At 44.5% G+C, this 128,152-nt stretch overlaps 1 protein-coding gene and 1 long non-coding RNA gene across 3 annotated transcripts in view; both read left to right on the plus strand.

The window, feature by feature from the left end:
• The first annotated feature begins 5,155 nt into the window (after positions 1-5,155).
• On the plus strand, positions 5,156-102,212 carry ASPG (asparaginase). Of its 2 annotated transcripts, XM_066608140.1 has the most exons (17): positions 5,156-5,473; positions 16,553-16,645; positions 20,210-20,339; positions 25,142-25,253; positions 26,881-27,006; positions 29,980-30,063; positions 39,840-39,966; positions 50,385-50,497; positions 50,629-50,814; positions 54,941-55,054; positions 69,205-69,324; positions 70,190-70,285; positions 73,853-74,016; positions 79,715-79,801; positions 94,710-94,809; positions 96,689-96,745; positions 99,477-102,212. In XM_066608140.1, exons 1-17 carry the CDS (start codon positions 5,176-5,178, stop codon positions 99,543-99,545), a joined length of 2,076 nt encoding a protein of 691 aa, XP_066464237.1. In that variant the 5' UTR covers positions 5,156-5,175; the 3' UTR covers positions 99,546-102,212. The 2 variants fall into 2 exon arrangements, with proteins under 2 accessions (XP_066464237.1, XP_066464238.1); XM_066608141.1 differs by lacking the exon at positions 16,553-16,645.
• Positions 102,213-127,381: 25,169 nt separating this feature from the next.
• Positions 127,382-128,152, plus strand: part of LOC136632882 (uncharacterized) — a 4,201-nt gene continuing 3,430 nt past the window's right edge. The window contains exon 1 of the long non-coding RNA XR_010793198.1: positions 127,382-127,418. This is a non-coding gene — a long non-coding RNA (uncharacterized lncRNA). The remainder of the gene's footprint in view (positions 127,419-128,152) is intronic.

Raw genomic sequence — 128,152 nt, forward strand, 5'->3', positions numbered from 1 at the left:
GCTGATGCTGGTGCCTGCTGGTAATGGTGCTGGTGCTTGTCGTTATTTAAACTGGCTGCTGCACAGGCCCTCCCCTCACTTATCTGGCAGAATGATGCTGGTCACGGTGGATGCTGCTGGTTGCTGGTGCCTGAGATGCCTTCCCCTGCGCACTCCGCTGTTAGAAGGTCTGCCAGCCAGAAGTGAGGTCAGCGGCCTAACCGGAAGTCCCGGCACTACTAGACGCTCTGTGCCAGAGGTCTGTGGTTTTGGCCTACAGACCTTGGACGCAAAGTGTCTACCCACCGCAATGTTTTATCCACTGCTACTACACCTGGCCGTGTAGGAGCCGAGGATGAAATATCCCGATCCTCCGCATGCGGCCACATACTCCTCTGTATGCGGCCGCGTGTCAGCGAACATGGCAACGCGTGTCATAGGTTCGCCATCACGGAACTAGGGGATGGAAATAGGCTGAACTAGATGGACATAGTCTTCATTCAGCCTAGCATACTATGTTATCTCATGGGAGCAGTTCATCCACTTTAAAAAAAAAAAAAAAAAAGAACCACACATAGAAGGAAACCAATGTAGCTCGACAAGACTGTAAGGGGGGCAATAAATGAAAAAAAAAAAAAAGCGTTTAAACTACCAAAAGGAGAAGGTAGTGAAGAAGCGCTAAAATTATACAGGAAAAACAAAAATATGTAAAGAAAAGATTAAAATAGCTAAGGAGGAGGCAGAAAGACTGATTGTCAAAGAGAGCAAAAACAACCCTAAACTACTTTTCAACTAACAGCAAACTGATTTGCACTGAGAGCATTGGCCCTTTAACACATAATGCAGGAGAAATCCTAGAAGAAGTTGGTGTGGGGGAGGCAAATCTATTAAATGGTTTCTTTTCAAGTGTATTCACAAACGAAAAGGAAATGTCACACGAGATGCAGAGGAATAAAACGAACTCCCGCTACATATTGCATATCTAACATAGGAGGGAGTGCAGAGCCGGTTACAGAGGATTAAAATCGATCAATCGCCAGGTCCAGATGGAATATACCCAAGGGTTCTAAGGGAGCTAAGTGAAGTGATAGCTAGACCATTATTTCTTATATTTATGGACACGATTAAGACCGGGGTTGTACCACTGGTTGGCGCATTGCGAACGTGGTTCCAATTTACAAAATGGGTCTAAAAGAGAGCCTGGTAACTACAGGCCAGTAAGTCTCACTTCAATAACTGGCAAAATATTTGAGGGGTGTCTGAGAGATGCCATCCTAGAATATTTCAAGGAGAACAACGGAATAACTCCTCACCAGCATAGATTCATGAAGGGCCAATCATGTCAGGCCAATTTGGTCAGTTTCTACGATGAAGTAAGTTCTAGGCTGGACCTGGGAGAGTCTATTGACCTTGTATATCTGGACTTCTCTAAAGCATTTGACACCATGCCACATAATAGGCTGATATATAAAATAAGGCAGCTTAGATTGGGTGAAAACGTGTGTATTTGGGTAAAGAATTGGCTCAGAGATAGAAAGCAGAGGGTGGTAATAAATGGTTCTTACTCAGATTGGGCCACTGTTGCTAGTGGGGTGCCACAGGGCTCAGTATTAGGCCCCATTCTGTTCAATATATTTATCAATGACCTGATAGAGGGGCTGCACAGTAAAATATCAATATTTACAGATGACATAAAATTATACAATATAATCAATGCAACAGAGGACAAGGTACGGCTACAAACTGACCTGGATAAGCTGGGGGCTTGGGCAGAAAAATGGCAAATGAAGTTCAATGTTGATAAATGTAAGGTTATGCACATGGGCAGGAGAAACGGATGTCACTAAATGGGGTACTGCTAGGGAAAGGTGATATGGGAAAAGACCTGGGGGTACTAGTGGATTGTAGATTTAACTGGAGCAACCAATGCCAGTCAGCTGCTGCAAAAGCTAATAAACTCTTGGGGTGCATTAAAAGAGGTATAGAGGCGAAGGATGAGAACATTATCCTTCCATTATATAAGGCACTTGTCAGGCCTCACATGGAATACTGCGTACAGTTCTGGACACCGGTGCTCAGGAAAGATGTTGCAAGGCTTGAGGGGGTTGAAAGAAGGGCAACTAAATTAATAAACGGAATGGGAGGACTGGAATACCCAGAGAGGCTATCAAAGTTAGGATTATTTACTCTAGAAAAAAAGACGGCTAAGGGTGATCAAATAACTATATATAAATACATGAGGGGACAATACAAGGATCTCTCCCATGATCTGTTTATACCCAGGACTGAGAAGGTAACAAGAGGGCATCTGCTATGTCTAGAAGAAAGCAGGTTTCATCACCAACACAGAAGGGGGTTCTTCACTGTAAGAGCAGTGAGACTGTGGAACTCTCTGCCTGAGGACGTGGTGATGGCAGAATCCATTAAAGGGTTTTTAGAGGGAACTAGATGTCTTTCTTGAGCAGAAGGATATTACAGGATATAGACATTAGGTGACCAGCAGGGTTGTTGTTTCGGGTCTTACATTCAGGTAAGAAATATCAAAGGTTGATCCAGGGATTATTCTGATTGCCATTATGGAGTCGGGAAGAAATTTTCCCCCAAATGGGCTAAATGGCTTCTGTCTAGAGATGAGCAAGCACGCTGGGATAATGCAGTTACTCGAGCGAGCATCGCTCTTCTCGAGTAACTGCATTCTCGTCCGAGCAGGCGAGTGGGAGCGGAGGGGAGCGTGAAAGAGATCTCTCTCCACCCCCACAACCCCCCCGCTTACCCCTGCCGCCCCCTTGAGCCTACTCGGACGAGGATGCAGTTACTCGAGAAGAGCGATGCTCGCTCAAGTAACTGCATTATCCAAGTGTGCTCACTCATCTCTACTTCTGTCCCTTGGGGGTTTTGCCTTCCTCTGGATAAACTAGACGGTTGAAACAGGCTGAACCAGAGGGATATTGTCTTCATTCAGCCTAGAATACTATGTTACTATGGTGGGCAGAATACCTAAAAAAAAGTAGGAAGAAAATTGCAGAGGACCTGTTAAAAGTGTGCACATTGGCCCTTTACGTAAAGGGGCAGGAGTGCAGGTACCCTACAGGCACCCTGCCAGTGGTGGAGCAGTCACGCTGTGCTAGATGACAATGGCTGAAGGAAGGTAAGCCAGGGCAGCGGCGGTGCACCATGACCAACCCGGTACTGGTGCAATATGTTCCCACCAGAACTATGGGTGGAGACATAGGTTGGCTAGGGTTAGTGACAGGTTACGCCTCCAGATCTGGATTGCCTGCTGCCGGTGCTGGACTACTCCCCGCGCACACTATGACACAAACGGGCTATGGGTGTTCTTGCTCCCCATAGAGAGCACAGTGCACATGTCAGGTACCGGCCCTCCTCTACTGTCAGTGTCTCGGCAGCAGTACCGTCCTCCCCTGTCATTGTCTCGGCAGCAGCTCCATGCTCCTGCACACAGCAGCAGGGAGCCCAGTGATAACAGTGACAGCGGGGCCAGTGCCGCCTGCTGCTGTTGCGGCGGGTGAACATTGATGGTGAGCGAGGGGTTTGCCACTGGTGCCATGGACCATGAGAGGGGTTGGTGGCAGCAGCGCCAGTGGTGGATGGGAGTGGAGTCCAGCGAGGAGAGTGACAGCAGGGCTGCCTGCTGCGGGGTTGAGGAAGGAAGGTCCCAGCCAATCTACAGCTATGCCCATCACCTAGGCGTATCCTCTAACTCAGTCTGGCCAACCCATGTCTCCACCCATACATCTGCTGGAGACATATTGTACCAGTAACGACCAGCCCTATGGTTGACGTCAGCCATGGATACATTAAACTGATGCCATAAATGTGATGGGAACAGAACATAGTCCTGTGGAAACAATGCTATATTAGTTCGGCATTTAGGAGAACACTGGGATCTCTATTGTTTCAGTTGGGGTTGTAACACACATTTCCACTGATACTTTCTTTTTACATAGCTTGCTAAAACCATACGGTCCCTTTAAGACATGGCAAGCCTCCAATTTAGAAGGCTGCAGAAGTGTGTTAGGTTGGGTCTTCAGAAATCCATGAATTCTTGTGCATTGAGCATCTTGTTCTCTGCCTCTCGGGCACATTAGTTGCACCAATGCGTAAGTGCTGGTAATTATAAAATTGTTCATGCGGGAAGTAGAGAGGAATAAAAAGTGTCAGCCTTTACACAGGGTTGAGTGGAGGGGTCAGGGGGCCGCAGGCTGTCAGCTGAGGGAGCAAAGATGCACAACCGTCTGGGATGATTGTAGAGGGGATCTTAAGAAGTGTGGGGGGAATAGTTCGCTTCCGGATCAGTGATAGTTGGAGCTCCTGTCCTGCAACATTCATGCCTTGTCTGCAGGGAAGACAATGCCCAAACAATAGACAGCTCTGCAGTGCTATTGTCCACAGGGGGTGACTTATTTTGCACATCCAGAAGTTTGTTTGATTTAACCAACTTAACACCTTAAGGGGTTATATGATTACAAGAAGGCTGGGCAGGTGCTAAAGTAAAAAAAAAAAAAAACTATACTCCTCTGCCCCCTCCCATCCCCCAGCTATTACCTATACAAGTACTTAGGCCCATTACCTACTATTCAATCCTACCCCAGCAATATTACCTGGCATGCAGCCAAACCTAGATCAGTGCCCAGCAGTAGTACCAGGCATGTAGCCAACGTAGACTTGTGCCCAATAATATTACTTGGCATCCAGCCCTATCTAACTTGTCCAGCAGCATTAGCTATTCACTAAGCCATACCAATAGCCACCCTTAGGCTAATGCCCAAAAGTATTCACCTGGCCTGCAGCTACACCTAGATCAGTGCCCAGCAGTAGTACCAGGCATGTAGCCAACGTAGACTCGTGCCCAATAACATTACTTGGCATCCAGCCCTAGCTAACTTGTCCAGCAGCATTAGGTATGCACTAAGCCATACCAATAGCCACCCTTAGGCTAGTCCCCAGAAGTATTTACCTGGCCTGTAGCTACACCTAGATCAGTGAGTATTACCTGGCAAGTAGCCCAATCAAAACCTGTGCCTAGAAGTATCACTTGGCATCAGCCATATTTGGACTAGCGCCCCCTCCCTTCGGCTGTGCCCAGTCTGTGTGACCTCTTCCCCTGTCTCCTCGTCAGCCGGGGGCGGTGTGTACACACGTGGGGGGAGTGTCGTCCCTATCACTGCTGGCAGCATGGCGGAGGAGACGGACAGAGCTGGCATTACCCGCCGCAGCAGCAGCTCCTTGTCGCTGCTCTCTAAGGCGCTGTCCCATACCCACCTGGACCTGCTGGAGCAAGAAGCCCCAGCGACATCACCCATGCAGCCCCCAGCGCTGCCCCCGCGAGTAGCCGGCCCACCGAACAGCCGCAAGAGGAGGCTGTCCAAGAGCCTGTCCGGGTCCCAGGAGAGCCTGAACGGCGCCGCCAGCGAGGCCAGAGTGCTGGTCGTGAACACCGGGGGCACCATCGGCATGATGTACCAGAATGAAGGTACCCGGGCAGGAGGGGGGACGGGTGGCAAACTACAACTCCCAGCAAGCACTGCTGCTGTACGAGGAATGCTGAGAGCTGTGGTTCCCCATCGTGTAGATAGGATATACTGGAGGGAGATGATGAAAGCTTCAGTCACACTTGGTTATCATCTCCTCTGGCAGTGTGCCCAGATAGATGCCAGGATGTAACTTAGTATACTTTGGTCATGGAAATCTCTTGAAAAGTTGGGTGCCCCCTTCCCTATGGGTAGCATATTGGTCGTAAAGGACAATCCCATCCCTGTTTTTGTGGGTTGGTTGTAAATCCTGTAATGTAACGTTTACCCCAATTGTAACTGTAACGAAAATGGCTTTGAAGCCCAAAAGATAAGACCCCGTTCAGATGGGCAGATGCCCTAGAGAACGTGCGGTGGAAAAACATCCGTGGTATGTTCACACGGCGGATTCTGGCGTGGAATCTGCTTGTAAGAGCGGTTTCACACAGACGTATTTGTGCGCACAAGATGCAAAGAATAGAACCCATTGATACCAGATGTTCCTTTCCCTTTTTTTGTGTGCCCCAAAGTGCCCACAATACGTAATACGTAATGGGATGCGCAAAATTTCGGGGAAAAGAACACATCTGGACTTCATTAGGGTTAACAGCCCTTTAAACCACGGCAGGGAGGGTGTTTCATGCCCTTGAGAATGAGCCCTGCGTGCGCAAAAGAGTACAGTAAGCAGGCAAAAGCACTTAATTTACAGCACAAATGCATTGCACTTAGGTGCCCATAAATGCGCCCGTGTGAACCGTCCCAGAAATCCACAGCTATTCTGTATCAGTTTTTGCTACCGTATGGATCCGCATGTGAATTATGTCCTCTCAATGGTCAAAATCCACATGCAGAATTTCCAACACATTTGGAAAGATGTTGGAGATTCAGAGTGACAGGGATGATTCGCATGCGGATCCGGATCCATAGCAAAAGCTGCTGTGGATTTACAGGCAGACTCCGTGTGGAAAATTGGGTTTTCCCCTTAGGGTGTGTTCACACACAGTTGATTTGCTGTGCATTTTGGTGCCGATCTGCAGCAGTTTTCACCCCTTTGATTTGAGTCTAGTTGCCTCCATTGTGGATCTTAGCCAGAATGAAGAGTGGTTACAAAGAGCGTCTCGCTCTGGAGCACCCGTCCTGGGTACACAGACAAACCATTGTTCTGAATGGGCACCATCTAATACTTAAAGGAGATGTCCCGAGGCAGCAAGTGGGTCTATACACTTCTGTATGGCCATATTAATGCACTTTGTAATGTACATTGTGCATTAATTATGAGCCATACAGAAGTTATCAAAAGTTTTTTACTTACCTGCTCCGTTGCTAGCGTCCTCGTTCCCATGGAGCCGACTAATTTTTGGCCTCCGATGGCCAAATTAGCCGCGCTTGCGCAGTCCGGGTCTTCAGCAGTCTTCTATGGAGCCGCTCGTGCCAGAGAGCGGCTCCGTGTAGCTCCGCCCCGTCACGTGCCGATTCCAGCCAATCAGGAGGCTGGAATCGGCAGTGGACCGCACAGAAGAGCTGCGGTCCACGAAGGTAGAAGATCCCGGCGGCCATCTTCAGCGGTAAGTATTGAAGTCACCGGACCGCCGGGATTCAGGTAAGCGCTGTGCGGGTGGTTTTTTTAACCCCTGCATCGGGGTTGTCTCGCGCCGAACGGGGGGGGGGTTTAAAAAAAAAAAAACCCGTTTCGGCGCGGGACATCTCCTTTAAAGGGAACCTGTCACGTTCTATGAACCCCATAAACTTAAACTGTATTCCCATCTCTGCTTTTCATAGTCAAATGGGAAACCTTTGCCATGTTTACTGGCCAGAGCCTACGGAAAGAGTTAAAGGGGTTGTCTCGCGAAATCAAGTGGGGTATACACTTCTGTATGGCCATATTAAAGGGGTTGTCCCGCGGCAGCAAGTGGGTCTATACACTTCTGTATGGCCATAATAATGCACTTTGTAATGTACATTGTGCATTAATTATGAGCCATACAGAAGTTATAAAAAGTTTTATACTTACCTGCTCCGTTGCTAGCGTCCTCGTCTCCATGGTGCCGACTAATTTTCGGCCTCCGATGGCCAAATTAGCCGCGCTTGCGCAGTCCGGGTCTTCTGCGGTCTTCAATGGGGCCGCTCGTGCAGAATGCCGGCTCCGTGTAGCTCCGCCCCGTCACGTGCCGATTCCAGCCAATCAGGAGGCTGGAATCGGCAATGGACCGCACAGAAGAGCTGCGGTCCACGGAGGGAGCAGACCCCGGCGGCCATCTTCAGCAGGTGAGTATGAAGACGCCGGACCGCCGGGATTCAGGTAAGCACTCTCCGATTTGTTTTTTTAACCCCTGCATCGGGGTTGTCTCGCGCCGAACGGGGGGGGGTGTTAAAAAAACAAACAAAAACCCGTTTCGGCGCGGGACAACACCTTTAATGCACTTTGTAATATACATCGTGCATTAAATATGAGCCATACAGAAGTTATTCACTTACCTGCTCCGTTGCTAGCGTCCCCGTCGCCATGGTTCCGTCTAATTTCGGTGTCTTCTTGCTTCTTTAGACGCGCTTGCGCAGATCCGTCTTCTCCCTTCAGCTCCGCTCGGCAGCATCAGCGTTTTGGCTCCGCCCCCTTGTACGCGTCATCGCATAGCTCCGCCCCATGACGTGTGCCGGTTCCAGCCTCCTGATTGTAACTTCAGGGTCTTAGCAGACCCCTGCCCAGCTCTGCCAGTGATGACTACTGTCACTATAGGGCGATGTTTCCCCGGTTACTGGGGCTCTTATGGATGCTTAAGTTACAATATAAAATTGAAATAAGAAAAAAAATGGTCATTGTGAATGTCTCCTGGAGGTATTATATGAAATCATGGGGAACATAGATGTTAAGAAAAATGGTTACAAAAGGAAGTTAAAAAATTACCCAATAAAATACAAATACGTATATACACTCTGTCAAAAGAAATTGCGCCCCTAGAGGGAGTTGTCGTTTAGCTGCAAAACTCATCATGCAGTTACATCTCAGGCAGATATGCAAATGTTTAGAGTTGTAACATGATTAGATGAACAGTCTTGTCACCTGAGCCCCTAAAAGTGGTTCCACTCTTGGCCTATAATAGGCTCTCAGAGATTGTGTAGAGCTTGTTGATCACTAGACATGCCTTTATGAAGAGATTTCACCCAGTTTAGAGTTCGGAAGGTGGCGCATTATTGAAATGCGAGAAGCTAGATAGTCATATCGACGAATTGCCGCCACCTGGGCCCTTCTGACCAGAGTGTTATGCCGCCTGCAGACAGGCGGAAATTCCCGCGAAAATTCCGTGGGCAGGATTTCCGCCGCTGGAAGCCTGCATAGGATTGCGTTAACAAACGCAATCCTATGCAGACGGCCGCTGTTTGACGCGGCAAACAAACCGCGGCATGCGAGCCCCGCACAGAAACGTTACTCACCTGCCGCCGGCTCCCGTCTACGCATGCGGGTCCCTGCATAGGGCATGGGTCACAGGATCTGATCCGGCTGTCTGCATTCACCCTTAGTCAAGACTATACAAGTTATATATCAAAACGTCCAAAACAAAATGGGGAACCCATTTCTGTACTTTGTTTTAGCGTAAATATACTACTTTTAAAACTAGAGAACTATGAATTAAAAAAAACAAACAACTTTTTGTACACATTGCTCTTATGACAAAAAAAAAAAAACGGAAAAAATATCAGTGGAAAAGGGTATGTAAAAAAAAAAAATTCCTATATGTCATGGAAAAACGCAGCAAAAATAATTTTGGCAGCCCAAGAACAAAAAATAGGCCATTAAACTGCCACACATGTAAAATCATTAAAAATTGTCTGGTCCCCAAGAAGTAACACTAGTGGGGCCTGATGGTCACAGTCTCAACCTGTCATGGCTTCTGTTATAGATGTAATTTAGGCCACTGTGAACAGAGACTTAGGCCCCCTGTCCACGGGTGATGCGGAGTCCCACGGCAGATCTCTGCCGCGGGAGCCGCCGCCCGGGAGTAAGAGCTGGCGCCGATTCTCCGCCGGTCAGCCCTATCTGATAGATAGGCTGGCCGCGGAGAATCGGGGGAATTCGCAGCATGCTGTGAATTGCCCTCCGCGAGCAGAGAATTGCAATGATTCTCTGCTCATGGACAGGTGACGGCGCTTTCCATAGCAATGCTATGGAAAGCGTCGGCCGGCGTGATTTGCCGGTGGAATCACGCCCGTGGACAGGCACCCTTAGGCTGGGTCCACACTCAGCTAATTTCCAGCTGAAAGCCTGTCTCCAAACTCGCACCATTAAGTGGAGGGGAATTTCACAGCGGAGACTGAAAGAAACTTGACATGCTGTAGAATTGAATTCCGCAAGTCAATTTCCGCAGGTTGTGGACGAGATTTTTAAAATCTCTTCCAGTTTGCCACTACTAATAATGGAGGGTCTGCATGGAAATTCCGCAGCAGTTCCACCCCACGTGAACCCCACCATAGGACTTTAGAGGTATGCTCTTGATATGAGGCGCCAGGTGTCCTCCCCTCTGGATGTACAGCATGTACATCTCCGAATTCTATAAGTGGAATCATCTGGTTACATCCTCTCGTCCCACCGCAGTCGTGTGGGTAATGTGTCATCATCCAGTAACATTACGGATACTGGAATCTAAATTAATGTGGAGATGAGCCAAAACTGTGCGGTTAATAAGTAAAGGCTGTTATTGTAGAAGCGCCTCACTTATAATCTGCTTATCAGTTCAGCGATTAAGGTTTTGCACAATATTTGTACGGTTCCTCTACGACAACATGTTGGCGCCTCGTGATGTGTTTTTGCCGGCACAATGTTTAGTGTATTTTGGATAGAACCTCTACAAGTTCATCCACGCCGTTTAGACGTGATTGTATTTGGCTTCACCAAATATTACTAATATGGAAGGAACTTGGCATTAAGTCGTCAAAGCTTGCTTCTCGTGTATTACAATGATTGCTTGGTTGTCCGGGATGCTCACCCCGACAACCCCACATAAAGGAATGATATCCATAGCAACCAGATTGTCTCAGATGTCTTATTTCAGAGCTGGGTCAGTGCCGTGCTTGTCTGATCTCAGGTTGCATTTTTAATCAGATTTTCCAAATTTTTTTTTTTTAAATCCACTATTGGAGGACAACTACTTTTAAATATACAGTGTTTGAATCCTGAGCTTCATCATCGATCAAATGGCCAAAGAACATGTTTTTCAGGTGAATGTGATTGAGCTGCTATACCAGACCTAGCCACTATACAACGTACAGTGCTGTACCTGGCACTTCAATCAGCTTATTGGCAGGGATCCCAAGCAGTAGACCCATACCAATTAACTATTGATAATCTGTCCTGAGAATAGATCATCAATAGTTTAGTCTTAGAAAACCCCTTTAACAGCTGTTTGTGCAATTTATTTTCCAATGCATTATAATAAAAAAGTAAGAGGTTTGCCATAGACCAATGAGGTCTTGTTTCCATGGCGGAATTCTGCCACATAGTAGTCCACACTGCTTCAGCATTTTTTTTTAATACTATGCAGATATGTGCTGTAGTACTAACGTGGTTCTGAGATTGTAGCCCATGTGAACATGCCATAAGAAAATAGCCAGAATATGTCCTAATAGGGGTTGTAGTGATATTCTCTTTAAGCACTTGGTGATGGCCAATACTCCTTTTTCTGACCACACTAATGGGCTTTAAACATGCACTAACTTTTTTTTAAGTCAGTGGCTTGGGTGACTAATGACAGCCAGGCTCCTGCTGTAACCGCCACAGGAGGGGAGACTTCACATTCTGGTAGTTTGACCCCTTAGCAGATCACATGAGGAGGGGCTCTTTCTGTCACCCAACAGCATTTGGCAATGCGATCACAAGGTACCAATTGGTTCTCATGGCAGCTGGAAGCCCTACAAAGGCCTCCATGTGTACCATGTTACTCAGTCTATTACATTCTGCTTCCAGTCTAATACACTGCTGGCATAGGCTTAGTAAAATGCACTACATAAGTAATGCACTGTACTATCCTAGCAATCGAACAATTGCATCTTCAAGTGCCCTTCAGGGACTAAAGAAAAAAATGCCACAAATATAATTTAAAAAAGTAATCCTAGAATTGCTATTTTCTTTTAGTTCACCTTCAAAAAATGTAATAAAAAACTATCCAAAAGTCACGTGTACCAATAAAAATGCAACTCTTCCTGCACAAAACAAGATCTCACACAGCTCCGTTGGAAGAAAACTAAAAATGTTATGGGTCTTAGAATGGGGTGATGCGGATTCAATTGTTATTGTGGACGAGTAGTAAAAAAAATAAACCTACCGTATTTTCCTGCATACAAGACGACCCCCAACTGCCGACTTATACATCGGGAATACGCTGTAGGAAAAAAACAATACTCCCCTCCCGCGGCAATGCTGCAGGCTGTTGCTCCCTCCTCTACGCCGACAGAGCATTGCTTTCTGGATGCGGGGCTTGAATGTCCCACCTCCAGAAAGCTAATGCTCTTGATTGGCTAACTCAATGCGGCATCAGCCAATGAAAGCCGGCGCTGCGTTAACCAATCACAGCCATTCAATGATGTCAGCGTATTCCCGGCATATAAGACGACCCCCGACTTGGGAGAAGATTTTCCTGGGTTAAAAAGTCGGCTTATACGCCGGAAAATCCGGTATATAAACGAGGTCTTGCAGTAATCATGCTGATCCAGATAAGTAAGGGTCTATTTAGACGGGACGAATGTCGGGAAAACGATGCCCGACACTTGTCCCTGTGTGTCCTCGCTCCTGTGCTCTTGCACAGGAGCTAGTATCGCTGGCTCACAGCGAGGAGACTGCGGGAGATTTCTCTCCTCGCTCTCCCCCGCCCCTCTCTATTGACTTATAGACAGCATGATCACAGGAATATATATATATATATATATATATACCGCTTCCGTATATGCTTTATGCTAAAACACTGCAGCCTTTTCGGAATATATGTACTTCATATTTGGACCTGGAAGGGCGCTCCGAGCCATGGCTCTCTCCATCTGAATCTTATAGAGTGAAAGCTCTCTCCCCTTTGGTCTCTAGAGAGAGCTTTTACTCTACATCATCCTGTTGGGGAGAGGCCAGCATGCCACCACCGCATAACTCAGAGCACCATTAAAATTAACCTTCAAAGTATGTTAGTTATTTCACAATAAAACCTACACGGGCGCAGTGTGCCTACCTGTCCTGAGTTTATACTGGCTGTGGTTCGGTCAGCATGAACCTGGTGGCATGTTTCCTTTAAAGGGGTTGTCTCGCGAAAGCAAGTGGGGTTCAGCACTTCTATATGGCCATATTAATGCACTTTGTAATGTACATCGTGCATTAAATATGAGCCATACAGAAGTTATTCACTTACCTTCCCTGCGCTGGCGTCCCCGTCTCCATGGCTCCGTCTAACTTCAGAGTCTAATCGCCCGATTAGACGCGCTTGCGCAGAAGGGTCTTCTGCCTTCGGGTCTGTCCGGCAGCAGCGGCGTTCTGGCTCCGCCCCTTCTACGCTTCATCGTGTAGCTCCGCCCCGTCACGTGTGCCGATTCCAGCCTCCTGATTGGCTTCCCCTATACTAGTACATAAGGCACATTTGCCATTCAGTTGTCTGGGAAAACTGATTGACAAGTCAGTGAGAACTGTAGTGGCAGACGTAGAGTCCTCCAACTTGTAACTCAGCTTTCCCATAGACAGATAAAGCTAAGGAAAGCAGGATAATCTGTAGAGTGAAGCTGCTATTTATGTGTATACACCCTATTGTGTTTCTCTACTAGCTGCTTTAACCTTGAATTCTGCACTTATTTTTATGACCGGGTTGCATGATGTGTCATGAAGGTTACTTGCGTGTGTGCATGAGCGCGGTCACATTACAGCATAACTGTATACATTCCTGGTGTAACATGTGACCGGCAGATACTAAGTAACAGCCTGGCTGCAACACAACAGGAACAGGTTCACAGCAGCTACAAGAGGAACTGGGAGCCCAGTCTATAAGTGTTGATGACTATCCTCCTATTAGGGGGTTTGACAAGGAGAATTGATTAGGCCATTTATAATTTCCATAGGTGCCTCCCTATATGCTAAGAACTTCTATGGAATTCATGGTCAAAAACCTTTAAAAAAATAAAAATTTGTGTCATTGGACATTGAATAATTTGGGTAAGGCTGAACACATTGCAATAACAGAACTGTGTAGCCTCCTGGTAATTTATCATAAAAGCAGGTGACGTCCTCTGGAAGGAGGAGTGACTGTAGGTGGAGGCCATGCATCAATTAACCCTTTCCAATCCACTCTCTGATGTCTGAAGACTTTCTGATTGAAGGCTGTACAGCTTCGATCTCGGAAGACGTCCGGCAGGGTATTCTTACTGTATATTAGTGGCTGCTCTGCTGTCTGGGGGAGCCTCTCCAGCATGTCCCATACTGCAGTACTGGCTCTAGCCAGCAGATGGCACCATGGTATAATGGTAGAAAGAGAGAGCCCCCTAGGAAACCCTGAATCCAAAATTGGATTGCAAAGGGTTAACATGTCAAATTAGAGAAAAACTGGATTTCTCAGAAAAGCGAAAAATTAAATAGATTCTTGGCATTTGCTTTTTAACAAACCAGAATCAAATTTTGAATGTTTGCCATCTGAAGATTTATACTCTTAACCCTTTCCAATGTATTGTCTGACCTCTGAAGACATTATGATTTAAGGCTGTACAGCTCCCATGTTAGAAGATATTCGTCGGGGTTCTCTTACTGTATATTGCCAGCCTCTCTGTTGTTGGAGCCTATCCAGCATGTCACCTCATGCAGTACTGGGTTCAGCCAGCAGATAGCACCATTGTATAATGGCAGAAAAAGAGTAAGTCCCCTAGGAAAACCAGGATAAAAATTGGATTGGAAAGGGTTAATTTCAAAATTCGTAAGAACTCAAAACCTGATGGGGGCTGATCCTGTCAGTAAAGGATGACCAGTCAGTCGCCTTGGAAAATTTGTGAATAAAAATTTCAGTCAAGAATTAATTGTTGTGTTTTGGACACAACCACACGTAGGCAAATTGTTTAGCCCTGTTGTAGACAGAATTGACTGACTCTACTGCGCATGCACCAGTCTGTTGTTGCGTGGCACAAAATTTTGGCCAGCACTGTGGATGACATAGAAGAGGTCATCCCCATCACTGGAGATTGGAACGCACTGTAGGGAATAGAGGTAGTCCGGGCCTACCTTACTAGACCGGTCAGTACGGGAATTATTAAAACTCTGTTTTCTAAGGTGTGACGGCATTGGGCGCTGTGCTGAGAGAGCCTTTTCAGTGCTCTTTAATTCTTTGTTCTCTAGCTGTTGGTGATCTGCAAGGAACAAATCTAATGATCTGTTGGTCACACCAAATGTGTGTACTTGTTGCTTAGATGGTAGCTGCTATTTTACAACTTCTCAAAGTATGTGATATACTGTATAATTTCCTATGGTATTGTTATGGAATAAATATCTCATTTCTTTTATGTTCTTCCAATATACCAGCAATCTAAGGCCGGTCTCACACGAGCATAAGCTTATTTGCACTCGCATGAGTACCATGTATTCTCTGAATGAACAATGCTCTTTTTACACATGCAGCGGTGAATATTTTGCCATTTTTGCTGTTTTCAAGGCATGTGCATTTGCAAAAAAAAATAAAAATCACCTATGCTCCAAGCCATTTTAATGGCTAATTAATCTAATGACTTCAAGAGGTGTTCTTTTTTTTCCCCCCACCTTTTTAGCATTTGCGCATCCTTCATTGACTTCTATGGGGACTTTTGGTGCATAGGAAAATAGAGCATGCTGCGTTTTTTTTTCTACATAACTGAAATGCGCATGAAAGTATGCGCAAGTGAACAAACCTATTGAAATCAATAGGTTCTATTCACTGCGTATTGCGCATGCAAATACGCCTGTGTGAAGTCGGCCTAAGTAGGATATATATTTGTCAGATGGTACTTTGCTAAAAGTTTTCCCACAAAGTGTATAGGCAGATTGAGGACAGGATAGCAGATTCCCAAGGCTTGACGTTTATAGGGAATAAATGGTGCTGACTTCCAAACCGGGTATGAAGAAAAAACGCGTTATATTAGAAAACCAAAAGAGCGCACTAGTCAGAGTTAGTAAAGGAACAAATTAGTGCAAATTACTAAACTTTATTAAAAATAAAAAAATATGAAAAAACCATGACAGTGCTTCTCGGTCATCTTTCATTTTTTGCAGACATAAATAGTCCGCACGTCATTGTGTGTGAACGCTCGTGCAAACGACTTATTGCTCCATTGTGTGATTGTTTTTAATTCTTGATTTCCCCTTCTGTGATGCATTTATATTAGTGTAGGGACCCACTACAACGCAAGGAACCGTGAAGTGGTTAGTGGGCTCATGTATCTTGGCCAACATCCAACCAATGCCTTGCATTTATTATCTATCTTTCACATGCAGTGTGGCATTAAGACTCCAGGGGGAGCCCAGGGTGGCAGTACCAATGTGGTTCACTGATGGATATGCAGGGCAACCCGCCGAATTATCATGGCGTCATTAATAGGTTGCTGGTCTGCATGGTGAACTACATATATCAGAATGGTCTGGCACCCTGTATCCACTATGTGTGGGAGTATACACCAAGCATCCACCCCCCTCATTATCAGGAGGCAGTGTGAGTGGGTGTTTTATCGGTGTCCTGCACAGGTGTTATTGGCTCCTCCATTTGGTAGTCAGCTACCTGCATGGTGAGAGGAGGATGCATCTATATGCACTCCTCAGTCAGTAAGTAACGGCCATTTTCTGTGATTTGTTTTTAATTCTTGATTTCCCCTTCTGTGATGCGTGTAAAAGCAGCCATATTTAGTAAAGTGGTGTTTTTTGGATATAATGACTCGCACATATTGATGAGTGCCCCTTTTGACATTTGAACCTCTGTCCACACTGAACCTCTAGTGCTCGTGCACCCAGAGGGAGTCCAGTACTGGACGATACATGTTAGTGGATGGATGTCAGTACTTTGCTTCTTTCCTAGCTGCCTCGGATCTTGCCTCTTTTGATTGTCATCATGGACTCCACTCGAGGGTTGAAAATCTTGTTGGAAGACATCGGAAGAGCTGCGGGTATTGTGAGTAAACTGTTGCACCGATTGAATTTCCATCTGTGGTGATTTTGGTTGGAAAGCCGGTGCACAAGCTGAGCATATATTTGCAGACGGGAGCATTGACCTCACTACGGATGGAGCAATGTGAACTTGAGTTGTTGATTTATCCATGGATGGCTGTTGGCACCACTGCTAACGGGGCGTATTTTTGTGATGTGTCGATACTGAGAATTTGCTGGCTGCTCTCCTTTTTGACCTATGTTCCCTACATAGTCTTTGCCTTCTTCTTTCCCTCTTGACCTGGATCTAATTCTGGAAGAAGCATATGTTCTTCAGTAATAATAGTTATATTCTGGAGTCCGGATTATATGTATATAGACCTTAAGGGGGGCAATATCAAATTCATTAGATGGATTTTTACTAATATAGTTCAAGCAGCTGTGTTTGTAGATGGATAGATAGATATGTTGACATAAATATATATTTTTGAATTTGGGCACCCTACCTTTTTTTAATCTTATTACCAGTGGCCAAGTTATAAAATGTATTGGAATCCCACATTCCATGAAATACAGAATGATTCAAAATTCAGGGCCACCTAGAATATCTTCTGAAGGAAAAGAGGTAGGAGTAGGAAACTTTCAAGAACATTTAGATGGGAGGAGGAAATTTTTTTCGGCACTATAGTGGCTATCTTGATGGCTGCCATCTTGGATTTAGCCCAAGAAGCTTCATTGGAAAGGGGGTCTTGTGGTAAATGATTTAAGGGTATTATTTCATCAGAAATTGAGAGGTTCAGTCATTTTCAATACTTGCAACCATTTTGAAGTTATGGATAACGTCATGTTGAGTATTAATGTTACGTTGAATTATGTGGTATAGAAAACACTAATGGCATGTCTGTTTAGGTACCAGAAGATGCTGTCAACCAGACAGGACAGAACAGAGATCATCTTGTGGCCACTGCTTTCAGTCAAGAACACCCAAGAAGACAGTTTGTGCATTCACTGGCTATCTGGAAACTGATTCAGAAGTTTTTAGAGAAGCTGTTAGTGTCCAGGACAAGCTGAGAAGTGATAGTCTGAGCAGTGTTTCCAATCCCAGGTGGTGGCAGCTGTGTTAGCTGTTTTCACATGGAAGCATTGGAGCATGCTGTGAGTCAACAAACTGTTATATGTCTTGAGGATCCTTACAAGTGGCACCGATCTTAACTGCAGCTGTAAGAGAAGTTGTGTGAAGATGACCCTGATAAATGCTTAGAATTCCGTCAATGGATCTTACAAATGAGGGAACGAGATACACGATTTGCAAGTTCTGTCTTGTTTAGTGATGAGGCAAACTTTTTTGGTAATGCGGAGGTTAATGAGCAAAATCACCAATACTGAAGAGTTTCCAGAACTTCTGAATCCGTTTCCTGACAATTCATGCGCTCACTGGGTCTCTTCATAAAAGACCATTTACACACAACGATTTTCACCCAAAATTCGTTCAAACGACCGTAAATGAGCGATAATCGTTACATGTACACTCGTGCACTTTTCGTTTGATGATTTTAAGGTTAATTTAAAATCCATTGTTTAGCTACTGAGAGATAAACCAAAAACACATCTTTAAATAGAGCGCAGGCTGTTCTCTCCTAGCATGTATTTACACTTGCCATAAGGAGAACAATGGAGTCTGCCGACAGCTGTTTGCACAGCTGGACGTGTGTTTATTCGCCCACTGGGCTCTGCAAACAGCTCCTAGAAGTTTTTTTTACATGCAAATGCAGATGATAAAGTGTTAATGGCCATTAAAACTTTATGCAAATAGATCACTCAATCTTTCAGTCGTTTTAAGGCCCATTTACATGCAAAGATATTCTTTCGGTGTTCTTGATTGAAAGCCTCAGCCACATCATATGAATTTCTGTTACCGACCATCAGGATGATCTCTGTTCTAGATTAACAGCATTTGTTAGTACCTGAAAACATATGTAATTAGCAGTTTCCATACCACATAATTCAGCATAACTTTATTAATACTCAACATGACATCATTCAGGACTAAAAAATGGTTGCAGGTGTTGAAAAAAAAATTACTGCAGCCATCAATTTGTCATATAATTCTGCACTTAAATCGTGTATCCCATGACGCCCTCTCCATTGACGTTTCTTGGGCTGAATCCAAGATAGCAGACAGGCACCAGCATACTGTCAAAAAGTTTTCCCACACACAACTAAAGGTGTTTTTACACGGAACCATTATTGTTCAAATGAGACAAAATGAACAATATTTGTTCATTGTAAATGCAACCAATGATCGAATGACTAGCGATAAATTGTTCGAGTTTCGTTCATTCTATATAGGCAAAAAAAAATCTATGTTGGCTCATTTACTAACTGTTCGGTTTAAATGGCGCTCGTTCAGTCGCTCTCAATAACTTATACAGTCAATGTGAATAACTGAACGATTTCTCGTTTGAACGCGCCAAATATGTATCTGCCTGTATAGGCATGCTGCACAAGCGAACGGGTGAGCTCGTTCAAATGATAAATTGCAGGTCTAAATGGTCCTTTAGTGTTCTACAAAGTTTTTCTTACTTGTATCTCTTTTACTTCAGAAGATATTATGGGTGGCCCTGACTTTTGACTCATCCTTCATATAGATTGACTATTGATGTATAGACTACATACTGGCCAGTAGGTTATTTAGCAATATGGACACTTAATATGAATTACTGTATGAATGCACTCGAGCTATTAGAGGTAATTGTATTGTGTCTTTTGAGAGTATAAAAAAAAGATATATTTTTTAATTGTCTGATTAATTACCACTGCTTATCTGACTGGAGTGCTTGACTTAAGATCCCCACACATATGATAGAGAGTACTCAGCCGAACGCTCATTCGGCTATTTCTTCTGATCCTTCCATACACGTGTATGCACGGCTGACAGTTGTCTTTCCTAATTTGCCTTACGCGTGCGCACACAGATTGGCCCCATAAAGGTGCACCCTTGGCTTGGCCGACCGCTTTCTCCTCTATTTCCCGCATAAACATAATTGCTCGGCTCAGTTTATATCCCGAGATCAATTGAAATCCAATATATCTGCCATCAGAGGAGGGTTTGGAGGCTGCCATGCATATTGGGTGGTCAACCTGTCCCGCTGCAATCTGTGGGTTTGGCCGATCTACATCTAATGTGTATGTTTCAATACATATTGTTACTATTTTTTTTCTACAGTGAAAATGAGCTGCTCACCATAATTACTAGACAAGGGGTTATTTGAAAGAATTAGGATTTTACTTTGCTGCGTGAGGCAAGATAAGCAACTTTCACACTGCAAGTAAATTGTAAAACCGTGAAAGCTGTAGATAGCTGGCACAAAGTTCCCTATAGAGGACTGCCCATCTCCAGCCATACACTAAGATAACCTCATGTTGTGCAGAGGGTGGGGATTATACTTATACAATACACAAAGTCAGTGTAAATATATGGTACTTACTGAATTAAAGAAATTCTAAAATCTAATTAGAATTCTTGGCTTTTTCACATAAGTTAAACAAATTGCAATAATTTTGTACTTTTTTGTATTTTTTGCTTTAGTTTTGGCTCCTCAGGCAAATGCATTCGCTAAGGCACTGAAAAAGCTTCCTATCCTACACGACGAGCTGTATGCCCAGCAAACCAAGCTCTACGACTTCCTTGATTTTCCGGAAAACACTTTGGTTCTCCCGTAAGTATTGATCTATTTTAACTTTGACAATAAAGAAAAAGATCTTTGATCTTAAGGACTCCTTCACACTGGTGAGGGCGATATCGGGCGTGATTTATGGCCTGGTATCACACTTTCCACCATGTGAAAGCCCCATGGACGTGGTGCTGTTTTTATATAAAAACATCCTTGCATCACTATGGAGAATCCCTTCATGCCCACTGGCGATGAAGGGATTCCCCCACCGTGGTTGTCTCAGCCGCAGCAGATTTCTCCCATTGCTTTCAATGGGGCCGTTTGCTGTAAAACTGCATACATTGCAGCCGCCTACATGGCCGTACCCTTAGCTACTAGTGTTCATTGCCTAGAATCTGGTACCCATGTAAGATACCAAGGTAACTCACAAAGAGTTAAAGGGGTTTTCTCACTTTTCAAAATTGTTCCCAAACTCTCACATCCTTAATAAACTTTTAGATACATACCTATACCACGGCTTGGTTCTTCTTTTTCTGACCTCCAGAATTTCCTTCTCGCTTTTTGGTGCAAAGCCTGAAATTGGTGGTCCAGCAGAGCATGTCACATGACTAACCTTCTAATAAAACTGCATTACCCATGAGCTGTCTGAACTCCCATTGAATGCCCAAAACAAGTCTGCGGAAATAAATATTTTCTTACCTGCTGATGTGTTCCCAAGGTTAAAAAAGTATTTATTTTTATAGCAGCTGAAAAAATAAGCGGCATAGCAAGAAGGCAGAAGAGCCAAGTGTAGCCTGCAGCGTAGATAACCAGATAGCAGCAGGAGTTGTCAGTCTGCTCATTGATAAAGTCTGTACAGCAGCATAGAAAAACACTAGCAAGCTCCTGACCCGCATATGTGGAAGAAGCCGTTTATTGATAAGATGTGTCACAAAAGCTGGAGTTGTCACAGAAGTTACAAACAGTGAAGTATGCTGAAGACTGTACTGCACAGGCCTGCCCTCTAGTGTCCACATAGAGTAAGTGCACAGCCTCAATAGTGTGTGGGTCCTTCCACACTGAACGATAATCTGAGTTTGCTGGATCGTTCATCGATCAATTTCTGCAGGCATAAAAATCATCAAACAATGATCTGTCTGTGTAAACAAGTAGTTGTTCATCTATGAATGGGGCGGGTGGAATAGATCTATGGCGTGCTCTGCCTGTATTCGCTGTGTGATCCTCATTCCTGTGTAAGAGCACAGGAGCGATTATTGCTAGGACAACGGTCGGGTGCTGAGGGGCCCCACAGTCGTCCTGTATAAAAGGACCCTAAGTCCCTATTGCCTGGCCAGAACTCCCAGCACAAATCTGCACACCAGCATTAGAAAGTGCTGGATGTAACCATCAGCAGCTCTCTCGGTTAATATAGTAGACTTTGGGGACATATTTCTTTTGAACCATATAATTATTACAAATCGATGTATTGTTGTTTTTAAGTAGTACATGTTAAGCCCATAAGGACCACTTAAATATGTGGCATTTGTTAAATGGAGCAGGCTTGGGAGTCGAACCTGCTCAGTACCTGACGGGTGCTGCCTATTTCTGACAGCTGATGCCTGTCTGCAACTGCAGGGAATTGAGCTAGCTCTGATCACTGCAGTCAACTGTTGAGATGCAGCAGTCAAAGTGACAGGACTCCTAAGCAGCCAGCCAGAAGGGGGGCACTTTGGTGCCCTGTTGTGCACCCCTACCATGTATATTCATGAGCTGCAGACTAGCGACACTCTGGCCACTGATTGGCAGCTCTTTCCTTATGCACAGTAATAAGCAGAGAGCTGTCAATCATTGGGCGTAGCTAGCTGCAGCTCATGAATATCTAGGACTACTTTAAGTAGTCCTTTATGCATGTACTGCTGATAGTGATCAAAGGCAAGTTTCTCCAAAACTACTACATACAACAGGCATGTCACTGCTGCTCTCAGAGAGGGGTGCAAAAAGATGGTGACAGAAATGGTTTAGAAATGATCAAGCTATTGTACGTTCAGGTCCTCTGTAGGGACTAAATGAAAAAAAGCATAAGAATAGGTTGAATAATATTTTTTTTAAATATTAAAAGTCCCAAAAAAAAACTCTTCACGTTTTTCATGTAAATGATAAAAAATATTAAACATTGGTATCATTGTGTCCACATTATTAAAATAGATAATTATTTGTCCTACCCAGTGAATGCCATTTACAAAAAAAACAAAAAACATAATGCCAGGATTGCTTTTTTTTGGGCACCCGATCGAAAAAAAAAAGAATAAAAAGTGATCACAGCCACAGTGACCGAAAAATAAAAAAGTTACAGGTCTGAGAATATTGCAACACAAGGATATTTTTTTTAAGAAGTTTTTTTTCCCCCTGAAGCAATGATACATTTAAAAGACAAATCCCAAAAAACGATGTAACAAATTTTTTTTTCTATTGCATCCCTCTTAAAAATGTTTGAAATTTTCTCAATACCTTATATGGTATGTTAAATAGAACTATTAAGAATACAACTCGTCCCGCTAACACCAAGCCCTCGTATAGCCGAGTCCACAGAAAATGGAGAAAAGTTATAGCTCTTAAAAAATGGGGATAAAGGAGGGGAAAAAGAAAATTCTAATCTTTAACGGATTGAGAAAGGATCTGTATTGAGGGAATACCCCTTTAAATGGGATAATTGTGTAATATAGGGAATGATTCATGGAGATGGCAATTTTGTATTTTAGTGGGAAATGCTTTTAAATGAGTTGTCTGGTTACTGGACAACATTCCCTCTAGAGCGCCCACTGCAGTACTTGCTGCTCCTCTGTTGTCATGATCCAGTGCTGCAGCTCCACTGTGGTCCCAGTGTTTGCTGTGGCAGATGATGTCACCAGAAGTCACCTGATCACTGCAACATCACCGTTTCGAACTCCAGGATGTGAGCGCTGATGCTGGGAGAAAGGGTGGTTCCCACTGAATTGCTGCAATGGTCAGGTGACTTTTGGTGACATCTGCCACAACAAACATGGGGACCCTGGTGGGGCTACAGTGCTGGCAGAGGACTAGTGATTCCTTTTGTTATTTTAGCACAGGGGGCCCTATCGGGGGATTGTTGTCTGGAAACTGGACAACCCCTTTGCATTTTGATAAACTTTTTAGTGGAACGAAATACTTGTTAAATAAATAAAAAAGTGACGTAAATAAAGTGTGGATTTGTAGACAGTAAATTAATTTCATGCTAATGATAGATTTGGTCATTACACATGCAGTAAGATACCGTAATTGTGTTTGCATATAGAGGATCGCAGCCTTTGGTCCTCAGACTTTAGGGGCCTGTTAATGATTCAGCTGTGCCAAGCATTGCCCGACCTCTGAGGGTTATACTCGGGCCTCCCGACCTTGGAAGTGGGGGAATGTATTCAGATGTGAAGCTCAATTAATTACAGGCAAATCTTGGGGGATGAAAGTATGCGGGTTGTTCAGCTACCAATTGATGTGCTTCGTTCAGCAACGGTAATGATTCCGCTTGGAGGAAGAGCTCGTTAGCATATGCCAATTAGTGAGCTTTCTTCATTATACATTCTGTTGTCAATTGGTGAGAAGGGAGTACACACTAGTTGGTTTAAGGGTTACTCTTAGTTTCCCATAGCACAAACTTTTTGTTACTTTTTGTTCTTGCTGAATTTTGTGCCCCCCACCCCCACCCCGCCATTTGCTCTCCAGTGGATTGAGGTGCTACTGTGTTCGTAACTCAATGCTTAGGATCATTATGAAATGAGTAATTTTGGAAATACTTTGCTTTACTTAATATCTTGTAATGCTGTCTATGTATACCGGTATTTCAAAAGTAGTCTTTCCCTTTAAAGGGCTACTCTGGTGAAAACACAAAGCAGCCCCCCTGTCTGATGCTTATCAGGCACCATCTTGATGATGAGATTTCTTCCTGCTAACTTTCCTCATGCTATCCTAACACCATGCCATACCATGAGGCATCAGCACAGCATTATACGAACAGCTAGAGCCAGTACCATCTCTGCCTGCTGGGAGGAGAATGCCTTTACCTTCTTCATTCACTTAAATAAACTACAGACCATAATTCTACAGTCGGGAGGATGAGCTATGATCTCCTCTATTATAACTGCATTGCAGGATCTTCGAATCATCAGCAGTAATTGTGATAGGAATGTCTGTGTCCCTGTTTAAAGAGCTTGTGTGGTAGGGTGCATCACAGAAGAGTTTAAGGCCGCCTGCGGACGGGCGGAAATTCCGCGGCGGGATCTCCCGCGGAATTTCCGCCCTTGGAAGGTGCCATAGGATTGCGTTAGCAAACGCAATCCTATGCAGACGGCCGCGGTTTGTCCGCGCGAAATCTCGAGCGGCAAACAAACCGCAGCATGTTCTATTTCTGTGCGGGGCTCTATGAGCCCCGCACAGAAACGTCACTCACCGGCCGCCGGCTCCTCTCTGCGCATGTGTCGGCTACCCGGCAGCCGGCACATGAAAGAGCCGTAGCTGCGGGCCGCGGGCGAGTACGCGCTGCTCTCTGCAGGGGCTGGGGGCGGGTCCCGCAGCGAGAATTCTTGCAGCCGTATCCGACCCGGCCGTCTGCAGGCGGCCTTACTGACTGATGTGAAAGCACAGAAACCCAGGTAAATCTGAGCTGGGCACAATTGAAATTACATGACCAGCTAAGGAAAAGGAGTCCGGAAATATTCACATACCGGTAGTAGGAAATAAATAACCAAGATAATGCTAGCCAACTAGCCGGAGTGGCCTTTTAGGCCATTCACTTACACTGTGTGACTTGGAGTCTTGGTGATTTTTCTTCTCTTTGCTTCCTCCATATGTTATAGGCTTTCTAAGCAGAATAAGCGGATTGTGTATACTATACTGGAATATTCCCCTCTTCTCGACTCTTGCAATATGAGTACTGACGACTGGGCGAAAATCGGCATGGACATCAAGGTATGAAGCGGGGAAACCTGCAGCTGAAAATTCTCACATCTAGATGTTCTCTATTTTCCTTTAAGTCTTTACAAAAATGTGATTATCTGTGCAAGAAGGATAAAGTTACTTTTATCTGAAAGCACATGGCTAATCCTTCCAGCTGTGCAGTGTAATAGGGCCGTACTAGCCCCCCACCTCTGCTGCCATTAGTTCTAGTATTAGCTTAGCTGGGATTACAAGTGTCTGTCTCTTTAAAGCTGATTTATTTACTTTATCCTTATAAATTGGCAGAACTTGTTGCCCAGTTAACGATATAAAACTGATCGTTCTGTATCCTATTTTCTTTAAACTTTCTGTAGTGTCGTATTCACTGCTTGGGCACTAGAGGGAGCTGTGGTATCACACAGTTGTGTAGTGTCATTTCTTTATGCTTGGTGGCAGGAACCTATATCTATACCTGTATCTACTGCAGCAATACAATAAGTAGTTGTAAATCCTGATCCCTTTTATATATAAAGATGATGAAATAATGGACTATTACTCACCTTTTCTTTAATGTACGATCCGTCCCATGGATATGTCGTGATTTATTACAACCCCATCCCCCAGGTATAGGTCTGGACTGGGAATAAAGGGGTAGACTTACAATATAAAGTTAGGGTGTTTTGGTAAGAATATGCCATAACTTCATGGGCTAATTTTTTTCAACCATTGGAACCACCTCCAATCCCTACAGAGAAGAAGACAAAGTTTCCCACGTTGATATTAAGTTGTTTGCAGAAACCTGCAGTCCTATGTAAATGAATGAGGCTGTCTTGTACTATCTGGAATGAGACTTGTTAAAGAGTACTTTCTCATTTAGCGTACTTTGGTGTCAGTCAGCATCAAAATCCACAGCATGTTTTGTGCAACATATTTTATTGTGGATTTTGACGAGGATCCGCTGCAGATTTCACCCTTTCAATGGAAGGGGTGACGTCTGCTGCGGATTTGCATCCAAATCTGCACTAATGGTGCACTTTTTGGTGCAGAATTTCCGCTAGAGAAAATCTGCACTAATTCTGCTACCCTAGTAGGGGTCTGTGTGTTTTTCTACCGCTGCAGCCTATTCCCCCCTCCCCTTACGGATTTCTCAGGAGCTCCAAGTGGTTGACCCGGTCTATGGCGTTTTGGCATATCCTAGCAACGGTACCATAAACTGAAATAATCAAAACTCCCTTTTGAAGGTTGCAGAATAAAAAATACTGCAGATGATAGCAGCTGTGAACCCGACCTACAAGGTGTAATCCACTTATAAGATCCTCGAGATAAGATTTTGGCAGGACTCCCGGGAAATTGTCAATATATATATAATATGTATGGTTCTGCTATTTTTCTACCTGTACGGATGTTTCTGATTTACTGTCCTCTCACTTTGGTAGTGTCAGGAGGAACCTTAGGGGAACTTTTAATGTCAAGAACAAAGTAATTGCTGGCTATCCAAGGCTGGCACTGAAAGGCCGTGATCTGTATTGATTTTCTGATCTTTTTTCTACTTTATATGTTACAGTTTATCCTTCTAACGGGGGTCTGGGGGATTGTGGTGTTGGCCATCATTTTGTAGTAATGGGAGTCTGATTCTTCTTTTTCTTTGTGCTCCATGTAGAAAAACTACGAGCAATACGATGGTTTCGTCGTTCTTCATGGGACAGACACTATGGCTTACACGGCATCTGCCTTGTCCTTTATGTGTGAGAACCTGGGTAAAACCATTGTGCTGACTGGATCTCAGGTAAGTCGGTGCATTTTAAGACTTACCTTTGCCTCATTCTCTGTGGTAATGCACCAGTTGCGCTGGCTGCTGCCTTCGTATTGTTTGTCTATGTATTCTGTTTCCAATGGAGAGCGAATGATGATCGAGCCATTTGCTTCCAAGTGACGTCCATTTTCATGTACAGATAATCAGTATATTTTTGCGTCATAGCTTTTTCAGGTCATCCAAGGTCTGTCATGGGAGTCTGGGAATGCCTGGGGATTGTCAGTGAACGACTGAACGATCGCCTTTTACCTGCAATGATGACTTTTATGACTGCATAAAATGAACGACGAATGATAAGCAAACTACCATTCCTTGTTCAATCTTTGTCTTTGTGCTGAGTATAGATGAGCGAGTATACTCGCTAAAGGCAATTGCTCAAGCGAGCATCGCCCTTAGCGAGTACCTGCCCGCTCGAGGCAGAAGGTTCGGGTGCCGGGGGGGGGGGGGGGGGCGGTGAGTAGTGGCAGTCAGTAGGGGGGAGAGAGAGAGAGAGAGAGATCTCCCCTCCGTTCCTCCCCACTCTCCCCCGCAGCTCCCTGCCCGCTGCCGGCACCTGAAACTTCCGTCTCGAGCGGGCAGGTACTTGCTAAAGGCAATGCTCGCTCGAGCAATTGCCTTTAGCGAGTATACCCGCTCCTCTCTAGTGCTGAGCAATTATCTTTCATTGTCGCAAGACTCAACAACGTTTTGAATAATCGTTCCGGGCCTTATCGGGGTGTTTAACATTCTATTCGGCCATTACATGTGTTTCTGGTAAGCTGAGTGATGACCAGTATGACTCTTGGCGTCCTTTTGCCATTATCATTAAATTGTGTGCAAATGAACAATAATCGTTCAGTGTAAACATGGCCGACAATTAAACGATAATTCGTTTATCATTCATTTTATACTAACCTAGAAATCAGCCTTCGTTGTTTGCTAGTCTTTACATGTGAAAGGCTCATTTGTTCGCAGACCATTCCCAGTCATTTCCAGATTCCCCTGACAGACCAACGATGGACTGAATCAGCTGTGATAAAAAAAAATTTAAAGAGGCTGTCCAAATTATGTTAACTGCATCTCAGCGGGTCCCTGTAGTGTTAAATAACAAAGCAGCTGATGCTCACCGCTCCCTGCTCACCCCCGCCTGCGGCATTGGTCTCTGTTATGCTGTTTACTTCATGCAGTCAGCATGTGATGTCCTGAAAACCTGCTGCTGCAGCCAATGACAACGCTCAGTGGTTATTATTGAAGGCCGTCATTGGCTGCAGCAGCTTGTTTGGAGACGCCTCAGTCTGACTGCAGCCTGTAAACATGATATCAACAGGGGGACCCGGAGCCCTTGGCTGGATATAAGCGGTGCTTTATTTTACGCCACAGGGGGTCGGTGAGATGCCCTTTACATAATTTGTACAACCCCTTTAAACTATTATCTGCACATGTAAACGGATGACGTTTGAAAGCAAACAACTTTCATTTGAACGATTAATTGCTCTGTGTAAAAGGGCCCTTACTCAACGTCCATAATTTTAAAAGAAGGGAACATATATCCCTTCCCTTAAAGGTAGGTGTATTTAACATTTAGAATTATAGGAAAACTATGGGAGATGTAATGTCGGCCATATTGTCACCCCGTGACCTAGAAGTCAACACTGTGGATTTTTCTTTAGGGTATGTTTATACGAGCAAAATCTGTATCCGAAAATTCGGATCGTGATCCACCACCGCTAAGCCTATAATTCCTGCCACAGATTTGCATTGACATGTTAGCCACGCTCAGTGTGACTAATCCACATGTGGATAATCCAACACAAATTCTGCATCAAGATTAAACCTGTCCAAATGTTTCCTGCATTGTGAATCTGAAATCTGTGCCTTGTAAACTATGGCATGGATTTCCATTCAAATGAATGCAACATGGATTTAATGTGGAATCCGCAACAAATTCAGCAAAGTGAATGGCCTAAGTAGTGCATTGCTGCACGAAAGCATGCAGTGACCATTTACGGGTCTCAACTTTTACTTGGTTGATCTTGCTATTAAAGGGGTTGTCCCAAGGTTTTGCTGCAGTAAGGAGAACGCTCACTATTTGTGCAGTGGGCTTATTAGGGCTCAGACTGCAGTACCAACCCGAGCCACTGTGCAATGTACGGAGCTGACTGCTTCCTGCAGCAAAACTGTTACAAAAGGGACAACCACTTTAACTGTGCTTACACAAGTATGTATGATAGCTATTGGAAAAATTTTTAAAAAATCGTTGCCAAGGAAAAGTGAAGTTGCTGAGAGTAACCCAGTAGGTTTCTTCTCTCATTTTTCTCGAGGCACTTGTTATTAGTTAAGATGGATGACTTTCTAGTTTTTTCTTTACTTAACCCTTTGCAATCCAATTTTGGATTCCGGGTTTCCTAGGGGGCTTTCTCTTTCTGCCATTATACAATGGCACCATCTGCTGGCTAGATCCAGTACTGTGGTATGGGACATGCTGGAGAGGCCCCTGACAACAGAGTGGCCAGTAATCTACAGTAAGAATACCCTGCCGGACGTCTTCTGACATCGGAGCTGTACAGCCTTCAATCGAAATGTCTTTAGACGTCAGACAGTGGATTGGAAAGGGTTAAAGGGGTTGTCCAGGATTATAAAGACATGGCTACTTTCTTCCTAAAACAGCACACCTATCCAAAAGCTCTATGTGGTATCTCAGCTCAGTTCCATTCTCTTCAATAGACCTCAGCTGCAATACCAGACACAGACAGTAAATAAATGTGGCGCTGTTTCTGAAGCCACATTTTTATAATTGTGTACAACCTCGTTGTGTAAGCCTCTGCAGCCATGTTTGTGTATGACGGACAGTCTCCAAAGGGAAAGTGTATGAAAATTATGACTCAATGGGAAGCCTAAGTAACCATAATGCTTATAAAGCTGTTGCCTTGGGAAAAAGCAGAAAAATATGCTCTTTATTTCTTGCAGGTTCCTATCTATGAGATGCGGAACGATGGTCGTGATAACCTCTTGGGGGCGCTGTTGATTGCTGGCCAGTTTGTCATTCCAGAGGTCAGCTTGCTTTTGTTTTTTGACTGTTTTGAAACTATTAATACAAAGTACATCTCACAGCTCTTTCGTTCTAATAGCTTGGGTCTGGGAGTAAAACCCGGTTATAGTATTCTTTGAGTTCGTCTGTACTTGTCAGAGTAATAATACTAGTTACTGGAGAACGGCTCGGACACTGCAGGTAGCAGCGCACCATTGTCACACACTGGATGTGACCGCAATGCAGCAGCCTCAGAGGAATGCAAGAATGTCCTGGATTGGCTATACCCCCAATGGAAGCCATTGAAAATGGTCTGCTATGACAACTGCCAATGAAAATCACATGATGTCACGAAGTAGTCGCCTATCTGTAGGTTAAAATTGTGCTCAAGTTTAATGGAATTGTAAAGCTCCGAGAAAGGGTTGTAAGCACTAAAGATACATGGTAGGCCACAAAAAAGTCATCCACCTCTGACAGTTCTGGGGTGACAAGAAGAACGAGTAAGTTAATTTTTTTTTTTCCCAAGGCTTTATTGATTTTACCCACATTTTACAACAGATGCTGGAAGTATTCTTTTTACTTTTATGCACTTGTGGGCATGTTACAACATGTTGGCTGATACTGCCTGCAGCTCTTCAACGGTGATGCTGCATTTTTTTTTTAACTTTATCCAGGGGGATGTGGATTATTGGCATGCACTTTTTGCTTTAAATTTCCCCATAGATAAAAATTGCAGGTGGATGAGTCCAGGGAACGTGGTGGCCATAACTCCTTGCTCATAGTTCGTTCTTCCGTAAATGCCAGTTTTCTGGTGGTGGTGGTGTTTTGGGAGTCAGGTGGGGATTTTCAGTAGACCAGCACCTCATATTCTGTGAATTCACATGCCCATATAAATGAAATCATGCTTGCTTCGTCCATCATAAAGTACAGCAATGGGTCCCAAAGTCCTCGAGCAATCATAGTCACCAAACACGTATAGTAATTTACGTGTTTAGCTTTGTTGAGCTCTTTCAGTTCCTGCACATGTTATTCGGTACGTTCTCAGATTTAGAGATTTCCTACTAGACTGCATGCAAAAGACTAGGCTAATGACTCCCATGGCTCACAATTACCGGTGGTCCCCTAGGGATAAGGTTCTCATGCAGTATATTAGTAATTGCAGCACAGGGGCCTCTTCTGTCTGCGGCTGCCCCTGGGGATAATATTCAGATTCATTTAGTAAATTGCTGTTTGTCCTATAAAGAAGTGTGCTTTTCAAGAAGATGTTAATTTCCTAATCTGGACACTAGAGGGCAGTTTACAACTTCTGGTTGTAGTTATGCCAGTTCTCAGAAATGACTAGTCATACATATACTCTATTTCTTGTAAAGCTATTTTATTTGTGGGGCTAAGAATAAATGGATAAAACGGTTCAGCAGAATCATTTTTAGGGGATACACAACTATAGGGGGCGCTATCTTATTAACCGTTCTTTACTTCACTTAGTTATTCTATTACCGTATACCCATTTGGCAACTCTTTAAGGGCTCATGTCCACCCACGTCTGTGCAAAATGCTGCATATCACAGCCTGCGTATTTCCCCGCTTCTGAGTGCGTATGCGTTTTTTTTTTTTTGGTGTGCGAGTATGGCTGCGTATGTAACCGCGTTACTATACACACTTGAAAAAAAAAACGCAGCCTGTGAAATAAGCATATACAGTAATTTAATTCGCATTTTGTTAGGCAACAAGCGTTTCACACGCAAGGCTTACACAGTGGGTTGTGTAAGCTCTGCGTATTCACATGCTTCCATAGAGTTCAATGGGGGCTTACGTGCCTATTACGTGATAGAATAGAGCATGCAGCACTTATTTTTTTCCACGCACTTATCGATATGCAGAACAATGGAAGAATGATCGTCCATTGACTTTTATTGCCATATATCACGCACATGTAATACACGGTGAAAAAACGCCCGTGGACATTAGCCATAAGAAATTCTCTCTTTTTTTTAGGTTATTAAAGCTTAAAAAGGTTTCCTGGTGCTAAACAAGTGCATAAAGACAATGACACATTAACTATTTTAGTACTATCCTTAAGATTATCATTAGTGGAGGGAGTCTACCGCTTGGCACCCTCGCGATCACCTGATCTCAGCCCCATGCTTCCTGCAGCAGGATCAGATGTCCTAATTTAGTCTGAGCTGAAGCTTCTATATAATGTGCAGCTTCCATTGATGTCAGTGGGAGCAAAGCCTATTATATTATTAGACTTCGTCTCCAGTCAAAGCCTGAAATGTAATAGACAGCTTTGCTCCTATTGAAATCAATGGGATCTATACCTTCTACAGCATGTCCGGCTACAACCCCCAGTGCATCTGCAGTGAGTTTGGGGGATGAGAGCAGGTGATCGGGGGGGGGGGGGGGGGCTCCTATTGGCGGACCCTGCTGATCAACTACTGATGACCTGTCCTAAGGATACGTCATCAGTACTAAAAGGGGTTAGATGTTCGGAATACTACCCCTTTAAGCAAAAACACTTTTTCAATATTTTTGGGGGGTCAGAGAGCGAATAGCACGCCAGATTGCTTCGTAGGTCACATAATGCCGCCCAACCGAAGTTTTGATACTTCTACTGACGTGCCTTTTCTCTCAATGATTTTACAATCGTTCCTGACATCGCATGCAGGGAGGGTAAGGATCAGCTCACATATTCCCAGAACATGCATGTTTCACATACACAGGTTTTGCACCGCTCAGTCCATAGCTTACACTGCGCCTGCGTGACTCGGCACAAAAATCGTACAGGGGGAGGAGTACAAAAATGCACAGCGAGGTGTAGTCGATGAGCTTGGATATTGCAAAGAAGGTGTGGTGGGCTGATCTGGAGCCAGATGAGATTCAGTGGGAGATGTTGTCTCTGAAGACTGGATATTGTCGCAGGTTGGAAGTTCGGCTTGTAAATAGATGGGAGATAATCAGAAAAGTAAAAACTATAAAGCTGCTGAGGGGCTTTACTACAGTATGTGTGGTGCAGACATACCATTTTCAGCTAAAATATGTCACAAAACCCTTTAAATCGCTGTGCATGAAAAGTTCTAAAACTTTCTAACTATACTTTAAATTGCTCACCATTTCAAGATCCTAGCTTGCTGTCAGTGAATGAGAAAGCTCTTGGCAGCAAGCCTGTACTTAAAGGGGTTATGCAACTGAAATTTTTATTGTGAAAACTGGTTTCCCATGCTTGCAAATAACATACGAGCTAATGCTCATCTCGCCGGGAGAGGTGACTATTATCTTGTTTATTACTTTCAAGCATGGGGAACCTGTTGTCGTTATAAAAATGTCTGTTGGACAACCCTGTTAACTATCCTGTGCTCAGCTGAGAAGCGTATCCAGTCTTGACAATGCTCTGTGAGCTAAATGCATCAGTAGTAGCCACACAGATATCTCTAGTAGTCCTCCACTGTGCATCAGTTTGCAGTCCGAGCTGTTGAGCTCATAGAGCATTGTGTAGACAGGACTGGGTTTACAGCCTGTAGTGAAAATAAACCTCTGTGATGATTTAGTGATCCTGCACTGAGCAGGGGGTTGGACCCGATGACCCTGGAGGTTCCTTCCAACTCTACCATTCTACCTGTCTCTGATTGAACAAGTGTTTGTTTATCATTGACTGCAAACTAGCACCTTGAAAATGGCGAGGAATTGACAGGCAAAGGAGAAAATTTATCTTGTCCTTTTTTTTGTTTTATTTTTTTTTTGTTTTTGTTGTCAGTTTTGCTGTAAACTGTGTTGCTGTTTTTGTAAAAAATGTATCAAATATTCTACAATGATGAAAAATTGGTTGCATATTTAAATATGCCTAAGATGTGGAGTCCCTTTTTACCATACCTCGTTACTGGAGTGAGATTGTGACAAATTTAGCCACTTTTTAAAAAGTTGCATTTCTTAAGTTTGTCTAAAAACCTCATGCCCCTCAAACACCAAACCCGAGAAAGTGTCAGCTCTCTGTACAAAATATGCCTATTTTCCTTATAGACAGGACATCACGCAGCACTGAAGACCCGTTTCCACCAGCCAGCGGTCTTGATCACAGCTGAACAAACACCACCCCTTTTTCTCTCTACTTTGGGAAAGTGGCGTGTGATGTGTGCAACAACAAAAAGTCAGAAAACTCTTGAGCAAAACCCTACTTACACAAAAATGTCTGACTTTTTGAAGACAGGAGGTGATCATACAGCCTTTGATAAATTCCCCTAGAGTATATCAGAAAATTCTACACTTTTTCATATATAGAGTTTAAAGGGAACCTATCACCTCTAGAAGCACCATAAACCAAGTTGTGGTGCTTATAAGAGAAGTCTTGCGGAGTCCATGGGTGTCATTTTTATACTTACCGGGCTCCGCGTTCCCGTGTCTCTTCTCATTCAGTCCCATAGAGAACAGTGGAATGCGCTGATAGACAGTCCAGACTTCCAGGGGCAACCATGTGGGAATGAGGAGCCCGGTAAGTATAAAAATAACACCACTGAATTTCGCGGGACTTATCCTATAAGTACTGAGATTAGGTGACGGATTCCCTTTAAAACTCTATTTAACCCCTTAACGACGGGGCCATAGTGTTTTTACGTCCTGCAGCTGCAGGACAGGTATGGAGAGAGGTAGCGCCGCTATCTCCCTCCATACAGCGCGGGCGTCAGCTGTTTATTACAGCTGACACCCGCGGGCAATAGCCGCGATCGGCCGTTTGGCCGATCGCGGCTATTAACCCTTTAAATGCCGCTGTCAATTCTAACAGCGGCATTTAAATCCCCTGAACGGCCCCCCCGCGGCGAGATCGGGGGATCCGTGCAGGTGTCATGGCAGCCGGGGGCCTAATGAATGGCCCCAGGGCTGCCTTAGCAGACTGCCTATCAAGCCATCCACACAGGGTGGCTTGAAAGACTGCCTGTAAAAAAGCAGTATGACGTAATGCTATAGCATTACGTCATACTGCAGGAGCGATCAAAGCATCGCATGTTAAAGTCCCCCAGGGGGACTTCAGAGTAAAGTAAAAAAAAAAAATCAATAAAGTTTTTTAAATTGTAAAAAAAAAAAAAAAAGTTATAAAAGTTTAAATCACCCCCCTTTTTCCATATCTATTATTAAAAAATCTAAATCATAAAATAAAAATATGTATTTGATATCACCGCATCCGTAAAAGTCCGATCTATCAAAGTAGTGCATTATTTTTTCTGCACGCTGAACATCGTCCGAAAAAAAAAAAACGGCAGAAATGCATTTTTTTAGTTACACTGTCTCCCAGAAAAAACGCAATAAAAAGCGATCAAAAAGTCGTATGTATTCTAAATTGATACTATCGGAAACTACAGGACATCCCGCAAAAAATGAGCCCTTGCTCAACTACGTCGACGGAAAAATAAAAAAGTTATCGCGTGCACAAAATGACAGCAGAAAATAATTGAAAAAAATTTAATATCTTAAAAAAAAATACAAGTACTACAGCAAAAACAATAGTATATAAGTTTGGTATCGTAGCAATCGTACTGACCCATAGAATAAAAATATCAGGTCGTTTTTGTTGCAGTTTGTGCGTCGTAGAAACAGGACGCACCGAAAGATGGTGGAATGTCGTTTTTTTTTCCATTTCTCTCTGCTAAGAATTTAAAAAAAGTTTTTCAGTACATTATATGGTACAATAAATAGTGCCATTGAAAAATACAACTCGTCCCGCAAAAAACAAGCCCTCATACAGCGACGTCGATGGATAAATAAAGGAGCTACGATTTTTTAAAAGGGAGTAGGAAAAAACAAAAATGGAAAAAAGCAAAAAAGCCTGGTCACTAAGGGATTATGAAAACTTTCTGATATACTTTAGAATTTATCAAAGTCTGTACAGTAGCGCCTGTCGTCAAAAAGTCACGAATGACTGTGAAAGTAGGGTTTTGCTCAAAAACTTAGTTTATGGTGCTTATAGGAGGACACTGGTTCCTTTTTAAGCTTTATTTAAGTGAATGAAAAACTGTTGAAAGTGCTATATGTCACAAATCTAGGGTCTAAAGAAACCCATAAAACTATGAATTACCCTTTCCAATCCAATTCGTATTCTGGTTTTCCTAGGGTTACTCTTTTTCTGCCCTTATACAATGGCGCTATCTGCTGGCAGCAGAGAGGCTGGCAATATACAGTAAGAGAACCCCGACGGACGTTTTCCAACATCGGAGCTGTACAGCCTTAAATCATAATGTCTTCAGACGTCAGACAGTAGATTGGAAAGGGTTAAAGGGGTTGTCCGGGTTCTGAAGAATAAAGGTTCCACATCACTTACTGTTTGTTGAGATAGTACAGGAATTGGCCAATACCATTGCAGTTATGTTTTCACTACCGCTATCCCGGTTGGTATGCTCACATGCTTTGCTCTTCTTCAGTTCCTGGACTTGGATGTGACTGTAGTCTTGGTGATATGGTGCAAAACTTTAATTCCAGCACGTACCAACTCTTTCTCATCTACAAACATGCAGTTGTAGGATTCCCTGAAATGACTTTCACTCATGTATTGGAGCAACTCCGCAAGCAGAATAGCTCCAAAGACTCACTGCCCCATCCGAAAGAACCCATCTAAAATGTGGAATGAAATCTTCACGTTTAATTGTAATTCTTAGTATTTGCTGCGGTGGAGCAGATGGAATGAATGATGTCTCATGCAGATAAATGTTGCATGTACGCTGTGTTTATGTTCCCTGTTAATGTGTGTACAGTATTTAAATGGATTAAAGTCATAAGCGGCATTAAACGCTGTACACACAGATCCAAAGAAAACCCGTCCTCTGCCGCTGCGCTTCATATGTAAATGTCAACCTCGCTCCACAACACACGGCCTCTGCTAATTGCGCTCTTTGTATGCAGGCCAAGTGCTGACAAATCGTGGGGAGATCAATCTCATATTGTTATGTACAGTTTATTTTAGCATCTATTACAGAATTGTAAAAATATGGTGTATGTAAATTAGCCATGTGAGATTATTAACTATTATTAAAAATATTGCTATGCTAGAAATTGCGCTATTTGGAATTTACAGGCTAGTAGAGCTGTAAAGTAAAAAACCGAAAACCTTTAAAAGGCCGTTAATGGAAGTCTTGTCACCTAATTTTAGGGATACGAGCAGATTACACACTTAGTCCGTCGTCTAAAGTACTGCATGAGCGCTGATGTTGCCACTAAGGTCGTTGGCGTTAGTGAATGAATAGTAAATGATTTTTTTTTTGCATTTATATGGGACCGTTTTAATTCAAGTTCGTTTGAACAAATTTTGAGCGGTAATGGTCTCTTGAGAATAGCCAGTTATATGTGCGCTGTTATGATGAGTCGATAGACACTTTTATCCGTTTCCAATGTTTTACCATTCCTGAGCGATCCCTCCTTTGCTGCACTAATGTCACCACGCATGCGCATGATCGCTCAGAGCAGCATACACACAAGGACCGAAATGGGCGTGATGGGAAGGGAACGAGCCCGGACTGCGGACAGAGGTGAACCACCCATCGGACGCTCCAGAGTTAATTTGAATATGGCGTTCAACACTATCGAGGAGGGACAGCTCAGGAATGGTAACACACTGGAAACTGATAAAGGGATCTATAGATTCATTCTAACCTCTCACATGCTACTGTGTAATCTGCTCATATCACTAAAATTAGGTGACCGACTTCCTTTAATATGGCACAGGTGCTGGATTATCCAAAGTTCCGGATTATCAGATAGTTATTAATTAAAAAGTGTATAAGAATAACGTGTTTTGGGGTTGGGTAGAACCAAATGATAGGTTGCGTGTAATAAAGCAATTTACATAAATGTAGGGAAAGGGGTGCTTTATATGTACATGCACAGCCGCTGGTGACCAATGATTTAAAGGGGTTTTCCATATTGAATAGTCCCTACTTCTTAGGGGGGGGGGGGGACGACAATAAGTTAATTGCTGTTTTTTCCTGCTTGAACCCCAGGGACCAGCTGTTATCTCCATGAAACCTGGCAGAAAGTGTTCATTTCACTTGTGGTGGCAGAACATAGAAACTGAAGTATTACACAGCACTCATACAAAATCAATGCAAAATGCTGTAACTGTTCACCAATCTTGCCAAGACATGACAGTTGTGAACAGAGGAACTCCATTATTAACTCAAAATAACACAATAGGGTGTATGAAAATGGGATTTTTAAACTGGACAACCCCTTTAACCCCTTTCCACCCCAGGGTATATATGTATGTCCTGGGTGGGAAGCGGTTTATGTGCAAAGATGAATAATTACATTGTATAGATGGCATGGGCTCAGGAGCCAAGCCAGCACCATTCACATCAGGACTGAGAGGCGGCCTCCTGTTAGCCTCTTACATGCCACAATCACTGCTGGCCACGGCATGTGTAGAGTTAACAGAGGGAGGCGCTCCCTCTGTGATCCTATCAACCTTTCGCCATGAAATCAGAGGGCCAATGGGTTGTTATGGAAACTGGAGGCCTAACTGTGGCTCCGGGTCTGCCATAGCAAGTGAGATTATTAATCCATTGGGCATAGATTTACCATAGGTTACACCATAAACGTGACTACTAAAATGTCCATAGCAAGTGTTGACAAGGAGATGACATAATACACTGCAGTACAGAGGTAGTGCAGTTCATTATCTGAGCTATCAGAAAATTGCAGGTCCAAGTCCCTCTAAAGGGATATTTTTTAAAAAATGACAAAAATAATAGTAAAAAAAAAAAAAAAAAAAAGATTCACGTTAAAAAAAGGCTTTTTTTCACACCATTTTCCTTTTTTTGTTTAAAAAATAAATTAAATAAAGCAGTCCATATGTTTGGCATTGCAGCATCCAATCAATTAATACTTTTATCCTGCACGGCAAACCTTTAAAAAAAAAAACTGAGCCAAGATGCTGTTTTTTTTGTTCATTTTGCCTCTCAGAGTGCAATAAGTGATCAGTCAAGTCATACATATCCCAAAATAGCATCAATAAAAACTACATTTTGTCCTGCAAAAAACAAGTGCGCACAGAGCTCTGTCCATGGTCTTTGCATGCAGCGTTGCAAAAGAAAAAAAAATGTTACTAAGAAAAAAAAGGCAAAAAAACAGATCATTTTAGTATCCTTGTAATCGTATTAACCCACAGAAAAAGTAATTTGTCGCAAATTGAACAGCATAAAAAACTATTGATTTTTGTTTTTTCATTCTGCCCTACAAAAAAAATTTTTTTTTACATTATATGTACCCCAATGGTGCCAAAAAACTACAGCTCAACACCCAAATTAGGCCGTGTCATTAAGGGGTCAAATTGGATCTATCCCATCTGATTTGATTCCATATTTCCTTGTGAAAAGCTGTTTAAATGCTGCCTGGCCTATCGGATAATAGAATTTCTACTGTAAATATATACTGACAGTCACTTATTAGCTGCACCTGCTTAGCGAAGAGCATGGCACCAGCATATCATGGCATGGGTTCTAAAAGACACCTGAGAGGTGAAAACATATGCCACCCCAACACAATGGCATGGTTGGGGTTAATGTGGGCTATATAGTGGTTCAGACATTTGGGGACAGTCCTCTAAACGTCACTTGCTTCCATCGGACATTGCATCCCAGTCCGGTACTGTAATCTTGTGGTGTGATAATGTCAGATTGCTCTTGACATCTGTGACGTATGGGGCCTTCTGGGATATCGGTGTAGCCATGAGCTCCTCTGTAGTAATCCCACATTATAGGGCAGGTTGGTCGTGTTGAAACACTTGCTCTCCTCTAACTTGTCTCTTTGCTCGTTTTCCCAGGTGTGTCTGTATTTTCATCACAAGCTGTACAGGGGAAACCGGGTGACTAAGGTGGATGCTGGAAGTTTCAATGCGTTCTCATCTCCCAACTTGCCTCCACTTGCCAACGCTGAAGTTGATATTACAAGTAAGCTGCCCAGCCATTTAATCCCTGTAATTTCTCCCACGTGTGAGTGTCTCTGAGAGCGGAAGTGAGTGAAGTCATGAAACAGGTTGTCCAGAACAAACAAAAGTTGTATTTTTGTGTGTGATTGTTTCTACGGTAGAGCGGTTTTTCACCTTTGTCACCTCTTTTTGCACTATCCACACCAAGAATACTCCTTCATGTTCACGGAGAACCAGGATCTCAACCTAAAGCCGCTTCACACGGACATATTTGCTTGCGCAAAATTTTGCGCGCATGATATGCAAAGAATAGAACCCATTGATTTCAATGGGTTTATTTTGGCTGGCGCAGTTCAACTGCACACAAAAAGAGAGAACCTACTCAATCATTCTGCTTGTTTGCGCAGCAAAGGTCCCCGTTAAAAGTCATTGGGTGGGTGCGCAGATGCTCATGAAATACGCAAGGAGATGTGTGAAATGCTATGTAATTCTACTGTAAAAAACAGAACACATCTGGACCTCACTAGACAAATTGGCCATTTCAATCTGTGTGAGTTTGCGTCCCGTGCACAAGAAAACGCGCCCTGCGGTCAGAAAAGGTACAGTGGAATACACCGATACACGTGCAAAGTAACCTCGTTCATAGCACGAGAAAGTTGCGCTTAGGCATGCGCAATTACTCATACGTCCGTGTGAAGCCAGTGTGTTGAAAATGTAAATCAATATGGTAGTTAGCCCTGGGCTACTAGGACTCTTTGGAATCAAGGTCATGGGCAAAAAAAGGAGCAATTTACGTGAAACATGAGTGACCTGATAAAGACTAGCTGCAAGAGATGACTTGCCTGCCAATCCTATATAACACACTACCCCAGCTAGAGAGAGCCCACATTATAGCCAGAGGGCATCAGCCACAGCACTTCCAGGACGCCCCTTTAATAGGCTCCGCATGGCCACTGGGTTTGGTTTACATTGAATGGACTGTCAGTTCTTGACCGCACTTTTATTAACCCCTTAGTGATGGAGCTTTTTTGTTTTTTTTCTATTTTAGTTTTTTCCTCCCCCATTTAAAAAAAATCATAACTCCTTTATTTATCGATCTAGCTGTATGGGGGCTTGTTTTTTGTGGAATGAGTTGCATTTTTTAATGGTACTATTTAATGTACTGAAAAACTTTTAAAAAATTCTAAATTGAGAGAAATGAAAAAACGACATTTCGCCATCTTTCAGTGCGTCTTGTTCCTACGGCGCACAAACTGCAACAAAAAGGACTTGATAGCTTTATTCTAGGAGTCACTACGATACCAAACTTATATAGTTTTTTTTTTTTTAAAGATATTTAATTTTTTAAAATTATTTTCTGTTTCCATCTTCTGCGCACAATAACTTTTTTATTTTTCCATCGACATAGTTGTGTGAGGGCTCATTTTGCACGGTACGTCCTGTCGTTTACATTGATACCATTTTTGAATACATACGACTTTTTGACCAAAAAAGCACATTTCTGGCGTTTTTTTCCCCTTTCTTTCTTTTACGGACGACGTCCACCGTACGCAGTAAATAATGCATTACTTTGATAGATCAGACTTTTACAGGCGCAGCAATCCCAAATATGTATTTTTGTTTTATTTAGATTCTTTTATTGCAAATATGGCAAAAGAGTTTTTGTCTTTAACTTTTATTAATTTTTTTCCCCAAGAATTAGTAGAACTTTATTATTATTTTTTTTTCTTTTAGTCCTTCTAGGAGGCCACAACATGCGATGCTTTGATCACTCCTGCAGTATGATATGGCTATCTGACAGGCAGTCTATCAAGCCACCCCATGGGGATGGCTTGATAGGCATACTGCCAAGATAGCCCTGGGGCCTTTCAGAAGGTCCGTGGCTGCCATGACCCCCGCACGGCTCCCTGCAATCTCCTTGCAGGGGGGCCGTACGGGGGCTGGGGGATTTAGATGCTGCTGTCAAAATTGACAGCAGCATTTAAGGGGTTAACAGCCCCGATCGGCTGCACAGCTTGTCAGCCCGCGGGTGTCAGCTGTAAGAATCAGCTGACACCCGCGATGAATGGAGGGAGATGGCAGCACGATCTCCCTTCATACACGTCCTGCAGCTGGACATAAAGCAATATGGGGCCATCACTAAGGGGTTAAAAGGCCACTGCAGTGAATGTCTTGTTTAACTTATGTAACTGGCCCCCAGCATATATAGTTCAGCCACCATTATCTTGTTTAGTTATTCCTTTCTATCTGAAAATTCTTTTGAGTCCATCTTGCCAGTTGGGTCATGTGATTCCCCCAGTCCATCACACCAGCAGGGGGCAGTGTGCTGCTCTACAGCAAAGGCAGGATTGAGATGCTCACCCCTAGGTCTCCAGACATGAACACGGCTGTAGTTGCCCAGACTGAACCTGGATTTGTCCACTCCGTAGCAGTCCAGTTTATTCGTTCATGCCAGTGCATGCTCTTCAGTAATGCAGGGGTATTACCAGTGGAATGCCCATGCTGATTGGCTGGATTTTCCAGTAAAGTGCATGTACCGCGGGTCTGCACGGTCTGTGACATTGTATGTTGAGTCTGGTACCATGTTACAATGTCCCAGCAATGATCACTGTATGTTGAAGATATTGTATCCTGAGGTCACTTCAGGGATCGCTGTACCATGGTTGCCAGCTATAGACAAGAATGGCGCTGTTTCTAAAAGTGCGCAGTCCTGTTTTTCTGATATCGTGCAGCCCATTTTTAAACCAAGCTGTTTAGTCATGTAGACAGAGGTGTACTTTAGTCGTGTACTTAAGATTATCCGAGAATCCTTTACCCTCCAAATCCTGCAAATGAGATTTTCACACCTTTCTTGTTTTTGGAAATCCTCACTCCTGCATGCATCATGAATGTGAGATTCATCGTTCCACTTCTTTATTATTTAACCTAATTTTCTGTGTGTTCCTGCCTGTGTGGCCTGGGCCGAGTCGTCATTAAAAGCCACAAATCTAGTTTAGTTTCATAACTCTGAGTAGATGCGCCACTCCTTAGGGAGTTGTTATTCTAAGATATTGTTATATCTTTCAGTGCTGCTGATTTGAGACTTTCTTATTATAATATTGGCCAAGAAGGGCGTCCGTGTATGCGGGCCTGAGAAAAGTAACCAAGGCAGGACCCGATATAAAATTCTATATAGTGCCTGCTGACAAGACCACAAGGATACAGAATATATTCATTTCACAATATTTATTAGCCATCAAGGCCTTTGACGGTATTACCTGTGCTGAAGTGGAGGTACAAATGTAGGACAGTTGGGTGGTATATATGGGTGGTAATTTAGCTGTTTATAATGGGTTCCAGTGTATAGGGACAGCCGCACTATCCAGGATTCTACATGTATAAATACATTCTATCGATGTAGCAGAAAATGATGTAGCAAGTACGTCATCATTTTCGGTGACTTTTACATTGGAGTTCAAATAAACCTACTACGTTATCTGAATGCACAGTTATGCGACACAGTCGGCTCTGCACTATGACACCTGGTGAAACTTGACTTTTTTTTTCCTATTGGTTCCCATGTAGAATTGAGAAAAAAGTTTTCTTTATGAAATCGGGCATAAGGCCATCAATTAATCCAAAAGACTGCAATCTGTATACCTACCCTTCTCTATCCCGGCTCATGTTCAGCTCTGGTCCTCACAGGATGCAGCACCAGGATGGATTATGTGGCAGCGCATCCAACATCCAGAGGCTAAATATCACCCAGAGCAAAATGAGCTGGGAGTGAAATAAGTATAAGGGGAAAGAAATTTAGGCTGTTGTCTGATATTAATTGTAGAGGGTCCGGTTTGGGAGTCTACATTTAGGCTGGGTTCACATAAGTGTTTCATTTTATGCTTTTCTGTTCCTGCTTTAGTGCAGAGAAATGGGGGAAAAAACAGATCCAGTAACATCCCCTTGATTTCAAAGGAAGATATTTTGCTTTAGTTTGCTTCAGTTCCTTCAGGTTCCCATGTTTTTTGTGATGGTAAAAAGACACTTTCATTTTTATTTATTCATTTGAAAATGCAGCCAAGGAAGCTGAAGGAAAAAAAACAATAATACTCACCTAGCCGGCGCCGTCCAGGGTCCTCCTGCTGCTTTCCGGTGCTCGGGCAGGCTTCCGAGCCAATCAGAGCCAGCACTCGATGCACCAATCACATCGAATGCTGGCTCTGAACCCTCATCAGCATGGGTTCATGAGCGGTTGATCATGTTAGACCAATTTGATCAGCTTCTACGATGAAGTAAGTTCTGGGCTGGACCTGGGAGAGTCTATTGATCTCGTGTATCTGGAATTCTCTAAAGCATTGGACACCGTGCCGCATAATAGGCTAATATATAAAATGAGACAGCTCTGACTGGGCGAAAACGTGTGTATCTGGGTAAAGAACTGGCTCAGAGATAGAAAGCAGAGGTGGTAATAGATGGTTCGTACTCTGACTGGGTTACCGTTGCTAGTGGGGTGCCACAGCGCTCAGTGCTAGGCCCTTATTCTGTTCAATATATTTATAAATGACCTGATAGAGGGACTGCACAGTAAAATATCAATATTTGCAGAAGATACTAAATTATACAAGATAATTAATACAACGGAGGACAAGGTACGGCTACAAACGGACCTAGATAAGCTGGGGGCTTGGGCAGAAAAATGGCAAATGCACTTCAATATTGATAAATGTAAGGTTATGCACATGGGCAGAAGAAACGGATGTCACCAATATACACAAAATGGGGTTCTACTAGGGAAAAGTGATATGGGAAAAGACCTGGGGGTACTAGTGGATTGTAGACTAAACTGGAGTAACCAATGCCAGTCAGCTGCTGTAAAGGTAAATAAAGATTTGGGGGTTTATTAAATGAGGTATAGGGGTGAGGGACGAGAACATTATTCTTCCACTACATAGGGTACTTGTCAGGCCTCACATGGAATACTGGGTACAGTTCTGGACACCGGTGCTCAGGAAAGACATTGCAGTGCTGGAGGGGGTTCGTAGATGGGCAACTAAATTAATAAACGGAATGAGAGAACTGGAATACCCAGAGAGGCTATCAAAATTAGGATTATTTACCCTGGGAAAAAGATGGCTAAGGGGCGACCAAATCACTATGTATCCACTTACATTAGTGGACAATACAAGAATCTCTCCCATGATCTGTTTATACCCAGGACTGAGAAGGTAACAAGAGGACATCCACTAGGTCTAGAAGAAAGCAGGTTTCATCACCAACATAGAAAGGGGCTCTTTACTGTAAGAGCAGTGAGACTGTGGAACTCTCGGCCTGAGGACGTGGTGATGGCAAAATCCATAGAGGAGTTTAAGAGGGGACTAGACTAGAGATGAGCGAGCACACTCATTTAAGGTTGCTACTTGATCGAGTAGCAGTCTTATCGAGTAACACTGTACTCGCCCGAGCAGCATGCGCGCGCGCGTGGGGGGGGGGTTTGGGAGCGTGAGAGAGATCTGACCAGCGACACTGCTTACACCACAGGTCGCTGTGTGAGGGAGGTGAGGGGAGCGCTGTATCTTCTGATGTCTGCTGTGGATTTTGCAGCAGAATATTCCACTGCGTAAAATCTGCAGTATTTCTGCTACGTGTAAATCTACCCTACACCGGTTTTCCAGGAAGTCTATTGATGACCTATTGTCCATAGTTGATCGTCGGGGACCCACCATTCAGGATCCCCGGCTATAAGCAGCGGGACCAGACATAGTCATGTGGGTCTGAGGCAGAAGTGTCATGGAAGACTTCACTCCCATTGGGAGCAGAAGCCTCCTATTACACGTCTGGCTTGGACACTGGAGTCAGACAAGATATCAGAGCTGGAAGTGTAGTAGAAGCCTTCAGTTCCCATTGATTTGCCCGGAAAACCCCATTAATAAAAGAAGACAGAATAAACCCCACATCCTCTTTTATAGCTGATGCTTGATATGTTTCGGCTCTGCCTCATACGACGATAACCAGACGTCCGTCAAGTGGACTTGTTCGCTGATCAGTACGCCTGCTTTCTTATCGCTCAGCTCTTTGTGCCGTATATCCTGCATATACTTAGATGTGAAAGCAGCCTTACTTATATGTGTTGAGGGTTCTGGTTTCCTGCTCCATTCAGGAAGCAGGAAAGGGTAATCCTCAGGGCTAAACGGGTCCATCTTATGACAGACGCAAACAGCGCCAAACTGACCCTTTGACTATAATGCTGTCCGTTCGGTTTCTGCTCATCTGCTTGTCATTTTTCCGGAAGAAAAAGCTCTGCATGCAGCGCTATTTCTTCTAGTATTTTGTGCCGGATCTGCAACAGAACTTCCACATGGAGAGAAAGTAAGCCCTACCATGGTTTTGGGGATATCTCGGCGCCGAGGACACTGCAGACTGCCGCATCGCCACTGGAGGCCCCCCCCCCCCCGCCCATTTCCCGAAAATAAGGCACCGGGACACCGCGGACCCCCCCCCCCAAAAAATAAGACACTGTGCCTCTTTGGGGCAAAAATTAATATAAGATTGTGTCTTGTTTTTGCGGAAACACGGTAGGTTGTATATAATATAGCACAGCGCCACAGCTACCCTTAGGCTGATTTCACAGTCCGATATCAACTTGCCAACATAGGATTTTTCCAACGGATGCGAGGTGTTTTTACTACAAATGTCTCGCATGACTTTAAGGAAGTAGCTGTCAGCCGCGGTGGAGGATTGCGAAGTGGTTCCCATTCTTTTCAATGGGAAAATTCACATGGCATCGCACTCGCATGCACCTAGCACACTGCGCGATGCTTTGCTGGCCCCATTGAAAACCATGGGCATTACAAGGGCACGCCCAAAGATCACACTTGATGCGTTTTTTGTTTGTTTGTTTTTTTTTTAAATCCCACATCACAGTATGGGAAAGCATCACCCAAGTGTACAACTCCATTCAAAAGAACGGGGTTCATATTCGTGCGAGATTTATACATTAAACAACACACAAATCTCATGCGAGGTTTTCAGCTGTGTGAAACCTGCCTTAGCGGTTTATACTCCAATATGGTATCTTAAAAAAAAGCTGGTTCCCGTATTCACATATAATGTCCCTGTGGTTAAATACCACAGCCCATAACCCAAGTTCGAACATCAGTTTTTCGCACAAATCACAGTCCATCTCCATGACAACATTTTAACCCTCTAGGGCAGTTCCTTAAAGGGGTTGTCCCGCGAAACAAAGTTTTGGTATACACTTCTGTATGGCCATATTAATGCACTTTGTAATGTACATTGTGCATTAATTATGAGCCATACAGAAGTTATTCACTTACCTGTTCCGTTGCTAGCGTCCCCGTCTCCATGGTGCCGTCTAATTTTCAGCGTCTAATCGCCCGATTAGACGCGCTTGCGCAATCCGGTCTTCTCCGTTTTGAATGGGGCTGCTCGTGCTGGAGAGCTGCCCTCGTAGCTCCGCCCCATCACGTGTGCCGATTTCAGCCAATCAGGAGGCTGAAATCGGCAATGGACCGCACAGAAGACCTGCGGTCCACCGAGGGTGAAGATCCCGGCGGCCGTCTTCGCAAGGTAAGTAAGAAGTCACCGGAGCGCGGGGATTCGGCTAAGTACTGTGCGGTTTTTTTTTTTAAGCCCCTGCATCAAGATTCTGATTGTCAGGCACGGAATAATTAGGAAGACCATGTGCAGATTTAAAGGGGTTGTCCCGCGCCGAAACAGGTTTTTTTTTTTTCCAATAGCCCCCCCGTTCGGCGCGGGACAACCCCTTTAAATCTGCACATGGTCTTCCTAATTATTCCGTGCCTGACAATCAGAATCTCCCAGTATTTCAGATTCTGGAATGGACAGGAACTTCAACCAATCATATCTCAACTTAGGGCTCTTCTACACAGGCCGATAAATCGTTCAGTGTAATTGCCTGCCCTAACTGAACGACTAACGAGAATTTTCTGCATGCAAAAAACTGAACAACGTATTGGCCCGTATAAACAGGCAGTCGACTGCCTGCTTACTGTGAATGGATCCAATTTTGGATTCGGGGTTTCCTAAAAGGCTTTCTCTTTTTGCTGTTATACAACGGTGCCATCTGCTGGCTAAAGCCAGTGTGTGTGCGCCAGAGAGGCTCTGACAGCGGAGTGGCTAGCAATAGATGGTAAGAATACCCTGTCGGAGTATTCAATCAGAATGTAGGAAGACGTCAGACAGTGGATTGGAAAGAGTTAAATAACGTTTTTGCATTTTCATGGTTCAAAATGTGTTTATTTGTTTTGTATACATGTATATAACGCATATAACAGCAGAGGCCTACAATCCAGGCCGTCTTATAATAATGTATTGTTTTAAGATTGCAAACAATAAACTGATTAGCACTTCTTTGCGTTTAATTCTTAAACTCCATCTTCTGTCATAAACTAGCTTATGCCTTACGAACCGTTTCTAACAATCAACAAAGAATGAAATGAGAGGTGCAATGCCCCTTTAGAAGGGACTCAAGATGTAAAGGAAAGAAAGAAAAGAGTACTTAGAGTTTATAGCTAGTAGGGATTGAGTTAGGGAATGTGGAAGAATGGGGGGGGGGGGGGGGAGACCGGCCTGCCTTGTCCAGCTATGTTAGCATGGCATGATTCCGCGCGGGCGGGATTGAGCCAGTCAGCACCCAATTGGACAACTCCGCCGATTCCCGCTGTGCTGTCCACACGCTCCACACCGCCTGGTATTTGTTACGTTGCATTTTATCTCTTGCGCATAGCTCCTCCAGATAACCTATCCTATCTAGCGTTCCTAACCACATTAGTCTGGAGAGGGCCAGTGGGGTCTTCCATCTCCTTGGGATCACTTGACGTGTCACTAATATGAAAAATCTTAGCAGCGATTTTTATTTTTGGCTCTTGACAGGGACCCGGGAAACATCGACAGTAGTGCCACTTCCGGCGTCATCTGAATGGTCACCCTGCTAATCCAGGTGTACAGAGCTCCCATCTCCTGCCATAGGGGACAGATCGATGGGCACGACCACCACAGATGGATATATGTGCCTCTCTCTAATTGGCATCTCCAGCATGAATCCGAGTACTGGGGGTAGATTCTGGCAATTCTCTCTGGCGTTTTGTACAATCTAGTTAGTATCTTGTAATTCAGTTCCTGTATTCTGCTAGAGATACCTAATTTATGAGTGAGGATGAATGCCTTCCTCCAGTCCTCCTCCGATGGTGAGTGACTCAATTCCGCTGCCCATTCTCTCTAAGGCCTCATGTCCACGGGGAAAATCAGATCCGCTGCAGATTCTCCATGGAGAATCTGCAGCGGGTCCCTCCTGCCCCGCGGACATGAGCGCTGAAAATAACAATAAATAAGAATAAACTCACCTCCCATCCGCTCCGTTTCTTCTCTTCGCTGCGGCGTCATCTTCTCTGCGTCGCGGCCGGATCTTCTTTCTTCGGCTCGGCGGATGTGCAGGATGACGTCGTTGACGTGCCCCGCGCATGCGCCGGCCCGAAGCAAAATGATCCGGCCGCGACTGAGAGAAGATGGCGCCGCGGAGAAGAGAAGAACCGGAGCGTGTGAGTAAACTCTGATTTTTGTCTCCCGCGGGTCCGGACGGCTTCCATAGGCTTCAATAGAAGCCCGCGGGAGCCCCGCATGAAAATGGAGCATGTCCGGATTTTTTCATGCTCCATTTTTTTTTAAATCCCTTTTATTGACGATCCGCGGGTATTTATCTACCCGCGGGTGGTCAATGCATCCCTACGGGATGCGGATCCGCGGGCAGGAGAAGAGTTAAAATCCGCTGCGGATTTTAATTCTTATTTTGCCCGTGGACATGAGCCCTAAGGCTATCCCACTTCTCTGCGTGTCCATCCCCACCAGAAAGTGGTATAGATTGGACGTGCTTCCCTTCGTTGTTGGGTTGAGTGCGTATTGGCTTTCAAAGGGGGTAAGCTCTGCCCCTATTAGTGGAGCTCCTCCTAGCGATCTTACATAGTGGCATAACTGGAGGTATTGATACCATGCTCCGGTCGGGGTTTTTGCATTTTCAGGCATAGTAAATGACCTTTTTTTTATTCTGGCTGCTTTGCACTGAATAAGGGTCCTTCTAAACATAAAGATTTCTTGTTTGAAAGATGTTGGAGTTCGTCTACACAGGCAGATACATTGTTGACTCATTCAGACAAGAAATCGGGTCAGTCGTTCTCAGCCAATGCACACAGCGAATGTGAACGATTAGTGAACGAGCCAACGATATGCCTGCAGAAAATAAATGATCAACGAAGAGCGATTTATACTTCGATCACTAGCTATGTTTTCACTGAATGATTGTTGTTCATTTTCAGTCGTTTATAGTTCAAAAAATCATTAAATCATTCTGTTTAAAAAGCCTTTCAGCTCTTCAATACGACCATTCTTGCTTTGTTTGCATACTAAGCTGTGCCCTTCTTCATTTTCTAGTTAATTGGGAGACTGTTTGGAGAGCGAATACTACAAAGAAGTTCCACTTGCACACAGACATGAACAGAAACGTGGGTCTGCTCCGAATATTCCCAGGAATCACCGCTGCAACCGTATGTATCCTTACCTGTTGGAAAGGTGGAAGTAATTCCAGCAAAGTCTGTTCGTGATGTCACTGCTATAATTGATCACTTGGTGGTTACATGGAACACAGTGTAACATTATACTGTCCTTCTACATATAGGTAAAAGCTTTTCTTCAGCCACCCATGGAGGGCATTGTGCTCGAGACCTACGGCACTGGAAATGCCCCCGATTGCCGAATTGACTTACTGCAAGAGCTGAAGGCGGCAACAGACCGCGGCGTGGCCATCATTAACTGCACACAGTGTTTGCGGGGCTCTGTCTCTGAGTCTTATGCAACTGGCAAGGTCTGTATACATAGCAAGCTATGTTTGATTGAAATTAAGGGGAAGAATATTTAAGCAGGGGGTATTATCACTATCAAAAGGGACTGCCTATTGCTGGATATGCCATCACATTGGGATCCCGACCCCCACGGGATGACTTGTCGGACACAGGATTCCGACAGATCATCCCAGTGATGATTGTTCCTGTGCTTTTACACAGGAACAATCCTCCCACAGTGGGCCGGGGATCGTTCTAGTCCGCCTGCCTCCATACACAGTAAGCAGACAATTGTTCATGAAGGAACAACTGCCTGTTTAGACGGGCCGATCCCTTATTCAGTTTCCGACATGCAGAAACTGAATGATGAACGAGAAGCGAATGCATTCTCGTTCGTTGTTCAGTTTGGTCATACAGTCTACACTGTAGAAGTCATCAGCCCGTGTAAAAGGGCGTTTGCCTGCATGAAGAGGCAGTTCTGTTCAGGTGATTGGGGCTTTGTTGGATGGGAGCACTATGGTGGAGATAAAAAAGAAAAAAAATCTATAAAGAAACTGCAGCCTTCATTCCATGGATCGGCGGAGGGTTCGGGACCCCTCACTGATCAAGAAGAGGGGACATCTGCAATCAAGCAATCACCTCTAAGGGCGAGCACCCACTGGCGTTTGCGTTTTCCGCGGGAAAAAAACGCAGCGTTTTCGCCGCGTTTCCCGCGATTTTTTCGCGGCGTTTTCACTGCGTTTTCGCGGCTTTTCCATTAATTTCCATGGAGAAAAATAAGGACACATATGCAACTGACAGTTCCTATGTTAAAAACGCAACGCAAAAAAAACGCCAGTGGACAGGAACACATGTTATCTCTATGCCTGTGCAGGAAAAACGCAAAACGCAGGTAAAAAAACGCCAGTGGGTGCTCGCCCTAATAGTGCATAAACAGTTGGTACCCTCAGCACAAATGGGGTTTAATGTTCCCTAGCCTATAAAAGACTTGTTTTGTTTTGCCACTTAGCTCATGCGTGGGGCTGACTATGAGACAGAGGTTACCTTTACGCCTGTGGTTACAAGGTGATTTTCTATCACTGGCTTGTCTTGCCACATGCACTGCCCCTTGTGAGTCTTCTCTGCTGTTAAGCGGAATCTGTCATTAAGTTTTACTTTCCAAATCTGCGCTAATCATGCAATTAATTGAGGACACAAGGAGTCCAGCAATGTATTTCTTTTGTGTAGACTTGCCCTCATTTCCCTGTAATTAGTCTGAAATGTGCCCTTTTCAACTAATGCTGCTGCTGGCTGCAGAAATGAAGTACAAGTGACCCTGGCCAGTCCTAGTCCATCTCCAGACAGCAGTCCAGAACAGTTAGATTAAGTTTTATGTAGGTAGGTTCCCCAGATTGCGCTGTCCCTTTAATAAAGTGTAAGGGTGTAGTTGGACATGACTATTCTAAAGAGGGAATTTGCTGCGGAAGGTCCACAGAAATCCAAGTGTGATGAGCCCCAGTTTAGTGCATACAATGGGTCACACGATTTAGGGTGAATGCACACGGTGGTATTTGAATTGCGGAATCTGGATTCCGCAACTAATACCGCCCATAGCATGCTATGCAAAAGTGATTCTTCATGCACACGAGCGGAAACCAATTGTGTTTCCGCTCACGAATGAAAAATCGCAACATGCTTAATTGTTTCACGGATTCCACGCGGACGGCTTCCATTGAAGTCAATGGAAGCCATCCGATCTGTGGCCCTTCCGCAATTGACATTTTGGTAGGGTTGCAGATTCCGAGTCATCGCCTAGCAGGAGTTTAAAAAAAATAATCTGTGCTGCACATGTCCGACAGCAGACCAGCTGCTGTACAAATGAAGATTCAAGAAAGCAGGTACACGTGGAAGTTGCCACTACTGGGGCCAGATTCCGCATGTGGATTTTGACCTGCCTGTGTGCATGTGGCCTTAAGCTTTCATAAGACATCAAACCGGACCTCTAACGCTGGGCTCACATGGCCATGTGCAAATTTCTCCCACGTGGGCACATAGCAAGTGTGCAGTGGCGGGTACTTGCTGCGTGCTGCCAATCCCCATGCACTATTTTGGTGTGTATGCGCGCATAATTCATGCCAAAATAGAGCATACTGTGATTTGTTTTGCACAAGTAATACACCTGTGGAAAAAACGCTGGTGTAAGTGGGATAATGGAAATTGTCTTGGTGGCAGGTCGCCTACATAAAATTTGCATATGCGAACCCTGGCGCAATATAAACTGGCACAAGATACTTTTCTTTCTGTGTGAGAGGTTCATTACTTGAGTGTTTTGCTCCATGTTTTTAATTAGTACTTCTTTATATTACAATGAACTTGGTGGCCTGCAATGGGCGGCACTGACTTGGTAAAACACCCTTTAATTATGCTATGAGTGCGCACGATGCAGAAAGGCATTAGACAAAGCAGCTATCTGAAAACAATCACGAACTAGCGATTTTCGTGAGATGTGATTCTCTATCCCTAAAATAAGCCCGTTCACTAAAGAAATTAAAGGAATCCTTACCTAGCAGGCTCGGTCCAGGTCCTCCCGCTGCTCTCCGGAGCTTTGCCGGGTGTCCTGCAGTCCTCGTTCACCCCCAGAAGATCACTTACTGGTTGCGGGATTCAAAAATCGATGACTTTGATTTGGTTCATCCAGCGCTAATCAGCAAATTAATGCAGTGCTCGATGAACCAATTAGAGGGCTGTGATTGGTTCATCCAGTTCTACATTAATTGGTTAATTAAATTCTGCTAATCCAATCACATTGTGGAGGCGGGTTTTATGACTTGGCCAATCCCTGCCGCGGCTCAGCCAATTCATAAATCCTGCTTCCACAACGTGATTGGCTGAGCAGAGTTGGAAGAACCAATCATAGCCCTCGCATTGGTTTATCGAGAGCTGCATTGATTGGCAAAAGAGCAGTGGATAAACCAACCAGAGCAATCGCTTCCTGGAGGCGGTATTTTTGAATCCCGCAATCGGGAAGTTATCTTCTGTAGGTGAACAAAGGCTGCAAGACACCCAACGGAGCTCTGGATAGCAGCGGGAGGACCCGGACCGAGCCTCTTATCTAAGTATTCCCCCTTTTTTTTTTTTTTTCAGGGAATTCAGCTAGGCCTTATTTTAGGGGAAGGGCTTAACCTTCCCATGATAAAATTGCGCAATTTTATTGCAGGCAGAAGCGATGCATGATTTTTCACAAGAAAAGCGCATCACTGGCGCTACAAAGTCGTGGGAATACAGCTGCGATATCACCACGATTTTGTAGCGCTGATATCGCTGTCACCTGTGTGAAAGAGGCCTAAGGGTGCATTTTCAAGGGCGTAATACGGACCGCATAAACCCCACTGATTTATATTCAAACCTGCATGCTTCACGTACATTAAAAAAAAAAATTCCTATTTTGGTCCTTATTGGAGACTTTAATTCACCATTAAAGTCAATGGGGTCATGTGACTACTCAGTGAATATGCATGATACATGCATATTCACTGCATATTTATTACACATGAACGCAGAAGAAATCTATGGGCCCTGCTTTTTTTTTTTTTTTGCATGCGTGAAGAACACAGTCAATACACATGCAAAAAAAAAAAACCTGCAAGGAGGACCAAATATGCAGTATATACCTGCATTTGGTCCATGAAAAGGTAGCATATTTCACAGACCGAAACTGCATGCGTCCGTGTGAATGAGCTATAAAAGTGGCTTTACGCACAACAAACTGTCAGCTGAAAAATCGCTCAAATTGAGCGATTTTGAGCAATAGTTGTCTCGTGTAAACGCAGGACCTGACGGGGTACTGAGAAACAAGTCACTCAGTCACTAGTCGCTTGATTTGAGCTCACTGATACGAAGTGACTAGTGAACAAGTTCTCATGCATTGTAAACAGGCAGTCGTAGATCTTTGAACAACTTCCTGTTCACTGGCAATGGAGGCCGAGAGAGATCTCCAGCATGTTCTGCCTCCATTCACAGAACAACTATCGTTCCTGGTGTGACAGTACAGAATCAATAGTCATTGGGACTACTGTTGAGTAACCTTAAATCCTTACTGTTTAACCCCTTAGATGCAATGATCTATAGCGGCCGGTTTGGTTTTAACTTTAAGCTGTTTTTCCCATGCAGGCTCTTACAGTGGTAGGAGTGATTCCAGGATGTGATCTGACTCCAGAAGCTGCACTGGCAAAATTGTCCTATGTTCTAGGCAAAACTCATCTTACACTAGAGCAGAAGAAACAGGTATGTTCCACTCAAAGGATTTCCTTATTTCCACTGATACGCTATGGGGGTGACCGTATGTCAGTTTCGTTAATGGGGTGCATGCTCTGTTGGACGGGCTTTGTTTTTCACCATTTTTTTTTTTTTAAGTTTTTTTTTATTTATACTATTTCAAAATTGAAAATTGGAGAGTTAAGCGCAATACAATAACATATATCACCCTTGTAAGATACCATTATATCTGAAACAAAATAGAGCTACAAAATAGAGTACACACATGACATGTTAAAGGATAATATACATTTTCTGTAACTGAGCCTCTAAATCGTGCAAACTTGTAGGCTGGCGAAGTTGGCGTCCCAGATGGTCCTATACATGTTTTATTGGTGATAAATCTGGTGACTGGGCAGCCATGAAAGTGTGACAATGTTGTGGGGACATTCCTGTGACCCCCCCCCTTGTGTGTGAGGCTGAGCATTATCCTGCTGGAAGATGCTTCTTGGAAGCCGCCATGAGTGGACCACATGTGGCTGCAGGAAGTCCTGAACATATCGCTGAGCTGTCATTGTCCCTCCTACCACTACTAGGGGTGACCAACTGTCATATGTGATGTAATAATAATAATAATAATCTTTATTTGTATAGCGCCAACTTATTCCGCAGCGCTTGTCACCCCAGACCATCACACCAGCAGTGGGGGCAGTGTGCCACTCCATGGCAAAGGCAGGATTCAGTCACTCACCCAGAGGTCTGCAGACCCTAACACGGCCGTTGTCAGTGCCCAAACTAAACCTGGATTTATTGCTGAAGACAACCCAGTTCCATTCCACTGCAGTCAATTTTTGTTATTCACAACACCCTTGTAAATGGAGATGACGGTGGGTGTCAAAGGCAGTACATGTAATGAGCGCCATGAGACCAAATGTCCTTCAGCCAAGCTCCTGGTAAAGGTTCCGACTGACACGGACTCCTGTAATGATGGACCCACCTGTCTATGGGTGTTGGACAATGAATAGATGGAGCTGCGTGTTCTTGTTGGGCACTCAGATGGTCCTCTCTGCTGTTGTTTTTCAAGGGCGTCTTGAGTCCTCACGCATCCATGAAAGGAGTTCCAACTGCGCATGCTAGATCAGCTGTCTATTCAGTGTGACGTCACTGCAGGTGGGACAAGCATCCCTATAGTGATGAGTAAAGGGGAACACTGGACCCGCATTTTCAGGATCAGTGGGAGTTTGGGGTGAGATCCCCACTGATCAAGTTATCCTTTATCTTGTGTATACGGAATAATTCTGGTACCACCCCTTTAATAGCCTATGTGTTTTCCACCCCTTCTAGATAGAAAATTAGGGAAAAATCTCTGTAAATGAGTCATGTTCGCTATGATTCTGCGGTCCTGCTGACTTTTCTTGTATTTTCTTTTGATAACTCTTCCTTTATGTATATGTAATACACCAGAACAGAACAAGCTCATCTCAAGTAATATGCTTTACTTGAGAGGAAGAACTGCAATTCTTAACCTGTCACCTTGTAGTGCAGAACTAGTCATTGGAAAGAGAGAGTGATGATTTGAGTTCACCATTATTAATCCCTCTTGTCAATAAAGGGTTAATTCCATCTTGTCAAGTGATGTGATAGTGACAGAATATACCATCACTTTTTTGGTCTATGTTGTCCTACCTCTCGGATCTTCACAGCCTTGAAAATGAGGATGCAGAGTTGATTTAAATTTAGCTGTTTGTCCCTGTGCCGCGCTAGTGTCCCGCTCTGCAGGGAACCAAAGCATGACGCCCTGTCTGGTGACCGGTAGCATGGCTGTACAGGGAAAACTTAGGAGCAGCAGTGCTAAATTGGTACTGTGGTCCCTTCATTCTCAGATTGGACCCCTGCTAATTCTAAAATGATGACACATTGCATTGATAGGTCAACACTTTATAATGGAAATAACTAGAGATGAGCAAACGTAGTCGTTTAGGGCAATTACTTGATCGAGCATCGCCTTTTTCGAGTAACTGCCTACTCAGGCGAAAAGATTCGGTGGGCGCCGGGGGGGAGCGGGGGGGGGGGGGGGGGAGAGCTAGACTTTTATCACCTACCCACAGGATAGGTAATAAAGATCTGATTGTTGGGGGTCTCATGTCCCCCTTTCTGGCACACTGCCTCATCCGCAGTGAAGAGGAGCTAGACTAGAGTAGTGGCCAAGCATGCTCGCTGTCATCTCCAAATCTATGGGACTGTTGGAGAGAACACCCCCCATTGATCAGACTTTTATCACCGATCATGTGGATAAGTCCTAAAAGTCGATTGTTGGAATACCCCTTTTAATATGATAGAACGATGCTTTGTATAGGATTTAGTTTATACCATAGATTTCCAATAATCCAGCATCCTCAGGACCACTGTTGAGATACTGGATTATCAGAAATTTTGGATTAACCCCTTAGTGACGAAGCCTGTTTGCGCCTTAGTGACGGAGCCAAATTTTGGAAATCTGACATGCGTCGTTCAACGTGGCATAACTCCGTAAAGGCTTTACATATCCAAGTGATTCTGACATTGTTTTTTCGCCACATGTTGTACTTCATTTAGATTGTAAAAAGAGACCGATATAATTTGTGTATATTTATTAAAAGTACCAATATTGGAAACATTTTGAAAAAATTGTCATTTTTTCACATTTTCAACCGTAATATCTTAAATATGTCCAAACATACTGTACAAATTTTTGATAGGATATGTATTTCCATCTGTTTACTTTATTCTGAATGCACACTTGAAAAACTTTTGTGTTTTTTTTAACCATTTAGAGGACGTACAAATTTAACATTACTTTTCAGCATTTTGAGGAGCACTTTGTTTTCCTGCACCAAGCCAAGTTTGCAGAGGCTCATAAGTGTCAGAATAATAGATACACCTACAAATGACCCCATTTTAAAAACTACACCCCTTAGTGTATTCACTGAGGGGGGTCATGAGTATTTTGACCCCACCAGTTCTTTTCAGGAATTAGTTCAATTTAGGGGACAAAAAATAAAATTTCATATTTTTGCAAATATGTCATTTTAAAGACAGATTTTTTTCCTATAGAGCCCATGAAAATGAGGATTTACACACCAAAATGGATACCCCCATTTCTCCCATGTTCAGAAACATACCCATTGTGGCCCTAATCTTATGTCTGGATGCATAACGGGAGCCAAAATGAAAGGAGTAGTCGGTGTCTTTCAGAACATAAATTTTGCTTGAAGGCGTTTTAGGCCCCATAGCACTTTTGTAGAGCTCTTGAGTGGCCAAAACCAAAGAGAACCCCCACAAATGACCCCATTTTGAAAACTAGACCCCTTAACGAATTTATCTAGGGGTGTACTGACAATTTTGACCCCACAGTTTTTGAATGAATTCAAGCCAAGCAAAAGGAAAAAATTGTGATTTTCATTTTTTTGTCAATTCTGTCATTTTAAAAACAGCTTTTTTTGTACAGCACACGCATGAATGAAGCCTTTCATCCCAAAATGGATACCCCTGTTTCTCCCGTGTTCAGAGACATACCCATTGTGGCCCTAATCTTATGTCTGGATGCACAATGGGGCCCAAAACAAAAGGAGTAGTCGGTGGCTTTAAGAACATAGATTTTCCTTGAAGGAGTTTTAGGCCCATAGCACTTTTGTAGAGCTCTTGAGCGGCCAAAATCAAAGAGAACCCCCACAAGTGACCCCATTTTGAAAACTAGACCCCTTAATGAATTTATCTAGGGGTGTACTGCCCATTTTGAGCCCACAGTTTTTGAATGAATTGAAGCAAAGCAAAAGGAAAAAATTGTGATTTTCGTTTTTTTGGCAATTCTGTCGTTTTAAAAACTGCTTTTTTGGTACAGCACACACATGAATGAAGACTTGCACCCCAAAGTGGATACCCCTGTTTGTCCCGTGTTCAGAGACATACCCATTGTGGCCCTAATCTTTTGTCTGGATGCACAACGGGGCCCAAAATGAAAGGAGTAGTCGGTGGCTTTCAGAACAGAAATTTAGCATGAAGGTGATTTAGACCCCATTGCACACTTGTAGAGCCCTTGAGCGGCCAAAACGACAGAGAACCCCCACAAATGATCCCATTTTGAAAACTAGACCCCCTAACGAATTTATCTAGGGGTGTACTGTGTATTTTTACCCTACAATTTTTGAATAAATCTAAGCAAAGCAGTAGGAAAAAAATTACAATTTTCATTTTTTTGGCAGTTGTATCAATTTAAAAACTGTTTTTTTTTGTACAGCACACATAGGAATGAAGACTTTCACCCCAAAATGGATACCCCTGTTTGTCCCGTGTTCAGAACCATACCCCTTGTGGCCCTAATCTACTTAAAGGACGCATGGCTAGGCCTATAATGGAAGGAGCACCCGTTGGATTTTAGGGTACAACGGAATAAATTCCAGGCCCCATTGCCCACTTATAGAGTCATTGAGCGTCCAAAACTATAAAGACCCCCACAAATATCCCCATTTTAAAAACTAGACCCCTTAACGAATTCATCTAGGGGTGTACTGCGTATTTTGACCACACAGTATTTGAATAAATTTCAGCAAAGCAGAAGAAAAAAATTACAATTTTCATTTTTTTGGCAATTTTGTCAGTTTAAAAACTTTTTTTTTTGTACAGTTTACATAGGAATGAAGACGTTCACCCCAAATGGATCCCCCCGTTTGTCCCGTGTTCAAAAACATACCCATTGTGGCCCTAATCTACTTACAGGAAACATGGCAAGGCCTATAATGGAGGGAACACCAGTTGGATTGCAGGGCATAACTGAATAAATTCCAGGCCCCATTGCTCATTTGTACGGAATAAAAATTGACTCCCTAAAATCCCCCCCCCCCTCCACGCCCTTTTCGGCGTTCCCCAAATCTTAGATAAAAGTAATAATGTGAACTGTGTAGTATTTCCAAAGACGGGTAATTATGGAGGCTGGTTGGGATGGGCACATGGGGCAATAAAACCGGGTATCCCCCCTCCTCTCATGCTTTTTGGGAGTCATTTTTTGACCTTAGTGGCGGGGATGGGGTGTAAAAAGTGGCGCTCTGTGAGTCTCCGTAAGCTTGACGAGGTGCGGCGGTCTCACACAGAAGGCGCTCAACAAGCTGCTCCTGGAACTGCAGGAAGGCGAGCGTCCCCGGGGCTTCTTGTAAATTGCGTATTACAGGTAGCGGTCTGAATAACGCTGGGCTCACGCAGCCGTAGGTGGAATCCGCTTGTGGAGGCCCTCAGCGGATCCCATCTGTGAGCCCGGCTGTGACCCTGTGTACGGCCGCGTAATGTACTGCGCATAACTGCGTACTTACACGGGCGGTCATGCGCAGTACACCTTTTTTTGTTGTTGTTTGTATTTCCCGCACCGTCGCTTAGCGATGACACGGGTACCCGCAGCCCGTATACAAGGTATACGGGCGTATGGGCTGCGGGTATATCCACGACCATGGAGCACAATGGGCTCTATGTTGCAGATATCCGCGGTAAAATAGAACCTACTGCGTTCTCTTTTCTGCGAGTGGATTACGCAATTCCAACCGTTAATGTGAGCGGAATTGTGTAATCCAATGCGATTGATCTGCGTATTACCGGGGATCAGACGCATGCGGAATCCGTAATTCCTATCCGGTCATGTGAGACCGACCTAAGGTAGATCGCTACCATTTTTTCACGTGACCGGGGACCGCTCAACGAGGCCACCCGTCACTGCTCCAGGCTCTCTGTGACCGTTGGTCGCTGGGAGCAAGGAGATATTAAGTTTCCTGTGCTCCCCGACTCCTGCGCATGTGTCCGGTGTTTTGCCAGCGGTCGCATGCACAGAATCCGGGTAAGTTCACGGAAGAAGATTGCGTCAGGGTGCAAATACGGAGGCCTCCGGTAAAAAATTTTATCTCCTCTCACCGATCGCATCAGTGAGGGGAGATGAAGCTTCACCTTTTTTTAACTTTTACGTGATCGCCATTATTCTTTGGATAACGACAAACACGTGATCAGGAACCGCTCACCGCGGCCCTCCGTGAAATCTCCAGGCTCTCGGTTAAGTTTTGTAGCCAGGAGCAGGGAGATTTTAAAAAAACCACAGCTTTTGCGCATGCGCCTGCCACATAGGTACGTCATTTCATCCTCCCTCACGGATATGATCCGTGGGGGGAGATGAAACGCAAGCTTTTTTTTACTTTTTAAAACTTTTTTTTTTACTTTTTGCACTTTTTTTTTTTTACCTTTTACCCCTTTTTTATTATTTTTTTTTTACTTTTTGCACTTTTTTTTTTACTTTACATGATCACTGTCATCCATTGGATGACAGTGATCATGTCCCTGGTGACATCCCTCTGCTCTTGGCTACACATGGCAGCCAGGAGCAGAGCAATTTTGAATTTCCCGGGGCTCGAGCCCCTCTGTGCACGCGCCCGATGTCAATCAGCGGGCGCGCATGCGCAGACGGGGATTTCGGGTCCCGGGACATCGGGACATCGCAGAGGACCGGGGGTGAGTATCTTCACCTCCCCTCATGGATCCGATCCATGAGGGGAGGTGAAACTTTACTTTTGTTTTACTTTTTAAACTTTTTCGCGATCACCGCTATCGCAATGGATAGCGGTGATCGCGGGCCCGGGGACCGCTCACAGTGGTCCCCGGTAACACCTCCTGGTTCCCGGCTACCTTCAGGAGCCGGGAGCCAGGAGATTTTAAATTTGCCGGGGACACCCGGGCTTCTGCGCGTGCGCGTGACGTCATCGTCAGGCGCGCATGCGCAGAAGGCCGCCGGCGGGTCCGGGAGGACCAGATCTCCGGGGGACACCGCCGACAAGCCGTGTGAGTATTTTCAGCTGCCGTGATGGATCCGATCCATCATAGCAGCTGAATTACTACTTTTTTTCACTGTTTTATTTACTTTTTTGCGATCGGCGCTATTCATTTTATAGCGCCGATCGCAATGCCGGGGGGGACTGCCCGCATCCTGGGATGACAGCTCCATGCTGTCGGCTACCTGCGGGCACCGACAGCATGGAGCTGTCACGTCCTCAGGCCAGTGGGCATCAATCCAAAGAGGATGCATAAAACTACGTCCTCTAGGATTAAGGCCCACTTTCTGAGGACGTAGTTTCCCGATGGGGCCGTCGTTAAGGGGTTAAATCCTGTTGACCCAACGTGTCAGGATAGGTAGCAGTTCTAGAATAAATACTGGATTGCAAGAATTATCTAAACGGGCATCAAACCCTGCCTCTTGTCAGGCCATTTGTTTTTTAGCGCTGGCCTGACTGCTGTGAGTGACTACACCCCAGTTAATCAATAGTGTGTAAACATAACACAGGGCATCCATATAACAGTAAGGCCAGTATTTAATATAAATGCCAAACAAATCCGTATTGTGTATCACTCCGTCATATAATAACGCCTTAATGCCACAGGGCATAAGTGTACGTCCTGGCTGCGGGATACTTAACGCAACAGCGTGTACACTTACGTCTTGTGGATAGCGCGGGATCTCTCCTGATCTCGGGCTATCTGGCAACTGGAGCCAACTTCCCTGCAATAGCAGGGGTGCATTGGGACAGCGACCCCCGCTGTTAACGCCTTCGCTGCCGCGATCTATGTAGATAGCGGCATGTAAAGGGTTCACAGAAGGAGCACTCTCCCTCTGGAACGTCATCGGAAAAGACCGGGGAAAGACAGCCTGCAGCAGCGCCGCCGGAGGGGAGTATTCTTTTTTTTCCCCCAATATAGATTATGCAGTCAAAAATGGCACCAATAAAAACTACAGTTCGACACTCAAAAAAAAAAGCCCTTATATAGCCACGTCGGAGGAAAAATATAAGGTTTTGGCTTTTGAAAAGTGGAGATGAAAATCCCTCAAAAATTGTTGCATCCTTATGCCCAAAATAGGCCATGACCTTAAGGGGTTAAATACCAGCACAAAAGAATGGAGTAAGAACTACATACCATATATTTATTAATATACAAACACAGAATACATTGTAATCTCATATAGGAGCGACAGATTTAAAAATAATTTTAAAAAAATTTCAATCATAGGTAGGATCACAATAATCATATATATAGAGTTAGGCCCAATGCCCACGGCCGTATTTGCACTGCGAGATCCCGAGCGAGCGTTCATCTCCGCATTCCGCAGCAAATACTCCCCATAGGACATGCAAGGAAAATGCTTTCAATGCCCATGAGTGGAAATAAAACTGCGATCAACAGCCGACACATCCGCAGGCAGAGAGAGAAGACAACTGACAGGTACGCGGGGATCAATGCTGGGGCACAGGGTTTGATTCCACTGCTAGATTTCGCAGCCGGAATCCGACCTGGCCATGGGCATGAGACCTAAGTAGAAAGAAGAGCGGCTGCATGCAATATTTTTTTTTAAGAAAGTGTAAATGTACAAATGTACAAACAGCAAAAAAAGCTATAAGTCCACGGGCTTTGTGAAGTTCCGCGGCAGATCTCCGACACGGGAGCTGCCACTGAATCTCCGCAGAGAATCGGGGCAATTTGCAGCATTGCCCGCCGCGAGCAGAGAATCGCAATGATTCTCCACTCGTGGACAGGGGCCGGCGCTTTCCATAGAATACACGTCTGTGGACAGGGGGCCTAAGCATAACAACAAAGTGTAAGGCTGGGTTCACACAGGGCGGATTCCCGTTGGAAATCTCGCGGTTTGGCCGCAGCAAAAACCGGGAGAACCGCCGCGGTTTAAGCGGCCCACGCTCCCATAGAGGAGAGCGCGGCCGCGACGAAAATAAACAAAAAAAAAAAAGTAAATAGACATGCGGTTTCAGCCGGATTTACCGCAGCGGATTGGCCGTCCCGTGTGGACGAGGTTTCTGAGAAATCTCGTCCACATGGCTGGCTAATCCTGAGATTAGCGGGCGGACTTGCCGCGGCCAAGCCACGGCAAATCCGCCCTGTGTGAACCCAGCCTAAATGTATAAATCCCAGTTATTGCATCTCATCCCACCCATCCCCACTATCTTGTACCCCCAGCTTAATTTCTTGTAACTTAATGGTACAAAAATGCAAACCAGAATGGCAAGCAAAAGGAGGGAGTTTTCGTAGTAAGAAATAACCCCCATACCTGAAATGTAAATGCCCGTGACCTCAATAGAAAACCCCTTTTTTCTTTTTAATAACATTTTCTTCTTGTCTTCTTTAATAAAAGTCTATACATATTTTATTGTTTTTTTTTTCATTCCATGCAATTTTTCTTTATTAAAAAAAGCCCTGCCATGCTTCCCAGTCTTTGTTGCGATATTGTTTTTGAAATGAAATTTTATGCTTAAGGCTTGCAGAGAACATAATGTTCATAGTAAGAGTCTATGCAGAGGGATGCGAGAGGAACATGAGTTTCCCTTAAAAAGGTTGCCTATTTAATCCTATCCCTTTTTATTAGAACAGTCCCCTGACGATAAGTTAACAACAGGGTTTCCTACTGCTCGGACCCCCAGCAATCAGATAAAACAGCGTTTATACACTGAAGTGCCAAAACTCATGGGACAGGAACTAATATCATGTAGAACTTCCCCCCCCAGTTTTACTAAGTGCGGCATGGGAAGTGTCTAAAACACATAATAAATGTTGGTGCATAGACTGTTCTCTACGATTCTGCTGCATTATGCTTAGTAAATCTCATCCTTTGTGTCTGTCCGGTGGGCATAATATTGTAAATACTAGTCTTACCATTGTAGGGAGCAGTTTAACTTTTATTTATTTTTGAAGGCTCAACAGTAAGACCGTATGCACATGGCAGAGCTGGATTCCACATGTAGGAGCCCGCAACACAATCCGACCCTGACAGCAGCGGCGTCCGCGCATACCTGTATTTCCATTTTTTCATCTGTACTGCAGATGGATCTGGTGGCAGATTTTTTTCCTGCACAGTCGCTAGGCAAAGACTTGGAATCTGTGACCTGACTTCAATGGAAGCTGCCACACAGAATCCGTGCAAGAATGGAGCAAGCTGCGATTCTTTTCCTCCGCCAGCGGAAACCGCAGTTGATTTCTGCTCGTGGGCAGGAAGAATCTATTTCCCATAACATGTTCTGGACGGTATTTGCTGCAGACGCCTGCTGCAGATTCCGCAGCAAAAATCCACCCGTGTGCAGGCGGCCTTAGAACTCCCAAAAAGTTTGCACATTTTCAGGGCCATGGGTGCTCTGTTCCTGGTATTTTTGGATTCCTAGGAGTCTTCAACTGTCCGTAGAAAATGAAGAAACGTTGCGATGAGTAATCATGGTTTCTTGTGAACGCTCTATTAAATATTCATTCGACCTAAATAAAAATCGCCTTACATAAAGAAGCTATTAATATCAATCACACTTGTCCAACTAGACCAAGACATGATGATGCTGTTTTTCAAGCAAGTAGCGATTGCTCTGTTTTTTACAGCAATTACAAGGACAGGGCTATGGCTTTAGGTGTGGTGCCCAGCTTAGTAGGATACCTGGGAGACTGCGCTCTCCCCGTCAACAAACTGCCATGAGGTGACAAACACTGCTGACATAAGACAGTAGGACCTATATCTTACATTGTTAGGTTTCTACACAGAATTTACCATTTAAGAAGTTTTGGAACTTTAGTATTCTACCAACTTTACATTATTTGCAATTTCTCCATTAGGCTAGGTCTACATTGCAGACCTTGCTAGGTGTGGTAGAACTGGCAGCAATGTTTGTGTTGACTGATAATGCTGGCCCAGTGGGTAACCTATTATTTGGTACAGGGTTTAGCTGTAGGATAAAGATGCCTTTGTGCTACTTTAGCATTTTTAAAGAACACTCGTCAGCTCTTCTGTTCTAGTGACTTTTTTCATTTGCCAATGTCGCGATGTGTAGGAACATGGCCTATTAATGAGGGGAATGGAAAAGCACAGCTATTCATGCATTTACAGGTGGAATAACAGAGGGATGCTTGGAATGAATGCAGAGTTCTAAGACTAGATGCTCTGGGATTGTTATTTCATGGGAAATACAGGTATTTACTAAAAGAGCTCCATCAGGAAGGCAATTTCAGATCACTACATGCAGCTTTTCAAGGGACAGTGTCTTATACTATGGTAGGCCACAAAAATACAGTGGATATAAAAAGTCCACACACCCCTGTTAAAATGTCAGGTTTTTGTCATTGTAAAAAAAAATCTGACAAAGATGCATCATGTCAGATGTATTTCCACCGTCAGTGTGACCCGTTATCTATACAATGCCATTGAAAAACAAACTGAAATAATTTAGGATGGAAAAGTAAAAACAACAAAACTAAAATAATGTTATTGCATAAGTGTTCACACCCTCTTATATTTGGGGAGGTGGTTGTGTTCAGAATTAGCCAATCACATTTAGATTCATGATAAATAGTAGTCAGTACTCCGCTGCCATTATCTACACAGATTCGGATTGACCCCATATAAATTCAGCTCTTCTAGGAGAATTTTACTGATATTGTCTTAGTTGCATTTTTCTTTAAAAGTCGTAAAGAGCTTACAACACGTCAAAGGAATCTGATTGTTCGAAGGTATCAGTCAGGAGAAGGGGGCAAAAAACCTAAAGCATTATATATACCATGGAACACATTGAAGATGGTCATCATGAAGTGCATTAAATTTGGCACAACAGTGACATTGCCAAGAACTGGACGTCCCTCAAAATTGATGAAAAGACCAGAAGAAAATTGGTCCTGGAGGCTGCCAAGAGGCCCACAGTAACAATAAAGGAGCTGCAGGAGTTTCTGGCAAATAGGAATTAGACTGAAGTGGATGGACATACTTGTCTTTGTGGCCTTACATACTATGTTACTGTTTGAGTAGTGCATGTGACAAGCATCTCCCGTATTCTTCATATGTCTGGGCTGTGGGGGAGGGTGCTAAGACAGAAGCCTTTTCTAACAAGGAAAAACATCCACGCCCCGCTATGTTTTGCCAAAACCTACATCAAGTCTGCCAAAAGTGTGTGGGAGAATGTGTTATGGTCTGATGAGACCCGGGGGAACTTTTTGGCCATAATTCCAAAAGCCGTGTTTGATATAAACCCAACACTGCGCATCACCTGGTAAAGGCAGTGTTATGCTCTGGGCCTGTTTTTCTGCAACTGGGGAGCCTCGTGTGGCGCAGAGTGTTAAGGCAGCAGAAATGCAGTTCTGAGCTCTTGCTCACGACCTAAAAGTTGCGAGGCCTTCCATCCTTCTGAGGTCAGTAAAATGAGTACCCAGCTTGCTGGGGGTAAAAGATAACTGAGGAAGGCAGTGGCAAACTACCCCACAAAAACAGTCTGCCAAGAAAACTGTCACCCTAGGAGTCAGTCATGACTCGGTGCTTACACCAGTGGACTTTGCTTTTACCTTACTTCTGCTACTGGAACTGGGGCTTTAGTCAAGGTGGAGGGATTATAAACTGTTCCAAATATCAGTCTATTTTGGCACAAAAGCTTCAGGCCTCTGCAAAAAAAAAACTGAAGATGAAGAGGCATTTCACCTCTCGGCACGATGATCCAAAGCATACCTCCAACTGACCAAAAGAATGGCTTCGCCAGAAGGTCAACGTTTTGGAAGAGCCTAGACTTGAATCCCATTGGAGATCTGTGGGTTGACCTGATGAGGGCACTACACATGAGATGCCCTCACAATCTGACAGATTTGGAGCGCTTTTGCAAGGAAGAGTGGGCAAAGATTGCCAAGTCAAAGTTGTGCCATGCTGATGGACACCTAGCCAAAAGACTGCATGCTGTCATAAAGTTAAATGGTACATCAACAAACTATTAGTTTTAGGATGTGCATATTTATGCATCTACAATATTTATGTTTATCATCGATCCTAAAAGATTAGTTTGTTTTTCTATGGATTGTACAGAAAATCACATTGAAGGTAGAAATAAGTCTGAAATGATTAATCTTTGTTGGATTTTTTAACACAACAAGTACATGGCATTTTAACAGGGTGTGTAGACTTTTTATTATCATTGGATGTTCTGGTCAGTGCTGGTTCTTTTATGAAAATGTAAAAAAAAAATAAAAAAAATCGGATTAACCCTTTCATGACCAAGGGTTATTGATGCTGCTGTTTTACAGGTAACATTCTGCAGTCCCACAAATCTTGTTGCGATAGGGCCGTTCAGGACATTTATATGCCTCTGTCAGAATTGACAGCAGCATTTAAAGGATTAACATCTGTAATCTGAGTTCTCTCCATTCGCGGCTGCTGCGGCCAATACCCGCCATGTATAGAACAGGCTAGCTTCTCGAACCCGCTTCATGTACGGCATATACTGTGGACGTCTGTATATGATCTAACTGTATGGGAAATGTGGCGTTAAAACGTATATAGCCATATGTGTGTCGGAAGCTGCAATTGGCGTTGGACCAGGAGCCAGGTAAGGCAAGTATAAAATTCTTTATTTTGACAAGATCAAGGTAAGATGAGCAACACATTTCACTATTGCTTCACTTGGCCTGAGGAAGCTACCGGTGAAATGCGTTACCTATCTTGTCATGGTTATATTCACCTTACTTGGTTTGTAGTTGTGCAGAAAATGGAGCTCTGAAATATCTGTCTAAGTAATAAGCGCCGGCGAAGTAGAGTGGAGCCAACGTCTGCCATCCTTGCATAGTAAGACGGTGCTGTGTGAGTCAAAGCCTTTCTAGATTAACACCACTGGGTACATGGGTTCTCAGTCCCTGCCAGCTGATGGCCTAAATAAGACACAAGGAAGAGTGCTTCATGTGTAGGCTTTTCTTATTGCTATGTCAGCATAACTGCAAGGGGGACACAACCGCAGTATTAAATAGGGTAGCCAAGCAAAATGTTCCTAGAATTAGTACCAAGTTTAAGTCAAAGAAACTGCAAGGAGGTTTGACAGTACTTTAAAGGGTTCTTTCAGTCATTGGACGTTATGCTGCAGCAGTAGAATATGCCATCACATCTTCATTGTTGGGAGTCCAACCTCTAGAAACCCTGCCAATCATCTGAACAAAGGGGCCCCACCGTATATTTAAGGTTATGTTAACTGCACAGTGGGCAGATGAGAGCGCTGCTGTAAAGGAGTCGCAACACTCATTCTGAGGAGGCTTCGTCAGTTGGACCCCTGACTATCAGGAAATGATGACATATCGATCATATATCATTAATTTAACACAGATCATGTTTATTGTAGATGCTGTTTGAGAACCTCAGGGGCGAGATGACAGTCAGTGCAACAGGAGCAAAGATCTCCCTGCGAGACAGCAAGTTCATTCAAGTTGTCGCCAAGTCTGTTGGTGTGAGCTGTAAAGAGGTACGGTCTCATCAGAAATTAAAGATACATTGTTATAATTACTTGTATGTAAGTTTCCTTTCTTCAGTTTATCACTAGCCCCAGCTTGGAAGTCTTGGTCTAGACTACATGTAAGGGTACTTTTACACAGGCCAGCTATCAACCAAAAGATTCGGTCAAGCAAGCGATTTTTTTTTTTTTAAGCGATAGTTGTTCCATGTAAACACAAGACCCGACAGGGTGTTGAGCAAGAAACCACTCAGCGAATTGAAACAAAGTGATTAGTGAGCAACTTCTTGCTGAGTGTAAATAGGCAGTTGTTCATCTTTAAACAGCTGCCTGTTCACAGTGAATGGTGGTGGGTGGACAGAAGAAATCTCCGGTGCAATCCTCCATACAGTGAACGACTGTGAAAGCACAGGAGCAAGAGTCATCCCATGTAAAAGTACCCTAATTATGTGTAGAAGAGACTGAACCACTGGGGTCTGTCTGTGTTAGTCTTACTGGGCATTAGTTTACAAAACAGCATTTGAACACTCACCTCCTAGGTTTCTTTCAGCCCTTGAGAAGCTATATAGCATATTGGAAGTTTAGTTGTAGTTTCCATACAGCCAACGGTGGGAGACCATAGTTCTAGTAATGGGAGCTATGACTCAAGTATTGGAAATACTTAAGTGTTTTAAAATGGATTTTCCCATCAATTATACAATTTGTCTAATTTCACATTTAGGAAGGAGGAAATGTATGGGCCATTAGATCTTTGTTCTGACCTATAAAACAGAACAGTTACTGTATGACGACTATCATTGGGTTTTTGGTTATTTAGCTTAGATGCTTGTGTACAAGGTGGCATGGTAAGTCATTAACCATCTCTTCTGTGTTGCAGGAATTGGAGGCAGTCAGAGATGCCCTCACCCCGGCTCTGGCCTGTGCAGCTGCTAAAACTGGAGATGTTAATGCCCTGGAAGCAATAAGGGACATGGTAATAATTACTTTATATGTAGGAAGGCTTTGCTTCAAGTTCGAGCTGCTAAATTGGAAATAATATTAAATCCCTTCTGGCCGGATACCACCCTCCTGCTCCTGTGGTGCCAACGTTCTTTAGGCAGTGTCGTATGTCATGTTTAAATGCAATAGAAAGTTGAAGGGGTTATTCAGTCAGTGCATATTAGGGGGTACAGACATCATAGAGGAAGTTCCCTGCTGTATGAGCCGGAGTGGCACTAACAAGCAGTGATCTCCCATTGGCAAATTCGGGCTATCCATGTTTTAAATAGACATTCACCTAAATGACCTACAGGTAATACTACATTTACCCTGCAGCAGCCGGGGTGTCCATATTAAATTGGCCACCTGTGATTTGGGAAACTATCCAAGCAGATTTCTAGGATACATTCTGTACTGAACCATTACACACTAAATGGGAAACCACTGGGTAACACTGACATGGAAAAGCACTTGGGGATTTTAGCTAGCTGTAAACTTAACTAGAGCAACCAGTGTCAGGCAGCTCTTGCCAAGGCAAATAGGATCATGAAGGGCAACAAAAGGGGTCTAAGAGCACATGATGAGAACATTGTTCTTCTGCTTTAGAAGTCACGGTTAGACCACATATGGAATGTTGTGTAGTTTTGAGCACCGTTACTCAAGAAGGACATATCAGAGCTTGAGCGCATTCAGAGATGGGCAAAAAAAGTAAAAAGTAATAAATGTAATGGGTGGACTACAAGAACCAGAGAGGTTAAATTGGGACTGTTTATTTAAAGAAATAGAAAAGAAGACGGCTGAGGGGTGATATAATAACTATATATAAATACACATTGTCTGAACAATTAAAGCACGTAGGCGTTGTCAAAATTGGGTGAAACTTTCTTTTGGGTGAAACTTGTGATTGTAATGTTGATATGAGTAAGAGATTACGATTAGAGATGAGCGAGCACACTCGTTTAAGGCTGATGCTCCAGAGAGCATCGGTCTTTTCGAGTAACTCTCTCTCCCCCCGCTGCTCCCCACCACATGGTGCTAGGACGAGTAATAAGTTACTCGAAAAGACTGATGCTCGCTCGAGCATCAGCTCTAAACGAGCGTGCTCACGCATCTCTACTTACGATATCAGCACAAAATGTAAGTTATCACGGAAAACTGAACTTTTGAAGGGAGACTCTAGTACCCTGTTGTACTGCCTCTAGCTTGGATACAAGATGTGATACAGGCAGGCATGGAGGCTCTAATACCCTGTTGTACCACCTCTAGCTTGGATGCAAGATGTGATACGGGCGGTCATGAAGGTGCTAGGGCCCTGTTGTACCGCCTCTAGCTTGGATGTTAAACGGGAGGTCATGGAGGCTCTAGTACCCTGTTGGGCCACCTCTGGCTACGATACAAGATGTGATACAGGAGGGCATGGAGGCTCTACTACCCTGTTGGGTTGCCTGTAGATTGGATACAAGACGTGATACAGCGGGCATGGAGGTATACAGGTTCCGTATGGTATTCTGCAGAATATCTGTCCACATTTGGTGTAACTCAGCAAACTTCTAGGCTGTCAAAGCTGACATTCCGGACGGTCCCAAAAATGTTCTTTTGGCAAAAAATCCGGCGACCAGGCAGACCACAGAAGTGTGACAATGTTGTGGAGACAATCTTGTGACACTCTTGTGTGTGCGACGAGCATTATCCTGCTGGAAGATGCCTTTTGGAAGCCGCCATGAGAGGAACACATGTGGCTGCAGGATGTCCTGAACATATCGCTGAGCTGTCATTGTCCCTTGTACCGCTACTAGGGGTGACCAACTGTTGTATGCGATGGCTCCTCAGACCATCACAGCAGCAGTGGGGCAGTGTGCCACTCCAAGGCAAAGGCAGGATTGAAGTGCTCACCACTAGGTCTTTAGACACAAACACTGTTGTCAAACTAAACTTGGATTTGCTGCTGAAGGTTCCATTTTGTAGCTGTCCAGTTTTGTCGTTTATGACACAAGTGCAAACTGAGCTGACTGTGGGAGGGTGTCCAAGGCTGTACACATAACAAACTCTGTGAGACCAAATGTCCTTCAGCTAAGCTCCTGGAAATGATTCCGACAGACACAGGGGTCTGCAACGATGGCGCCAACTGTCTCTGGATGGCGGACAACGGAACAGTTGGAGCTGCTCGTGCTTGTTGGATGTTCAGACAATCTTTTTTTACTGGTGTTCTCTCAAGGGCTTCCTGAGGCCAGTTGCTTTGTTTGCGTGCCCTCACGCATCCACTGGTCCCAACACCACCTAAGAGTTTGCTTAGGATTGTCCCAGTTATGACAGTCTAGCTTCTCATTCTAATAATGCGCCCCTCTCAACTTGGCATAATCTCTTTGATTGCATCTTACAGCCGTCTGGTGTTCAACCAGCCACAACTCAAATCATTTGCATTCTAACTAATGTAACTGCATGCTGAGTTTTGCAGCAAAACGACAACTCCTTCTAGGGGCTTAAATTTTTTTTTTTTTTTTTTTTACCAAGAGTGTATATCGCAAGACAATACAGAGATCTCTCATATGATCTATTTATACCCAGGACTGTAGCAGTAACACCCTGTACATTTAGAGCAGTGTTTCCCAACTCCAGTCCTCAAGGCACCCTAACAGATAATGTCTTCAGGATTTCCTATACTAACATCTGGGGCACTGACAATAATTAGATCACCTGTGTAATAATGAGGAAATCCATAAAACATGACCTCTTGAGGTGCCTTGAGGACTGGAGTTGGGAAACATTGCTCTTGAGAAAAGAAAGTTTCTACACTGACACAGAAGGGGGTTCTTTACTGTAAGAGCAGTGAGACTATGGAACTCTCTGCCTTAGGACGTGGGGATGATTCTTTACTGTAACAGCAGTGAGACTGTGGAATCTTCTGCCTGAGGACGTGGTGATGGCAAACTCACTAAAAGAGTACAAGAGGGGCCTGGGCGCCTTTCTTGAGTGTAACGATAATGCATGTTGTAGTCCCTAATTAATTCAGAAGGTTTGTTGATCCAGGGATTATTCTGATTGGAGTCGAAAAGGATTTTTTTCCTGAAATGAGAAAAATTGGTTTCTACCTCATGGGATCTTTGCCGCCTTCTGGATCAACCTTGCAGAATGATAGGTTGGATGGACATATGTTTTGGTTTTTTTCGGACTTGCATACTATGAACTCCAATGCTGTTGGGCCTTTTCTGCTTTTACACTTCTGTATTGCTGCCTATAAACCACTGTATGCATCATTTTCTTATTGTTGTGCCATTCAAGATATGGAAACCATGGATCAATGGAGATGGGGCTTGTAAGATCTTACTGCCATAGAACTAGGATTTCCTTATAGTATTTTGCACTGATGAGGGCTAATAAGTCTGAAATAGCTGTATACAAGTTTGAAAAATGGCTTTTTACTTGGTAAGCTGTATCTGTGCTATACACAAGGGGGTCTGTATGCACAGGTGGCTACCGTGGGCATATAGGTGCAGTCTGCACATCTCCAAGCACTTTTCGAATATTCGTAACTTGTATTTAGCTCACTTTTTTTATTCTCCAGGGAGCTAACCTGAGCAGTGAAGACTACGATGGCAGGACACCATTGCATGTCGCTTCATGTGAGGGACATTACCAGGTGGTTCAGTATCTGCTCAATAATGGTGCAACAGTATATGCCAAGGATCGGTATGGGAACACGCCGTTGATGAATGCAGTAAAGTTCAGGTGATTTACATGAGAGGTCTTGTTATTTTATGCATTTCACACACGGCGAGATGATTGCCCAATCTGTAGAGAGCCCCTTTAATTACGGTATTGTCTGTACCTTCTAAAAGTAATGTCATTGTTCAGTGGTGTCCAACTCTTGCAAAGCTATAACACAGGCTGGACACCACTGACCTACAGCAGTATTTGGTTTGCTCAATATCACAAGACAAAGTAATATTGTACACCCCCCAACCACCACCACATCAAATTGGAGATGGAAAAGTGCCAAGTTGGACTGTTTGTCTGCCAAAATCCTGCCCCCTGCAGTCAGGGACAAGTGCCATCTGAGGTGAAGGGCTGGCATTGCCTTATGTGGTGAAGCCCATGATAATAACTTTACCGAGAGCAATGTGCTGGTAATGCAGTTGTTTGTATCACTGGTATTATTATTCATAGATGCAAAGTCCTTTATAATTATTCTAAAATATATTATGTGGAAAAAAGAAACCAGAATTCTGAATAAAGTATATTCTGTGAGATTGTCATGTGGGCATGTACAGACAAAAGAGGCTTGAAGGTGGGACTACTTTATTAATGTAGCTGCTGTCGACACACAGTGAAGAAACACTTGATGCAGTCTGTGGCAATCACTGGCTTTCTTACTCCATATAATTACTGCGTAGGCTCTACTTGTATGTGAGAATCTTCTCAGCAGGATCCTTCTTTTACTTCCACAGCTCAAACCATTAGTAATAGAAATTGCGTAAAGATTAGAGAGGTTGTCCCCCTTTGTACAATCTCTTTTTGTTAGTGCCCATTTACGCGGGACGAGCGATCAGGCAAACGATACCTGATGGCGCATCCCAGTGAAGCTCGCTCCCGTGCTTCGCTGGCATGGCTCAGAGTGGGGCGGCCAGGGAGCGTTCTTCCCCACCCGCCTCGATTCACTGTAAGTAGGCAGTCACTCACAACTGAACGACTGCTGTTTACACTGAACGGCTGGTCATTCAGGCTTCTGCATGCTGAAACTGAACAACTCTCGCTAAGCCGTTCATTCTCTGCATGCATTTGCACAGTTTTGAACAACTCCTAACAAGAATTGTCCCTGTAAAAGGGCGTTAAGGATCTCAGGCTAGATTTCCAAACAAATGATCAGTTAGAAAGATACCCTAAAGAGAAGCTTCTCTAAGGGTCCTTTGAGAGCGTCTCCATATGAGCCTAATTTGCTGTGTGCTGCCTGCAAAGACACTTGTGCGGCACACAGCAAATATACGATGACATTCATTCTTTGACCATTTGTTCGGGTTTAGACCGAATGATTCTTTCGCTCGTTTGAATGATAATCATTCTGTCTAAAAGCACCTTAAAGGCTCCTGCACTCGGGCGATTTCAATGGGTTCCCTCATATTGAGCATTTATGCACCTGCGTTTCCGTCAGGCGAAAAATACACACCATGCTCTATTTTCATGCACATTTGTAGACCTGAGGCTTAAGAGGAGTCTATGGGGGCGTGTAAATGCACACTCAGTCTGCACGAAATCACATGTGTAACTTTGCAATTTCGCAGTGTTTTTTCTTACACCGAGGACTAATTAGGCTACCGCGCCAGTTCAAAACCAGCGTGGGTGTCTCCTAAACTGATGTGAATGCGCCCGGCAGCACAAAAATGTACAGTAAAAGGCGTGGAAACGTGATCACGCTTCATTCAGAGCGCAATAGTGTCCTTCTCCCGCGAGCGTATCTACACATAAGCTCCTGTGCCGGAGCCCTGAATGTTCAATTTCCCTGCACCGTCACCCCCAGGGAAAACAAAGTAGTTATGAATAGGCTGTCTGTATAACACATGGAAGTGCCAGGTCCTCCAGAGTGGGTTGCATTGTCTGTAGTTGCTTCCTGCTATGGCAAATAGAGTAAGGCCCCCAATTTACTTAGAACTCCCAAATAGGGCTTTTGAAAATAGAAAAATAAATCCACCTAGTCCTGGACAACCACTTTAATGGAATATCCATGTAAATGCATATATTTAAAAAAAAATCCTATTGATGACCTGTCCAAGAGTCCCTACTGATCAGCTGATTATTGGAGCTGCTGTCAATGTGGTCAGTGCTGGGTACAGATTGTGCTGACAAAATTGCAGCAGCCTGGATTGGTACTGCAGACACAGTTCCCATTGGATTCATTGGGAGCTGCACCACAGACCGCACTGCCTACTTCCTGCGCTGTCCACAGTGACAGCGGGCATAGGAATCCGCTGATCGGTGGGGATGCCCTCTGATCATCTATAGATGACCTGTCCTGAGGATAAGTCATCATTACAAAAAATCCCGAAACAACTCCTTTAATGTGAATTGGTACCATATTCTACTTCCATTTTTGCTATGGTGGAACCTAAAACACTTTCTGGAGTGTTCCCCTACATAGACCACCTGATTCCTAGGGTCCCAGCAGCACCCTCTGATAAGCTGATTTCTAGGGGGCTTTAATTAAAAAGACGTTGTCTTAAGCATTTATGGAATTTTCTCTTATTGTGATAAACCTTTTATGAATCTGATGCTATAACCTGTTCCCACTGGCCACTGCTCTGTGTGTTCATGTTTTTCCATTAGGAGCAGGAATATTAAACTTTAATTTTCTGTGTAAGAGTTGAACTCTACTAATGTGAGAAAGTAGGCCTTTAGTGCCACACCCTGCAGCGCCTCAGGAACTTCTGGAAGAGCTGAAAGTTATCAGTACCACTCCTGTTCTGAGGCAGGCTAGCATACAACACCGTGTCATTACGTATTCCAAGATGAGATGTTAAGACAGGATCACAGCCTTAGGAGCTCCTGCATGGGCTTGTTGGTTTGGAGTTATATAATACAGGCATGGGTTGTTTCTTCTCTCAGGATTTTTTTCCCACAGAGCCCCCCAAATTCTTTAGGTGCCTGTGAACCATTGAGTGCTCCCACCTTAAAAAAATAAAATAATAATAGTACAAGTTTGGTTAAAGGTAACATGTTATTGAGCCATTTCTGCTTCTTGGACAGATGGCTGACATCTTAAGGATGTATGCACACGGGCAATTTTCCCATGTGAGTTCTCTCCGATTCAGAGATGGACAGAACAGTGGGTTCGCTCACCGGAGCGATTATTCTTTTCCTTTTTTCACTCAGACCAATAGTTCCAGTTTGAAAAATCACTGCATTGTGGTCCGAAATCTCAGACAAGAATAGTACATGTGAATGTGTTGTGTCCTGGAGCCCCCTCCATAATCACATAGTGCTGTGTGCAAAGTCTTTTCCTGCAGTATAGTATAGTGTCGTGCAAGAAAGGGTTAAAGGGGGTGTCCAGAATCTAAAATATTTTTTTTTAATTTTTTTTTTTATTTCCCAAACTGCACAACCTTTGTCCCTGGGAGTTGAGCATTGCAGTATTCACTTACATGGAACTGCAAAACTTGACATGGCCCATAGACAAGTGTGTCACCGTTTACCATTCCTGGAACGCTAAGTGCACGACAGCCCCTGCGGAAGTGGTCTTATTCTCTTACAGCAACGGGTAAAAGAACAAAAGGGCTGGATATATTTATATAGTCTTTATAAGTGGGCAAAGATTTAGAATCCCTTTAAAAGAGCTTCCTTTTCTTTCAAGTTTCATATTTTTAGGGTCTGGTCCTTCAGGAGTTGTCTTTTAAAGGTTAGCTTTGACTTAAGCTAGAAATGGAAGCGATGGTACTAATGTGGGTAGTGTGTAATCCTTTTTCTATTGTGTAGAGTTTGTGTATTGGTTGCCTGTTTTTGTGGAAGTAATTATTTTTATTAGTAAAATCTACAGCGGTTTTAATTTTTCTATGTTGATGCATTGTACGCTTATTTCCGCACACGGCCCTGGACGTAACTATGGCGGGCACACTATATATTATCCATGGAACACAGCGCAGATGCCTGTACTGCATGCAGGTGCTAAAGCAATGCAGACTGCGTACAGTTTGTAAGGATATAGTACAGATCATGCAGGTTCATCTGCAATATCTTATAAATTAAAGGGCACACCTTAATGCAAAGGGCATGTCTTGGGTGCATCTAGCATCGTAAACAATATTAAGATCCCTTTCAAGTTAGGACAAGTCATCTTAACAAATTTTTAAACCCAATTAAAAAGCTGTCCTACGCTCTGACATATCTGCTAATCCAGCATCACACTGGTACCACAGATGCAGAATTAGGGAAATATAGCTAGGGTCTACATATATACTGTACATAGGATCCTTTAGTCCATACTTGTCAGTACATTATTATTGAGGGACAGACGTGCTGGCTTTGGATTGTACTTTAACAGTAAATTATGACACAATTAAGAGCCGTATCTTCTATTAGAACAAAGCAGCTCAGCATTAATTGACTTTTAAACAAGTGTAATTGGTTCTTGACTTCATTTTACAGCACAGACCATTAAACTCGGTAAACATTGCTTGATTAGTGTTATCTGTGATAAACTAACACTCTGGATGTGGTCGTGCAAGCCAGATACTGTACATAGCTCTGTACGTAATATGTAGTATCAAGAGGTGTATGGAACGATACGGGACAAAAAAGTCAAAATAGGACTCTTGGCTTTACCCAAAGGCTCAGTTCACAGTTCTTATCCTGGGAAATCTTCAGCAAACCATCAATGCCGTCTATCAGGGAATGTCTCCCATAGGATACTGCAATAAGTATGTACCGTATATACCGGCGTATAAGACGACTTTTGAACCCCGAAAAATCTGCTCTGCAGTCGGGGGTCGTCTTATGCGCCGGTAATACAAAAAAAAAAAAGTGTAAAAAAAAAAAATCATTACTCACCTCCCCCGGCGTTCTGTCGCGCTCCGGCAGGATGTCGCTCGCTCCTCGTCCCCGGCGCAGCATTGCTTTCTGAATGCGGGGCTTGAAATCCCCGCTTCCAGAAAGCTAATACACACGCCGTCAGCCGGTACAGCTATTCAATGACAGCATTGAATGGCTGTGATTGGCTAAAACACACGTGGCTTCAGCCAATCACTCTATGTAACTGGCTGACGGCGTGTGTATTAGCTTTCTGGAGGCGGGGATTTCAAGCCCCGCATTCAGAAAGCAATGCTGCGCCGGGGACGAGGAGCGAGCGACATCCTGCCGGAGCGCGACAGAACGCCGGGGGAGGTGAGTACTGATTTTTTTTTTTCTCCACTGTAATACCGGCGTATAAGGTGAAAGTTGGGGGGTCGTCTTATACGCCCCGTCGCCTTATATGCCGGTATATACGGTAGGTTAAAAAAAAAAACACCACAATATACATTTACTTATGTCGTCTACTACAGTACTCTTTACAGCTAATCGGCATGTTCCCTTTCTTTTAAAATGTCATTTCTGCATGGACCATCTGTCTACTAGATTTGGCATTGCCCAATTGCCGACATGATGGCGAAATACAGAGTCTATACTTTAGAAGTTTATGAGGAGGAAATGAGCACAATATGTAATTTGCTTGACTATTTTATTTCAGGTGGACGACAAATTCCTCCATCAGCAAGGTCTTGTCCTAAATAAATATCTACATTTCTGCTTCAGTTGTAAATCTTATTGCTAAACACCTGAAGAATAATATTCCCTGCAGTAGAACAATGAAGCTTCTGTGTAGAAGAACCTTAGATGGCGAAGTTCATTGGTTGTGATAAGCTGCAAAATAATGGAATCTTTTTCTCCTTTTTTTTTGTTATAGACAAATTGAGGTGATCAAGCTGTTGCGTCAGACAGGCGCTCACCTGTCCTGGGAAGAGCTGGAGCACTCTGGCACTGAACTGTGCAGGTAAAAATAAGTGAACTACATTTAAAGTGTAACTAAACTTTTTCTAAATTTCTGACATGTCAGAAGTTTTGATCGTTAGGGTTCCAGGTGCTGAGACCCCCACCAACTGCTAAAACTAACTGGAAGAGGAGCACATCTACACACTGTGCCCATTTGGCGGCTTCTGCCACTGCTCACAGTGGTGTACAGACTCCATAGAAAGTCTGTAGAGTCTTAACACTGCTCACGATGACAGGTGAAGGGGCACAGCACTCCGCTAAAAAGAATAGAAAGAAGCACTTAGCTATCAGTGGGGGTCTCAGCACTCAGAACCCCAACAATCAAAACTTCTGATATATCACTGACATATTAGAAGTTTTTAAAAAGTTTAGTTACACTTTAGGCTTCCATACTATTAAGTGATGGCATATCACCAGGAGATACCAGTGCTTTTGATTCACCGCCGAATCAAACATAATTAGAGATGAGCGAACCTACTCGGCCACGCCCTTTTTTCGCCTGAGCACCGCGATTTTCGAGTACTGCCGTACTCGGGCGAAAAGATTCGGGGGGCGCCGTGGGTGAGTGGGGGGGGGGGGAGAGGGCTCCCCCCTGTTCCCCGCTGCTACCCCCCGCTCCGCTCCGCCACGCCTCCCCCCGCCCCCCAAATCTTTTCACCCGAGTACGGAAGTACTCGAAAATCACGGTGCTCGATCGAGTAATTACTCGAAACGAGTAATTACTCGAAACGAGTAGGTTCGCTCATCTCTAAACATAATGCTTTTGCATATCTTAGCGATATGTCATAGCATGCTATGGGTCCTTTTACAGTAGTCCCAACCATCAGCGCTCTTGTGATAATCACTCAGTGAATGGAGGTGGAGCGGGCCAGAGATCTCTTCTAGCCGCCCACCCCTTTCACAGTAAACTGAGAAAAGAAGCCAATACACGTTACAGGAAATGTAGTCCAGTAGTGGACATAACACTCAGCCAACTCATAAGGGGCATCATTTTATCTTGGGCAAAAAATACCCCCAAACGGGTTTATTTGGAGCAGTCTTGAGAGTACATTGATCTTAACAAGCCATGGCCCAAAATAGTTACTAAGGCCAAAATGCATCTTCTTCCATGACGGGGCCAACATCTGCCTCCCACTTAGATTTAGTGGACAAAATGAATAATTGGTGGTAAAATAAACAGAAGGTACTCACAGAAAAATGAATGAGGCCTTTTGTTTTACCTGCAGTAAATGTATTATTAAAAATTAGACTAGATCCTATAGCCACCTTAGTTGTCATGGCTTGGTTTACAAGAGTATGTTGAAGTTGGAGGTATTGATAGAATGAACTTTGGCGGCAGACCAAACTCAGTCTTTTAGTTCTTCTCTATAGCTAATAATAATAATCTCCATCTTCGTGCACTTGTATGACTCTCTGCATTCTTCAAGTTTCACACCTTCCAACTTAAAGGGGTTGTCCCGCGCCGAAACGGGTTTTTTTTTTTTTCAACCCCCCCCCCCCCCGTTCGGCGCGAGACAACCCCGATGCAGGGACGTACAGAAAGCTCACCGGAGCGCTTACCTTAATCCCCGCGCTCCGGTGACTTCTATACTTACCTGTGAAGATGGCCGCCGGGATCCTCTGCCTCCGTGGACCGCAGCTCTTCTGTGCGGTCCACTGCCGATTCCAGCCTCCTGATTGGCTGGAATCGGCACGTGACGGGGCGGAGCTACACGGAGCTACACGGAGCCCCATAGAGAACAGGAGAAGACCTGGACTGCGCAAGCGCGGCTAATTTGGCCATCGGAGGGCGAAAATTAGTTGGCACCATGGAGACGAGGACGCTAGCAACGGAGCAGGTAAGTATAAAACTTTTTATAACTTCTGTATGGCTCATAATTAATGCACAATGTATATTACAAAGTGCATTAATATGGCCATACAGAAGTGTATAGACCCACTTGCTGCCGCGGGACAACCCCTTTAATAAATTCAGGTAATTTGATATTGCGCCATAACGGGGTAAGGGATGTACAACCAAACTATTTTGCAGAAGTTCAGCTTTGTCCCAAACATGGTACATTTAGTTCCATGGATAGACCCCTAATTAAATGTACTCCAGCAGTTTGTTGAGAAAAAAGCTCCTTCCTGTAATTAATCTGATCAGCAAATGCAAATATTTACTAAAACAGATAAATCGGAGGCAATTGCTCCTTTTTATTGGTGTGACCTACCTCCCCATCAGCCCAAATATATTCCCCACGTAAAATTGTCTATTAGGTTATGCGCAAAGTGTGTAAGGAGACTAATTGCTTGGTTGCTTCATTTATCATTTAAAGCTCCTTTTAGACACAAGAGGTGCTCGATTCTTGTTTGCCCGAGCGAACAAGCCTGTGACGTCATCGCCAACTTGTATGCACTTGTGCAGCCTCTTTAGATGGCACACTTATCATTGAGAATCATGCAGTTCTCGGTCACTTCTCACGCAGCAGTTGACATTCCTATGTGAAATACTGAGCAATCAGTGTTTAAACTACACGAGCCGACCATGATTTTTATGCCAGCTGAACGACGAACTAGAACCTCTGATTGTCATTAGTCATTGGCTGGCGTTTGTTTGGACGATTTTGTAGATGCATTGGAAAAATCCTCATTCATTTCTACACTTAGTTGACCTGTTGGCCACTTTTCACAAGCCAGGTGTAATTGTAACGAATGCCCTGGACTGTCATTCTTGACAAGTGTGTCGCATTGAAGGGCTGAGGAGGATTAAGAAATCTCACAGTGCATTCTAGGTCGGGTCACTTAAGGAATTGCTAATCACAATATTCCTCTTCTCCGACCTAGTAAGGTGTTAGTTTTTCTTTCTGGGCTCTGCTGCATTCCCTGCAGTGTATGTGGGGAGAGGCTCACAAATGCCATTCCTTTACACGCTTTACCCCCGCCTTATGTTCTGCTCAGCCTGTGGAACTGGTTTACTCAGTCTGATGTCCTGGCAAGGAAAGAACGTATTCACAGAAGTGTGAGTGTGATATGTGTAGTACTTGCTCTGGCCGAGGATAGAGGCGTGCAAGTCACCTGCCCTGTTTAGGGGTTTTCTAAGATAAAATATGTTTTATATCATTTATTTTCTTTACTTGTCAATAGAATAAAGCTTGGAAACAACATTTGCAGTTCTCTAAAAGGCTGGTTTAATGGGCAGTATTGAACTGTAATTGATTGTAGTTCCATAGAATATTGTCTGTACTACCCAACGAGGCATACGTTAAACAGTAACTACAGTTTGCAAATATTTGACATATCACAGCAACTTTTAAAAAGTTTTTATTAGGGGCGGTTCTGCTGCCAAGACCCCGTAATCATGGCGCTGCAGCACTGTGCTGTTGTCACTCCCTGTTGGCTCCTCTCAGCAACTAAAGACTGATGCATAGAGGTCTACAGAAGATGTCTATAGACCGCCATGCATCAGTCTCCAGCTGCCAAGAGGAGCCAGCAACAATGACAGTCGAAGGGTGTGCTCAGGTGAGTGCTGCAATCGTTTCAGCAATCTATGGGAGCCCAGTAATCAAAACTTTTGCCATGTCAAAAGTTGCAAAAAGTACAGTTACTCTTAAACTTAGTTCATGCCAACACTGCTCAAAATGTAGGCCCTATTCACACCTGCGCCGGGAGTTCCAGAACATTTTCGTTGTTCGGCTCTGTCCTCCAAAATACCGGAATTACCGAAACATGTCAGAGCCAAAATGACTCCAATGATTAAAAAAGGGGTATGTCCAGCTACTGGCATTCCAACTAGCGTTTTACCAGGCGAAATAGGCGCAGCTGTCTCGTCTGGGGTTTTTTGCCAGATCTGCACTGGAGCCTCTGATACAGATGTGAATGGACTCTTAAAAGGTATGTGTAGTCTGAACCTGAAGTCATACTTCCTTCCATCTATCCCCTGCTTAGCTTCCCTATCATATGTATGTCAGAAAGACTTAGGAGTCTGATCCTAGAGTACTTCCCTCCATCCGACCGTATCATTTGTAGCCTTTTACCATGTAGACATACGTCTGCACAGAAGCTGTAAACACAAAACTCTAGATTTTTAAAGGGGTATTCCAGTTATGCAAAGTTGCTGTCAAATGAATTCTAATCAAATATAGGTAAAGTCTGCAATGTGGTTCTGCTTTGGATTTTGTGTCTGCAGCTCTATAAACCATCACCTTCTCCCGGATCTTCAGAAGTGTTTATTTACTGGTTGCCCCTGGATACGACCTGTAGACATCCCAGTGCTACAGGTTGGGCTCGCTCAATAAAGAAAGACCAGGGACGGCTTTTTTTCTCTTCAGCTCTTGGGACCAGATAGCTGACCAATAGCAAGACAACGCTTAGCAGGGACATGCACAGGAAAGGAAGTGCAGAGCAGAGATTTGGGGTAAATGTAGTTATAAGGCCTCCTGCACAAGGGCGACAAAGTCACATTGCTGCGATTCGCATGTATGTGAAGCCTATGCTTTCCTAGGGGTACTTCAAACATGGGATGTTTTGTTAGCATGCAACAACCCGACACATAAACCTCGCAGGTCTGGCGATATGCCCGCGACACGCGAAGGTTTGTAGGCCATGTATCCCTATTGAGCCTACTTCTCTGTTGCATTGCACGCAAACACGATTTTCATGTGGTGCAATGCAACTTTGACAGTAGGAAATCCTCCTGTTAAAGCCTAAGTCCTAACTGCAGAAAAAAACCCACATACATCACCTTAGAAGCGTTCGCCGCCGCAGCTTCTCCCCAGGTCCCGCCACTGCTTCTCTTCATCTTCTGGCCGGGGATTGAAAAATCCCCGACTCCTGGAAGCGCTGGCTGTGATTGGCCGACTCTTAGCCAATCACAGCCAATGCTTGATAAATGGCTGTGATTAGTTGTGATTGAACTATTCATCAAGCAGTGGCTGTGATTGGCTAAGAGTCAGCCAATCACAGCCAGCGCTTCTAGGAACTGGGGATTGAAAAATCCCCGGCCAGAAGATGAAGAAGAGAACTAGTGCCGGGACCTGGGGAGAAGCTGTGGCGGTGGAGAGCGCTTGTAAGGTGATATGTTTTTCTCTTTTCTTCTTCTGCAGCTACAGCTTATTTTCGGGGTAGGGCTTCTATTTCAAGCCTTCACCCCTTCCCCCCGAAAATCCTCGCATGTGATGCTACAAAATCGCGATATTGCCGTGAGAAGACGCAGCGATATCGCTGCAATTTTCTTGCAGCGATGCCATGTCATCCATGTGAAGGAGGCCTAAGCTGGATGACAGCAGGGATGTGGCGGAAAATAGAGATGTGGGGAAACATCAGAAAGAGGATGGGGTAAAAAGTATAATGGCTGCACAATTTGTACTCCTAAATCATTAGCATAAACATGGGGCAAAACACCTTTCATATCTGGAATTTTTGAAAATTTGCTCCAGAACTGGAATACCCCTTTAAATGAGACAATTTGTTTCATGTCTCATTAGATGTACAACAGTTTTTAGGACAAGAATTCCAACGTTCTCTCGAACCACTAATACAAAAGCAATTATCAGGGTAGTACGGGGCCCTTAACAATTTCAAAGGAGGAGGCGAGTGCTAAAAGATATTTATTAATTTCTGGGAACGCTGGGTGACAACCACTATAGCTCCATTACAGCTCCCACAGAGGTCTTCCTAATGTGGGAAAAGGCAGGTGTCCTGTTACTGCAGCAATGCATCTCCTCTTACCATACTGCTGTATAAAGAGGGATTTCTGTGCTTCAGAAATTTGGGTTATTGGTTGTCACCCAGCATTTCCAGAAAGGGCTGAATATCGGAGTTTTTGTCTCATGGAACACCTTCAATCACTGGAGGAACTACTCTTTACTATTGATTTCTAAAGTATAAAATACTATGTGCCGCATTAAATTACTGGCCACACAAGTATCCTTTGCTCAGGTCTCTTTCATGTCCTTGGGCGATCTCATGAAATCGATCAGATCCCTCTGCTTCCTGCTGATAAGTCGCCTTTTCAGTGACCTGCTTTAATTTCCTCCTGCTTTGTGGCAGTGATTGGCTCAATCATAAAACAACATGTTACTTATAGTTTCAGCACCTTCTCTTCTGGCAGCAGGTTTATTACTGTTTACTGGTGCGGGCTAATACACTTATAAGTTCTAAAGTGAGCTTAACCCCTTAGTGACCAAGCCTGTTTGCGCCTTAATGACCAGGCCAAATTTTGCAAATCTGACGTGTCACTTTAACATGGAAAAACACCAGAAAGGTTTTGCATATCCAAGCGATTCTGACATTGTTTTTTCGCCACATGTTGTGCTTCATTTAGGCGGAAAAAATAGACTGCTAGAAATTGTGTTTATTTATTAAAAGCGCCAAAATTAGGAAAATTTTGAAAAAATCGTCATTTTTTCACATTTCCAACTCCAATATCTTAAATATGTGCAAACATAATATAGAAATTTTTGCTAAGATTTATATTTCCACCCGTTTACTTTATTTTGGGCGCACATTGGAAAAACTTTCGTTTTTTTTTTAACCATTTAGGAGACGTACAAATTTAACATTACTTTTTAGCATTTTGAGGAACACTTTTGTTTTCCTATACCAAGCCAAGATTGGAAAGGCTCATGAGTGTCAGAATAATAGATACCCCCCCAAATGACCTCATTTTAAAAACTACACCCCTTAGTGTATTCACTGAGGGGTGTCATGAGTATTTTGACCCCACAGTTTTTTTTCAGGAATTAATTCAATTTAGAGGGGAAAAAGTAAAATTTCATATTTTTGCAAATCTGTCATTTTAAAGACATATTTTTTTCCTATAGTTTACATGAAAATCAGGATTTACACCCCAAAATGGATACCCCTGTTTCTCCCGTGTTCAGAAATATACCCATTGTGGCCCTATTGTTATATCTGAGTCCACAACGGGGCCCAAAATGAAAGGAGTAGTCAGTGTCTTTCAAAACAGAAATTTTGCTTGAACTCCTTTTAGGCCCCATAGCACACATGTAGAGTTCTTGAGCGCCCAAAACCATAGAAACCCCCCCACAAATGACCCCATTTTGAAAACTAGACCCCTTAAGGAATGTATCTAGGGGTGTACTGCATATTTTGACCCCACAGTTTTTGAATTAATTCAAACCAAGCAAAAGGAAAAAATTGTGATTTTCGTTTTTTCGGCAATTCTGTCATTTTAAAAACAGCTTTTTTTGTACAGCACACATATGAAGGAAGACTTGCACCCAAAAATGGATACCCCTGTTTGTCCCGTGTTCAGAGACATACCCATTGTGGCCCTAATCTTATGTCTGGATACACAACGGAGCCCAAAATGAAGGGAGCGACCGGTGGCTTTCGGAACACAAATTTTGCTTGAAGTCCTTTTAGGCCCCATTGCCCACTTGTAGAGTTCTTGAGCGCCCAAAACCATAGAGAACCCCACAAATGACCCCATTTTGAAAACTAGACTCCTTAACGAATTTATCTAGGGGTGTACTGCGTATTTTGACCCCACAATTTTTGAATAAATTCAAGCAAAGCAAAAGGAAAAAAATTGGATTTTTGTTTTTTTGGCAATTCTGTCATTTTAAAAACAGCTTTTTTTGTACAGCACACATATGAAGGAAGACTTAAACCCCAAAATGGATACCCCTGTTTGTGCTGTTGTCAGAAATATACCCATTGTGGCCCTAATCTTATGTCCGCATGCACAACGGGGCCCAAAATAAAAGGAGTAATCGGTGGCTTTCAGAACATAGATTTTGCTTGAAGTCCTTTTAGGCCCCATTGCCCACTTGTAGAGTTCTTGAGCGCCCAAAACCATAGAGAACCCCCACAAATGACCCCATTTTGAAAACTAGACCCCTTAACGAATTTATCTAGGGATGTACTGCATATTTTGACCCCACAGTTTTTGAATAAATTCAAGCAAAGCAAAAGGAAAAAAATAGGATTTTCATTTTTTGGGCTATTGTGTCAATTTAAAAACAGTTTTTCTTGTACAGCACACATATAAATGAAGGCTTTCACCCCAAAATGGATACCCCTGTTTGTCCCGTGTTCAGAAACATACCCATTGTGGCCCTAATAGACTTACAGGACCCATGGCTAGGCCTACAATGAAAGGAATACCCGTTGGATTTCAGGGTACCACTGAATAAATTTCAGGCCTCATTGCCCACTTATAGAGCCATTGAGCGGCCAAAACTATAAAGAACCCCCTCAAATGACCTCATTTTGAAAACTAGACCCCTTAACGAATTCATCTAGGGGTGTACTGCGTATTTTGACCCCACATTATTTGAATGAACCTAAGCAAAGCAGAAGGAAAAAGTTACGATTTTCAATTTTTTTGGCAATTTTTTCAATTTAAAAACATTTTTTTTGTACAGTGCACATAGGAATGAAGACGTTCACCCCAAAATGGATACCCCCGTTTGTCCCGAGTTCAGAAACATACCCATTGTGGCCCTAATCTACTTACAGGACGCATGGCAAGGCCTATAAAGGACAGAACACCTGTTGGATTTTAGGGCACAACTGAATAAATTCCAGGCCCCATTGCTTATTTGTACAGAATAAAGATTGACTCCCTAAAAATCCCCCCCCCCCCCCCTCCGCGCCCTTTTTGGCGTTCGCAAATCTTAGATAAAAGTAAAAATGTGAACTGTGTAGTATTTCCGAAGACAGGGGTAATTACGGAGGCTGGTTGGAATGGGCCCATGGGGCAATAAAACCGGGTATCCCCCCCCCCTCCTCTCATGCTTTTTGGGGGTATTTCGTGACCTCAGTGGTGGGTATGGGGTGTAAAAAGTGGCGTTCCGTGAGTCTCCGTAAGCTTGATGAGGTGCGGCGGTCTCACACAGAAGGCGCTCAACAAGGTGCTCCTGGAACTGCAGGAAGGCGAGCGTTCCTGGGGCTTCTTGTAAAATACGTATCACAGGTAGCTGTCTGAATAATGCCGGGCTCACGCGGGTGCAGGCGGAATCCGCTTGCGGAGGCCCACAGCGGATCCCATCTGTGAGCCCAGCTGTGACCCTGCGTACGGCTGCGTAATCTACTGCGCATAACTGCCTACTCACACAGGCGGTCATGCACAGTACACCTTTTTTTGTATTTCCCGCACCGTCGCTTAGCGATGACGGGGGTACCCGCAGCCCGTATACAACGTAGTTGCGTATGGGCTGCGGGTATATCCACGACCATGGAGCACAATGGGCTCTACGTTGCAAATATCCGCAGTAAAATAGAACCTGCTGCGTTCTCTTTTCTGCGAGTGGATTACACAATTCCGACCCGCTAATGTGAGCGGAATTGTGTAATCCAATGCAATTGATCTGCGTAATACCGTGGATCAGACGCATGCAGAATCCGTAATTCCTATGCGGTCATGTGAGACCGGCCTAAGGTAGATCGCTACCTTTTTATCACGTGACCGAGGACCGTTCAACGAGGCCACCCGTCACTGCTCCAGGCTCTCTGTGACCGTTGGTCGCTGGGAGCAAGGAGATTTTAAATTTCCTGGGCTCCCCGACTGCTGCGCATGTGTCCGGCTTTTTGCCGGCAATCGCATGTGCAGAATTCGGGAAGGTCCACGGAGGAAGATCGCGTCGGGGTTCAAATACGCAGGCCTCCGGTAAAAAGTTTCATCTCCTCTCACCGATCGCATCAGTGAGGGGAGATGAAACTTCAAAATTTTTTTTTTACTTTTACGTGATCGCCATTATTGGATAATGGCGAACACGTGACCAGGAACCGCTCACTGTGGACCCCCATTAAATCTCCATGCTCTTGGCTACGTTTTGTAGCCAGGAGCAGGGAGAATTTAAATTATCCTGGCAATCCACAGCTTTTGCGCCTGCGCCCGCCATTTTGGCGACGGGCGCGTGTGCAGAAGCTGTGGTAAGGTCCGCGGATAAATCTGGGGGCCTTAGGTATGTACTTTCATCCTCCCTCACGGATATGATCCATGAGGGGAGATTAAACGTACGCTTTTTAAACTTTTAAAAACTTTTTTTTTTTTTTTTTTACACTTTTTTTTCACTTTACATGATCCCTGTCATCCATTGGATGACAGTGATCATGTCCCCGGTATAATCTCTCTGCTCCTAGCTACACATGGCAGCCAGGAGCAGAGGGATTTTAAATTTCCCGGGGCTCGAGCCCGTCTGTGCACACGCCCGATGTTAATCATCGGGTGTGCATGCGCAGACGGGGATTCGGGTCCCGGGACATCGGGACACCGCTGAGGACTGGGGGTGAGTATTTTTACCTCCCCTCATGGATCCGATCCATGAGGGGAGGTGAAACTGACTTTTTTAAAACTTTTTTTTAACTTTTTCGCGATCGCCGCTATCCATTGGATAACGACGATCGCGGTACCGGGGACCGCTCACCGCAGTCCCCGCTGACATCTCCTGCCTCCCGGCTACCTACAGGAGCCGGGAGCCAGGAGATTTTAAATCTCCCGCGCCGCCGGGCCTTCTGCGCGGGAGATTTTAAATCTCCCGCGCCGCCGGGCCTTCTGCGCATGCGGCTGACGTAATGCCGCCTGACGCGCATGCGCAGAAGACCGGCTTCGGGCCCCGGAGCGGCAGGAGAGCGGGGAGCAGCGTGCCGGACCTGGGTGAGTAATTTCAGCTGCTCCGATGGATCCGATCCATCAGAGCAGCTGAATCTTTAACTTTTGTGTGCTTTTATTTACTTTTTTTGCGATCGGCGCTATCCATTGCATAGCGCCGATCGCAATGCCGGGGGGGTGTCCGAACAGCCCGGGATGACAGCTCCATGCTGTCAGCTACCTGCGGACACCGACAGCATGGAGCTGTCACATCCAGAGCCCGAGGGGCATTATTCTCTGCAGGAAGCCTGTTTTTACGTCCTCAGAGAATAAAGCCCACTTCGGGAGGACGTAAAAACACTATGGGCTGGTCGTTAAGGGGTTAATATAATTCTTCTTTCACGTGAGGGATTTCAGATAACTGAATTCTATTAAGGTTGTCCATACATATCAGATGACCATTGGCTAAATATGCTCATAAGCCAATGTTAATAGGGGTGTCTTAATTCCCCCAACAGCAGAAGTTGGTGGGGGGGGAAAAAAAATAAGGGGTTAACAGCAGGTGCCGCTGTCCTGATGCACCTCCGCTGTTGCAGGCGGAGGTTGGCTATCGGTGACAGCCGGCTCCTGGTTAGCAAAAGGATTTCTTCTGATCTCGCGCTATCCACAGGGCATAAGTGTACGTCACGTCGCATTAAGTACCACTCTGCCAGGATGTACATTTATGCCCTGTGGTGTTAAGGGGTTAAAAAAGGCATTGACAAACTAGAGCAAGTTCCGAGAAGAGTTACCAAGATGGTGAGCAGTCTGCAAATCATGTCGTATGAAGAACGGTTAATGAATCTGGGAATGTTTAGTTTACAAAAAAGAAGGCTGAGAGGAGACCTAATAGTGTTCTACAAATATCTGAAGGGCTGTCACAGTGCAGAGGGATCAGCCCTATTCTCATTTGTTCAAGGAAAGACTAGAAGCAATGGGATGAAGCTGAAAGAGAGGAGACACAAATTACATATTAGACAGTAAGGGGGATCAATGAGTGGAACAGGTTACCATGGGAGGTGGTGAGTTCTCCTTCAATGGAAGTGTTCCAACAAAGGCTGGACAAATATCTGTCTGGGATGATTTAGTGAATCCTGCACTGAGCAGGGGGTTGGGCCCGATGACCCTGGAGGTCCCTTCCAACTCTACCAGTCATGATTCTATGAAATTAGTGGGTTTGGCTAAACCTTGATCTAATGTATTATGGCCACCTTAAACTGCTAAAGATACAGTGGCTCAGGTGTTAGCCATGTCCTTGCAGCGCCGGGGTCCTAGGTTCAAATCCAACTAAGGGACAACATTTACATGTTTGTGTAGGTTTCCTCCAGTTATTTTAGTTTCTTCTCACACGAATAGGTGAATTTAAAAATTGTGAGCTCCAATGGGGACAGAACCCTTAATATCAAGTGATGGAAAGGGCTGTAGAATGTGCACGCGCTATATTAGGCTTTATTTTCATGAACTAAGTGCCACCCCAATCCCGCCTCCTCCTATTGCTGGCTGTGGAGAAGGGGCGGGATGGTGCCTAGTTCCACCCCTTCCCATTGCAAAGAACGAGCAGGAAGGAAAGCAGAGGTGAGCCTGAGAGGGTGAGGGAGGCAAAAGGGGCGACGGCATGGTGACCTCGGCATATATGCGCCAGGGCCTGTGACGGGTGCACAAAAGGTAGATTTGTGCGCCCGTTCACGAGCTTCTATGCCCCAGATGATCGGCCGGCCGATATACGCTCGTGGGAAAGAAGCCTTAAGGTGAAGAATGTATCTGACATCTGCTTATTCCCATCTTCCCATTGAGAACACTTTTGTGCCCGATTTGAGACGACATACTGAATGTCGTCTTTAGAGTAACTACTATGTTTTTGGAACACCCCACAAAAACAATAGAACATTTGTTTCCAAGTGTTGCAAAACTACTAACTGCATCTGTTATGGCTTGTTGCAAGTCGTGGTTTTGCAACAGGTGCAGAGCCATAGGTTGGTATTATCCAATAAAAAGCAGTAATTACATACACAATAAATTTTTCAACCAATGTGACAGGTAGTTACATCCAATGTATATTACAACATTAAACCCTTTTACACTTTATTACGTGACCTTCGTGCCAGAGTTATTAGCCTATTATTGAGGGGAATGGTAAAACACAGCTTTTCATGCATTTCCAGGAGGAATAACAGAGGAACGATTGGTATGAATTCAGAGTTCTCAAACGAGATGCTCTAGAAAATTATTTCATGGGAAATAAAAGTATTTGCTAAAAGAGACGTCAGGAGAGCAAAGTGTGCCTCTTTTATACTGTTAAGAAAGTTACTACATGCAGCTTGTTAAGGGACAGTGTCTCCTAGGCCACAAAATACAGTGAATATTACAAGTCTACACACCTCTATTAAAATGCCATGTTTTTGTCATTAAAAAAAAAAAAAATCAGACAAAGATGAATCATTTCAGATTAATTCCACCTTTATCTGTACAATTACATTGAAAAACAAACTGAAATGTTTTTTTAGGGTGAAAAACAATTTTTTTTTTAAATAATATGGTTGCATAAGTGTTCACACCCTGTTATATTTGGGGATGTGGTTGTGTTCAGAATTAGCCAATCACATTTAAACTCATGTAAGAGTAGTCAGTAGAGATGAGCGAGTATACTCGCTAAGGCACATTTCTCGAGCGAGTAGTGCCTTAGCCGAGTATTCCCCCGCTCGTCTCTAAAGATTCGGGGGCCGGCGGCAGGGGAGAGCGGGGAGGAACGGAGGGGAGACCTCTCGCTCCCCGCCGCAACTCACCTGTCACCGGCGCCGGCCCCCGAATCTTTAGAGACGAGCGGGGAGATACTTGGCTAAGGCACTACTCGCTCGAGAAATGTGCCTTAGCGAGTATACTCGCTCATCTCTAGTAGTCAGTACTCCGCTGCCATTATCTACAGAGATTCTGATTTCCCCCATATAAAGTTCATCTCTTCTGGGAGTATTTTCCTGACTTGGTCCCTAAAGAGCTTACAACGCATCAAAGGGATCTGATTGTTGGAAGGTATCAGTCAGGAGTAGGGACCAAAGATTTCCAAGGCATTATATATATATATCATGGAACACGGGGAAGACGGGCATCAAGAAGTGGGTTAAATGTGGCACAACAGTTTTGCCAAAACCTACATAAAGTCTACCAAAAGTGTGTGGGAGAATTTGTGATGGTCTGAGAAGACCAAGGGTAAACTTTTTGGCCATAATTCCAAAAGATATGTTTGGCGCAAAGCCAATACTGTGTTTCCACTCATAGTCCAAAAACATACTAGTACAGATGGGTTTTTCTTTAGCTTGACTCTTAGGGCTTCTTCACACTGTTGAGAAAAGTGCGCGATGTTCTCGCGATGCGAGAGTTTGTTGAAAACGCATGATTATGAAACCATTCTCATTTGCGATGTTTTCACTCCTACGATGCTGTGTCGAAAAAAAAAAAAATCGCAGCATGTTTTTTTTTTTGGCGATATTGCCCATTTTTCTTAATGGGCCCAGCAGCAGCAGCGCCATTCGCATTGACAACAATAGGAGAACATCGCGATCCCCTGCCGCAGCCGTGACAGCCCTTAGGCTGCTTTCATACAGGCGAGAAAATTCCGCGATGCAAAACGCACAAATATGAGCCCCATTCTTTTGAATGGGGTCATACACATGAGCGATGTTTTCCTGTTTGGCACTGCTATGTGATGCGATGCAAAAAACAAATCGCTGCATGTTCTATCGTATGCATGCGCCCGCATCACAGCCCCCATTGTTGTCAATGGGCCTGGCGGCAGCAGCGCATCACATGCTAGGTGCACGCGGCTCCCAGCACTTCTTCCCTAAAGTGACTGTTTTCACATGGTGGAGAGCGCGATATGGGGGCAGGATTCACGGCCCCATATCACTGTCGCCAGTGTAAAGATGGCCTCAGTGTGACGGGATATCATGGTGTGCCATTTTATCAGGGTGGTTTATTTACCTTTTAAATTCCTTTGCAATGGGTTGTGTTGTGTTGAGAGAACAATTGGTTTTGAATGGGTTTAGATGATAACTTTCTGCACTATGCCATCACACAAAAAGCTAAAATTTGTCCCATCTGTAGATAAATTTAGCTTATGAGCTCCAATGGGGATGGAACTTGGTATCAAGTAATGTACAGTGCTGCAGAATATGTATGCACTATACTGCACAAATGGGTAAAATAACTTCAAATACTGTGTATGACAGTTACAGGTTTTGCCCAATAAGGTCAACCAATATTGCAGACATAATGGTTATTCTGGAACATTACAGGTTTGCTCTATATTGAAAAATGGTTCTTATTGGTTTCACAGCCTGGCTGCAAGTGGAGATGTTGAAGGGTTAACTGCCTGGATGATGGCTGGAGTTGACATGGACCAAGCTGGTTATGATGGGCAAACTCCGCATCAAGTGGTAAGTCACTTAGCACATGGTAATATGGATAGTAAAGATGTATGCTGATATTTAGCACTAGGAGGTGGCTTGATGTAGCAGAAATCTGGCTTTCATTGCAGACCAAGCAATGAGGAGAGACCATGCTAGGTCCAACCATTGCTCTTCACACTGTTTATCTGCTGGAGTTCTGCAAGACTGTGTGAATCAGTTGGCTTCAGCATGACAACGGCTCAGGCCACCAATGGGTTAATGGTAGGTGCTGCAAGTCGGGAAAATGCCCTGCGAGTGGTACATGGGTACTGGTGTTGCCCTAGAACACTTCCTGCATAGATACACTTTAGGGTGTATTCACATGGGTGAGCGCGACATTTGTTCGAGAAACTCAGACTCCTATCGAGTTTGTAAAATTGCGATTCTGGATGTGAGCACAATGCGTTTTTACTAAAACATGTATCAGCTCACATCTATGTACAGATAGTCCCCAACGTGTGAACATTCTGTCCTGCACAGTATGATGGAATGCTATGGCATTATATCAGTCTGTGCAGGCACTGGGCAGGCTTCTATCAAGCCTGAGAAGCCTGTCCGGTCAGATCGCGGGACGCTGTGCGGATGCTAGGCAGCCGGGGGCCTTCTGAAGGGCCTTTAGGGCTGCATATGCAGAGCGCCTATCAAGCCGTGCGCTTGATAGGCACTTTGCATAGGCAGCCCTGGGGCCTTTCAGGAGGTCCCCGGCTGCCTAGCAACTTCACAGCATCCCGCGATCTTATCGCGGGACACTGCACAGGCCCCCCGAACGTCAGGTGCCAGCTGTTTCTTACAGCCGGCACCCGGCGGCAGCATTTCCGACGAGCCGCGCCGCTCGTCGAAACTGCTACCGCCAGGTGCCGGCTGTAAGAACAGCCGACACCCGACGTCGTATGGAGCGGGGTCCACCAGCGATCCCGCTCCATACAAACATTTGTTCGGACTTGCGAACAAATCGACTTGCGAACAGGCTCCTGGAACGGAACCTGTTCGCAAGTAGGGGACTAACTGTAATTGCAATTCCCCCATGTGTGAAAAAAATTTGTGCTTCCAGTAGTTTTCAATGGTAAGAATCGCACTTGCATGTAAATTGCATGGCATGTGAGTGTGATGTGATTTTTGTAAAGATCCCATAGGAAATAATGGGCAATTCCTGACGAGGAGTCGCCCCAAAATAGAACATGGAGCGATTTTACAATCTTGCAGCATTACAGAGAGCGAAAAGAATCACTCATGTGAATAAGCACATTGAAATTAATGTGTTAATGATATGGATGGAACTTGTAAGCGTTATTGGACGTTATGGATGGACCTCGCATGTGAAATTCACCCATGTGAACACACCCTTGGGCCCCTTGCAGGCCTCATTATTGGCTCTTGTCAGGGTATCCTTTTAAAATCCTAAAAACACCACCACTAGAGGAAACCTATTTTGGCCATTATGGAAAAACTGCTGGAGACCAATAGGCCTTCATTTTGGCAGATTTCTGTTAATTTCTGGCATGATAGGCTAGGTTATTCTTTCCGGTACAAAAAGTTGGAAGTGGAAGGAAACCTAAATAGGCGTTTTGGTCTCCATTTGAGCAGTTTTCAATAATGGCTGAGAAAGGTACCGTCCCGCAGTGCCGTTTTGGGGTTTTTTAAACTGACACATTGATGGGACCCCTGGAATACAGCCAATAACTAGGTCTGAATTGGGCCTTAGCTGATGTCTGTGACCACTGCTACCCCCTTATACATACAGGATGGTAAGAAGAGGATTCATAGCATCTGCACAGTTTCTCCAGGTGGCAATGAAGCAGTTGCAAATGTTAAATTGTTGTATTGATGCTGTGTGATCGGCTGCCATCATGTCTGCATTTATTTCCAGGCAGAAGCTGTGGGGAATGAAGAGGTCTTGGAATTTTTTCATCAAAAGAGAGGACAGGTGAGATGGTAGTAGTGGTGGTGGAATGACTTTCTAGGTCGAAGGACTATATAATACACAACGCAGCTGCCAAAGAACCTTTTTTTAGAGTACTGCATGCCAGTCAGTCAGGACAAGAACCAGTCTCCAAAAGTGGTCTTTGACAGATGGTTTTTGAAGGAGGCGATAATAAAATGTTGACTAATACTAATCAGCGGTGGTCTGCACGTCTGCGGAGGCGCCCTGCACTGTTATTAGTTGTCTCCCTCTCTATTCTTAATGGTGAGACAGTTTTCTGCATCATTAATTTCCCATTATTCCGTCTCTAACCCCTTGCTCTGTCCAAACATGTCCTCGCCAAAGACAAGCTCCATGCAATCTTTTCTCCCAGAGATGTTAATTGTACATCACAATCAAGTGTCTATCCAGAGGGCTTATCAGCGGCCTCCACCCCTGCACCTTGTTTTTCTTCTTCTGTCAGTACTTACGACCATAAAGAATTAGACATCTATGCTGTCATAAGGCAGTTGGGTGGGAATCAAACCAGAACTCCAAGGGAGCTTTCACACAGGAAGGAATATTCCTGCAAATGTGCAGATTATGATGCTGAATTGAAAATAGCAGAATCCCACCAGCAATTCCGCATCAAAATCCGCAGTGAATAGTGTGGCTTTAGGTGCAGAATTCAGGAGCAGCATATTCTGCAATGCGTGGAAGGTCCCTAAGGGTGTGGAGTTGTGGAGTTTCCGCAATGGATTTGTGTTCAGAAAATTTACAATATTTAATATTAACCCTTTCCAATCCAATTTGTATCCTGGTTTTCCTAGGGGGCTTAATCTTTTTCTGCCATTCTAAAACAACGCTATCTGCTGGCTAGAGCCAGTACTGCATGAGGTGACACGTTGAATAGGCTCCGACCGCAGAGAGGCTGGCAATATACAGTAATGGAACCCCGATGGATGTCTTCCTACATCGGAGCTGTACAGCCTTAAATCATAATTTCTTTAGGCATCAGGCAGTGGATTGGAAAGGGTTAACAGAAAAGTGGAAGAGCATGTCTGTTTGTTCTTCACCCCTTTCAGTGATTGAGATGAAATACATATTGCATTGGATCATGCACACAGGGCGATTTGAGATTTATTAAAGGGGTTTACAGGCACTGACAGCGGGCATTGCCTGGAAAACCCCTTTACGTCTGGCGTTTCATACACCAGTCTTAACTTAAAGCCAGTTGGAATAAGATATGCCAAAATGCGTTGCATGCCCCTTAATAAATTTTGTACGTCTACAGCTGTCATTGAACTAAAACATTAAAATAGACACCTGTTACAAGCAGGGTGAATTTGCAATAATTTATGCCCCAAATTGTAGTAAATTTGTTTGGTTCATGGTTTTCAATTTCTCAATAAACCGCGTCATTTGGCCTTGGCAACTTTTTAAGCTCCTCACTATATTTAAAAAGTGCTAACTTTAGTGCAATTATGGCACTGTGCAAAAATTTGAGACTTTAATGCCCTACAAATAGAAACGATTTTGATAAATTAAGCCCATTCAGCCTCAGGCATACATCAAAAATACCACACGTTTGATTCACTGCCTGTTCTGCAAATTATTAACTTATATAAGGCCGCCTTTATATTTTTAAAGAGTTTATTTCAACATTTTTTTGTGGCATTTGCCATTTGTGACAATTTTCTAAGTCCTATAGAGAATATGTGAACCATCAGAGAAAAAACACCCTAGCCAGGAGTGTGCGTCATACACAAATTAAAAAAAAAAAAAAATAATAATAATCATCAAGCCCCTAGAAGGGAGTTCTTGAAATTGAATTGAATTTCTGTGTGTGATTGTAACATTGATATAAGTAAGTGATTACAATATCAGAGCAAAAGGAGAATTTATTGCAGAAAACTGAACAAATGAAGGGAGGCTCTAGTACCCTGTTGTACCGCCTCTAGCTTGGATACAAGATGTGATACAGGCAGGCATGGAGGCTCTGGTACCCTGTTGTACCACCTCTAGCTTGGATACAAGATGTGATACGGGTGGGCATGGGGGCTCTGGTACCCTGTTGTACCGCCTCTAGCTTGGATACAAGATGTGATACGGGCAGGCATGAAGGCTCTAGTACCCTGTTGTACTGCATCATGAGTCCGGTCGCCTTGTGTGCATACCCTAACAAATCCAAAGGTCTCAACACATCCTTACAGTCAGAACAGCCCAGATGGCTGGTAATTAGTCGATATGACCATCCAGCTTCTCACATTCCAATAACTCTTAACTGAGTGAAATCCCTTGGATTGTGTCCTAGAAGCATGTCTAGTGGTCAACAAAATCTACACAAGTGGAAAAAGAGGTCACTACACACAAGGAGCCTGACAGCCTTTTTTACGCCAATGGTGGACCCATTTTTAGGGCCCTAAGGTAACAAGACCGTTCATCTAATCATCCCACAACTCTAATCATTTGCACAGATGGAACTGCATGCCGTGTTAGGTAGCATAATGACAACTCTAGGGGCGCAATTTTTTTTATTTTACAAAGAGTGTATTTCACTATAGTCTTTACGTAACATCAGGCCACACGTTTTTGAGCTATGAAAGAAAACACTGTCAAAAAGCGAAACACAAATGCTTTATATGATTCCAGCTTAAATGTTACCTGCACTATGTAATTGCTTCACAGATATTTGTTCTCATTTGGAAGAGCATGTTTGCCCACTTACTAACTTTATCACTTTTTACCATTTCAGGTTTTTCTCAATGGCAGTTCAAATGACAATGATGTCTTCTTGAGTAACGGAAGCGTTCCAGCATTTTAGACACTTTAATGGCAGATGGTCTTGTTGTTCTAAAGCACAACCCCTCTGGCTTGTAGGGCCTGCAGGGTGATCTAACATATCCGCTCTCAATGGGTTTGCCTCCTGTCACTTATTGTTTTCCAGTCTTTCCTCTCTGGGCATTCTGGATCTCATTTTTACAAATCACTTGAAAACTGCATTTAAAGCACCGCAATAGCTCAACTTAGGCCATATGTACACAGGCGAGTGCAATATCAGTCCGAGAAACGTGGGACGATATCACGCTTGTAGACCAGCAAAATCATGTTTCAATAGTAAAAATCACATTGCGTGCAATACAGTTTTTTGGGAGGGGGTTTGCCTCCCAAATGGAAATCCAGCGATTTTTCAGTCTCAGTGCGAGCGGAAAAATCACTCATTGAAATCGATGGGCTATTTTTCCGTGGATGCAAAAATAGTTTGAACATATATCCCAAGGATGCATTTACACACAACACGTCGATCTTGATGCAGATCCATAGCAAAATCTGCACCATTTGATGTGTTTTTTGCCAGGGTTCTGCAGCAGTTTTCACCCTTTCATCTGAAGATCCCTAGCAAATTTTGCTGCAAAATCTGCACTTGCTTTGTGGAAAAATCTGCACCAATTTTACTACATGTGAACACTGCTGAAAAGGGGTTGTCCCACTTATAGTTGCTTTGCTGCAGACCGTGCCATCCATTGCACAGAGATTCAGGTTGGCACTGCAGGCTGAGTCCCATTCACTTCAATAGGACTGTAGTACCAACTCAGGCAACTGCATAATGTACATAGCGGTCTGCTTTCTGCAGTAAAACAGAAGGATAAACAGCTTTAGGCCGGCTTCACATGAGTGCATGCGCACGTTTTGCGTATTTGTACGCATAACTGCATTTTTACTGTACTTTTGGTGTGTGCAATTGTGCGCACGAAAATTCCGCACTGATGCTCCCATCAATTTAAATGGCCAAATTCTTGGAGTGCCAGATGTGTTTTTTTTTCTTCCTGGACATTTGCGCAGGAAACTGGAGCATGCTGCTTTTGTTTTTGCGTGATACAATTGTGCAAGCCAAATACACACTTGTGAACAAAATCAATGGGTTCCATTTTCTACGTATTACAAAATGTGATTGTTCCCAGCAAGAGAAACCACGTAATCTTGTAGATATGATACCTTTGTACCAGATCTTTGTTTTCATTCTACGTATTACACAAATACGTCCTTATGAATCCAGCCCTACGGTAACTTCACACGGGCAAGCGCGATATGGGGCAGTGAATCTCGCCCACATATCACGCTCACCATCCATGTGAAATCCCTACGGATGCGAGGCGGTTTCATGGGAAAACATCCTCACGTCACTTTGGGATGCACTTTGTGGCTGTCAGCCGCTGCAGAGGATCGCGGAGATTCTCCAATCGCTTTCAATGTGGCCAGTGTTGCAATGCGTGATAGAATATGCTGCGATTTGTTTCCCACAGGGAAACATCGCTCGTGTGTATGGCGCCATTCAAAAGAACAGGGTTCATATTTATGCGGGATATGTGCGTCTCGCAGCATACAAAACGTGTGCGATTTTTCTCGTCCGGGTGAAGCCGGTCTTAGGGTAGGTTCATTAGTAGTGTATTTTGGTGCCGATTCGCACCACTAAATTTCGCAGTATATTTTGCACCGCAGATTTTGATGCGGATTTGCACTATTTGGTGCTTCTTTTTGCAGCGGACCAGCTGAAAATTTCACCCTTTAAATTGAAGTGAAGTCTGCTGTGGATCTGTGCCAAAGTATGCAGTGTGTGAATGCACCCTTAAAAGAGGTCATCCAGGATTAGAAAACCGGGTCTGTTTCTGTGACCTTCCTGACCTGGTATTGCAGCATATTCAAGTAAATGCTGCAATGCCAGGTAGGGCCCATTGGCAGGTGTGGCACTGTTTTTAGAAAGCAAAGCAGACCCTGTTTTGCCACCCTTGACAACCCATATAATTCCTGCCATCTACCCCCAGGTCAGAGACAATTCTGCCTTGAGCTGAAGACCTAAATAATATTGACACAGACTGGTTGCTAGGGAACATGCTGCTTGACAACCACATTGGTTGCTAGGAATAAACTGCCTAGTGACCACGGTCTGTGTCAAGTGATTGCTGCTGAGCTCCATGCAATGTTGTCTCTGCACTGAAGGGGTAAACAGTTTGGCTGTAGTGCAGCCATGTTGTTCCTCCTCACACCAGCCAGTCATGGTCTTCCTCTATTATATGTTAGTGTAGTGCGGAGTGTTGATTCTTATACAGCAGCGTATATTTGTTTTTGGTAAGTTGTCGTGTGTAATGGCCGGCAATATACGTGATAGATGTGAAGTAGTTGGATCTATTTTTGTATTAACATGTAAGTAAAGCGTGCGTTTTAATCTGTGGCGACTGAACACGATGGGTGTGTCGGATCGCTTGGCACATTTGAGGTAAATTATTCTGTAATAGCTCTAATGTCTGTGACCCAGGGCAGTTTGTCTCCGGGCAGAGACGCGCACACGACGGACTTCTGCCAACGCGGGTCCACAGCACATTGTAGGAAGGCGCTATCTAGTCTTCTGTTACGGCACATGAATGTTTGATGGATAAACAGTCGTTCTTTATGTCAATCAGTATTAGCAATAAAGTTTTATCAAAACAAGTAATCAATGTGTGGCTTTATTTCCTGGTTTCACAGCAGGTTGGGATCTTTACTGCGGTACAGTATCTGGTTTCTCCCAAAAAAACAGCAACGCACATCCCCTTTGTTTGTTTTTTTTTAAACACCAATACTTTATTGGATGTTGAGTGGGAAAAAAAAAGTTTACGACTAATTTACTAATACTGTCCAAAAGTTACACAATGCAAACAGACCAGTCTTAAAATGTGCCATAGCTATCACAGTAGTCCTGCTAAATGATAACCCTTTAAAAGGACACAGTTTTTTGTTTGTTTTTTTATCTCCTCACTTTCAAAAAATCAGAACTTTTTTATTTTTCCATTTACATAGCAACCTACATGAGGGCTTGTTTTTTTGCAAGACCAGTTTTATTTTTCTATAGTACCATTTAACTTACTGGAAAGACCTGATTGAAGGTCGAAACGTCGCTGTAACCTTTTGGCTATGGGAGAATAAACCTCTACAGTTACTTTTGCACCAACTGATGCTGCCACGTCTTCTTGTTCGATATTTCTTTATAATTTTTGTTAGGACATGAACTTGTGATCACTTGATCGCTCATACAGTATAAAGCATTATACCGCATATTGACAGGCAAGCTATGGTTCCCAGCGATCCCGCTCCATATAAATCCCAGACAGCCAAGACCTAATGTACGCTCTGTGATGTTAAGACTGCCTAGTGTAGATTTAGTCCATATCTTAGTTGGCTTAATATATAACAAACATTTTGGCGCAGGTAATGCCATGCTCCTTTTAATATAGGAATGCCCTCCTCAGACACTGGCCTTGTGTTGCAAAATTAGATTTTCCGGAAGGGAAAAATATCATCATGGCTTCAATGTGCTTCACCTATAGAAACTGATTGCACATCAAACACCATATGCATTTTACTGTAAAAAAACAATGGTTTTCAGTCAATTACCTTGTGGAAACAGTCTTCATCCCTAAGTCTTCTCACTGAGCATACTTTTACACAGGCCGACGGTCACCTGAGTAACCACTCAAAAGAGCCATTATGTACGACTGTCAGGGCAAGTAAGCAAGAATCGTTCACTTTTTAGATTCACTTGGTTTTCAGCTCATTTTAAAACCAAGCAACTATCAGCCCTTTTAAACAGGTAGCTGTTCATCTATGAATGACTGCCTGTTCACAGTCAATGGAAGTGGGCAGTGGGAAGAGATCTCCAGCCCGCTCCACCTCCATTCACTGAACGGCGATTGCTCCTGTGTAAAAGCACAGTAACAATAGTTTTTGGGATGGCTGTCGGACAGTTGTCTTGTCTTGTCTAACCATTCTGTTGTCTGAAACCTCTTTCTAAATATTAAAAAGCTTTCCTCTCCAAACACACACAACCACCTCACGCCTTACTCTACTAACAGTATCCCGACTCTGCCTTTCTTTACTACTGGTTATCTCTGAAACTTGAGCCCTTCACTCAATTCCCACTATCATATCTCACTATTATCACCAACCACCACAAACCCATTTGCCTTATCCCTCATCCACCAGTCCTTCTTTCTAAGCATTATGGGATATAGTATGTTCTATCCACCACAAATGTTTTTTTTATCCACAACTGCTTCATTTTTCACAACCTATCCTTTCTGGGCGCATTTTAGCCTTTTACTGCCCACTTCGTGAATCAGCCAACTCAAATAACCAATCACCCGGAAGGAGTAAATCCAAACAACCAATCAGGTTGCGAATGGTGCGGATTTGGGGGTAATATATAGATCTAAGCTTCCTGGGCCTAACAGAAGCATGGCTGGCACCGCCATGCAATGCTGGACTCTCTTATGGCAGCCTTCAATTTACTCACACTTTCTGCCCCAGAAACATGGTGGAAGAGTCTGCCTTCTTTGGTCAGATAACTGCACCTTCAACCCATTACCATCTCTTCTTTTGAAGTACACTGCCTGTATCTACTCTCCTTCTAATGACCAAGTAGTCACCATCTACCAACTTCCAGGCCCTGCCACTACATTTATTTGCCCACTTCACTACGTGGCTCCTACAATTCATAACAAATGACATCCCACTATCAGCATGTATGACTTCAACATCCCCACTAACACACCATTCAGCTGTCTCCAGACTTTACACTGACTTTCCCCTTTGGCTTCTCACAGTGGTTTGCCACAACCTCTAACCAAGAGGTAAACAAAGTGAACCTTATATTCATCCAGCCTTAGGCTGGGTCCACACAGGGTGGATTCCCGACGGAAATCTCGCGGTTTGGCCGCAGCAAAAAAACGTGAGATTTCCACCGGGAGAAACGCTGCTTCAAAACCCACGGCGGTTTTGAAGTGGCCCGGCCGCTCGCTCTTCCGCTGCGGCTGGCGCTCCCATAGAGGAGAGCGCGGCCGCAGCGGGAAAAATAAAAAAGAACATGCTGCAGTCGGCAAATCCGCGCCACAGCGGTGGCTTCTGCCACCTTAGCCGCAGTGGATTTGCCGTCCCATGTGGACGAGATTTCTGAGAAATCTCGTCCACATCACTGGCTAATCCCTTGCCGCGGCTAAATTCTGCACGGAATTTCTGCGGCAAATCCGCCCCGTGTGAACCCAGCCTTACTCTCCTATCTAACCTCTCAAACTCTCCTCTCTTTGGACCACAATTTACTTACCTTCTCTTCCCCTCACTTAACCATCCACACCAGTACAGGAACTTGAACTCCTTCGCAAAAGTGTTCCATGTCTGGACATTCGCAGATATGAACTCTTCTAGCACTCTCCGCCATATCTCATTTCATGATGCAAACATAGCCACTATGCTTTTTACTACGCCACTTTTATTGCTTCAGCTCTCTTGCCCTTCTTACTCAAAACAGAAATCTGCAGATGAATAAGTAGCCCTGGCTCTCCATTTTGAAAAATAAGACCTGAGAGACGCAGGATTGCACAGCGGCATTGGAAAAAGCTCACTTCAAGGAAGACCTCATTACTTACAACCAACCAGTTTTACATTTCAAATCACTTGTTTCTGCAAAACAAAATTACTTCCCTGCTCTCATATCTTCACTGCCACAATCCTAAACAGCTTTTTAACTTCTACTCAGAGGGAAAAGAGAGTTATCAGCTGAGGGCGACTTTGTCGTGTATTTTAAACACAAACTCAATTACATCAGCGAAAACTTGAACTACTGGTCCCCACAACTCCTCTACCCAGCTGTTTATCCCCCATAGCGCACTTGTTCACAGTTACCAATGAAGAGCTTTCCATCTTACTCTCCAAATCCCATTTTGCAATCTGTGCACTTGACCCAATGCCATCCCACCTCATTCTACTGTGTTTACCTCCATCCTAACCCATCTTTTCAATCCGCCACTGACCACCAGCGTCTTCCTTTCATGTCTTACACATGAGACCATGATACCCATCTTTTTTGTCCAGCTATTGGCCCAGCTCACTACTCCCATTTGCCTAAAACCTTCTTAAGCAGCATGTCCACCCCGAACTGTCCTCCCACCTCTTATCCAACTAGTTCTTTAGCCAGTTATATTCCCGTTTCTGACCCCGCCGCTCAACTGAAACTACCGTAAAGGGGTATTCCAGTGATGACACTTCTTTTCAGTTTCCACCCATCCACTGAGTGAGTGAGAACTGATAGATCGGAAGGGTCTTATCACTGGGACCGCCACTGATCTAGAGAAATGGAAGACCCATCTCGCACCTATTTCACAGTTCAAGATACATTGTCCCATTTCTGTCCTCTGGGGGAGGAATGGAGTTGCTGGTCACACATGCGCAGCAAGAGCTACATTTCTCTTACTTGCACAGGCAGAGCGTTGTTGTAGTGGCCCAGAATAACAGGGCCTGTCCATAATGTCTGCTATATGTTGTCTGTATTGTCTTTGAATAAGAAATGAATCAGTAGAATATGTATTGCAGTTTGCAGCACTGAATGGGTCAATGTCTGCAAATGAGCTGTCGGAAAATGTATCGCTTTGTGTTGTAAGTTTGGAGTCGTGTGACTTTGTTTGATGTATGTGGTTGCAAGAGAGTTCTGTTGGGTTCTTTGGTTCCTGTCTTAGCCTGGCAAGGAACTCACACAGACCCCTTCAATTCTGTGTGGGCCAGAATGGAGGATGCTGAAAAACATCCCCAGCAGTCCCTGGGACCGTTGTTCCCAGGAAATGCCAGTGGTGTATCAACCCACTGAGGAACTGAGAGAGAGTGGAACTGCCATTGCAGTGTAGAGTGTATGCCAAACGTGAGTGCCGACTGGTAGATAGCTGGCGAGAGAAAGAGACGTTTGTACCGGACATGGAGCCCTACAGATAACTGGGACTGTAGATTCCTCAGTGAACCCGTGATATCCTCCTTGTCACACCACTTTGTTATTTCTGTACCAATTGTCCTGCTGGCATGAGTTATACTTTGAAAGAACTGCAAATATGTTTCTACAAGTAATGGAACCCTGTCAACCATTGCCAGCTTTGCGATTTAAACTTGCCCTGTGAGTGTGGACCAGTTATTTCATCATCCGGATTCACAGCAGAGGGAAGAACGGTGGCATCACCTATGACAACAGATCGCCAAGGTAAACCACGTAGCGGGTTACCCTTTAAACGGCCTGCCCTCAGTTACTTGGATGGGTCCTGTGCTACCCTCAGGGTGGGCAATGGTAGAGCTCCGTGATAAGGTCCAAACTCTACCCCGCTATTTTCTAGACTGAGGGTTTACTCCTCGGATGCAGCACTGTGCTTGGCTATCTTTCTGACCCATTAACCCATTAGTGCAAAAGCCTGTTTGCGCCTTAATGATCAGGCCAAATATTGGAAATCTGACATGGATATGCAAAACCTTTCCAGAGTTATTCTAAGTAATTCTGACATTGTTTTTTCAGCACATATTATACTTCAATTAGATAATAAAAATAGACCAATAGAATTTGTGTATATTTATTCAAAGCACCAAAATTGGGAACATTTTGAAAGACTTGTCATTGATTCACATTTTTAACTGTAATATCTCAAATCTGTGCAAACCTACTGTACAAATTTTTGATAAGCTATACATTTCCATCTTTACTTTATTCAGGAAGCATATTTGAAAAACAGTTTGTTTTTTTTCAACCATTTACTGTAGATCACGTACAAATTTAACATTTCTTAAAATTTTGTTTTGCTACACAAAGACAAGGCTCATAGGTGTCAGAATATATTTACTGAGGGAGGGTCATGAGTAGAGATGAGCGAGCGTACTCGGAAAAGCACTACTCGCTCGAGTAATGTGCTTTATCCGAGTATCGCTGTGCTCGGGTCTGAAGATTCGGGTGCCGCTGCGGCTGACAGGTGAGTCGCAGGGGAGAGCGGGCGGAGAGAGGGAGAGAAAGATCTCCCCTCCGTTCCTCCCCGCTCTCCCCTGCAGCTCCCCGCTCCGTGCCGGCACCCGAATCTTCAGACCCGAGCACAGCGATACTCGGATAAAGCAAATTACTCGAGCGAGTAGTGCTTTTCCGAGTACGCTCGCTCATCTCTAGTCATGAGTCTTTTGACCCCACAGTTTTTTCTTCAGGTGTTAATGCAATTTAGAGGAGAAAAAATAAATGTCATATTTTTGCAAATATGTCACTTTAAAGACAGGTTGTTTTCTATAGCGCACATTCAAATTAGTATTTGCACCCCAAAATAGGTACCCCTGTTTGTCCTGTGTTCAGAAACATACCCATTGTGGCCCTATGCACAACAGGGCCAAAACTGAAAGGAGCAGCTGGTGGCTTTTCAAAACAGAAACTTTGCTTGATGGCAATTTAGGCCTCATTGCCCATTTGTGGAGCCCTTGAACGGCCAAAATAGAGAACCCTCACAAATGACCCTATTTTCAACACTAGACCCCTTAACGAATTTATCTAGCGGTGTATTGCGTATTTTGACCCGACAGTTTTTAAATTAATTTTAAGCAAAGCAGAAGGAAAACCATTACGATTTTCTTTTTTTTTTTTGCAATTGCAAAAAAACTGTTTTTTTTGTACAGCACACACATGAAAGAAGACTTGCACCCAGAAATGGATAGCCCTGTTTGTCCTGTGTTCAGAAACATACCCAATGTAGCCCCAATATACTTACTGGACACATTGCTAGGCTTGTAATGGAGGCAACACCCCTTGGCTTTCAGGGCACAACTGAAAAACTTTCAGGCCCCATTGCCCACTTATAGAGCCATCAAGCTGCCAAAATGATACAACACCCACCACAAATGACCCCATTTTGAAATCTGAAATCCCACAGAAAATCCCAGCTGTGAGCTTGGCTGTGGCCATGTGTGCGGCCGCATAATGTACTGCGCATAACTGCGTACTCACACAGGCGGTCATGCGTAGTACAACTTTTGTTTGTTTATATTTCCCACGCTGTTGATTAAGGCCCATTTAGACAACGATTATCGCTCAAAAGCCATCTTTTGGGCGATAATCGTTGTGTGTAACTGCACTGACATCGTGCAGTTTTCGTTATCCCGTCGCTCATCGTCGTCTTTCAGCACGCTGAAACATGACGATGAGCCTGATCAGGGATTCACAGCGGGATACAGCTGATACTATTGTTTCAGCTGTATCCCTTCCCTGATAACGGGCTGGGTATGAAGAACAGAGCGGTCCAGCTCTGTTCTCCATACCTGGCACGGAGCGCTCGGCTGTATAACAGCTGGGCTCTCCGTGCAGAAAACAGCTGCATGCAGAAGACAAGCGGGGACAACCCGCTTGCCTTCTGCATCCTCCGCTTCAAGCGAATCATGGATCTGATCCGTGAGGGGAGGTGAAGTGTTAACTTTCTTTGTAACTTTTACATGACCGCCGTTATCCTTTGAATAACGGCGATCATGTGACCAGGGGCTGCATATCGCAGGCCCCCCCTGAAATCTCCAGGCTCTCGACTACTTTTGATAGTCAAGATCAGAGAGACTTTAAATTTCCCGGGCAATCCTTGGCTTTTGCGCATGCATCCGCCATTTTGTCGATGGGAGCATGCGCAGAAGTCGGGAAAAGGTCTGCAGATGGAGATCATTAAACTTTTTCCAACACTTCATTTATTGAAGTACAATTCAAAATATATTGGAAGCCCTTAAGTACCTTATTATAGTGTATATTGTTGCAACGGTGCAGAACAGGCCGTCTTCCCTACAACAGTGCTGGCCAGTAAAGAAACTCCACCTGACAAACACTTTTTCATTTTCTACAGCTCAGGGTTCATCCTCTCCCTTATCTAAGACATTCTGGCTCCTCTCAGCCTTGGTGTGCGGCGCAAGTCCAGGATATTGTTTGTCAGTCTATTTATTGTCCAATAAATAAGACAACAATATATACATAACTGATTCTAGATTCTATCACAGAGGGGGTTGCTGATGCAGAATATATTTTTTTCTTGAAAGTCTGTGAATTTGTCCCTTCAGTACAACGCACTGCAATATATTTGATTAATGGTGGAGCAGACACGGCTGTCATCAAGGAAGTGTGATTTATTTTTTGTATACAGGATACTAAATTAAAAGCCCCATCATCTCCTAAATGGCAGATTTATTATGAATCGATCTTCATATGCAAGACATTAATTAAAGGCGGATTTTTTTTTCCTTTTCTTCATTTTATAAGCGATGTGTTCATGTACAACTAGTGTATATCATCCGGGGGCTCTGCAGCTGCAGTAAAGTTATAACTCTGTGCAAACTGTGACAGCTACAGGTCAACACTGGACACTTTTGGCTTGAACTTTTTTCATAGCTCTAAATGCCCTATATAGACATGCAGGGAATTTATGCGTATTTCCGCCACGTAAATGCGCTATGTATTATGCAACCGAAATGCAGATATGCTCATGTGAACAAGAGCAGCACATCAGAAACAAAAAAACTTAGCTGTGACTATAGCACAGACTTTTAAACCTATTTAGAGGAAATAAAGCGCTGAGTTTAGCCGCCGTCTTGTGCTGTGACCGCATTACCGAAATCACCCATGTAACTTTGACTTTGCCCCTTTAAATCAACATTTGGAAGTATTGAGCCTGTAAATAATTCCTGTACTTAGCCATGTTAGGGGATTTAGCAGCAAAATTAAAATGTTTTTACAGCTGAATTAATCAAGATTTGATAACTACAAAGCAAATTCCATGTATCCATTTACATAACTCAGAAACAGGATTTAGCTGCAAATTGCCTTAATTACATTTACAAATTGAATAGTGGTATGTAACGTTTCTGAGTTTCCATTGAAGGATTAAAGGCAGTTTGTGAACCAGCGCCGCTACAAGCAAAGCGGAAATCAAAGCGGGAGTTTATTTCTACAAATGTAACCAGCATTCCACAATCAATATTTATCCAATTATAAAACTGCAGAATCCTAGAACACAAATCCTTATATCATCAGTGTAGAACGTTATGGGGGTTGTATGTTTTGGATAATCCTTTTTTTTGTTAGAAGGCTCCCCCCATAAGCTGTAATCTCATTACATAGTGTTCTGCGGCTGGAACCCCCCTTCAATCGGCTGAGGAAACCTGGTAGCATGTGTTCAGTTTTCCTGCAGTGCCACCACTGGGGAAACAAGACATTACACAACTCCTATTGACATCAGTGGTGTGTATATGTAATGTATGTATGAAGGTGTAAAGTCCTCCAAAAACTGGTTGTAGCTGCCCTCATCTCTCTCTAGTTAATATCGATAACGATGCTCAGACACGCTGCAAAAACAAGATTAAGGCCGGTGACAGACTAGCGTATTCCGACGCCTTTTATGCATCCGTAATATAGACAGGTGCCCCAGCCTGACCATAAGTTTCCTGACTCAAACTAAAAGCATCATAGGAATTTATGATGCTCGTAGTTCAGGTCAGGCCAGAACACCCTTACATATTATAGACGCATAAATGTGGTAAGAATACATTCATCTGTCACTGGCCTAAAGATGGCAAAGAGTACCGACCTCTAAAAATCAAGTTTTCTAAGGCTTTCACTTGAATTACAATATCTCACTATGGACATTTTGGCAGCCAGGACCTTCTTGCAAAAAGTTGGCTGTGTGCTTTACTAATCACTCGTGTTTTGGGTCTTGGTCCTCAAATTGACTGTTGTAACAGAATGTTGATGAGATGGACAGCAATCTGAAACCCTCAGTCTTGAAAGCATTACCGTTTAATTTAGATTACTCCTTGTAAGAGAAACAAAATAATATTCTTGAGGTGTTACTTGTAAATGGCTAACAAAAATGATATTAACTGTGCAAGCTTTTGAGACTACTAAGGTTAGGAACTAAAGGCTCATTTACACTGAAAGATCGCTCAAAATTCGGTCAAATGGCAGTTTGAGTGACAGTTTTGAGCGATCACTTTGCATAAACTCTTTAGTAGCTAATTAGCTACTTAAGAGTTTAAAAGCGTGTAAATGAACACTCCTGCTGTATGCAGCGTGATACTGCTATCAGCAGTATCACGCTAAGAACTCTGAGCGGGATACCAGCTGAAAGAATACCATTAGCGATATCCTGCTGGGAACTCAGCGTGCAGCGCTGATAAGGCTCATCACTGACTTTAAGCTTGCTTAAAGTCAGCGATGAACAAATAGTGCACGATGGGCGCACATTTACATGCAACAATTATCCCTGAAAAGATGGTTTTTGAGCGATAATCGTTGTTTCTAAATAGGCCTTAAGTCTCAAAAGCTTCTGCTGTAAACATGCATTTCATTAGAATGTTTATCTAGAAAGATTATTTTGTTAGGTACAGGTGTATCTTGACGCTAACGGAAGCTAGGGCCTTAACAGGGCTTCAATGCAGGAACGTCCCTATCACACCCCTAGCTCCCAATTGCTGGCACACTGACACTGTCCTGGCCATGTGCCCCCGCACTGCGCTCATGGCCCCCCTTACCCCTGCGGGTGCCCGGCCGTGTGCCCCCCGCCTGCATTGATCTGCCCATGTGCCCCAGCTAACACTGTCCTCCTTGCTGTAAGGCAGCATGCCGCGGCTGCACATTTCCCGTCTCCCAATCCGAAGCTAGGGGTGAGACAGCTGTCACACCCCTAGCTTCCGGTGGCGTCAAGATACACCAATACCATTTTGTTGCTCTTACAGAGAGCAGTAGCATTTTATTCTACAAGCCAACACTAGCAAACTTTTTAGTACTCAGTACCCTTCTATTTTCACTTCCAAAGGTGTCTATAGTGAACCGAGGATATATTTTTGCATTACTTTAAAAGTCACTATGTAAAAATTCTTCTGAGAGGTCTTCCCTGATAAGCAGTGTAGCATGCTTGGACACTCTAGATGAAATGAAGCATTACGGTACATAGCACCCAATGTAATCAATGGTCCTTTCATGTACAGTAATGCATGGACAAGTCTAGTCCTCCGGGAGGAGGTTTGTTCTTTACAGCCGTTTTAGGTATTGGGGGGTGCTCTGCTCTGGAACACCTCTCTGACACCCATATGTCTTAATCAGCTATATGGAAAAGGCATGGGTGAAGCAGACAATTCCTGGCACGTAAAGGTAAAATATCTTTGGTTGCTATTTTTGCACAATTTAAATATTCTAATTAAATACATTTTTTCACCAAGGATTGTATAACTTTTATTCAGTAAAGTCATTGGATTGAGCGGCAGTACCAGAGAAGAGTGGTAACATTTTCGGTTAAAATGAAAAAACAAAACGTAGACCCTTATTTTTGTATCCTCTATTTATGTGAATGAGTTATCCCATGCAATATAGAAAAAAAAATTGCAACTTTCTGTAGCTGCTCTTTGCAGCTCATTACAATTCTACAGAGCTCAAAGTTGTGCAACCCTACTAGTCATCTATAGTTCTCTTTGATGCATCTTGAGTTAGATGCATGTTGAAGAATTTGCTGTGTCAAAGCTTTGGTTCCAAAAGACCACAGGACTTCATGACAATGAGCTTACAGAAACTGATTTGAGCTTTCTTTCTCTGTGAAATGACACAAGGCCTGTCTCTGGGTGGGGATACATGAAGATAACCACATGTCCTCAGTGGTTAAGGCTTCTGAATGCTTAGACTGTTTCATCATGTAGCCTAGGCGTGTAAGCATTAACCCAGGGCGTGTTTGTGATACACCCACTAAGGCATCTTGAGTTTCATATGCATTAACATTTTACATTCATAGAAGACATCTCCCAAAATGATTTGTGACCTGTGCAATGCAAGTTCCAAAAATTCAGGAAGCTATACTCTCCGGCAGGACTTGTGAAGAACGTTCACATAGCCTATACCTACACGACCATCACAACAAAGCTCCAATCTACAAGGATCGTATAGCAGAATTAAGATAAAAGGATCTTACTCGATATTTTCATACACCTAGCAAATACTCGACTGATTATTCTCTGTCCTGATCTGATCCCAATTATTCTGTAAATACTGTCCTCCCTTATATATTGATTTGTTTGACACATATCGGACATTGATCACTACAGAGGATGGCACTGTGAATAATCAAGAAGTGGGACCAAGAACCTGTCCACACAGTAGATGAGACGATAGTTATATACTGATAAGTCATAACATTGAAACTAAGGGAAGTAAATAATATATCCCACCTCTCCTGCTAAGGGTGATATGTTAGGCAGCAGGCGAACAGTCAGTTCTTGAGGTCGAGATGTTGGAAGCATAAAAAAAAAAGAGCAAATGGAAGAGACTTTGACAAGGGCCAAATTGCTATGGAAAGAGGACTAGGTCACATCATCTCCAAAACAGCAGGTCTTGTGGGGGGTTCTCAGTGTGCAAGCGGGAGAACCCACCAAAAATTATAAAAATAAAGACAATGGTGATGCGACAACAGGATCATGGGCGCCCAATGCTCATTAATGCGTGTAAGGAGCGAAGGCTAGTCCAATACAAGAGCTACTGTAGCAAAAATTGCTGAAAAAGTTAATGCTGGCTACAATACAAAGCAGTCAAAACATACAGTGCATCACTACTCGCTGTGCATAGTCACAGAGTGGTCAGAGTTGCCATGCTGACCTCTGAAACTGCCTATATTGGACATATAAGCATCAGGAATGGACCATGGAGAAATGGAAAAAAGAAGGTCTAGACTGCTGCTCTCCACTGTCCACATAATGTAAAAGTAATTCATGTGGGTTGCTTACCTAGTGATGGCACTAGGATGCACTATGGCAAGATGAAATGCCAGCAGTGGCACTGCCATGCTCTGCTTTGAAACCTTGGATTCTGGCATTTACTTGGTCTGTACAATGCTTCGGTAGGTGGTACATGTCGAAGTACATCCCTTTATGACAACAGTATTCTCTAATGGCAACGGCATCTTGCAACAGAATGTGTCCTGCCACATTGCCCTACATAGCTTCAACTGGTACGTTTAACCCATGGCAACAAGCATATACTCTAAACACAATCTAGAAGCATGACTCTAGAAGCCACTGCTGCTACCTACAACATATGTCCTATGAAAAAGTTACATTTCCACCTCAGATGGACAACAATTCCTGAAAATTCCCAAATCCAGAAGTAAAAAATATATAAGATTATGTAGAAACAACAAAAAGATAGCAAGTGGGGGATTTGGGTGTGGAGATGGTGATACATTATTACTAGAGATGAGCGAACGCGTTCGTCCGAGCTTGATATTCGTGCGAATATTAGGGTGTTCGGGATGTTCGTTATTCGTGACGAACACCATGCGGTGTTCTGGTTACTTTCACTTCCTTCCCTGAGACGTTAGCGCGCTTTTCTGGCCAATTGAAAGACAGGGAAGGCATTACAACTTCCCCCTGCAACGTTTAAGCCCTATACCACCCCCCTGCTGTGAGTGGCTGGCGAGATCAGGTGTTCGCCTAATATAAAAGTCGGCCCCTCCCGCGGCTCGCCTCAGATGCGGTGTGAGTTAGATGAGGGACAGTGCTGTTTATACCGGAGCTGCTGTAGGGAAAGAATTGGTAGTTAGTGTAGGCTTCAAGACCCCCCAAAGGTCCTTATTAGGGCCACTGATAGCTGTGTGTTGGCTGCTGTTAGCAGTGGGATTTTTTTTTTCTCAAAATCGCCTCTGCAGACCGTTGCACCTGGCATTAGGGACAGAAGTGCTGCATAGGCAGGGAGAGTGTTAGGAGTGAGTGTAGCCTTCAAGAACCTCAACGGTCCTTTCTAGGGCCATATTTATCCGTGTGCAGTACTGTCCAGGCTGCTGTTGGCTGTGCTGCATTTTTTTTGGGCTTCTCAAAATCGCCTCTGCAGAGCATTCCACCCTCCATTGATACTGCAGGGAAAGAATTGTGTAGGCAGGGCCACAACACAGTTATTATTCATAGAATATACGCAGTGCTGCCTGTTGGTGGGAAAAAACTGAAAAGAAATCTATTTGTCCAGCCTGTGTCCGTCCTTACGGGCGGTGGAGACGTGTGAGCTGCGTGAAAAACATTGCTAAATCATACGCACCCAGCTACGCTTTACTGCTGGCTTCGCCATTTGCTTTCCTTAATTGGGAAAAAAAATACCTGCTCTCCAAGAGTTATAATAACTCTGCTACCCTCACGTTCTGTGACACATAAGCAGGGACACAGCGCAGTTATTAAACTTCGCAGGTTCATTGAATATACGCAGTGCTGCCTGTTGGTGGGAAAAAACTGAAAAGAAATCTATTTGTCCAGCCTGTGTCCGTCCTTACGCCTGTGGAGACGTGTGAGCTGCGTGAAAAACATTGCTAAATCATACGCAGCCAGCTACGCTTTACTGCTGGGTTCGCCATTTGCTTTCCTTAATTGGGAAAAAAAATACCTGCTCTCCAAGAGTTATAATAACTCTGCTACCCTCACGTTCTGTGACACATAAGCAGGGACACAGCGCAGTTATTAAACTTCGCAGGTTCATTGAATATACGCAGTGCTGCCTGTTGGTGGGAAAAAACTGAAAAGAAATCTATTTGTCCAGCCTGTGTCCGTCCTTACGGGCGGTGGAGACGTGTGAGCTGCGTGAAAAACATTGCTAAATCATACGCACCCAGCTACGCTTTACTGCTGGCTTCGCCATTTGCTTTCCTTAATTGGGAAAAAAAATACCTGCTCTGCCACAGTTAATAACTCTGCTACCCTCACGTTCTGTGACACATAAGCAGGGACACAGCACAGTTATTAAACTTCGCAGGTTCATTGAATATACGCAGTGCTGCCTGTTGGTGGGAAAAAACTGAAAAGAAATCTATTTGTCCAGCCTGTGTCCGTCCTTACGCCTGTGGAGACGTGTGAGCTGCGTGAAAAACATTGCTAAATCATACGCAGCCAGCTACGCTTTACTGCTGGGTTCGCCATTTGCTTTCCTTAATTGGGAAAAAAAATACCTGCTCTCCAAGAGTTATAATAACTCTGCTACCCTCACGTTCTGTGACACATAAGCAGGGACACAGCGCAGTTATTAAACTTCGCAGGTTCATTGAATATACGCAGTGCTGCCTGTTGGTGGGAAAAAACTGAAAAGAAATCTATTTGTCCAGCCTGTGTCCGTCCTTACGGGCGGTGGAGACGTGTGAGCTGCGTGAAAAACATTGCTAAATCATACGCACCCAGCTACGCTTTACTGCTGGCTTCGCCATTTGCTTTCCTTAATTGGGAAAAAAAAATACCTGCTCTGCCACAGTTAATAACTCTGCTACCCTCACGTTCTGTGACACATAAGCAGGGACACAGCACAGTTATTAAACTTAGATAATTCATTCACTAGAGGCAGTGGGGCCTTTCGTTTTCCAAAAAGGGCAAAAATTATATTTGGCCTGCAGTCTTGCGCCAATTTATTTCCTGCCTGGGAAATCTAATCACTGGTAATACAGCATGCTGAGGGGTAGGGGTAAGCCTAGAGGACGTGGACGTGGACGTGGCCGAGGACGCGGAGGGCCAAGTGAGGGTGTGGGCACAGGCCAAGCTCCTGATCCAGGTGTGTCGCAGCTGTCTGCTGCGCGATTAGGAGAGAGGCACGTTTCTGGCGTCCCCACATTCATCGCCCAATTAATGGGTCCACGCGGGAGACGGTTATTAGAAAATGAGCAGTGTGAGCAGGTCCTGTCCTGGATGGCAGAAAGTGCTTCGAGCAACCTATCGTCTACCCGCAGTTCTGCGCCGTCCACTGCTGCCAATCCGAATCCTCTGTCTGCTGCTCCTCCTTCCTCCCAGCCTCCTCACTCCACTACAATGACACCTGCTCAGGAGCGGGAACACTCCCAGGAACTGTTCTCGGGCCCCTGCTTAGATTGGGCAGCAGCGGTTCCTCTCCCACCAGAGGAGTTTATCGTCACTGATGCCCAACCATTCGAAAGTTCCCGGGGTCCGGGGGAAGAGGCTGGGGACTTCCGCCAACTGTCTCAACAACTTTCTGTGGGTGAGGAGGACGATGACGATCAGACACAGTTGTCTTGCAGTGAGGTAGTAGTAAGGGCAGTAAGTCCCAGGGAGCAGCGCACAGAGGATTCGGAGGAAGAGCAGCAGGACGATGAGGTGACTGACCCCACCTGGTGTGCAACGCTTACTCAGGAGGACAGGTCTTCAGAGGGGGAGTCAAGGGCATCAGCAGGGCAGGTTGCAAGAGGCAGTGCAGTGGCCAGGGGTAGAGGCAGGGCCAGACCGAATAATCCACCAAGTGTTTCCCAAAGCGCCCCCTCGCGCCATGCCACCCTGCGGAGGCCGAGGTGCTCTAAGGTCTGGCAGTTTTTCACAGAGACGCCTGACGACCGACGAACAGTGGTGTGCAACCTTTGTCGCGCAAAGCTCAGCCGGGGAGCCAACACCAACAGCCTCACCACCACCACCATGCGCAGACATATGATGGCCAAGCACCCCGCAAGGTGGGACAAAGGCCGTTCACCGCCTCCGGTTTGCACCCCTGCCTCTCCCCCTGTGCCCCAACCTGCCACTGAGATGCAACCCCCCTCTCAGGACACAGGCACTACCGCCTCATGGCCTGCACCCACACCCTCATCTCCGCTGTCCTCGGCCCCATCCAGCAGTGTAGTTCAGCGCACCGTTCAGCCGTCGCTTGCGCAAGTGTTCGAGCGCAAGCGCAAGTACGCCGCCACGCACCCGCACGCTCAAACGTTAACCGTCCGCATCGCAAAATTCATCAGCCTTGAGATGCTGCCGTATAGGGTTGTGGAAACGGAGTCCTTCAAAAGTATCATGGAGGTGGCGGCCCCGCGCTACTCAGTTCCCAGTCGCCACTACTTTTCCCGATGTGCCGTCCCAGCCCTGCACGACCACGTCTCCCGCAACATTGTGCGCGCCCTCACCAACGCGGTTACTGCCACGGTCCACTTAACTACGGACACGTGGACAAGCACAGGCGGGCAGGGCCACTACATCTCCCTGACGGCACATTGGGTGAATTTAGTGGAGGCTGGGACAGAGTCAGAGCCTGGGACCGCTCACGTCCTACCCACCCCCAGAATTGCGGGCCCCAGCTCGGTGGTGGTATCTGCGGAGGTGTATGCTTCCTCCACTAAAGCACCCTCCTCCTCCTCCTCCTCCTCTGTCTCACAATCAAGATGTGTTAGCAGCAGCATGTCGCCAGCAGTCGGTGTCGCGCGGTGTGGCAGCACAGCGGTGGGCAAGCGTCAGCAGGCCGTGCTGAAACTACTCAGCTTAGGCGATAAGAGGCACACGGCCCACGAACTGCTGCAGGGTCTGACACAGCAGACCGACCGCTGGCTTGCGCCGCTGAGCCTCCAACCGGGCATGGTCGTGTGTGACAACGGCCGTAACCTGGTGGCGGCTCTGCAGCTCGGCAGCCTCACGCACGTGCCATGCCTGGCCCACGTCTTTAATTTGGTGGTTCAGCGGTTTCTGAAAAGCTACCCACGCTTGTCAGACCTGCTCGTAAAGGCGCGCCGGCTCTGCGCACATTTCCGCAAGTCCCACACGGACGCTGCCACCCTGCGCACCCTGCAACATCACTTTAAGCTGCCAGTGCACCGACTGCTGTGCGACGTGCCCACACGGTGGAACTCTACGCTCCACATGTTGGCCAGGCTCTATGAACAGCGTAGAGCTATAGTTGAATACCAACTCCAACATGGGCGGCGCAGTGGGAGTCAGCCTCCTCAATTCCTTTCAGAAGAGTGGGCCTGGTTGGCAGACATCTGCCATGTCCTTGGTAATTTTGAGGAGTCTACCCAGGTGGTGAGCGGCGATGCTACAATCATTAGCGTCACCATTCCTCTGCTATGCATCTTGAGAAATTCCCTGCAAACCATAAAGGCAGCTGCTTTGCGCTCGGAAACGGGGGCGGGGGAAGACAGTATGCCGCTGGATAGTCAGGGCACCCTCCTGTCTATTTCTCAGCGCGTACAGGAGGAGGAGGAGGAGCATGAGGAGGATGAGGAGGAGGGGGAAGAGACAGCTTGGCCCGCTGCTGACGGTACACCGGCTGATTGCCTGTCATCCTTTCAGCGTGTATGGCCTGAGGAGGAGGAGGAGGAGGAGGATCCTGAAAGTGATCTTCCTAGTGAAGACAGCCATGTGTTGCGTACAGGTACCCTGGCACACATGGCTGACTTCATGTTAGGATGCCTTTCTCGTGACCCTCGCGTTGCACGCATTCTGGCCACTACGGATTACTGGGTGTACACACTGCTCGATCCACGGTATAAGGAGAACCTGCCCACTCTGATTCCCGAAGAGGAAAGGGGTTCGAGAGTGTTGCTATACCACAGGACCCTTGCGGACAAGCTGATGGTAAAATTCCCAGCCGACAGCGCTAGTGGCAGAAGGCGCAGTTCCGAGGGCCATGTTGCAGGGGATGTGCGTAGATCGAGCAGCATGTACATCCCAGGCAGTGCAACAGTCTTTAAGGGCCTGGCCAGCTTTATGGCTCCCCACCAAGACTGTGTCACCGCTCCCCAGTCACGGCTGAGTCGGCGGGAGCACTGCAAAAGGATGGTGAGGGAGTACGTAGCGGATCGCACGACCATCCTTGGTGACGCCTCTGCCCCCTACAACTACTGGGTGTCGAAGCTGGACACGTGGCCTGAACTAGCCCTGTATGCCCTTGAGGTGCTTGCTTGTCCTGCGGCTAGCGTGTTGTCGGAGAGGGTGTTTAGTGCGGCTGGGGGAATCATCACCGATAAGCGTAGCCGCTTGTCAACCGACAGTGCCGACAGGCTAACACTCATCAAGATGAACAAAGGCTGGATTTCGCCAGACTTCTGTTCTCCACCAGCGGACAGCAGCGATACGTAAGCAATACGTAGGCTGCACCCGCGGATGGAAGCTACGTTCTCTCTCACCATCCAAAACGGGGACATTTGTGCTTCATCAATCTGTGTCTAATATTCCTCCTCCTCCTCCTCCTGCTCCTCCTCCTGAAACCTCACGTAATCACGCTGAACGGGCAATTTTTCTTAGGGCCACAAGGCTCACTCAAATAATTTTTCAGAACAATTTTTATAAGTTTCAATTAGCTTAAAAGCGTTGGAACTTTAACTTGAACCAATTTTTCGTTACACTGGGCTGCCTCCAGGCCTAGTTACCACTTAAGCCACATTAACCAAAGCGATTCACCTGCCATCTTGGTTGGGCATGGCCAATTTTTACTGAGGTACATTAGTACTGTTGGTACACCAATTTTTTGGGGCCCTCACCTACAGTGTAATCATAGTAATTTCTATGTTCTTCGCCTGCACTCATGGTACAGAAAGGTGTGTGGGGTTGGCCTACAGTTTAGCTACATAAATGTCACTTGTGCCTTGGCTATACTAAGGCTACTGAAATGGAACGAAGACTGCGCTCCCGCTATACTGCTGCTTCAGAATTGTTACTGGGGCCTGTCTTGAGTGCTACTATTGCTTACATGGAACGAAGACTGCGCTCCCGCTATACTGCTGCTTCAGAATTGTTACTGGGGCCTGTCTTGAGTGCTACTATTGCTTACATGGAACGAAGACTGCGCTCCCGCTATACTGCTGCTTCAGAATTGTTACTGGGGCCTGTCTTGAGTGCTACTATTGCTTACATGGAACGAAGACTGCGCTCCCGCTATACTGCTGCTTCAGAATTGTTACTGGGGCCTGTCTTGAGTGCTACTATTGCTTACATGGAACGGACACGTGGAGAGGACACGTAGTGCCTCAAAAACATCCCCCTCCTCCTCCAACAGGGAAAACATTGTTGGCAAATGCCTTTGCATTGGTTCGTCTGGCGGCAGTCCAAGAATTTCACCTTTACCGACACTACAAGAGAGCCCCCCCACCATCCCCCCGCCACGGCCCACTTAATCCTGGCCACATTCCGAAAACCAACAAAATACAACCGTGGTACTAGGTCCGCAGTCACCACCACATTACCACCAACGCGGTTACTGTTAAGGTGCATATAACCACGGACACGTGGAGAGGACACGTAGTGCCTCAAAAACATCCCCCTCCTCCTCCAACAGGGAAAACATTGTTGGCAAATGCCTTTGCATTGGTTCGTCTGGCGGCAGTCCAAGAATTTCACCTTTACCGACACTACAAGAGAGCCCCCCCACCATCCCCCCGCCACGGCCCACTTAATCCTGGCCACATTCCGAAAACCAACAAAATACAACCGTGGTACTAGGTCCGCAGTCACCACCACATTACCACCAACGCGGTTACTGTTAAGGTGCATATAACCAGTCTGACTGGGGCATGCAGACACCTTGACAGAATGAATAGTGTGTGGCACATAGGTTCCCCATTGCTATGCCCACATGTGCAGCTCCTGATGGCGGTGGCACAGGATTGTATTTCTCATTGCTTCTGTACAGCATTGTGGGCTATCGCCCCGCCCCTATTAAAGAGGGTCGCTACCTAGCCGTGCCAACCCTGTGCAGTGTGTGCCTGCGGTCCCTCGTCGTGGCAGACGCACTTATAAATAGACATGAGGGTGGTGTGGCATGAGGGCAGCTGAAGGCTGCGCAGGGACAGTTTGGTGTGCGCTGTGGGGGGGAGGGGGTGCGGTTGGGCAGCATGTAACTCAGGAGAAGTGGCAGTGGAGTGTCATGCAGGCAGTGATTGTGCTTTGTTGGAGGTAGTGTGGTGCTTAGCAAAGGTATGCCATGCTAATGAGCGCTTTTCAGAAGTAAAAGTTGTTGGGAGGGGGGGGGGGGGCCCACTCTTGCCGCTATTGTGGCTTAATAGTGGGACCTGTGAACTTAGGATGCAGCCCAACATGTAGCCCCTCGCCTGCCCTATCCGTCACTGTGTCATTCCCATCACTTTCCTGAATTGCCCAGATTTTCACACATGAAAACCTTAGCGAGCATCGGCGAAATACAAAAATGTTCTGGTCGCCCATTGACTTCAATGGGGTTCGTTGTTCGAAACGAACCCTCGAGCATCACGGGAAGTTCGTTACGAATAACGAACACCCGAACATTTTGGTGTTCGCTCATCTCTAATTATTACCTTTCCTAAGGCTGTCTAGAAAAGTATCTTAAAAGCTCAGTGATCTTCTACTCTCCCAACACATCATGTTTTTGTGGTTTCCTTAGTATTGCACAAGATATACATAATTGAACTTTAGGAACATGGCTATAAAGTAGTACCTCCATAAGCTGGGCCATACACTCCCAGCTAGAGTACATGGAAAATATCCTAAAAATTACATGATTAAAACCTGAGCATTTGAGGGAAAGTAGAGCAATTTAAGAGTATATCCTACATAATGGGTTAACAGCCGCTAGCCATGGCTGACATTTTCCCCTACCTCTTCCTGCTGTCAATTGTGGTCAGCACCGTTCCCTCATATTTTCTTCGACAAATGCCCCATCTGTCAGTTTCCTAATTCCTATGGGGTACAGGCACACCTGGCACTTATGTTAAAAGGCTGTGCTTTTCCATCCCCGGCCAATTTGGACAAATCACAGCTCTTTTAGGCACCTTCCCCCAATAGCCAATGCCTGAGCAATTAGTCTTCTAGTGTGCACAGCTGTTATAGTATTCTGTCTGCTCTCTTGGCGTTGATCCATGCCTGTTTCACAAAGCTTTCCTGACTTCTCCCACTACTTTGGCCAGGAAACCGGGTTGAAAATAGGTGGAAGAAACATCAACCATCTCCGTTATGTGGATGACACGACTCTGCTTGCAGAAATAAAAGCAGGTCTGAAGCCGCTGATATGTAAGATTAAAACTGAAAGTGAAAAATGGGCTTTTACCTGAATTTAAAAAAGACAAGTTATGACAACTGCAAAAAATGGCCAAATTTAAATCAAAATAGACAATTAAGCCATAGAATGCATGAGAAACTTTATCTTCCTTTGTTCGAAAACTGACCAGGCTGGAGGATCTATGCCAGAGATAAAACATAGAATAGCATTGGGGCGAAACGCAATGCTAAACAAACAAAATTGGAAAAAGTAGGGATATCAGCATTGCAACTAGGATAGTGCAAACCACCGTGTTCCCCCTAGCCATGTAAAGATGTGAAAGCTGGACTACGAAAAAAGCTGATAGGAGGAGGATTGATATGTTTGAGCTGTGGCGAAAGCTGCTGTGTATGCCCAGCACTGCGAGAGTAACAGAGAAGTCCTGGATCGTATAAGACCTGATATATCACTGGAGGGCAAGATGACCCGGCTCAGGCTCACAAATTTTGGCCATGTAATGCGAGCAGAGTCACTATAATGCTTGTACAGATGAGTGGTGAAAGAAGACCCGGCCGCCAAAGGGCATGATGGCTGATACTGGCATGGATATCAGACAACTGCAAGAAGCAATGCAAAACCGAAAAACATGGAGGGAGCTCGCCTTAAGGCCTAGTGTCCACGGGGAAAATCAGGCCCGCCGCGGATTCTCCATGCAGAATCCCGCAGAGGGTCCCTCCTTTCCCGGGGACATGAGGCCTGAAAATAAGATTAAATTCACCTGTCTGGACACTAGGGATCTTCCCTCCATTGCGGCCGGATCTGCTTTCTTCGGCCCAGCGGATGTGCTCGTCACGCCGGCAGCGTGCCGCGCGCATGCGCCGGGCACATCCCCCGGGCCAAAGAAATAAGATCCGGCCGTGACGGAGGGAAGATCTGCATCGTCCGGAGAGGTAAATTTTAATTCAGGTACGGGTGTTCCGCGGATCTGGACGGCTTCCACAGGCTCCAATAGAAGCCTGCGGGAGCCGTCCTTGCGGGAGACCCGCACTAAAATGGAGCATGCCGCGTTTTTTTTCCCGCACACGCAATCCGCGCCTGAAGGGAAAAATGACATCCGCAGGTATTTAACTACCTGCGGGTGTCCAATGCATCCCTATGGGGCGCGGATCCGCGTGCGGGAAAAACGCTGCCGATTTTAAATCATCTTCTTACCGTGGACATGAGGCCTTAGGGTTGTGAACGACTAAACAGCTAATAACAACAACACTGTCTGCCGCCTGCCCCGATCCTCAGCCTGTTTTATCATCACAATAAGTATTCTGCCTGTCCCGACCTCAGCTCTTTTCTATGACCAAGTCTCTGTCTACAACTTTTGATGCCACATTATGGTAGTTCTGACTCTGTTACGTCAGCAGCCACATAACAGAGACAATTTCTTGGGTAAGGGTCTGGTGTTCCCCCACAGTGAAGACCAGATACTGATTGGTAGCATTACTGGGTGAAAACCAGGGAGTCACAGGTGAAGCCCCTAGCTCTATCCTTAAGCCAATTGGTTTCGTGACAGCTATCATACATGTTGTCCAATGGTAAGATTTCAAGTCCACCCAATCAAATAAACATATGCAAGGTCCATGGTTCAGAACAAAAATGATTATTTGTTATTACTAAAGCTTTTATAATACATTGTTACTTCATGTACAATATATCCAAATATACTGGAAGAAACTATGTACTAGCTTACTTACTGTAATACCACTTAAAAGATAGAGTTTCCATGGAAAAAATTAGAGCCATGCTTCTTCTAAGTGCACCTGTGATATGAAACAGTCCTGTCAGTGGAGCCCTTCCGCCAAGTCCACTGCTATCCAACTCCGCTAGCACACTTCACAACACCCCACTACCTTCAATAGGCCATGATAAAGGGTATGCAGTCTACATGAGCAAGACCTGCTTGAGATTCCAGGCTACTGGCACCAGCACAAGGAAGCCCACCACCCTCTTCAGATATGAACACCGATTCAAGCCCCATCCTCACCCGCTTCAGATTTTAGCACCTTCTGAAAACCCACTATCTACTCCAAATTTTTTCTTCCACCAAAGACTTTCCTCCTGCTCCAGATCTTAGCAGATTGCTCAAGATTCCCGACCCTCTCTTCTAGCACCCAGTGTATGCCCAAGGCAGAACCCTGTCTGCTCTAGATTTTAGCACCTTCAAAATATAAAAGAGGAATTGGCCAGCCAGGTGAGCTGTTTGGTGGTGGTGGATGATAAGGTGAGCAGCAGCCCATAGGACAGGGATAGAATACCTCTTGCCCCAAAGAACCATCCACTCCCATCTCCCTCTGACATAAGGCACATGGAGCGGTACGTTAATGGGGCGGAAAGGCTGTGACGACATGATACCACCCCAGTTATGCTGCAGAACTTTTTATATAAACAGGTTTTTTTTGCATGCCTGCTCCCTTCCATTTCCTCAGTTTTGTCAGCATATTTTCTGATCGTGAACCATCCCTCATAGAGGCATCAGTATCCCCTTTTTTCGAGCAGAACGCCGGCTGCATGAACTTTGGAACCAACACTGAGCAGCATTTCTGCATAGTCTACTTTTCTCCAGACATTTATCTATGAACGGTGGTCTATTTACTGTGATTGGCTGCGGGAGGTTAGAACCATCTCCGTCCCACTCCGCCTCTATTCAGTGAGTGATCCTCGCTCCTCTGAAGCATCTGACAGTCGTCCCGTGTAATAGGACCTTTAGGACCCACCATCTGTTCAAGATGCCTTCTATTTGTTTCTTATCTCCCCAAACCCTCCAGATATAAGCACCAACTCAAGATCTCCCTGCTGGCACCAGATCATTTCTAGTAGGCAGCGGTAGAAAATAAGAGGCGCAACCCAGATAGGAAAAATGCACGTAGACTATATCTTTACTGACCTTGTGGAACTTAAGTCTATATTGGGAGGACTAAAGGTGTAGCCAATCCCAAAACAAACCATCACAACCTTTAAGGTGGACGTCTGAGATAAAAGTTCAAAATGTGCTAAGAATTCATTTATTTTTTGTTGTTGAAAGAACAGGCGCAACTTGGGAATGATAGAATAACTTATGGGAAATTTTGCCCAACTTCTCTATTATAACCAGTGTATATACGAGTTTCGAGGCAAGTGAGCCTCTTCCTCAGTATTTGCTGTGGATACAGATCGAGAGCAAGGTTCCAGCGGCATGCCCTAAGTGCAGGTTCACACAAGCGTAATTTAATAGAGTATTACATGCTCGTAATACGGAGTGAATGGAGTCAATGGAAGTACATTGATTTTCATTGATCCTGTCACACTTGTGTATATACATTGCGTATAATAACTGCGTAAAAAAGAATGCAGCATGTTCTATTTTACTGTGTATTATGCGTGATGATCATAGGCTATCACTCATGCCCTATCGTTCTCTATGGGCTATATCATGCAGCTATATATTTTTACAGGCCAGGCTCACACGAGCATGAGGAGAGAAGTGCGGCATCTCAGGTCACGCCTGTTCTTCCCCAAAAAGTTTTGTTTAACACATTTTGCACTATTAGATCATTTCTAGACCATTCTTAGGATAACTTTAGTTTCTGAACTCACTTCCAGTTTGACTTTTCTAGGTGTTCACGGCAATTCTTCTAAGGACAGGCAGTGTCACCTATGGCTATTATGATGTGATTCATTCATAAAGCAGCCCTGCCTGCAGCACATGGAGCCATCATCCCATAGACTTACATAATAATCACTGCTCCTTTACTGTGGCGTTAATAGCTGCCGAGAGGGTTACACCTGGGTGGAGTTTCTTACTCCCATCTCAAGCCACCTCCAGCTTCTTCACAGAACCTGTTAAGCAATTTCTATTTCTAAGCAAAGAAAGTCCATGAGTTGCTGGGAACAGGTTTGACCATGTCTGCTGACGTTTGGCTCAGTCTTCAGATGGTTGTTAAACACCCTGAAAAAAAAAATAGCCTGGAAAAACTGGTAATGTCAGGCGAGGGTGGCATTCCTCTGTGATTGTATAGGTATGGCTTGGTAGCTGATGCTTGTATATATAAGGAGTGTCCTTGTTGTTGAGAAGCTCAGAAGATCTCATTGTGCACTGGAGAAGCCTGGCATCAGGTGAGTCAAGGGGAAGCGAAGCAGTGGCAGACCTGTCTCTATGACCTTGACACTATAGGCCGGAGCAATCCTCGGCTCTGCCAATCCATAGCACCTGACCAGCAGGGTCATGGCTATAGATTGTGAAGGAGCCGCCAACTGGACATTCTGGAGGGTTGGCTGGCATTAACATTAATTTGTATGTTTTTTTCCCCTATTCTTATTGTATCAATGATTTAAGCACTGCTGTATGTATACATTGGTGGAGTAGCACTGTGTTTGTCAACTGGCACAATTTATTGTGATATCAGGAAGTGTTTTCTGGTTTACACAGAACTTCAGGTAAAAGTGCTAAAAAAACTAAATTCGCCGATTATTATGCACAACATTTGCAAATCCAAATTCAGCTCTGCTAGATCTATACCATGGTTACTTATTTTCTTTGTTAAAGATGGTATTTTCTTTTTACTCTTTGTGCATTGTGATCACTCTCAAAGTTCAGAAAATGCATAGGTTCATCTGCAATTCCTGATTGCAAACTCAGCTCTACTACACCTAAATGTGCATGCATATGAGGTTTACTTGTGTTTTGTATCCCAGCTTAGAAAAACATGGCTGCTTTCTTCCAAACACAGCGCCACCCTTGTCCGTTGGTTGTGTGTGGTAATGCAGCTCAGCTCCGATTCATTTCAATGGAGCTGAGCTGCAATACCACACACAACCCTTTGGACATGGGTGGCGCTGTGTTTGAAAGA

This window comes from Eleutherodactylus coqui, chromosome 6 (genome assembly GCF_035609145.1).
Source record: "Eleutherodactylus coqui strain aEleCoq1 chromosome 6, aEleCoq1.hap1, whole genome shotgun sequence".
NCBI lineage: Eukaryota > Metazoa > Chordata > Amphibia > Anura > Eleutherodactylidae > Eleutherodactylus > Eleutherodactylus coqui.

What these genes read in the sequence shown, in the direction of transcription:
- ASPG (XM_066608140.1), top strand. Translation starts at nt 5,176, where the DNA reads ATGGCGGAGGAGACGGACAGAGCTGGCATTACCCGCCGCAGCAGCAGC. An exon ending in TCGGAAGAGCTGCGGGTATT is followed by an intron (nt 16,646 to 20,209) that starts GTGAGTAAACTG and finishes TTTTTGCTTTAG; the next exon opens with TTTTGGCTCCTCAGGCAAAT. An exon ending in TTGGTGTGAGCTGTAAAGAG is followed by an intron (nt 69,325 to 70,189) that starts GTACGGTCTCAT and finishes TCTGTGTTGCAG; the next exon opens with GAATTGGAGGCAGTCAGAGA.